Below are 125,923 nucleotides of genomic sequence, written 5' to 3' on the forward strand. Positions count from 1 at the left end.
TGAAATAATGTTAATAATGTTTAGATGTTGCAGCCTTAATGATTAGTGTTGTAATAATATTATTTTGTTTTTTCTCAGAATTCCTGCTCCCTCTCATATTCCGGTAGCCGAAATGGAATCAATGTGTTTGAGCTCATTGTGGAAGACTTCCCCAGAAAGCGCATAACCGTCTCCTACAACGATGGATCCTACACATCTAAACAACCTCTGTCTGTAGGAAGACGCAAACGTAGCAGCTACAACTACGGTGTAGTTGCTTCACCAACTACACCATATCAGACAACAGCCATAACACCTGCAACACCACCGCCAGCCACAACAGTACCGCCAGCCACAACACCACCAACCACAACAATACCACCACCAACCACAACACCACCGCCAACCACAACAATACCAACAAGAACAACCACAACAATACCACCACAAACCACAACAATACCAACAAGAACAACCACAACAATACCACCACAAACCACAACGATACCAACAAGAACAACCACAACAATACCACCACCAACCACAACAATCCCACCACCAACCACAACAATCCCACCACCAACCACAACAATACCAACAAGAACAACCACAGCAACAACCACCACAACACCACCAATGCCATTACCAACAACAACCACCACAACACCACCACCACCGACAACCACCACAACACCAACCACAACCACCACAAGCACCACACCAACCACCACAACACCAACCACAACCACCACAAGCACCACACCAACCACCACAACACCAACCACAACCACCACACCAACCACCACACCAACCACCACACCAACCACAACAACACCAACAACACCAACCACCACAACACCAACCACCACCACAACACCAACCACAACCACCACACCAACAACAACCACCACACCAACCACAACAACAACCACAACAACAACCACCACACCAACCACCACAACAACAACCACAACAACGACCACACCAACCACCACAACACCAACCACAACAACAACACAAACAACCACAACCCAAACAACCACCACTAGTCCACCATCAACAACAACCATACCACCAACGACCACAGCTCTCTATCGTGCATCAATTCCTTCTCTAAGCAAGCTTCCCTTGCAGTTTTCTGTTCAAGGTTAGACAATATTTCAACAAATGATTGAATTTCATTAACATCTTTTCATTTTCTTTTAATACTTCATGGTCATTCTCACTCTGTTTTTTTTATTTGACTTTCAGTTGACACACATCAGGCTCCATCATGTCTTGATGGAGATTATTTCCCCATTCTCCTGCCTCCAACTCCACGCAATGGAGTCAACCTGCCTGCCTTTGTCAACAAAACTCTAGAGATCAACGTCAGAGCCACCGCACTATACACAACGTGAGTACATCTAGGGAGTGACAATGAATCGGTATCTGGGCGATCTTGGCCTTAAAATGAAATATCGTTATCCAACCGATGTCAAAATAATATGTCAGTTTTAAAATGATTATTTCACAATCATCATATTTTGGGGGGGAAAATATATGTGAAAGGAAAATACTCATGACTTTGATGATCAGTAATTTGTGAATGGCAGTATGGATTGTATTCCTTGAGAACCAGTTGTTTTTAAACCTTATTGTTCATCTTGCAGGATCATTGGCCTTCTTATCAGTGGACCAGGGGGGATTTCAAAGCTCCAAACCGCCACAGAAGCGTACACCATTAAATGGACTCCAACTGACAATGATCTAAATGGCCATTTCCCCATTTGCTTTATTTTTGAGGCAAAAGACGGGTAAACTACTTTGAAGATTAAATCACGTTAATCCCAATGATTTCAGTAAATGGACGAGGAACTAATTAAACGATGTATGGACAGAACTAGATTGATCATGAAAATGATGACGAAAAGGTTAACATGTACTGTAGCCTATATGGAGCTGAGATTATTACATTCATTCATCATTTGACATACTACTGCAGAGAAGTGGTTGAATAATGTCAAACTGACAAACTAGTGAATTTACCATGCACATCCACAGTATAAAAAGGTGTTGTGCAGAATCAAACATCACAAATAGCACTCTGGATAAAGCTCCTGGCGACTTTCCAAGCCTGCAGGCAGGTCTTTTGTGTAGGTTGAATAATGTCCCAGCTTTATTTGTTCTATTTCAGATACAATCAAATTTATCAGTCAGAGCTGAGATGTGTGATTGCCGATGTTGGACACTATGGTAAGATGATTACACTACATTTCTGATGTATCTAGGTTAGACCAGAGCCATCTAATAGAAGAGTTACGATATTGAGGGGGCAGATACAGCATGCATGCCAACTATTTTAAAGTATTGTAGTAACAACAAAAGTCTCTGTAATGTTTATGTTGTACTACAAAACAATCTAAAATAAAGGGATTACTCAGGCTGTTGCCTGAGTCCAATGCATTTCTGCCTACTTCCAGTCCAGGACTTGTCCCTAGTTGTTGTCCCCATTCTCAATAGAAGCCTATGTAGGAGAGCCACCATTGGACTGGCCCCATGAAGTGAACAGAGTTTGCGTAACTCTGTCTTACTCTATGGCTCTGGGTTAGACTAAGTGGGCTAGTTCATGAGACAGTGACAGTTAAAGTTTGAACCAGGGTCAACCACGTCTTTTTGATCTACCAGGTGATGATCAGATAATCATCATTTTTGATTCCTGAAGAAGATCCCAGTGATCGAAACGTTGAATTAATAAACCAGTGGAGCTGAGTTATTCCTTACCAGTGTTGCGGTCTCTATTTCATTCTCTTGTACTGCCATTTGTCCAGCACCTGGGCTAGAGTGCATGTGCATGCTCTGTTACCGTTGTCAGATTATCATCATTATCATTATAATGTGGCATAACTGTAGGAATAGACCGACAGCAAGTGTTAAATGTGTCACTTTCCAGACACCACTGTTGAATGCAGTGCCACCACAATAAAAGTGGCAGTGGAGAAGTCCTACGCCATCCGACGCAATGAGGCCCAATTACACCTGAGAGACGTCAATGATCCTGCCTGCAAACTGACAACCCTCTCCAATCGCACCCACCTGGTGGCTGTCATGTCCCTCAACACCTGTGGAACCACACTAGAGGTACGTATGACTATGTTTAGTTAAACTGATTCAGGGCCCCTCCCTCCAAGAAAATCATTTGCATTATTTCTTTTTGCCAATCAGTTAATATTGAATAAGCAGCACGGCCCAAAAACATAACAATTGTAATAAAATTGTAATACTGTCTGTGATAACACACTTGTGAAAGATAAATAGTGTGCAGTAAATAGTGAAAATAGTACATTTAGACTACAAGCTGAGCTTTATATTTGTGAAGGTTTTGTTAAATAATAAAATAGGTTATCATTTTGACGCTGTTCTGTGCTACTTTTGTGTTACTTTAAATTGTTGCCACATGTTACTGGCTGAGGGTTTCGGGCTTTGATTTGAAGTCTGGGGCTTTTTGCAGTGCAACAAATTCATTCCAAAAGCATGCTCTTGACATTCATCTCTTTTAATCTCTTGCACTGCAGGAGGATGGCGACAACCTTATCTTCAAGAATGCGATCACATCTGCTGACGCCACTGAGGTTATTACCAGAGACCATGATATTGAGATCGAGTTTTCATGTGTCTTTCCCAAACGATACAATCTGACGCTGGGATACCGGCACAAAAACCCATATGCATTTACAGAGAAAGGTTTTGGTACCTTTGGGTTTCAATTTGAATTCTTTGAGAGCGAGCGTTTCAGGCAGCAGAAGCATGGCAGCACATATCCAGTGGAGGTGTACCTCAAACAGATGATCTACATGGAGATCGAGGCGACCACTGACATCCCCAATTCAGAACTCTTTGTGGAGACCTGCAAGGCCACGCCCTATGACAACCCAAACTCTCGCATTGCCTACACCATCATTGAAAATGGGTAATTTATCATCCGCCAAATCACAGACAAGTCAAGCCTTATTCATACATTATACTACACACCGGTGTGACACAATCATGAATAAACCAGGCTTGTTTGGCCAAGATTCACACAGCATTGCAGCCAACAAACACAGATGCACTGGCAGCAGTGGCATTGTGCCAAGTGCAAGGCAACGCCCTATGGCAAACTCTCGCACTAACTACCACTGATATTCACTTTGATATAACACAGTATAGTCTCAATACTACAAATACACTAGTACTGTGTTTTATTGTTTCCTGTTCAGGTGTGTAAGAGACAACACAGTGCAAATCTACCATGGACCCAAGTCTCAGTTCAGATTTGGAATAGAGGCTTTTGAATTCATTGGATCTCATGATGAGGTAAAGTTAAACTCATAATGTACCAGTAATTGCTCTGACTTGGAATGCTACAAAGAGTCTGTATAATTCCAGTTGAAAACCTAAGAAGCTGTCATCTGCTCTTCAGGGTAGGCAGGGCCGGCCGAGGGGCAAGTGGAAAAATACAAGCTACTAAAACAATAGCAGATCTACAAGCTTGTAGATTTGCTATTTTTTATCTTGAAAATGTATGCTTTCACAGTGAACATTTTTACCTCATATCTTTGCTTCTGGGAGGTCCCAGGAACAAAGGAACAGAAAATACAGATAATTCTGGGAGTCCTTGGCATGAAAAAGTTTGAGCACCACTGACATGGGTTTTTCAGAAAACTGTTAGAATGTTTAGAATCAGCCTCAGGTCTCAATGGGTTAAATCACATCTAGTATGTGATGAATAGAACAAGGTCTTTGTGTGCATATAGGTGTACATCACTTGCGACGTCATTCTGTGTGAGACGGGGAGTCCTGGGACCAGGTGCTCTCAAGGATGCATTAACTCCAATCGGCGCCACAGAAGAGATGCTGGTGCTCAAACGGCATCGCACTCCATTTCCCAGGGACCGTTGCGTCTGATCACAGCTGCTGACAGCCCAGGTAGTATACAGTTTGAATGTTTGTATGTTTCTGTGTGTGTGTGTGTGTGTGTGTGTGTGTGTGTGTGTGTGTGTGTGTGTGTGTGTGTGTGTGTGTGTGTGTGTGTGTGTGTGTGTGTGTGTGTGTGTGTGTGTGTGTGTGTGTGTGCGCGCGTGTGCGTGTGCGTGTGTGTACTGTGTGCATAAATGACTGTGTGGTTGAGTCATTATGTAATTTTTGACTGACACCTCTATTAGTGAAGCTGGATCCAAGTTCTAAAGTATCTAATTTACAATAGAGTATTGTGTTACTTGTCTTAGTGTACCTGTCCCTCCTGTTCAACAACTAAAGAATTACATGAATTTGTTCTCCTTCTATGCCACAAAAATGTGGAACGTCAAAGAGCACCTACGGGAGACTTCTATATGGCCTCAGTAAAAAGTCAAAGACCCCTTTACTGGCTCAGAGATGCCTCCAAGGCAGGCATAACCCCCTCTACTCCCACCTCTTATCTAAACCCCAACCACCAGTCAATCCTGGACTTCTTTTAGAACCCATTTCCTTCCATCATTTAACAGAGCAAGCATGAAAACTCTCTCTATTAGACGGCATTTCAATCACTCTGTAAAAAATATGTTTTTGGCTATACAGGCCCCTCTATGCTCAACATCATTAACCTATTTGAATTTAAATCCTGAATTATTTGTTGCTAATTTCGAATAATGAATAAACATTAATAAACATAAACATGAATAAACATGAATGGATTACAGAATCCATTCATGAAAAGTATCATTTTGATTTATTTCAAATGCATTAGTTATACTTATGTTAACTTTGTGAACCTAAATTAAAATACCTGGGACGTACAAAATAATACAATATATATTTGTAATACTAGTCATTAAGCTCATAACTAATATAGACGCGGGTTTTTGGAATTGTAACAGCTGAAATCAATACTATTATCAGTATTACGCATAAAGTGACGGTGGGCGCCGCATGTGGCCCACGGGCCACGTGTGCTGTAGCTCTGCACATTGGTCAGTCCCCGGAATACTTAACTGCCACATGTACCCACCCAGGGCCTATAAGGTCAGCTGCACAGGCCAGGGTCTGTTCCTAACCCTGTTCCCCACACTAAACAAAAAAACTAAACGTGACAATAATGCCTTTCAGCCTGTAGCTCCCAAACTTTGGAATGTTCATCCACAATGGGAGCTGCAGCCTCTGTGGGCATCTTTAAGAAGAACCAATTATTTAAACAAGCATTTGCGGATGTTACATGATTCCATGCTTGTGTTGTTATATCTGCTGTCCTGCTACTGTAGCTTGAGATGAATTTGTTTTGTTTCTGTTTTTAATCTCATTGTATGTTATTAAGGCACTTAATGTTAAGTGCTATATTTATGAACCAAATGTACTTGCTTGTGGTTGTCCTGTTTAGCTTCTGGTCTGAGCGTCAACCTGAGTATGAACATGGTCTTCATCGTTGGCTGTGTTCTGGTGTGTGGAGCGGTGATCTACCGTTCCAGGAGGTCCAAAGTCCACTACCAACCAATACCAACCTCTGACTTCAAATGAGGACAGAAAATCCATCTTCATAGCTTTCTGAATCTTTCATTCAGATCATTAGATGATTTGGGACATAATCATAATCATAAAATCCCAATAATGCTGTTATTATAACTGTTCTATTTTATGCTGAAAATATTTACTCTTAATGTTTACTTCTTTGGTATATTTGGGTTTCATCAATGATACACTTGCATAGGCCTACGCATAGTGTATATTCAGTGTATAATTGAACATAGCCTGCCTGTTGGCTGCCAACGCTTGTACACACTCGCGCACGCACACACATGTAATATTTTATCTTTTGTAGATTAATGCAAAACTGTATTGGAAGTGCAAACTGAAACCAATGCACCGCAGCCAAACAAAGCCAGATGAACAGAATGTACATAATTGATGCAGATGATTATTACTCAGCAGCATGACAATGGAAACATTCCTCCTGATAATAGACGTTTAAGACCTATACTGTTTGTTCAGTCATCCATGCAAGATCAAGCTTCACAGCATTGAATTGCCTTGTTGAATTGTGCTATATACAATTGTCATGCCTTCCCACAGAGACAATGTTGATATTGTTGTTTTTTACTTCCTTGTACATTTACTTAGAGGATTATGTAACATTTACTACAGGCTGTAATGTAATCAATCACACACACACCACATTATAATTAAACAGAAATAGTCTACTTGTCTGCGGTCACTGTGTTCATAGTTTTTATTGTCTCCACCAGGCCGAAGGCATGGGAAGATCTTTTGCACTCCATCCGTGTGTGTGTGAGGGTGTGTGAGGGTGTGTGTGTGTGTGTGTGTGTGTGTGTGTGTGTGTGTGTGTGTGTGTGTGTGTGCGTGTGTGCTCGTGTGTCCGTCCGTCCATCCGTCTGTGTACAGCTAATCTCCGGCACCGTTAACCCGGTAGATGCCAAGTTTTGCACACACACTACCTGGATGCCAACGGTGAACCTCTGCCCCAAATCTTCCAGAACGGTCTGTTATAGCGCCACCAGGAGGCTGAGAAAGAAAATTGATATTACTCCTCCAGATTCTGTCCAAAAATCCCGCAAATCGTTCTCCCATCCTAATTGGCTAACATTGGCTTTCAAAGTTTGCAGGATTGGCCCGTTTTGAACAAAAAGCTTCAAATCATAATGATAATGAACATTATTTATATAGCACCTTTCAAAACAAGGTTCCAAAGTGCTTAAGGTTAAAGAAAAAAAACAAAAGCAACATATAGCAAGTCACAATCAAGAGCAGTCTGAAAACGAGAAACACAAAAGGAAAAGAAGACAAATAGCAGCAGTTGAATATGTACTAAAAAACATTCTGTGTATTCACTATCAAGGACCACACCACCAATGGAAACATTTAACCATTTATTGAAATGTATAGGGGAGGAAAGCATGGTTAGGTTATGACGGATGGCCCACGACGGGCCAGTGGCGGCGTCGAGGTTTAAGCAGAGTGGGGAAGCCTCGGGGACCCGGCGTGCTCCCGAGGCACGTCAGACCCCCTTTAGGAACCTGTAGGGGGAGTAGGATGAGAAATGGGGTGGGGGGGAGGGGTGACAAGAAATGAGAACAGGGGAGAGACAGTGGTTAGATGGGCTGGTTATATATGGGTGGAGGTGGCTTGATTGGAGATAGCTGATAGGAGGTGGAGGTGGCTGCATTGGGGGTGTGGTCCTGACCCTGAATCTCAGTTATCTCTAACACCATTTCACTATCAAGGACCACACCACCAATGGAAACATTTAACCATTTATTGAAATGTATAGGGGAGGAAAGCATGGTTAGGTTATGACGGATGGCCCACGACGGGCCAGTGGCGGCGTCGAGGTTTAAGCAGAGTGGGGAAGCCTCGGGGACCCGGCGTGCTCCCGAGGCACGTCAGACCCCCAAAGCCTCATTAAGGAGACGGGATTGGGCGGCCTTCAGATCTTGCAGATCTAATCTGATGTAGCGTAGGTACGCCTGGGAGGACCAGCGGCCCATGATTTGGATGAGGTGGTCGGGGATGCCGTTGCGAGAAGCGGAGGTGGCAGCTCCGATCCTGAAGGAGTGGCCCGAGTAGTGTGTGGGGGAGATGCCGGACAGGGCGAGTACGTTGCGGAGGTGTTTGAGGAACCAATGTCTGGAAGCGACACGGCCGGACTCGGAGGTGAAGAGGGGATCGGAAGGAGAGTGGCTCTGAGACTTCCGGTAGGAGAGGTAGGCGGAGAGGGTTTGGAACGGGTTTAGGGCGGACTGGTTTTTGAAGATGAAGACGGGTGTGCTGGGGCCGGTTTGGTTCGTTTTTGAGTGCTTGATGTAATAGACCAGGGTGTCGCTTGAGTACGGCGACAGGTCCGAGATGCGGGCGTTGCGGCGAGGGTCGAAGGCTTGAGAGGAGGAGGTGAATTCGGAGCACCTCAGGAAGCCGGAGTAGGCCAGGAGGAACATGGCCTCTAGGGTCCTGCTGACGTGCGGGGAGCCGTACCGGGAGCGGAGAGTTCCGATGCAGATGAATAGGAGGTCTGCAGTGAGGGGGAGACGTCGGGGGGCTTGAGCGGGTTCCTGGCGTTGGAGCCCTTTGAGTAGGGACAGGACTTGGGGATGGCTGGTGATTTGGACAGGGCTGCCGGTTAGGAGCTTGGAGAAGAAAGCGATGCCGCTGAGGTAGGCTCTGATGGAGGGGATTCCGATGTGCGCTACTGAACGGGAGTGGGTGATGAAACAGGTTAGGGTGATGAGGTCGAACGTCGGGAAAGGTAGGTTGAATTTGCTGTGGAAGTGGCGGTAGTTTTGCCAGGCTGTCCAGTAGGAGGAGAGGGTTGAGGGTGCCAGACTGTCTATGATGAGGATCCTGGAGGAGTTGACCAGGGGGAGCAGGGCGGGGGTCACAGGTTGAACGTCAGAGCCGAATAGGGAGGAACCGGGGTTGGAAGCGGGTCTGCAAGCGGGGCCAAGCGTCTGAATTTCTGAAACGAGAAACGAGACAGAGAGTCGGCGATGGCATTTGAATATCCGGGAACGTGAGCGGCGCGGAGGATGAATTGATGGGAGACAGAGTGCCATGTGAGGCGGCGCACGAACGGCATGATGGACTGGGAGTTGGAGCGGCCTTTGTTGATGATATCAACGACGGCAATGTTGTCCGAATGGACGAGGATAGACTGGCGGGACCACTCATGGCCCCATAAGACAACGGCTGCGACGACGGGGTAAATCTCAGCGAGTGCTGAGGACGGGACCAGGCATTCTCCTGCTAGTTCCGGGGGCCATCTTTCGGCGAACCACCTGCCATTATAGAAGCCCCCAAAACCGGCGGAAGGAGCGGCGTCCGTGAAAAGATTGATGTCCAGGGGGTGGGCGAGGCGATCTTCGTAGAAGAACGAAATGCCGTTCCAATTGGCAAGGAGATGACGCCAGAGACACAGCTCGGCACGGCTTGAATGGTTGAGTGTTATTGTGTCGGTGAGGGATGGGACGGAAGAGGCGATGGAGAGCAGATGGGAGATGAACCCTTGACCTTGGGGGATGATTCGGATGGCGTAGTTTAAGTGGCCCAGGAGGGAGAGAAGCTGGTGTTTGGTGCATGTGGTGGAGATGAGGAAGTTGGAAATGATGAGGGTTATCCTGTCGAGCTTCTCTTTTGGCAGGGAGGCTTGAAATTTTACTGTGTCGAGCGTGATCCCGAGGAATTCGAGTGATGTGGACGGGCCTTCCGTTTTCTCTATGGACAGGGGGACTCCTAGTTCCTTGAAGACTGAAGTGAGGGTGACGATGCCGTCGGCGGGTGGGGAAGAGGGAGGGGAGATGATGAGGAAGTCGTCTAAGAGATGGATTAGGTAAGGAATTTTGTGGGTGTTTGTGAGGATCCAGCAAAGGGCTTCGGACAGGCAGTCGAAGAGTTTGGGGCTGCTTTTACACCCGAAGGTGAGCCTGACTGCAAAGTAGCAAGATCCCTTCCAGCGGACGCCGAAGAGGTGCCAGAAGTCGGGATGGATTGGCAAGATTTTGAAGGCGCTGACGATGTCTGCCTTTGCTAGCCAGGACCCTTTACCGGCAAGTTTGATGAGGGCGATGGCGTGGTTGATGGAGACGTAACGGAGGGAGAAGTCTTCGCTTGGGATTAGGCTGTTGATGCTCGGGACTGGGGTGCCGTGTGGTGCTGAGAGATCGATTATGATGCGTTTTTTGCCGGAGTATTTCCTTGTGGCGATGCCGAGGGGGCTGATGCGGAAGGTGGGGAATGGGGGGAGGTCGAAAGGTCCGATCATGAACCCTTCTTTGACTTCCTTGGCGAGGAGACGATCCACCTCTTCCGGCTCCTGTAGGCCGGACTGGAGGTTTTTGCAGGTGAAGGAGGACGAAGGTACGGCTATGACGCCGGGATGGAAGCCGTCGCTGAAGCCACGGATGAGGAATTGGACGAAAGCGGGGTCGGGGTGGTTTTGGAGGGCTGAAGCGAGTGCTGGAACATTGACCGGTGTGGAGAGGTGCTTACCGAATTTGACGGGGTTGTGGGCGCAGCCTGGACGGGCGTGGCCTCCGGCACAGTAGGTGCAGATGTGGAGGAAGCGACAGGAAGACATCCCGCAGCCTCCGTCGTTGTAATTGTTGCATATAGGTTTGCCTCCTTTCGTGAATGTGGGTCTGCCTTTCTTGTCTACTCCGTTAATGGATGGATTGGCGGAGGACGAGCTGGCAGACGTGTTGAGGAGCGAGGGGATCTGGGCTTGGGTGGTGGATGGAGGGGCTGGCGACAGGCGTGTGAAGGCGGAGGCGCGGGAGTTGTAAGCCTTGGAGGAGCTTTGAGGCGGGTTGACGTGAGCTGGGACAGTGCAGGTGGAAGCTGGATGCGATGGAGCCAGGCAGAGAGTGCAGGGGAGTGAGGCTCTGGCCGCGAAGGTGCGGCAGTACAGCTCGCTGTCTAGGACTCCCCAGTATGTTTGCTCATTAAACTGGCTGAGACGGGCTGCGGCTTCGGAGGCGAACTGGACGTGGTATTTGTAGAAGCCGTCGCCTCCGAAGCGGAGGGCGAGGTTTGTGATGGTGAGAATGTAGTCATCTAGCTCTTGGCGGCGGGCGGGGTACGGGGAGCAGATAACGTCTCTGAGGAGGGAGAAAGCGTAAGTGAACTCGATGGGGGAGAGTTCTCTGGATCTGTTGGGTTTCCTCTTGTCGGTGTTTAGTCCGTCTGGGGAGGTTGGGATGGGATCGGAGATGGATGGCATGATGAGGAGGGCGAGGTCTATGTATTTACCCTGGAGGATCTGTTGACGGAGGTTGGATGGCACTGGAGATGGGCGGGAAGAGAATGATTGGGGATGGCGAGAGGGTGGCATGGCTGTGGCTAGGGTGAAGTTCCCTCCGGGTTGGATGACGGGACCTGGGTCTGGGAACTGAGTGGGGAGCTGCTGGTGGAGGGGGAAGGGCGCTGAGGCAGTTGGCCACCCGGTGCCGGAGTTCTCTGCCTGAGCGCTCGGCTGGAAGTTGAAGTTGGCACTTCCTGCCGGGGTGAAATGGGCTGGTGTGAATGAATAATGAGCGGGGGGCACTGGCATCACGGTGCCGGGCGCTACGGAGCTGCCAAAGTGGTGCTGCTGGCTGGATGAGGTGCTGGGGACCCCCGCTTGGGGCTGCTGGTGGTGGTAGAAGGAGACGGCGGGTTCAGTGTAGCGGTGGCTGTAGCCTCCGAGTGGAGCGGCCCCCTCTGAGGCTGACTGGTGTCTGCGGCTTCTGCGGGCAGCAGGGGGCGCTGGGGACCCAACTTCGGAGTACCGCGCTGGAGCTGACTGCCGCTTGCGGCTTTGATAAGCGACGGGGGGCGCTGGTGGCCTTGGTGGTTGTTTTCGGCCTCCTCGGCCAGTAGGGGGCGCCGGCATCTCAAAGCCGGCTGTCCCTGCTGGTTCTGGCTGGTGCCGCCTTCTGTGGCCGGTAGGGGGCGCCGGCATCACTAAGCCGGCTGTCCTTGCTGGTTCTGGCTGGTGTCGCCTTCTGTGGCCAGTAGGGGGCGCCGGCATCTCGGTGCCGGCTGTCCCTGCTGAGGCTGGCTGGTGTCTGTACCTTCTGTGGCCAGTAGGGGGCGCCGGCATCTCGGTGCCGGCCGTCCCTGCTGGGGCTGGCTGGTGTCTGTAGCTTCTGTGGCCAGTAGGGGGCGCCGGCATCTCGGTGCCGGCCGTCCCTGCTGGGGCTGGCTGGTGTCGGCCTCTACGGGCAGTAGGGGGCGCCGGCATCCCGGTGCCGGCGATCCTTGCCGAGGCTGGACGGTGTCTATGGCCACTGCGGTCAGTAGGGGGCGCCGGCATCCCGGTGCCGGCGACCCCTGCCGAGGCTGAGCGTTGTCTATGGCCTCTGCGGTCAGTAGGGGGCGCCGGCATCCCGGTGCCGGCGGTCCCTGCCGGGGCTGGCCGCTGTCTGTGGCTTCTGTGGACGATAGGGGGCGCTGCTGGGGCTGAGTGATAACCGTGGGTTTGGAAGGTGGCGGGGGGTGCGGGGGGTGCGGGGGGTGCCAACGTGGAGATGTGGTCAAATACGGAGGCTGATATAGTTTGGGCATTTGGGAACCTATCTAAAGCTTGGAAGTGATGCTGCTGGGAGTGGTGCATAGAGGCTAGCATGGAGGAGGAGGGAGTGGTGACGTCATGACGTGCGGGTGCCGCGGGGTGTGTGGCCGTGGTGACGTCGCCAGGAAGTGGACGGTGGGAGGAACGTGAACGTTGTTGTTGTGGTGGGCTGGTGGACGTGAGAGCGAGGAAAAGTGAAGCTTTGTTATCGGAGCGATGGAATTTAATGCTTTTGGATTTAAGTGCTTTCTGCAGTGAGATGACGGTCCAGTCTGAGATGACAGTGTCGGAAACATTTCTAGTTGGTGCGAGGTGACTATGGGGAGTACGAGTGGAGTGCATTACGGGTGGAGCTGCATTACGAGTGGGGTGAGCTGGTGCTACGTTACCGAACCTGTGTGATGATCGTGCGGGAGGGGGTGGAAAGCGGCGAAGACGGTGAGTGGGTCGGCCTCTATTCTGTGGGCCGGGGAAGTTTGAAATTGAATCGGTGGAGCTGGAGTTGTCGTCTCTTTGCTGGCGAGAGAGGAGAGAGGAGGTTGGGGGGGCGTGAACGGCGGGCGCCGGCGGGTTGATTGTTGTTGGGCTGAGATACGAAGTGTCGACGCTGCTGGGTGACTCGGGAATCTCAAATATTTCTCTGTACTGCTCGTCTTCGTCGAAAGATGAATAAAGGTCGCTGTCGGAGCTTGGACCGCCGAATATGTCCTCGTCGGACACCGCGAGGTTGAGGACGTCGTCCTGGTCCATGGTAGATGGTCGAAGTTTAAAGATTAGATTTTTTAAACAAACGCTTGTGTTCTCTCGTATCTCGTGTGACAAGAAATGAGAACAGGGGAGAGACAGTGGTTAGATGGGCTGGTTATATATGGGTGGAGGTGGCTTGATTGGAGATAGCTGATAGGAGGTGGAGGTGGCTGCATTGGGGGTGTGGTCCTGACCCTGAATCTCAGTTATCTCTAACACCATAAGGTGAGTTTTTAAAAGTGACTTAAACACAGGCACAGATGCTGCTAACCTTACATGCACCGGTAGAGCATTCCATAATCTAGGTCCCCGGGTGGCCTCTGGTGACTAAAATATCCCACCCTTTTCACATTGGCCTGTTATACCAACAGGTGGATTTTTGCAAAACACATCTTTGGAACAAAATGCCTCAAATCATCCAAGGCGTAAGAAGAAATGTAATAGGCCAAATCTTTTCACATTGGCCTATTATAGCGCCACCAGGAGGCCACAACCTGACCTCCCCTGGTGGAGACCTGTGCCCAGAGGGGCACTTTATCTAGTTTCTTCTCCTTATTCCGCCAAAAATAGCAGATCTGGCTGAACTGTGCAGTTGGTTTTCGCAAAACTTGGCAATATGGCAGAGGAGGGATATGCCATGCTATATAAAGGGTGGCACTATAGCACTCAATTGAAAATGCAAACTTTGAACTCGCATAGATGAACCGTTTGACCATCCGCAATGAAACTTCGATATACATATGCGTCTCCTCATGCCCTCCTCAAGTGTTGGGTTCTTACTTTAGATCACCCGCCATTTTGAATTATATGAAAAACAGTTAAAATCTATCTCCTCCGAAGAAGTAAAACATTTTTAAGTGAAAAAATTAAGGTTTTATGAGCCAATGAAAGTAGCTGTTTTGTGAAAATTCTTCTTCTGACCATAATACATACAAGCAGCACCACATATTTATGATACTTTACAGTATGGTAGAGGGTCATGCCAAATAGCACTGAAACCAGTCTTACTCCAATTGACCAAAGGGGGGCGCTATAGCAATTGTTTGAAAACGAAACCTTTGAACAGGCATAACTCATGCCTCGTTCTGCCAAAAGTCATAGTACTTGTTTTCACATGTTCCTTGACGCATGGGGAACACATCTGTCACTTTGACCAGTAAGCTCTGCCCTCAGATATTCCGCCATTTTGAGCAGTTTGAAAAATGCTTATACCTGATTTTCTGTCTGGATTTTTTAGAAATTTGCGTGAAACGTTCTACACACAATCTATGGACCATTATCTTATCCCAGTTGAAGAGAAGTTTGTATACGTGAAAATATGAACAGCGAACATACTAGCAAAACCAGGAGACACATAATATGAGTTATTATAAACACTGAATGATTTTGCTCTTTACAATAAAACAACTGACTGTGTCCGGATATCTCAGTAGGTAGAGCTCTCATCTTTGGACCACAAGATCATGGGTTTAAATCTGGGCACCGCCAACTCAGTGTATGAGTCTTCAAGAACCCTGGTTCCACCTTATCTCTGCTTGCAGCTATATTTTATATTAGGTGTAGTGTAGTGTGTTGGTACATTTTTTAAAGCATCCTTGGGTGCATGAAAGGCGCTATATCAATTCAAGCTATATTATTATTATTTAAAGATTGTTTCAGAATTGTAATGTGTATTTCCTTCCTTTTTCTTTTCATGTATTTGAACACACTAGTACAGGGACTTTTGTTTATAGTTTTAAGAATGTGATGTGACAAGTGTCACAAGGAAAGTAAATGCATCCTTTAATATCATTTCAATTAAACACATTGCTGGTGAACAAGTGTTTTTGCATTATTTATGGCTATGTATGATTTATTTTGAGTTGTGTTTTACCTGGATGGCATGGCATGCATTTTTTCTTATTCTTGTACGTTAAAAAGTGAAACAATACATGTAAATCTGAGTTGGACGAATATGATGCGTAATTCATTTATTTAACTCTAATAGGAGTAGGATAGTAATGTTTAAAAGTCTTTAGTAAATTAGTATTAAAGACGACAATAAAAATCAACATATTTTGAAAAGAGTACATTTGTCAACAGAGGTAATAAATATGACAGTGTAAGACTATATCGGCCATAAGAAAGTACATTTGTCAAAAGGTAATACAAATGACAGTGTATGGGCCATATGAAAGTCTACATTTGTCAACAGAGGTAATACAAATGACAGTGTAAGACTATATGGGCCATATGAAAGTCTACATTTGTCAACAGAGGTAATAACAATGACAGTGTAAGACTATATGGGCCATATGAAAGTCTACATTTGTCAACAGAGGTAATAACAATGACAGTGTAAGACTTTACAGTATGGGCCATATGAAAGTCTACATTTGTCAACATAGGTAATAACATGACAGTGTAAGACTATATGGGCCATATGAAAGTCTACAGTTGTCAACATAGGTAATACAAATGACAGTGTAAGACTTTTCTCACCAATATGGGCCATTATTACATTATGAACTTTTATTACATTATGAGCTGCCTTATGTTCGTTCATAACGTAACACGTCTTTTATAGAAAAATCTGTTCGTTATGCGCTCATGATTTTATTACATTATGAGCTGATTATTACATTATGAGTTTTTATTACATTTAACTTATTACATTATGAGCCTTTTTGAGCCCTTATTACATTATGAGTTGCTACAGGATATTTTACCTGTCAGTGCTGCTGCTGCTCGGGTCTTAATTGAATGTATGTGGAGTAAAAGTAAACACTGGCGGCATAAATATAAATCCAGGTCTTACTCTTAATGTCGTCCAAAAACGCGAGATAGTCAGCTAGTCATTGGCTTGCATGGTTTGATTGTTCGCTGTGATAAAGGAACTACAAGGTGATGAAGAAGAACAGCAGAGGAAAAACACAAAAGTCAGTTGGCAGTGAAAATCAGAACAGCGCCACAGCGCGTTGAGAAATGTCATTACCTCGAAGTGGTTCATCAGCACTATATGGCCGTTGAGCTAAAGAATCCGCCAGAATGTTCCATTTGTACACCCTCAGAGTTAAATTAATTCCTTGATTTTACAATATAAATTGGGGGTCCCAGAGATAGAAATTCCATTAAATGGTATGGGGGTCCGTGGACCAATTCATGTCAAACTAGCCCTAACCGTAACCTCACAAAAACAAGTAATCCGTGGTTGTTGGAAAAACATCAGAGGGGTTTGAACCCATGGAATTATAGAGTTCGGATTCAAAGTACGATGCCTAGTCCAATAGACCACTGAGGACGCTGCCAGGATGGGGACCAGTGTCTATATTGACTATTTTAGCCGTGACGTACCCGCTCTTCCAGAGCCACTTCCGGGTCTTACTCAAGGAAGCTCTTAGAAGGAAGTGAAGTGGTCACGTGACTGGGCTGCGCCATGACACTTTCATGGACACTTTCATGGGAGCCAAACTCACACCGGTAGTGCAATGAATACATGGCAGTAGTAGAGGACCTAGCTAAGATATGTATGCGCTTCATTTAGGAGAGAATATCTCAACTGTTCTTGACTAATATGACCCCTGCGAACAACGTGAGAACTGTGAACAATTCTCTATCCGGGTCGAAATACCCGAAAATGACCACGCCCTTTTTTAAATGACCACAACCTGTTTGCTACATCAAACATAGCTATATTTTCTAAACCGTTTGTGCGACAGATTTCCTGAGGTGCTCAAAATGTTCAGAATACTCATGACTAGAGATACATATAAATGTGTAAAATTTCTAATTTGACATTTTATGAGAAATCGACCATAATAGCTAAAACGTCCATTTATTACACATTAACTAACTAGATACAGCAACTGCCATATAGTTATGAACTTAAACATTGCAAACTTAGAATAAATATATTCATTTATGTCATGTACTATACATGAACTGATCATTTGGAATTTGAAACATATGAGATTTTATTAAATAAAGAAACAGAGCATTTGATCAAATTAGATTTGATTTCCTGAGGTCCACCCTAACAAACAGACTCCACCAAGTCAATACATTTGGACTACTTTCTGTGGCCAGCCAATCGCTTCAACAAAAGAGTGACACATGAGAGCGACAATGTCCCAGGGTTCACAGCTGTGAGAAGTCCAACTGTAAATTGCAACTTTTATCCTACCACCACAATTCTTACCCCCATCCTTCCTTATCCAGCTACAACATACGATTCAATTCTGACCACGATGATTAACTTTCAGGATGCACTGAAACAAAAAGTGTGGTCCCTACGGTGGGTTGTGGGCCGACGAAGGTGTTTACCATATTGCCAAGGAAATCCAGATCATGAAACCGGACCAATTTGACAATATATTCCTTGGTCTTGGTGGCTTTCATATGGAAAAGATTGTGTTGGCCTGTCTTGGTGCATACCTGGAACCCTCTGGAATCTTTGATGTCCTATAGTTGAGACAGAGTGCTATGGTACTGATGTCATGAAGACTGTAATCTCTGGTTCTCATTATTCTAGGGCCCGCAATGCCAATTCAATGATACATGAGGTCCTCACATCTATGATGTTGGAGGAGTTCCTCTCCAAAAACCCTGAAAGACAAACGGAACTAGAGGCACTGCAGGTTAACTGTCAGTCTAAAGAGTCCATGGGCGAAGAATGGAACACCACAAAGGAGCATGCTAACACCATCCAAGCAGCCTTTCAAGTCTATAAGGAAAGGAACTTTGCTCTTGCCTTGACATCTATGGTCACCAAAGCTGGCTCCAACTGTGAGGAGATCCACATTGTGTTTGACAATTATTACAGAGAGGATAGCATCAAGAATGGAGAGAGGGAGAGAAGAGCAAAGTCAAAAGACATGATTGTCCTTGATGTGACCACAACAAAATGTGCCGGTGGTATTGGAGAAGTTTTGGTCGTCTTCGATCAGTAAAACCACATTCCAGTCATTCTATGTTGCGTGGCTGACCACCAATTATCGAGACGCAAAACCTCTGTACCTTGGTATCACCACAGGCATGGATTGTGTCGGAGGGGTGTGCTTCTCCCTTCCCTCGGCTCAACTACACACACGAGGAAGCTGATGACAGAATGATGTTCCATGTGCAGGACATTGTTAGTCACCGGAAAAGGATTTATATCTCTGACACTGTTATCAGGTGACACAGATGTATTTGTTTGCCTGTTGTATCACCTCACAGTAAACTGGAGAAAACTTGGCCTCCAAGAGCTCTGGCTGATCCGCAACTCAGGGGTGAAAAGGTCAGTACTGACACTCCATGCTATATGCAAAGCGCTGGGAGATAAGCTCACAAAGTGTCTCCCAGCACTCCATGTACTGACTGGGTGTGATATTACAAGCAAAATATCATCCACGCTTGCAGCCCTCAACACTGTCCGCAAAGCAGGCAATTCCACCTTGATCGAACATTTTGACTGCCCACAACTATAGTAGAAAGATCTATGGAGATGGCGAAAACAGACTTGGAGACATTTGATGAGCTGCGTTTCGACGCATTTGCGAGCAGTGCCCTCAAAATGGATTTTGAGAGAACTCCTTGCACCGCCAACAATGCGAGGAAACACATCCTACGGGCATATTATCAGCAACAGCTGTGGGTCCAAGCATAGGCGGAGCTTGAACTTGACGCCTGGGGGTGCGACTGCTTGGCCAACGACACCCGATTTTTTTTACCTTTATTTTATTATTTTAGCGTTTTTACAATGCCCTAACCCCTAAAAATGAGTTATTTAGGTAGTACAGCAGCTCACACACATACACACATGCACTACAGCCATACAGCGAGTCATCATATCATGATAAGAGAGATGAACCCCCTGAACCCCCTCAAGCTCCGCCCCAAGCCCCATTTAGAGATGCCACCAGCATACTTAACGCAGAGTCTTAAGGTTTTGTGAGAAGGGACAGCGTATTTGTCCCCGATATGGTGACCTCAAAACCCGAAGGCCTGCCAGATCCGTGCACATGTGGCAAGTGTGCACGCAAGAATGGGTGTCCGTGTCGGGTAGCTGGGATGCCCTGTTGCGTGTACTGCAAATGCAAAGCAGGTGATTGTTGAAAAAACACTAACAACAAATAGGCTAGATGTGGCATATAGAAGCAGCTTGGACTCCTCATGCATAGAAGGAAGCATGAGGTCATGAGGCCCTACCTAGGCCCTCATCAAACCCTGTGCACTCATATATGGCCAGTGCTTCTCGCCCTCAGGCGTCTTACTGGTGTAGTGGTTACAGTTGTATTACTATATTTGTCTGTTGTGCAATTTATCTTCCACTTTTATTATTATTATTATTATTATTGTGTGCTAAGTGCTCACAATAAGGGCTTTGTGTGTATTCGGTAAATATAAACTTTATTATTACAGGCTCGTGGCCCACAAGGTAATACAGTACATCACAAATACGAGAATACAAAAAAAAAAAAAAAAAAAATACAGTACATTTACCCAGCCCCACAGGTTACCACTCTAGGCGAGGCACTTATACCAGTGTCCTCTGATGGTAGAAGTGTACCTTACAGAACTACGGCATGGGTCTGTCAACTGACCAATGATGGAAGGACTAAATGGAGGACTCTGAACAAACAAGTCTTAATTGCTTTTTCTGGTTTTATGCTCGTAGCAGCTTTTGTATTGACCTGTACTTTTGTTTTAAAGGTATATTCAGTGATTTCACTTAATTCAAATATCACTTATTTTTTTGTTTTGTTGTGATAATCCTCCCTACTATAGAGTGTGCTGGCCATATAAGGAGTTCCTCCCTGTCCCCAGTTAACCCCTGGGGGTCAAAAAACCTTAGGTTTCGTTTTTGACTCTCTATCCTGATTGGACGAAAGGCTGGGTCCCACAGCCAAAAACGAAACCTAAGGTTTTTTGAGTGAAATCACTGAATATACCTTTAACTGTACCCATTCTAAACTGTGAATACAATGTTCAATCAATGGAATGGCACGGAATGGTTTGTAGCACAACCTATTGACCCCTGGAGATCATTGGGGTCATTCACACTGAGCAGTCAGCTCATTGGGGTCACACACACACACACACACACACACACACACACACACACACACACACACACACACACACACACACACACACACACACACACACACACACACACACACACACACACACACACAGAGCACCTTTCAGTTCAAATAAATTTCAAGAAACATTCAATTGATAATTGATAAAATGTATATTAATGAAATGCTCGTTTCTGTAACATACTGCATGTATTTACCACCACACGGTGGCACTGTAGCACAGACTACCTGTTACCTGTTGCACACTGATATAGTCCCGCGAGACTTCGGGACGGGAGTTCATGCTAGGATGAGATCCAAGATGGCGGAATAAACAAACCTATGCTGATACACACATCTTGTGTTTATTGATATAAAAGGTTTACAAACCAACCAAAGGGTAAACTAATACATGGTGTCAGAGTAGAAGACAATCTGCTAACCCATCGCTGAAAAAATGGATTCCTACAGTGTTCCTGCTCCACGGATGGACTGGGATTCCACAAACCTGCCTGAAGCATGGAGACGCTTCAAGCAGCATGCCCAGCTGATGTTCACCGGCCCGCTCAGAGAGAAGGAAGAGGCGGACAAATGCAGCTATCTCCTAATATGGATCGGGGAAAAAGGTCGTGATGTTTTCAACACTTGGACACTCACAGCAGATGACGCCAAGAAGTTACAGACCTATTATGATAAGTATACGGCCTACATCACTCCCAAAGCCAACCCCATCTATGCTAGATACAAGTTTCAAGAAAGGATGCAGGGTGAACATGAATCAATTGAAAAGTTTGTGACTGAGCTAAAACTGCTTGTAAATGACTGTGGCTACCGAGATGGTGATGAAATGGTCAGAGACCGCATTGTTTTCGCAACAAATTCACCACATGTACGTGAGAAATTACTCAGCCAGGGAGCAGAGCTCACACTAGAGAAAGCCATTGACATTACAAGGTCCCATGAGCTGGCAAAGCAGCAGCTGAAGACAATGGGTAATGCCAGAGATCACGATACTGTGCATGCTGTAAACAGAAAGCCATACAGGCAGGAGAGACCGCAGAAAGCTGCAAGACCAAGAGAATATGATTCAACTCAGAGAACCTGTGGCTACTGTGCAGGGCAACACAGCAGCAAGGATGTTTGTCCAGCAAAAGGAAAACAATGCATGAAATGCAAAAAGTTTAATCATTTCGCCAGAGCATGTAAATCAAAGGGCCCAGCACAGTCAGGTTCTCACCGCAAGACAGTGCATACTGTCAGAGAGAACACAGATGCATACGAAGAGGACATTGATGAAGAGGAGTCAGGGCTCTACATCGACAGCATCACTATAGAGAATGAAGGGAAAAGCAGTGAGCAAGCTTACGCAGATTTTGAGCTTGGCTCTCCCCCACAAAAGGTCAGATTCAAGGTGGACACCGGTGCACAGGCCAACACCATTCCAGTCAACATCTTCCAGACGCTCTTCCAGGACGTTCCACTGAAACCAGTGACGCGCAAGCTCACAGACTATGGAGGACATGCACTGACTGTGGATGGAAAATGTAAGTTGAAGTGCAGACACAAAAACAATACACTGCTGCTAGACTTCCACATTGTTGACACTAGCTCCCCACCTGTTCTTGCTATGAAAGCATGCCGTGACCTAAACCTAGTCAAGATAGTGATGGCCGTGTCTGAAGACAAAGAAAAAATGGACACTGACTGTCAGAGCATATTGGAGGAGTACGCTGATGTATTCCAGGGCATAGGTGAATTCCCAGGTGAATGCAACTTTCGTGTTGACCCTGACATCACACCAGTAGTCTGCCCACCACGCAGGATCCCTATAGCTCTACGAAACCGCCTTAAAGATGAGCTCGACAGTATGGAAAACAATAACATTATCTGTAAGGTCACAGAACCCACAGACTGGGTGAACGCACTCGTCGTCGTGGAGAAGCCAAAGACAGGAAAGTTGAGGGTGTGCCTAGACCCCAGGCCCCTCAACAAGGCCATACTGAGGCCTCACTACCCCCTACCTACTTTGGAGGACGTCATCACAAAGCTCGCCGGAGCAAAATACTTCAGCGTTCTAGACGCTAGGTCAGGCTATTGGTCCATAAAGCTGAGCAATGAGTCTTCAATGTTAACCACGTTTAACACAGTGTTTGGCAGGTATCGCTTCCTCAGACTGCCATTCGGGATCATCTCAGCACAGGACGAGTTCCAGCGGCGTGTAGACGAGACATACGAGGGCCTCAGCGGCGTGGCAGCCATCGTCGATGATGTATTGGTGTTCGGTAAAACCAAGCTGGAACACGACCGACACCTCAGAGCCATGCTGCAGCGCACCAGAGAGAGAGGTGTGAGACTGAACCCTGACAAATGCCACATATGCGTGTCAGAGGTCAGTTATTTTGGCCACACACTGTCACATGAAGGCATAAAGCCTGATCCACAGAAGGTGAACGCTGTGAAGGAGATGCAGCCACCACGGAACAAGGCAGAATTGGAGACAGTCATGGGGATGATAAACTATCTGGCCAGATTCGCTCCACATCTGTCAGAGATCAACTCACCACTGCGACAACTACTAAAACACGACAGTGAGTTTGTGTGGGATGCCAACCACGACAAAGCATTCAAACAGATGAAAGACCTGATAACTCAGCAGCCAGGCCCAGTACTGTCGTACTTTGACCCTGAGAAAGAGCTACGGCTCCAAGTGGACGCTTCTAAGAGTGGCCTTGGTGCAGTCATGCTTCAAGACAGCAAGCCAGTTGCCTATGCATCAAAATCTCTCAACAGCACAGAAGAGAATTATGCACAGATAGAAAAGGAACTGTATGCTGTGCTGTTCGGCTGCAAACGTTTCCACGAGTACATGTATGGCCGCAAGGTAGTTGTAGAGTCAGACCACAAGCCTTTGGAGGCTATACTCAAGAAGCCACTGGCAACAGCGCCACCAAGACTGCAGAGGATGATACTGCAACTCCAGAGGTACGACATCACAATCATTCACAGGCCTGGAAAAGACATACCTGTGGCTGACACGCTGTCACGGAAGTCCATAGAGTACCATGACAGAACCCTGCATGAAGGAATGTAGGCCCAGGTGCACACAGTTATCAGCAGCGTTCCTGTGAGTGACAAGAGACTGTCAGAAATAAGAGAGGCTACGAGCCAAGACTCACAGCTCGCTACACTGAGAAAAGCTACACTGGATGGCTGGCCTGACACAAGGTCACACTGCCCGCTTAGCATTCAAGAGTTTTGGAACCACAGAGATGAAATCTCAGAAATCAACGGTATCATGTTCAAGGGTGAAAAGATCATCGTTCCCCGTAAGCTCAGGGAGACCATGATAGAGTGGATACACTCCAGCCACATGGGTGTGGAAAAGAGCAAAAACAGAGCTAGAGACCTTCTATTCTGGCCCGGCATGGGAAAAGAGATCGAGGCAGCAGTGGAAGGCTGCAGCATATGTCAATAGCGACGCAGCGCAAATCCCAGAGAGCCCCTGCTGTCACATGCCATCCCAGAAAGTCCGTGGCAGGTGATAGGCACCGACCTATTCACCTGGAACTCAAGAGACTATCTCATCGTTGTAGATTACTACAGCAGATTCTTTGAGCTGGAAAGACTGTACAGCTGTACTTCAGCAGCTGTTATCTCCAAACTCAAGTCCATCATGTCCAGGCAAGGCATCGCAGAGGTCTGGGTCAGCGACAATGGACCTTGTTACAGCTCGAGTGAGTTTCAACGCTTTGCAGAATCATGGGGTTTCACACACACCACCACTAGCCCCCACTACCCACAGAGCAATGGTCTCGCAGAGAAGTATGTCCAGATAGCCAAGCGCATACTGGACAAGGCCAAAGCTGAAAACAAAGACCCCTACCTCAGTCTACTGGAGTATCGCAGCATGCCTGTAGACAACCTGAAATCACCAGCACAGCTTCTCATGAGTCGGAGACTACGCTCGATTCTTCCTGCAACAGCAAAACACCTGCAACCTCAAGTCGTCTGTCAGCGGTCAGTACGTGAGAGGAGAGAGATCTGTCAGCAGCGGCAGCAGTCGTATTTCAACAGATCTGCCAGACCTCTACCCCAGCTAGCTGCTGGTACGCCTGTCCGTTTTCGCCAGCAGGACGGTTCCTGGAAACCTGCAACAGTGACACAACCTGCACACACAGACAGGAGCTACCACATCACCACCAGCGGAGGTCAGACCTATCGACGCAACTGCCGACACCTCAGAGAGAGCCGAGAGAGACACGACAACGGAGACGGTGCGACAGCAGAGGTCATCCAACGGCTGGAGCACCAGCAACACACAGATCCGTCACCGTGATCCTGTGGTACCTCCAGACCTGAACTGTCAGCCGGATAGCCCTCGGCAAGAATACGTCACACGATCAGGTCGTGCTGTCAAGCCGAGACAAGTTCTTGACTTATGAATCATTGTAAAGGGTGCAAGCCAAGCGCTGCCCTAATACTAAAAAAACAAAAAAAACATTGATTGTACATTGTATTATTTTCTATGATTTTGCCTGTGCCTTCCTGAGAAAAAGAAAAAGAGAAGGAAAAAGGAGGAATTGTATTTGAAGAAATTTACACTGATTATTTTGTTGCATAACTTACCTGTGGTTATTATACATGTGAATTTGCATTTATTGAAGTTGCACTAATAGGTATTGAATAATAGTATGTATTGAACTTACTCTAACCAGCTATCCTCATGCCTACACCTGTTTACATATACAACATTTTGCACTTTGCCCAGGTTTAAGTACGTATAATGCACTGTCCTAGTGATTTATGCCATGTGCCTATTTTGCTATTTCACTTTGCTATTTTGAGCACATATATTTTTCAGCCAATGATTGTGCCTTTTGGACTTTGCCTTACAAGCCATGCTACCTCAAATATATGGAACAACTGTCTTTTATTTAAGAAGGGAGATGTAACATACTGCATGTATTTACCACCACACGGTGGCACTGTAGCACAGACTACCTGTTACACACTGATATAGTCCCGCGAGACTTCGGGACGGGAGTTCATGCTAGGATGAGATCCAAGATGGCGGAATAAACAAACCTATGCTGATACACACATCTTGTGTTTATTGATATAAAAGGTTTAAAAAAAAAACAAAAAAAAACGATGGGCTATAACCCATCGTTTTTTTTCTTTTTTTCTTTTTTTTCAAATCCTCAAATGATGAAAAACGGCTTGCTATAGTATGCCGTACAGTATGGGTTATAGCCCATGGTCAAAAATGGGATAAAAAACGTTTAAAAATAGACGGCTAAAACACGTGTATTTTTAGACGTGTTTTAGACGTCTATTTTTAGACATTTTTATCCCATTTTTAGACGCTCGTCTAATAGCCCATACTGTACGGCATACTATAGCAAGCCGTTTTTCATCATTTTTGAGGATTTGAAAAAAATGAAAAAACGATGGGATATAACCCATAATATATATATTTTTTCATTTTTTTCAAATCCTCAAAAATGATGAAAAACGGCGTGCTATAGTATGCCGTACGGTATGGGCTATTACCCAGCTAACATGTCCACCTGGGCCCAATTGGGTTTTGACATGGGGTATGGGCTTGGGTTCCAAGTGGGCCGTGCACCCAGTATTCACAAAGGGCCCACCCGTGTTAGCCCATATGGGCTTATGTGGGTTTCTAACTGGGTCTTAGGTGGTATCCAAATGGGCCATTTTATTTCAGAACCATGTGTGCCACCTGTGTTTGCCTATATGGGTTTGAACTGGGATCTGATTGGGCCTTAAGTGGGTACCAGCTGGGCAAATTATCAGGCCACACTTTTGTCCGCCCTCATTGTCTTCCATCCTGTTTCTGTTGTCACCTGCTGTCGATTGTTCATTCCTACGGATAGGATGCAGTGCGCCACATTGGCGGTGTTTCCAGTTTTCTGTAGTAGTTTCTTCAAGTGTTCAAACTTTATGACTGGATAGCACTCGATCTGTAGAGTCCTACATTACTATCTCCTACGATCAAGGGTTAGGGTTAGGGAACTGTAGCATGCCGTTTTTCATAATTTTTGAGGACGAAAATCACTCCGACACCATGGACTATAGCCCATGGTCTGTAAGTGATTTTGTCTTTTTTTCAAATCCTTGTTTTTCATCGTTTTTGACCATGGATTATAGCCGAGTTAGGGTTAGGGTTAGGTTCCACGGGCTAATAAAGTGTAAATGTGGGGGTCCTTGACAAGAAAAGGTTTGGGAACCACTGTTGTAGAGGGACTATAGAATAGATAGATGTTGATAGTATTAAGTTAGTTACTTTGACAGTGTACAAATGGAACCAGTTTTCAGCAGGTCAAATGAGGTACAGAAAACCGTATGACTCCCAGGCTGATCTCACTGGGGGAAAACTGTATGAGTTTATTTGTTTAAGAACTAACAATCAATTGAAAAATATATTCTGGATGTGACACTTACAAGCCGAATTAGCGCAGTTGGTAGAGCATTAGACTGAAGATCTAAAGGTCCCTGGTTCAATCCAGGCTTTCGGCAGTTGAAATGAGGTACAGAAAATCCTATGAATCTTAGGCTGATCTCACTGGGTGAAAAACGTTATGATTTTTTTTGTTTAAGAAGTAACAAGTAACAGTCAATGTAAAAATAAATACTGGATGTGTTACTTGCAAGCCGTAATAGCTCAGTTGGGAGAGCGTTAGACTGAAGATCTAAACGTCCCTAGTTCAATCCTGGTTTTCGGCAGTTGAAATGAGTTACAGAAAACTGTATATAGTTTCGGAAGACTTACTATAATATGTTGTTTTTCATGATTTTGAAGGATAAAAAAAATACATACTATAGTTCATGGGTTTGGAAGACATACATGTGTACTTCATGATTTGGAGGATTAAAAAATATCAGCCAAAATCCAACTCCAAACTCTAACTCACAGGCAAAAGAAGACTGTTGTTGCAGATATCAATAGGTAACTGAGTTAGGGTGCTGTCGTCATTGTCTGGAGATTGAAGGTTCAAACCCCACTGGCCCACTCAACTATTTACTGTGAAGTTTTCCTTTCCACACTGACATCAAGTGGCCTGGAAATTCCAGCTGAACTGTGTGCCGCTAAGTGGCCCAGCGGATAAATCACAAGTTATCTGTAGAGTACCTTGTAGAATTATGCTAGTTCAAACCCAACACACTCAGTAGGAAGGTGCTGGTTTTTGACGTGCCAATCATTCTGATTGACAGATTCCTTGGCCAATCAGATCAGTCTGCCTTCAGCCAATCCTAGGGCTCCTTACATTGTCTCCTCCAATCAAATGGTCGCAGACCCGGACCACTTCCTTGTTTATAACTGGATGAAATACTCTGACCTGTTTTAGATTTATAGTGATTCTTCAACTTCATTTTCTTCATTTTCACAGTTTTTGATGTTTTATTAATATAATTGATCATTCTAGATCACTGCTAGATCTGTAACAATCTTCTCTTATGGGGTTAGGGTTAGGGTTAGGTTTAGGTTTAGGTTCAGGTTCAGGTTCAGGTTCAGGTTCCACGGGTTAATAAAGTGTAAATGTGGGGGTCCTTGACAAGAAAAGGTTTGGGAACCATTGTTGTAGAGGGACTATAGAATAAATAGATGTTGATAGTATTAAGTTAGTTACTTTGACAGTGTACAAATGGAACCGGTTTTCAGCAGGTCAAATGAGGTACAGAAAACCGTATGACTCCCAGGCTGATCTCACTGGGGGAAAACTGTATGAGTTTTTGTTTAAGAACTAACAATACATTGAAAAATATATTCTGGATGTGACACTTACAAGCCGAAATAGCTCAGTTGGTAGAGCATTAGACTGAATATCCAAAGGTCCCTGGTTCAATCCAGGCTTTCGGCACTTGAAATGCTGTACAGAAAATCCTTTGACTCTTAGGCTGATCTCACTTGGTGAAAAACTTTATGAGTTTTGTTGTTTAAGAAGTAACAAGTAACAGTCAATGTAAAAATAAATACTGGATGTGTTACTTGCAAGCCGTAATAGCTCAGCTGGGAGAGTGTTAGGCTGTAGATCTGAAGGTTCCTGGTTCAAACCTGAGATTCGGCAGTTGAAATGAGGTACAGACAACCGTATGACTCTCAAGCTGATCTCACTGTGGGATGAACTGTATGAGTTTTTGTTTAAGAACTAACAATACATTGAAAAATATATTCTGGATGTGACACTTACAAGCCGAAATAGCTCAGTTGGTAGAGCATTAGACTGAATATCCAAAGGTCCCTGGTTCAATCCAGGCTTTCGGCACTTGAAATGCTGTACAGAAAATCCTTTGACTCTTAGGCTGATCTCACTGGGTGAAAAACTTTATGAGTTTTTTTGTTTAAGAAGTAACAAGTAACAGTCAATGTAAAAATAAATACTGGATGTGTTACTTGCGAGCCGTAATAGCTCAGTTGGGAGAGCGTTAGACTGAAGATCTAAACGTCCCTAGTTCAATCCTGGGTTTCGGCAGTTGAAATTAGTTACAGAAAACTGTATATAGTTTCGGAAGACTTACTATAATATGTTGTTTTTCATGATTTTGAAGGATAAAAAAATACATACTATAGTTCATGGGTTTGGAAGACATACATGTGTACTTCATGATTTGGAGGATTAAAAAATATCAGCCAAAATCCAACTCCAAACTCTAACTCACAGGCAAAGGAAGACTGTTGTTGCAGATATCAATAGGTAACTGAGTTAGGGTGCTGTCGTCATTGTCTGGAGATTGAAGGTTCAAACCCCACTGGCCAACTCAACTATTTACTGTGAAGTTTTCCTTTCCACACTGACATCAAGTGGCCTGGAAATTCCAGCTGAGCTGTGTGCCGCTAAGTGGCCCAGCGGATAAATCACAAGTTATCTGTAGAGTACCTTGTAGAATTGTGCTAGTTCAAACCCAACACACTCAGTAGGAAGGTGCTGGTTTTTGACGTGCCAATCATTCTGATTGACAGATTCCTTGGCCAATCAGATCAGTCTGCCAGCCAATCCTAGGCCTCCTTACATTGTCTCCTCCAATCAAATGGTCGCAGACCCGGACCACATCCTTGTTTATAACTGGATGAAATACTCTGACCTGTTTTAGATTTATAGTGATTCTTCAACTTCATTTTCTTCATTTTCACAGTTTTTGACGTTTTATTAATATAATTGATCATTCTAGATCACTGCTAGATCTGTAACAATCTTCTCTTATGGGGTTAGGGTTAGGGTTAGGGTTAGGGTTAGGTTCAGGTTCAGGTTCAGGTTCCACAGGTTAATAAAGTGTAAATGTGGGGGTCCTTGACAAGAAAAGGTTTGGGAACCATTGTTGTAGAGGGACTATAGAATAGATAGATGTTGATAGTATTAAGTTAGTTACTTTGACAGTGTACAAATGGAACCGGTTTTCAGCAGGTCAAATGAGGTACAGAAAACCGTATGACTCCCAGGCTGATCTCACTGGGGGAAAACTGTATGAGTTTATTTGTTTAAGAACTAACAATCAATTGAAATATATATATTCTGGATGTGACACTTACAAGCCGAATTAGCGCAGTTGGTAGAGCATTAGATGGAAGATCTAAAGGTCCCTGGTTCAATCCAGGCTTTCGGCAGTAGAAATGAGGTACAGAAAATCCTATGACTCTTAGGCTGATCTCACTGGGTGAAAAACTTTATGAGTTGTTTTGTTTAAGAAGTAACAAGTAACAGTCAATGTAAAAATAAATACTGGATGTGATACTTGCAAGCTGTAATAGCTCAGTTGGGAGAGCATTAGACTGTAGATCTGAAGGTTCCTGGTTCAAACCTGAGATTCGGCAGTTGAAATGAGGTACAGACAACCGTATGACTCTCAAACTGATCTCACTGGGGCATGAACTGTATGAGTTTATGTTTAAGAACTAACAATACATTGAAAAATACATTCTGGATGTGTCACTTACAAGCAAACAAACAAAAAAGCAGTGTGAGTTGTCTGGAACCAGTGGCTCAGTGTGTTAGAACGCTGCCACATGATCGGGAGATGGTGGGTTCAAACCCGACTCATACTTTTATTTTCAAGACCGATTTCAGAAGAAGAAAACAAACAAAAAAGCAGTGTGAATTGTCTGGAACCAGTGGCTCAGTGTGCAGCCCAGAAATTCACCTTGATTGTGTGCCTCAGTGGCCCAGCGGATAAGTCAAATGATATCCCTAGTATAGAGGCCGTCCTTGGGAGCCACAGGTCCAGGGTTCAAATCCCACATTAGTCATAACTGTGACACTTTGCTTTGCACACTGATTTCTAGAAGGACAACTTTAAAGCAGCCCAGAAATTCACCATGATTGTGTGCCTCAGTGGCCCAGCGGATAAGTCAAATGATATCCGTAGTATACCTAGTAGAAGTGTGCCGGTTCGAACCTGACTCATGTCTTTAGTTTCAAGACCGATTTCAGAAGAAGAAAACAAACAAAAAAGCTGTGTAGTAGTATCCAGCTGTTAGCACAGTCTGATGAGAGGCTGTCCTTGGGATCCACAGGTCCAGTGTTCAAATCCCACATTAGTCATAACTGTGACACTTTGCTTTGCACACTGATTTCCAGAAGGACAACTTTAAAGCCGCCCAGAAATTCACCATGATTGTGTGCCTCAGTGGCCCAGGGGATAAGTCAAATGATATCCGTAGTATACCTAGTAGAAGTGTGCCGGTTCAAACCCGACATACTCCTAGTAGGTGGTGATGGTTCAAATCACTGACACCTAGAGTAGGAGTGGCCCAGTGGATAAATCAGATGATATCCATAGAATACCTAGTACAAGGTGTGGGGTTCAGGTAGGAGGAGCGTATACTTGGCAGGTAGGAGGAGATTAGTGGGGTCAGGTAGGAGGAGAGTAAGGTGGTCAGGTAGGAGAGTAGGTGGAGTTCAGTCAGGGGGAGTGTAGGGGGGAAGGTCATTGGGTGTCAGAGTGGTGGGGTCAGGTATGTAGGTGGGGGTTCAGGTAGGAGGAGAGTAGGGGTCAGGTAGGAGGACAGTAGGCTGAGTTCAGTCAGTAGGAAAGGGGAGGGGCCAGGCAGGGGTAGAGTAGGAAGGGGAGGGGCCAGACAGGGGGAGAGTAGGAAGGGGAGGGGCCAAGCAGGGGGACAGTAGGAAGGGGAGGGGCCAAGCAGGGGTAAAGTAGGAAGGGGAGGGGCCAAGCAGGGGGAGAGTAGGAAGGGTAGTGGCCAGGCAGGGGGAGAGTAGGATAGGCAGTGGGAGAGTAGGATGGGGAGGGGCCAGGGAGAGAGTACGAAGGGGAGGGGCCAGACAGGGAGAGAGTAGGAAGGGGAGGGGCCAGACAGGAGAGAGTAGGAAGGGTAGGGGCCGGGCAGGGAGAGAGTAGGATGGGCAGGGGGAGAGTAGGAAGGGGAGGGAACAGGCAGGGAGAGAGTAGGAAGGGGAGGGGCCAGGCAGGGAGAGAATAGGAAGGGGAGGGGCCAGGCAGGGGGAGAGTAGGAAGGGGAGGGGCCAGGCAGGGAGAGAGTAGGGAGGGGCCAGGCACGGGGAGGGGCCAGGCAGGAGGAGAGTAGGGAGGGGCCAGGCAGGGGGAGAGTAGGAAGGGGAGGGGCCAGGCAGGGGGAGAGTAGGGGGGTGCCAGGAAAGGGCAGGGGCCTGGCCCAATCTTTTAAATTAAATTTGGACCATATCGTACGGCATACTATAGCACGCCGTTTTTCATCATTTTTGAGGATTTGAAAATAAATATTAAATTTAAAAAACGATGGGTTATAGCCCATCGTTTTTTGAATTTTGATTTTTTTTTAAATCCTCGTTTTTCTTCATTTTGGACCATGGGCTATAGCCCATATCGTACGGCATACTATAGCACGCCGTTTTTCATCATTTTTGAGGATTTGAAAAAAATAATTAAATTTAAAAAACGATGGGTTATAGCCCATCGTTTTTTTATTTATTTATTATTTTTTTTAATCCTCGTTTTTCATCATATTGGACCATGGGCTATAGCCCATATCGTACGGCATACTATAGCACGCCGTTTTTCATCATTTTTGAGGATTTGAAAAAATAAAAAAATAAAAAAACGATGGGTTATAACCCATCGTTGTTCTAATTTTTTTTTTAACCTCGTTTTTCATCATTTTGGACCATATCGTACGGCATACTATAGCACGCCGTTTTTCATCATTTTTGCCATTGAGCCCCATTGTAAATTTGAAAGCACTATATTTCTAAAACTATGAAACATTTCAAAGATTCCTTTTCAGGCAAACATGTCCACCGTAAGATGAACCTAAGTAGGCTAGAATGGGGTTGCTAGGTGTAAGTATGTAGGACTAGTAGCATGCCAAATTTTGTGCTATTGCCATAGAGAATGCATTGGGCGTTTAAGTTAAATAACTCATAAACTACAAAACATAAAAATAAAAAAATGTTCCAGCATGTGTCTCCACAGTAAGCTGAATAATAAAAAGTGTGAATGGAGTTTCTAGGTGAAAGTGACTTTTGACGTGCCTATAGAGCTGCCATTGAGCCCCATGTTAAATGTCTCAAATTTGAAAGCACTATATTTCTAAAACTATGAAACATTTCAAAGATTCCTTTTCAGGCAAACATGTCCACCGTAAGATGAACCTAAGTAGGCTAGAATGGGGTTGCTAGGTGTAAGTATGTAGGACTAGTAGCATGCCAAATTTTGTGCTATTGCCATAGAGAATGCATTGGGCGTTTAAGTTAAATAACTCATAAACTACAAAACATAAAAATAAAAAAAAGTCCCAGCATGTGTCTCCACAGTAAGCTGAATAATAAAAAGTGTGAATGGAGTTTCTAGGTGAAAGTGACTTTTGACGTGCCTATAGAGCTGCCATTGAGCCCCATGTTAAATGTCTCAAATTTGAAAGCACTATATTTCTAAAACTATGAAACATTTCAAAGATTCCTTTTCAGGCAAACATGTCCACCGTAAGATGAACCTAAGTAGGCTAGAATGGGGTTGCTAGGTGTAAGTATGTAGGACTAGTAGCATGCCAAATTTTGTGCTATTGCCATAGAGAATGCATTGGGCGTTTAAGTTAAATAACTCATAAACTACAAAACATAAAAATAAAAAAAAGTTCCAGCATGTGTCTCCACAGTAAGCTGAATAATAAAAAGTGTGAATGGAGTTTCTAGGTGAAAGTGACTTTTGACGTGCCTATAGAGCTGCCATTGAGCCCCATGTTAAATGTCTCAAATTTGAAAGCACTATATTTCTAAAACTATTAAACATTTCAAAGATTCCTTTTCAGGCAAACATGTCCACCGTAAGATGAACCTAAGTAGGCTAGAATGGGGTTGCTAGGTGTAAGTATGTAGGACTAGTAGCATGCCAAATTTTGTGCTATTGCCATAGAGAATGCATTGGGCGTTTAAGTTAAATAACTCATAAACTACAAAACATAAAAATAAAAAAAAGTCCCAGCATGTGTCTCCACAGTAAGCTGAATAATAAAAAGTGTGAATGGAGTTTCTAGGTGAAAGTGACTTTTGACGTGCCTATAGAGCTGCCATTGAGCCCCATGTTAAATGTCTCAAATTTGAAAGCACTATATTTCTAAAACTATGAAACATTTCAAAGATTCCTTTTCAGGCAAACATGTCCACCGTAAGATGAACCTAAGTAGGCTAGAATGGGGTTGCTAGGTGTAAGTATGTAGGACTAGTAGCATGCCAAATTTTGTGCTATTGCCATAGAGAATGCATTGGGCGTTTAAGTTAAATAACTCATAAACTACAAAACATAAAAATAAAAAAAAGTTCCAGCATGTGTCTCCACAGTAAGCTGAATAATAAAAAGTGTGAATGGAGTTTCTAGGTGAAAGTGACTTTTGACGTGCCTATAGAGCTGCCATTGAGCCCCATGTTAAATGTCTCAAATTTGAAAGCACTATATTTCTAAAACTATGAAACATTTCAAAGATTCCTTTTCAGGCAAACATGTCCACCGTAAGATGAACCTAAGTAGGCTAGAATGGGGTTGCTAGGTGTAAGTATGTAGGACTAGTAGCATGCCAAATTTTGTGCTATTGCCATAGAGAATGCATTGGGCGTTTAAGTTAAATAACTCATAAACTACAAAACATAAAAATAAAAAAAAGTTCCAGCATGTGTCTCCACAGTAAGCTGAATAATAAAAAGTGTGAATGGAGTTTCTAGGTGAAAGTGACTTTTGACGTGCCTATAGAGCTGCCATTGAGCCCCATGTTAAATGTCTCAAATTTGAAAGCACTATATTTCTAAAACTATGAAACATTTCAAAGATTCCTTTTCAGGCAAACATGTCCACCGTAAGATGAACCTAAGTAGGCTAGAATGGGGTTGCTAGGTGTAAGTATGTAGGACTAGTAGCATGCCAAATTTTGTGCTATTGCCATAGAGAATGCATTGGGCGTTTAAGTTAAATAACTCATAAACTACAAAACATAAAAATAAAAAAAAGTTCCTGCATGTGTCTCCACAGTAAGCTGAATAATAAAAAGTGTGAATGGAGTTTCTAGGTGAAAGTGACTTTTGACGTGCCTATAGAGCTGCCATTGAGCCCCATGTTAAATGTCTCAAATTTGAAAGCACTATATTTCTAAAACTATGAAACATTTCAAAGATTCCTTTTCAGGCAAACATGTCCACCGTAAGATGAACCTAAGTAGGCTAGAATGGGGTTGCTAGGTGTAAGTATGTAGGACTAGTAGCATGCCAAATTTTGTGCTATTGCCATAGAGAATGCATTGGGCGTTTAAGTTAAATAACTCATAAACTACAAAACATAAAAATAAAAAAAAGTTCCAGCATGTGTCTCCACAGTAAGCTGAATAATAAAAAGTGTGAATGGAGTTTCTAGGTGAAAGTGACTTTTGACGTGCCTATAGAGCTGCCATTGAGCCCCATGTTAAATGTCTCAAATTTGAAAGCACTATATTTCTAAAACTATGAAACATTTCAAAGATTCCTTTTCAGGCAAACATGTCCACCGTAAGATGAACCTAAGTAGGCTAGAATGGGGTTGCTAGGTGTAAGTATGTAGGACTAGTAGCATGCCAAATTTTGTGCTATTGCCATAGAGAATGCATTGGGCGTTTAAGTTAAATAACTCATAAACTACAAAACATAAAAATAAAAAAAAGTCCCAGCATGTGTCTCCACAGTAAGCTGAATAATAAAAAGTGTGAATGGAGTTTCTAGGTGAAAGTGACTTTTGACGTGCCTATAGAGCTGCCATTGAGCCCCATGTTAAATGTCTCAAATTTGAAAGCACTATATTTCTAAAACTATGAAACATTTCAAAGATTCCTTTTCAGGCAAACATGTCCACCGTAAGATGAACCTAAGTAGGCTAGAATGGGGTTGCTAGGTGTAAGTATGTAGGACTAGTAGCATGCCAAATTTTGTGCTATTGCCATAGAGAATGCATTGGGCGTTTAAGTTAAATAACTCATAAACTACAAAACATAAAAATAAAAAAAAAGTTCCAGCATGTGTCTCCACAGTAAGCTGAATAATAAAAAGTGTGAATGGAGTTTCTAGGTGAAAGTGACTTTTGACGTGCCTATAGAGCTGCCATTGAGCCCCATGTTAAATGTCTCAAATTTGAAAGCACTATATTTCTAAAACTATTAAACATTTCAAAGATTCCTTTTCAGGCAAACATGTCCACCGTAAGATGAACCTAAGTAGGCTAGAATGGGGTTGCTAGGTGTAAGTATGTAGGACTAGTAGCATGCCAAATTTTGTGCTATTGCCATAGAGAATGCATTGGGCGTTTAAGTTAAATAACTCATAAACTACAAAACATAAAAATAAAAAAAAGTCCCAGCATGTGTCTCCACAGTAAGCTGAATAATAAAAAGTGTGAATGGAGTTTCTAGGTGAAAGTGACTTTTGACGTGCCTATAGAGCTGCCATTGAGCCCCATGTTAAATGTCTCAAATTTGAAAGCACTATATTTCTAAAACTATGAAACATTTCAAAGATTCCTTTTCAGGCAAACATGTCCACCGTAAGATGAACCTAAGTAGGCTAGAATGGGGTTGCTAGGTGTAAGTATGTAGGACTAGTAGCATGCCAAATTTTGTGCTATTGCCATAGAGAATGCATTGGGCGTTTAAGTTAAATAACTCATAAACTACAAAACATAAAAATAAAAAAAAGTTCCAGCATGTGTCTCCACAGTAAGCTGAATAATAAAAAGTGTGAATGGAGTTTCTAGGTGAAAGTGACTTTTGACGTGCCTATAGAGCTGCCATTGAGCCCCATGTTAAATGTCTCAAATTTGAAAGCACTATATTTCTAAAACTATGAAACATTTCAAAGATTCCTTTTCAGGCAAACATGTCCACCGTAAGATGAACCTAAGTAGGCTAGAATGGGGTTGCTAGGTGTAAGTATGTAGGACTAGTAGCATGCCAAATTTTGTGCTATTGCCATAGAGAATGCATTGGGCGTTTAAGTTAAATAACTCATAAACTACAAAACATAAAAATAAAAAAAAGTTCCAGCATGTGTCTCCACAGTAAGCTGAATAATAAAAAGTGTGAATGGAGTTTCTAGGTGAAAGTGACTTTTGACGTGCCTATAGAGCTGCCATTGAGCCCCATGTTAAATGTCTCAAATTTGAAAGCACTATATTTCTAAAACTATGAAACATTTCAAAGATTCCTTTTCAGGCAAACATGTCCACCGTAAGATGAACCTAAGTAGGCTAGAATGGGGTTGCTAGGTGTAAGTATGTAGGACTAGTAGCATGCCAAATTTTGTGCTATTGCCATAGAGAATGCATTGGGCGTTTAAGTTAAATAACTCATAAACTACAAAACATAAAAATAAAAAAAAGTCCCAGCATGTGTCTCCACAGTAAGCTGAATAATAAAAAGTGTGAATGGAGTTTCTAGGTGAAAGTGACTTTTGACGTGCCTATAGAGCTGCCATTGAGCCCCATGTTAAATGTCTCAAATTTGAAAGCACTATATTTCTAAAACTATGAAACATTTCAAAGATTCCTTTTCAGGCAAACATGTCCACCGTAAGATGAACCTAAGTAGGCTAGAATGGGGTTGCTAGGTGTAAGTATGTAGGACTAGTAGCATGCCAAATTTTGTGCTATTGCCATAGAGAATGCATTGGGCGTTTAAGTTAAATAACTCATAAACTACAAAACATAAAAATAAAAAAAAGTTCCTGCATGTGTCTCCACAGTAAGCTGAATAATAAAAAGTGTGAATGGAGTTTCTAGGTGAAAGTGACTTTTGACGTGCCTATAGAGCTGCCATTGAGCCCCATGTTAAATGTCTCAAATTTGAAAGCACTATATTTCTAAAACTATTAAACATTTCAAAGATTCCTTTTCAGGCAAACATGTCCACCGTAAGATGAACCTAAGTAGGCTAGAATGGGGTTGCTAGGTGTAAGTATGTAGGACTAGTAGCATGCCAAATTTTGTGCTATTGCCATAGAGAATGCATTGGGCGTTTAAGTTAAATAACTCATAAACTACAAAACATAAAAATAAAAAAAAGTCCCAGCATGTGTCTCCACAGTAAGCTGAATAATAAAAAGTGTGAATGGAGTTTCTAGGTGAAAGTGACTTTTGACGTGCCTATAGAGCTGCCATTGAGCCCCATGTTAAATGTCTCAAATTTGAAAGCACTATATTTCTAAAACTATGAAACATTTCAAAGATTCCTTTTCAGGCAAACATGTCCACCGTAAGATGAACCTAAGTAGGCTAGAATGGGGTTGCTAGGTGTAAGTATGTAGGACTAGTAGCATGCCAAATTTTGTGCTATTGCCATAGAGAATGCATTGGGCGTTTAAGTTAAATAACTCATAAACTACAAAACATAAAAATAAAAAAAAGTTCCAGCATGTGTCTCCACAGTAAGCTGAATAATAAATAGTGTGAATGGAGTTTCTAGGTGAAAGTGACTTTTGACGTGCCTATAGAGCTGCCATTGAGCCCCATGTTAAATGTCTCAAATTTGAAAGCACTATATTTCTAAAACTATGAAACATTTCAAAGATTCCTTTTCAGGCAAACATGTCCACCGTAAGATGAACCTAAGTAGGCTAGAATGGGGTTGCTAGGTGTAAGTATGTAGGACTAGTAGCATGCCAAATTTTGTGCTATTGCCATAGAGAATGCATTGGGCGTTTAAGTTAAATAACTCATAAACTACAAAACATAAAAATAAAAAAAAGTTCCAGCATGTGTCTCCACAGTAAGCTGAATAATAAAAAGTGTGAATGGAGTTTCTAGGTGAAAGTGACTTTTGACGTGCCTATAGAGCTGCCATTGAGCCCCATGTTAAATGTCTCAAATTTGAAAGCACTATATTTCTAAAACTATGAAACATTTCAAAGATTCCTTTTCAGGCAAACATGTCCACCGTAAGATGAACCTAAGTAGGCTAGAATGGGGTTGCTAGGTGTAAGTATGTAGGACTAGTAGCATGCCAAATTTTGTGCTATTGCCATAGAGAATGCATTGGGCGTTTAAGTTAAATAACTCATAAACTACAAAACATAAAAATAAAAAAAAGTCCCAGCATGTGTCTCCACAGTAAGCTGAATAATAAAAAGTGTGAATGGAGTTTCTAGGTGAAAGTGACTTTTGACGTGCCTATAGAGCTGCCATTGAGCCCCATGTTAAATGTCTCAAATTTGAAAGCACTATATTTCTAAAACTATGAAACATTTCAAAGATTCCTTTTCAGGCAAACATGTCCACCGTAAGATGAACCTAAGTAGGCTAGAATGGGGTTGCTAGGTGTAAGTATGTAGGACTAGTAGCATGCCAAATTTTGTGCTATTGCCATAGAGAATGCATTGGGCGTTTAAGTTAAATAACTCATAAACTACAAAACATAAAAATAAAAAAAAGTTCCAGCATGTGTCTCCACAGTAAGCTGAATAATAAAAAGTGTGAATGGAGTTTCTAGGTGAAAGTGACTTTTGACGTGCCTATAGAGCTGCCATTGAGCCCCATGTTAAATGTCTCAAATTTGAAAGCACTATATTTCTAAAACTATTAAACATTTCAAAGATTCCTTTTCAGGCAAACATGTCCACCGTAAGATGAACCTAAGTAGGCTAGAATGGGGTTGCTAGGTGTAAGTATGTAGGACTAGTAGCATGCCAAATTTTGTGCTATTGCCATAGAGAATGCATTGGGCGTTTAAGTTAAATAACTCATAAACTACAAAACATAAAAATAAAAAAAAGTCCCAGCATGTGTCTCCACAGTAAGCTGAATAATAAAAAGTGTGAATGGAGTTTCTAGGTGAAAGTGACTTTTGACGTGCCTATAGAGCTGCCATTGAGCCCCATGTTAAATGTCTCAAATTTGAAAGCACTATATTTCTAAAACTATGAAACATTTCAAAGATTCCTTTTCAGGCAAACATGTCCACCGTAAGATGAACCTAAGTAGGCTAGAATGGGGTTGCTAGGTGTAAGTATGTAGGACTAGTAGCATGCCAAATTTTGTGCTATTGCCATAGAGAATGCATTGGGCGTTTAAGTTAAATAACTCATAAACTACAAAACATAAAAATAAAAAAAAGTTCCAGCATGTGTCTCCACAGTAAGCTGAATAATAAAAAGTGTGAATGGAGTTTCTAGGTGAAAGTGACTTTTGACGTGCCTATAGAGCTGCCATTGAGCCCCATGTTAAATGTCTCAAATTTGAAAGCACTATATTTCTAAAACTATGAAACATTTCAAAGATTCCTTTTCAGGCAAACATGTCCACCGTAAGATGAACCTAAGTAGGCTAGAATGGGGTTGCTAGGTGTAAGTATGTAGGACTAGTAGCATGCCAAATTTTGTGCTATTGCCATAGAGAATGCATTGGGCGTTTAAGTTAAATAACTCATAAACTACAAAACATAAAAATAAAAAAAAGTCCCAGCATGTGTCTCCACAGTAAGCTGAATAATAAAAAGTGTGAATGGAGTTTCTAGGTGAAAGTGACTTTTGACGTGCCTATAGAGCTGCCATTGAGCCCCATGTTAAATGTCTCAAATTTGAAAGCACTATATTTCTAAAACTATGAAACATTTCAAAGATTCCTTTTCAGGCAAACATGTCCACCGTAAGATGAACCTAAGTAGGCTAGAATGGGGTTGCTAGGTGTAAGTATGTAGGACTAGTAGCATGCCAAATTTTGTGCTATTGCCATAGAGAATGCATTGGGCGTTTAAGTTAAATAACTCATAAACTACAAAACATAAAAATAAAAAAAAGTTCCAGCATGTGTCTCCACAGTAAGCTGAATAATAAAAAGTGTGAATGGAGTTTCTAGGTGAAAGTGACTTTTGACGTGCCTATAGAGCTGCCATTGAGCCCCATGTTAAATGTCTCAAATTTGAAAGCACTATATTTCTAAAACTATTAAACATTTCAAAGATTCCTTTTCAGGCAAACATGTCCACCGTAAGATGAACCTAAGTAGGCTAGAATGGGGTTGCTAGGTGTAAGTATGTAGGACTAGTAGCATGCCAAATTTTGTGCTATTGCCATAGAGAATGCATTGGGCGTTTAAGTTAAATAACTCATAAACTACAAAACATAAAAATAAAAAAAAGTCCCAGCATGTGTCTCCACAGTAAGCTGAATAATAAAAAGTGTGAATGGAGTTTCTAGGTGAAAGTGACTTTTGACGTGCCTATAGAGCTGCCATTGAGCCCCATGTTAAATGTCTCAAATTTGAAAGCACTATATTTCTAAAACTATGAAACATTTCAAAGATTCCTTTTCAGGCAAACATGTCCACCGTAAGATGAACCTAAGTAGGCTAGAATGGGGTTGCTAGGTGTAAGTATGTAGGACTAGTAGCATGCCAAATTTTGTGCTATTGCCATAGAGAATGCATTGGGCGTTTAAGTTAAATAACTCATAAACTACAAAACATAAAAATGAATAAAAGTCCCAGCATGTGTCTCCACAGTAAGCTGAATAATAAAAAGTGTGAATGGAGTTTCTAGGTGAAAGTGACTTTTGACGTGCCTATAGAGCTGCCATTGAGCCCCATGTTAAATGTCTCAAATTTGAAAGCACTATATTTCTAAAACTATGAAACATTTCAAAGATTCCTTTTCAGGAAAACATGTCCACCGTAAGATGAACCTAAGTAGGCTAGAATGGGGTTGCTAGGTGTAAGTATGTAGGACTAGTAGCATGCCAAATTTTGTGCTATTGCCATAGAGAATGCATTGGGCGTTTAAGTTAAATAACTCATAAACTACAAAACATAAAAATAAAAAAAAGTCCCAGCATGTGTCTCCACAGTAAGCTGAATAATAAAAAGTGTGAATGGAGTTTCTAGGTGAAAGTGACTTTTGACGTGCCTATAGAGCTGCCATTGAGCCCCATGTTAAATGTCTCAAATTTGAAAGCACTATATTTCTAAAACTATGAAACATTTCAAAGATTCCTTTTCAGGCAAACATGCCCACCGTAAGATGAACCTAAGTAGGCTAGAATGGGGTTGCTAGGTGTAAGTATGTAGGACTAGTAGCATGCCAAATTTTGTGCTATTGCCATAGAGAATGCATTGGGCGTTTAAGTTAAATAACTCATAAACTACAAAACATAAAAATAAAAAAAAGTTCCAGCATGTGTCTCCACAGTAAGCTGAATAATAAAAAGTGTGAATGGAGTTTCTAGGTGAAAGTGACTTTTGACGTGCCTATAGAGCTGCCATTGAGCCCAATGTTAAATGTCTCAAATTTGAAAGCACTATATTTCTAAAACTATGAAACATTTCAAAGATTCCTTTTCAGGCAAACATGTCCACCGTAAGATGAACCTAAGTAGGCTAGAATGGGGTTGCTAGGTGTAAGTATGTAGGACTAGTAGCATGCCAAATTTTGTGCTATTGCCATAGAGAATGCATTGGGCGTTTAAGTTAAATAACTCATAAACTACAAAACATAAAAATAAAAAAAAGTCCCAGCATGTGTCTCCACAGTAAGCTGAATAATAAAAAGTGTGAATGGAGTTTCTAGGTGAAAGTGACTTTTGACGTGCCTATAGAGCTGCCATTGAGCCCCATGTTAAATGTCTCAAATTTGAAAGCACTATATTTCTAAAACTATAAAACATTTCAAAGATTCCTTTTCAGGCAAACATGTCCACCGTAAGATGAACCTAAGTAGGCTAGAATGGGGTTGCTAGGTGTAAGTATGTAGGACTAGTAGCATGCCAAATTTGTGCTATTGCCATAGAGAATGCATTGGGCGTTTAAGTTAAATAACTCATAAACTACAAAACATAAAAATAAAAAAAAGTTCCAGCATGTGTCTCCACAGTAAGCTGAATAATAAAAAGTGTGAATGGAGTTTCTAGGTGAAAGTGACTTTTGACGTGCCTATAGAGCTGCCATTGAGCCCCATGTTAAATGTCTCAAATTTGAAAGCACTATATTTCTAAAACTATGAAACATTTCAAAGATTCCTTTTCAGGCAAACATGTCCACCGTAAGATGAACCTAAGTAGGCTAGAATGGGGTTGCTAGGTGTAAGTATGTAGGACTAGTAGCATGCCAAATTTTGTGCTATTGCCATAGAGAATGCATTGGGCGTTTAAGTTAAATAACTCATAAACTACAAAACATAAAAATAAAAAAAAGTTCCAGCATGTGTCTCCACAGTAAGCTGAATAATAAAAAGTGTGAATGGAGTTTCTACGTGAAAGTGACTTTTGACGTGCCTATAGAGCTGCCATTGAGCCCCATGTTAAATGTCTCAAATTTGAAAGCACTATATTTCTAAAACTATGAAACATTTCAAAGATTCCTTTTCAGGCAAACATGTCCACCGTAAGATGAACCTAAGTAGGCTAGAATGGGGTTGCTAGGTGTAAGTATGTAGGACTAGTAGCATGCCAAATTTTGTGCTATTGCCATAGAGAATGCATTGGGCGTTTAAGTTAAATAACTCATAAACTACAAAACATAAAAATAAAAAAAAGTTCCAGCATGTGTCTCCACAGTAAGCTGAATAATAAAAAGTGTGAATGGAGTTTCTAGGTGAAAGTGACTTTTGACGTGCCTATAGAGCTGCCATTGAGCCCCATGTTAAATGTCTCAAATTTGAAAGCACTATATTTCTAAAACTATGAAACATTTCAAAGATTCCTTTTCAGGCAATCATGTCCACCGTAAGATGAACCTAAGTAGGCTAGAATGGGGTTGCTAGGTGTAAGTATGTAGGACTAGTAGCATGCCAAATTTTGTGCTATTGCCATAGAGAATGCATTGGGCGTTTAAGTTAAATAACTCATAAACTACAAAACATAAAAATAAAAAAAGTCCCAGCATGTGTCTCCACAGTAAGCTGAATAATAAAAAGTGTGAATGGAGTTTCTAGGTGAAAGTGACTTTTGACGTGCCTATAGAGCTGCCATTGAGCCCCATGTTAAATGTCTCAAATTTGAAAGCACTATATTTCTAAAACTATGAAACATTTCAAAGATTCCTTTTCAGGCAAACATGTCCACCGTAAGATGAACCTAAGTAGTCTAGAATGGGGTTGCTAGGTGTAAGTATGTAGGACTAGTAGCATGCCAAATTTTGTGCTATTGCCATAGAGAATGCATTGGGCGTTTAAGTTAAATAACTCATAAACTACAAAACATAAAAATAAAAAAATGTTCCAGCATGTGTCTCCACAGTAAGCTGAATAATAAAAAGTGTGAATGGAGTTTCTAGGTGAAAGTGACTTTTGACGTGCCTATAGAGCTGCCATTGAGCCCCATGTTAAATGTCTCAAATTTGAAAGCACTATATTTCTAAAACTATGAAACATTTCAAAGATTCCTTTTCAGGCAAACATGTCCACCGTAAGATGAACCTAAGTAGGCTAGAATGGGGTTGCTAGGTGTAAGTATGTAGGACTAGTAGCATTCAAAATTTTGTGCTATTGCCATAGAGAATGCATTGGGCGTTTAAGTTAAATAACTCATAAACTACAAAACATAAAAATAAAAAAAAGTTCCAGCATGTGTCTCCACAGTAAGCTGAATAATAAAAAGTGTGAATGGAGTTTCTAGGTGAAAGTGACTTTTGACGTGCCTATAGAGCTGCCATTGAGCCCCATGTTAAATGTCTCAAATTTGAAAGCACTATATTTCTAAAACTATGAAACATTTCAAAGATTCCTTTTCAGGCAAACATGTCCACCGTAAGATGAACCTAAGTAGGCTAGAATGGGGTTGCTAGGTGTAAGTATGTAGGACGAGTAGCATTCCAAATTTTGTGCTATTGCCATAGAGAATGCATTGGGCGTTTAAGTCAAATAACTCATAAATTACAAAACATAAAAATAAAAAAAAGTTCCAGCATGTGTCTCCACAGTAAGCTGAATAATAAAAAGTGTGAATGGAGTTTCTAGGTGAAAGTGACTTTTGACGTGCCTATAGAGCTGCCATTGAGCCCCATGTTAAATGTCTCAAATTTGAAAGCACTATATTTCTAAAACTATGAAACATTTCAAAGATTCCTTTTCAGGCAAACATGTCCACCGTAAGATGAACCTAAGTAGGCTAGAATGGGGTTGCTAGGTGTAAGTATGTAGGACTAGTAGCATGCCAAATTTTGTGCTATTGCCATAGAGAATGCATTGGGCGTTTAAGTTAAATAACTCATAAACTACAAAACATAAAAATAAAAAAAAGTCCCAGCATGTGTCTCCACAGTAAGCTGAATAATAAAAAGTGTGAATGGAGTTTCTAGGTGAAAGTGACTTTTGACGTGCCTATAGAGCTGCCATTGAGCCCCATGTTAAATGTCTCAAATTTGAAAGCACTATATTTCTAAAACTATGAAACATTTCAAAGATTCCTTTTCAGGCAAACATGCCCACCGTAAGATGAACCTAAGTAGGCTAGAATGGGGTTGCTAGGTGTAAGTATGTAGGACTAGTAGCATGCCAAATTTTGTGCTATTGCCATAGAGAATGCATTGGGCGTTTAAGTTAAATAACTCATAAACTACAAAACATAAAAATAAAAAAAAGTTCCAGCATGTGTCTCCACAGTAAGCTGAATAATAAAAAGTGTGAATGGAGTTTCTAGGTGAAAGTGACTTTTGACGTGCCTATAGAGCTGCCATTGAGCCCAATGTTAAATGTCTCAAATTTGAAAGCACTATATTTCTAAAACTATGAAACATTTCAAAGATTCCTTTTCAGGCAAACATGTCCACCGTAAGATGAACCTAAGTAGGCTAGAATGGGGTTGCTAGGTGTAAGTATGTAGGACTAGTAGCATGCCAAATTTTGTGCTATTGCCATAGAGAATGCATTGGGCGTTTAAGTTAAATAACTCATAAACTACAAAACATAAAAATAAAAAAAAGTCCCAGCATGTGTCTCCACAGTAAGCTGAATAATAAAAAGTGTGAATGGAGTTTCTAGGTGAAAGTGACTTTTGACGTGCCTATAGAGCTGCCATTGAGCCCCATGTTAAATGTCTCAAATTTGAAAGCACTATATTTCTAAAACTATAAAACATTTCAAAGATTCCTTTTCAGGCAAACATGTCCACCGTAAGATGAACCTAAGTAGGCTAGAATGGGGTTGCTAGGTGTAAGTATGTAGGACTAGTAGCATGCCAAATTTGTGCTATTGCCATAGAGAATGCATTGGGCGTTTAAGTTAAATAACTCATAAACTACAAAACATAAAAATAAAAAAAAGTTCCAGCATGTGTCTCCACAGTAAGCTGAATAATAAAAAGTGTGAATGGAGTTTCTAGGTGAAAGTGACTTTTGACGTGCCTATAGAGCTGCCATTGAGCCCCATGTTAAATGTCTCAAATTTGAAAGCACTATATTTCTAAAACTATGAAACATTTCAAAGAATCCTTTTCAGGCAAACATGTCCACCGTAAGATGAACCTAAGTAGGCTAGAATGGGGTTGCTAGGTGTAAGTATGTAGGACTAGTAGCATGCCAAATTTTGTGCTATTGCCATAGAGAATGCATTGGGCGTTTAAGTTAAATAACTCATAAACTACAAAACATAAAAATAAAAAAAAGTTCCAGCATGTGTCTCCACAGTAAGCTGAATAATAAAAAGTGTGAATGGAGTTTCTACGTGAAAGTGACTTTTGACGTGCCTATAGAGCTGCCATTGAGCCCCATGTTAAATGTCTCAAATTTGAAAGCACTATATTTCTAAAACTATGAAACATTTCAAAGATTCCTTTTCAGGCAAACATGTCCACCGTAAGATGAACCTAAGTAGGCTAGAATGGGGTTGCTAGGTGTAAGTATGTAGGACTAGTAGCATGCCAAATTTTGTGCTATTGCCATAGAGAATGCATTGGGCGTTTAAGTTAAATAACTCATAAACTACAAAACATAAAAATAAAAAAAAGTTCCAGCATGTGTCTCCACAGTAAGCTGAATAATAAAAAGTGTGAATGGAGTTTCTAGGTGAAAGTGACTTTTGACGTGCCTATAGAGCTGCCATTGAGCCCCATGTTAAATGTCTCAAATTTGAAAGCACTATATTTCTAAAACTATGAAACATTTCAAAGATTCCTTTTCAGGCAATCATGTCCACCGTAAGATGAACCTAAGTAGGCTAGAATGCGGTTGCTAGGTGTAAGTATGTAGGACTAGTAGCATGCCAAATTTTGTGCTATTGCCATAGAGAATGCATTGGGCGTTTAAGTTAAATAACTCATAAACTACAAAACATAAAAATAAAAAAAGTCCCAGCATGTGTCTCCACAGTAAGCTGAATAATAAAAAGTGTGAATGGAGTTTCTAGGTGAAAGTGACTTTTGACGTGCCTATAGAGCTGCCATTGAGCCCCATGTTAAATGTCTCAAATTTGAAAGCACTATATTTCTAAAACTATGAAACATTTCAAAGATTCCTTTTCAGGCAAACATGTCCACCGTAAGATGAACCTAAGTAGTCTAGAATGGGGTTGCTAGGTGTAAGTATGTAGGACTAGTAGCATGCCAAATTTTGTGCTATTGCCATAGAGAATGCATTGGGCGTTTAAGTTAAATAACTCATAAACTACAAAACATAAAAATAAAAAAATGTTCCAGCATGTGTCTCCACAGTAAGCTGAATAATAAAAAGTGTGAATGGAGTTTCTAGGTGAAAGTGACTTTTGACGTGCCTATAGAGCTGCCATTGAGCCCCATGTTAAATGTCTCAAATTTGAAAGCACTATATTTCTAAAACTATGAAACATTTCAAAGATTCCTTTTCAGGCAAACATGTCCACCGTAAGATGAACCTAAGTAGGCTAGAATGGGGTTGCTAGGTGTAAGTATGTAGGACTAGTAGCATTCAAAATGTTGTGCTATTGCCATAGAGAATGCATTGGGCGTTTAAGTTAAATAACTCATAAACTACAAAACATAAAAATAAAAAAAAGTTCCAGCATGTGTCTCCACAGTAAGCTGAATAATAAAAAGTGTGAATGGAGTTTCTAGGTGAAAGTGACTTTTGACGTGCCTATAGAGCTGCCATTGAGCCCCATGTTAAATGTCTCAAATTTGAAAGCACTATATTTCTAAAACTATGAAACATTTCAAAGATTCCTTTTCAGGCAAACATGTCCACCGTAAGATGAACCTAAGTAGGCTAGAATGGGGTTGCTAGGTGTAAGTATGTAGGACGAGTAGCATTCCAAATTTTGTGCTATTGCCATAGAGAATGCATTGGGCGTTTAAGTTAAATAACTCATAAATTACAAAACATAAAAATAAAAAAAAGTTCCAGCATGTGTCTCCACAGTAAGCTGAATAATAAAAAGTGTGAATGGAGTTTCTAGGTGAAAGTGACTTTTGACGTGCCTATAGAGCTGCCATTGAGCCCCATGTTAAATGTCTCAAATTTGAAAGCACTATATTTCTAAAACTATGAAACATTTCAAAGATTCCTTTTCAGGCAAACATGTCCACCGTAAGATGAACCTAAGTAGGCTAGAATGGGGTTGCTAGGTGTAAGTATGTAGGACTAGTAGCATGCCAAATTTTGTGCTATTGCCATAGAGAATGCATTGGGCGTTTAAGTTAAATAACTCATAAACTACAAAACATAAAAATAAAAAAAAGTTCCAGCATGTGTCTCCACATTAAGCTGAATAATAAAAAGTGTGAATGGAGTTTCTAGGTGAAAGTGACTTTTGACGTGCCTATAGAGCTGCCATTGAGCCCCATGTTAAATGTCTCAAATTTGAAAGCACTATATTTCTAAAACTATGAAACATTTCAAAGATTCCTTTTCAGGCAAACATGTCCACCGTAAGATGAACCTAAGTAGGCTAGAATGGGGTTGCTAGGTGTAAGTATGTAGGACTAGTAGCATGCCAAATTTTGTGCTATTGCCATAGAGAATGCATTGGGCGTTTAAGTTAAATAACTCATAAACTACAAAACATAAAAATAAAAAAAAGTTCCAGCATGTGTCTCCACAGTAAGCTGAATAATAAAAAGTGTGAATGGAGTTTCTAGGTGAAAGTGACTTTTGACGTGCCTATAGAGCTGCCATTGAGCCCCATGTTAAATGTCTCAAATTTGAAAGCACTATATTTCTAAAACTATGAAACATTTCAAAGATTCCTTTTCAGGCAAACATGTCCACCGTAAGATGAACCTAAGTAGGCTAGAATGGGGTTGCTAGGTGTAAGTATGTAGGACTAGTAGCATGCCAAATTTTGTGCTATTGCCATAGAGAATGCATTGGGCGTTTAAGTTAAATAACTCATAAACTACAAAACATAAAAATAAAAAAAAGTCCCAGCATGTGTCTCCACAGTAAGCTGAATAATAAAAAGTGTGAATGGAGTTTCTAGGTGAAAGTGACTTTTGACGTGCCTATAGAGCTGCCATTGAGCCCCATGTTAAATGTCTCAAATTTGAAAGCACTATATTTCTAAAACTATGAAACATTTCAAAGATTCCTTTTCAGGCAAACATGTCCACCGTAAGATGAACCTAAGTAGTCTAGAATGGGGTTGCTAGGTGTAAGTATGTAGGACTAGTAGCATGCCAAATTTTGTGCTATTGCCATAGAGAATGCATTGGGCGTTTAAGTTAAATAACTCATAAACTACAAAACATAAAAATAAAAAAAAGTTCCAGCATGTGTCTCCACAGTAAGCTGAATAATAAAAAGTGTGAATGGAGTTTCTAGGTGAAAGTGACTTTTGACGTGCCTATAGAGCTGCCATTGAGCCCCATGTTAAATGTCTCAAATTTGAAAGCACTATATTTCTAAAACTATGAAACATTTCAAAGATTCCTTTTCAGGCAAACATGTCCACCGTAAGATGAACCTAAGTAGGCTAGAATGGGGTTGCTAGGTGTAAGTATGTAGGACTAGTAGCATTCAAAATTTTGTGCTATTGCCATAGAGAATGCATTGGGCGTTTAAGTTAAATAACTCATAAACTACAAAACATAAAAATAAAAAAAAGTTCCAGCATGTGTCTCCACAGTAAGCTGAATAATAAAAAGTGTGAATGGAGTTTCTAGGTGAAAGTGACTTTTGACGTGCCTATAGAGCTGCCATTGAGCCCCATGTTAAATGTCTCAAATTTGAAAGCACTATATTTCTAAAACTATGAAACATTTCAAAGATTCCTTTTCAGGCAAACATGTCCACCGTAAGATGAACCTAAGTAGGCTAGAATGGGGTTGCTAGGTGTAAGTATGTAGGACTAGTAGCATGCCAAATTTTGTGCTATTGCCATAGAGAATGCATTGGGCGTTTAAGTTAAATAACTCATAAACTACAAAACATAAAAATAAAAAAAAGTCCCAGCATGTGTCTCCACAGTAAGCTGAATAATAAAAAGTGTGAATGGAGTTTCTAGGTGAAAGTGACTTTTGACGTGCCTATAGAGCTGCCATTGAGCCCCATGTTAAATGTCTCAAATTTGAAAGCACTATATTTCTAAAACTATGAAACATTTCAAAGATTCCTTTTCAGGCAAACATGTCCACCGTAAGATGAACCTAAGTAGGCTAGAATGGGGTTGCTAGGTGTAAGTATGTAGGATCAGTAGCATGCCAAATTTTGTGCTATTGCCATAGAGAATGCATTGGGCGTTTAAGTTAAATAACTCATAAACTACAAAACATAAAAATAAGTTCCAGCATGTGTCTCCACAGTAAGCTGAATAATAAAAATTGTGAATGGAGTTTCTAGGTGAAAGTGACTTTTGACGTGCCTATAGAGCTGCCATTGAGCCCCATGTTTAATGTCTCAAATTTGAAAGCACTATATTTCTAAAACTATGAAACATTTCAAAGATTCCTTTTCAGGCAAACATGTCCACCGTAAGATGAACCTAAGTAGGCTAGAATGGGGTTGCTAGGTGTAAGTATGTAGGACTAGTAGCATTCCAAATTTTGTGCTATTGCCATAGAGAATGCATTGGGCGTTTAAGTTAAATAACTCATAAAACTACAAAACATAAAAATAAAAATAAGTTCCAGCATGTGTCTCCACAGTAAGCTGAATAATAAAAAGTGTGAATGGAGTTTCTAGGTGAAAGTGACTTTTGACGTGCCTATAGAGCTGCCATTGAGCCCCATGTTAAATGTCTCAAATTTGAAAGCACTATATTTCTAAAACTATGAAACATTTCAAAGATTCCTTTTCAGGCAAACATGTCCACCGTAAGATGAACCTAAGTAGGCTAGAATGGGGTTGCTAGGTGTAAGTATGTAGGACTAGTAGCATGCCAAAGTTTGTGCTATTGCCATAGAGAATGCATTGTGTTGCGGAGGATGAGAGGAATGCTCTCATCCTCCGCAACACCCATTCTCATACACCGCTATACACCGCGAGGATATGGGCTATAGCCCATATTGCACGGCATACTATACTGTAGCACGCTGTTTTTCATCATTTTTGAGGATTTGGAAAAAAATAAAAAAATAAAAAAACGATGGGTTATAGCCCATTGTTTTTGTTTTTTTTTGAAAAAAATAATATCCTCGTTTTTCATCATTTTGGACCATGGGCTATAGCCTATATCGTACGGCATACTATAGCACGCCGTTTTTTCATCATTTTTGAGGATTTGAAAAAAATGAAAAAATGAAAAAAAAACGATGGGTTATAGCCCATCGTTTTTTGAATTTTGAAAAAAAAAAGAATCCTCGTTTTTCATCATATTGGACCATGGGCTATAGCCCATATCGTACGGCATACTATAGCACGCCGTTTTTCATCATTTTTGAGGTTTTGAAAAAAAAAAAAAAAAAAAAACGATGGGTTATAGCCCATCGTTAAAAAAAAATTTAACCTCGTTTTTCATCATTTTGGACCATATCGTACGGCATACTATAGCACGCCGTTTTTCATCATTTTTGCCATTGAGCCCCATTGTAAATTTGAAAGCACTATATTTCTAAAACTATGAAACATTTCAAAGATTCCTTTTCAGGCAAACATGTCCACCGTAAGATGAACCTAAGTAGGCTAGAATGGGGTTGCTAGGTGTAAGTATGTAGGACTAGTAGCATTCAAAATTTTGTGCTATTGCCATAGAGAATGCATTGGGCGTTTAAGTTAAATAACTCATAAACTACAAAACATAAAAATAAAAAAAAGTTCCAGCATGTGTCTCCACAGTAAGCTGAATAATAAAAAGTGTGAATGGAGTTTCTAGGTGAAAGTGACTTTTGTGCCTATAGAGCTGCCATTGAGCCCCATGTTAAATGTCTCAAATTTGAAAGCACTATATTTCTAAAACTATGAAACATTTCAAAGATTCCTTTTCAGGCAAACATGTCCACCGTAAGATGAACCTAAGTAGGCTAGAATGGGGTTGCTAGGTGTAAGTATGTAGGACTAGTAGCATTCCAAATTTTGTGCTATTGCCATAGATAATGCATTGGGCGTTTAAGTTAAATAACTCATAAACTACAAAACATAAAAATAAAAAAAAGTTCCAGCATGTGTCTCCACAGTAAGCTGAATAATAGTGAATGGAGTTTCTAGGTGAAAGTGACTTTTGACGTGCCTATAGAGCTGCCATTGAGCCCCATGTTAAATGTCTCAAATTTGAAAGCACTATATTTCTAAAACTATGAAACATTTCAAAGATTCCTTTTCAGGCAAACATGTCCACCGTAAGATGAACCTAAGTAGGCTAGAATGGGGTTGCTAGGTGTAAGTATGTAGGACTAGTAGCATGCCAAATTTTGTGCTATTGCCATAGAGAATGCATTGGGCGTTTAAGTTAAACTAGAAAGCAGTTCCCTGCAGAAACTGCGTGGGCTCGCCAAAAGACGCAATGTATATAATGTACAGTAGAAAATGTATTAAAGCTGAAAGAAAAGTTTAAAAAAGAATGTATAAAAATTGGTAAAAAGAATAAGCATAAATAACTGCATAAAGCGGAATAAAGTATGTGGAAGTAGTACGATGCCCAAAAAGTGGCAGAATAAAGTAATTAAAGTATTTCTGTCTACTAATGATTTGTAATGTATGAATAATGCTTTACAATGTATTCTTGGTGAATTAAGAAAAGGTAAAAAAGAAAAAGAAAAAAAAGAGTAAATCCAATGGAGTATACATATAAAAGCATTCATGAGCTTAACAGAAATAGCATACTTTTACATGTAAAAAGAAGGTTCAAATAGCATATAGGCCTATCTTTAAAAGCATAAACACAATGATTATTGATAATGGTCTAAGATTTTTCTTTAAATGTAAAAATAATAATAATATTAAGTTCTTTATTAACACATTGTATGCTAAGGTTTGAAATTTTCTCAGGATTGCTGGTGCTAAGCGATTAACATTGGACTTTTGAACTTTTTAGGGGCCCACAGAGAGGGGCCTCTTATAGCGAGAATCACATCGCATAAATCAAAAGTAGGCCAAACATGTCCACTTCAATTTAAAAAAAAAGTGAGATATTGACCTTTTTCTAACACCTGCTTTTGAAGGCACGCTGCTCGCTTGAAAAAACAGCAGAGATATGGAAGGTTGAAGTTGACAGACATTTCAGTTCAGTTTTTTCAGACCGACAGACCGATATAAATATGAGCACAAATACTATCCTATACATACCATACACCGAATGAAAGCCCTGAATGTCTACTTTTAGGAGGAAAACAGTACACATTGTACACATATACAGTTTGACAGTAATTGGTCATTGAATTCAGCTTGTGCCCACCAGAGATAACTAAGACTAAGACATGGACCTGAACTGCTCAATATTCACAAAATAAGGCCTATAGCGACATATACATACTATATACCGTATGAAACATAAGACTCTCTGCTTTCATAAGAAAAATACTTCTACTGTAATAATAATAAAAATCACACCCATGTGAAGTGAGCAGTGCAACACTGCACTGCTCACAAGGGGAGGGGCAAGGGCCAGGCAGGAGGAGAGTAGGAAGGGGAGGGGCAAGGCAGGAGGAGAGGGGAGGGGCCAGGCAGGGGGAGAGTAGAGAGGGGAGGGGCCAGGCAGGGGGTTAGCCCTAACCTTAACCCTCCCTTCCCTACTCTGCCTGGCCCCTCCCCTTCCTACTCTCCCCCTGCCTGGCCCCTCCCTACTCTCCCCCTGCCTGGCCCCTCCCCTTCCTACTCTCCCCCTGCCTGGCCCCTCCCCTTGCCTACTCTCCCCCTGCCTGGCCCCTCCCCTTGCCTACTCTCCCCCTGCCTGGCCCCTCCCCTTCCTACTCTCCCCCTGCCTGGCCCCTCCCCTTCCTACTCTCCCCCTGCCTGGCCCCTCCCCTTCCTACTCTCCCCCTGCCTGGCCCCTCCCCTTCCTACTCTCCCCCTGCCTGGCCCCTCCCCTTCCTACTCTCCCCCTGCCTGGCCCCTCCCCTTCCTACTCTCCTCCTGCCAGGCCCCTCCCCTTCCTACTTTCCTGCCAGGCCCCTCCCCTTCCTACTCTCCTGCCTGGCCCCTCCCCTCCCTTCTCTCCTCCTGCCTGGCCTCTCCCCTTCCTACTCTCCTCCTACCTGAACCCACTACTCTCCTCCTACCTGACCCCGCCACTCTCCTCCTACCTGACCCACTACTCTCCTCCTACCAGACACCACTAATTTCCTCCTACCTGAGCCACTACTCACATCCTACCTGACCCCACTAATCTCTCCTACCTGACCACACTAATCTCCTCCTACCTGATTTGAAACAGCACCATCCTATGGATATTATCTGATTTATCTGCTGGGACACGCCTACTCTAGGTGTTGGTGATTTGAACCAACACCGCATGTCGGGTTTGAACCGGCACACTTATACTTATACTAGGTATACTACGGATATCATCTGACTTATCCGTTGGGCCATTGAGGCACACAAATATGGTGAATTTCTGGGCTGCTTTAAAGTTGTCCTTCTGGAAATCAGTGTGCAAAGCAAAGTGTCACAGTTATGACTAATGTGGGATTTGAACCCTGGACCTGTGGCTCCCAAGGACAGCCTCTCATCACACTGAGCTAACTGCTGGATACCACTACAGAGCTTTTTTGTGCTATTTGATGTAAGTGTGGAAAGCAAAGTGTCACAGTAAAGAAAGAACACTGGGACACACCTACTCTAGGTGTTGGTGATTTGAACACCGCATGTCGTATGTCAGGTTTGAACCGGCACACTTCTACTAGGTATACTACGGATATCATCTGACTTATCCGTTGGGCCACTGAGGCACACAAACATGGTGAATTTCTGGGCTGCTTTAAAGTTGTCCTTCTGGAAATCAGTGTGCAAAGCAAAGTGTCACAGTTATGACTAATGTGGGATTTGAACCCTGGACCTGTGGCTCCCAAGGACAGCCTCTCATCACACTGAGCTAACTGCTGGATACTAATACACAGCTTTTTTGTGCTATTTTATGTAAGTGTGGAAAGCAAAGTGCTTTTTTGTTTGTTTGCGTGTAAGTGACAAATCCAGAATGTATTTTTCAATGTATTGTTAGTTCTTAAACATAAACTCATAAAGTTCATCCCGCAGCGAGATCAGCTTGAGAGTCATACGGTTGTCTGTACCTCATTTCTACTGCAGACTCACCATCTCCCGATCATGTGGCAGTGTTCTAACACACTGAGCCACTGGCTCGAGACAATTCACAATGCTTTTTTGTTTGTTTTCTTCTTCTGAAATTGGTCTTGAAAATAAAGAATTATTTGGGGTTTGAACTCACCATCTCCCAAACATGTGGACAGTGTTCTAACACACTGAGCCACTGGCTCCAGACAATTCACTTTTTTGTTTGTTTGCTTGTAAGTGAAACATCCAGAATGTATTTTTCAATGTATTGTTAGTTCTTAAACATAAACTCATACAGTTCATCCCACAGTGAGATCAGCTTGAGAGTCATACGGTTGTCTGTACCTCATTTCAACTGCCGAATCTCAGGTTTGAACCAGGAACCTTCAGATCTACAGTCTAACGCTCTCCCAACTGAGCTATTACGACTTGCAAGCAACACATCCAGTATTTATTTTTACATTGACTGTTACTTGTTACTTCTTAAACAAAAAAACTCATAACGTTTTTCATCCAGTGAGATCAGCCTAAGAGTCATAGGATTTTCTGTACAGCATTTCAAGTGCCGAAAGCCTGGGTTGAACCAGGGACCTTTGGATATTCAGTCTAATGCTCTACCAACTGAGCTATTTCGGCTTCTAAGTGTCACATCCAGAATATATTTTTCAATGTATTGTTAGTTCTTAAACAAAAACTCATACAGTTTTCCCCCAGTGAGATCAGCCTGGGAGTCATACGGTTTTCTGTACCTCATTTGACCTGCTGAAAACCGGTTCCATTTGTACACTGTCAAAGTAACTAACTTAATACTATCAACATCTATCTATTCTATAGTCCCTCTACAACAGTGGTTCCCAAACCTTTTCTTGTCAAGGACCCCCACATTTACACTTTATTAACCTGTGGAACCTGAACCTAACCCTAACCCTAACCCTAACCCTAACCCCATAAGAGAAGATTGTTACAGATCTAGCAGTGATCTAGAATGATCAATTATATTAATAAAACGTCAAAAACTGTGAAAATGAAGAAAATGAAGTTGAAGAATCACTATAAATCTAAAACAGGTCAGAGTATTTCATCCAGTTATAAACAAGGAAGTGGTGCGGGTCTGCGACCATTTGATTGGAGGAGACAATGTAAGGAGCCCTAGGATTGGCTGAAGGCAGACTGATCTGATTGGCCAAGGAATCTGTCAATCAGAATGATTGGCACGTCAAAAACCAGCACCTTCCTACTGAGTGTGTTGGGTTTGAACTAGCACAATTCTACAAGGTACTCTACAGATAACTTGTGATTTATCCGCTGGGCCACTTAGAGGCACACAGTTCAGCTGGAATTTCCAGGCCACTTGATGTCAGTGTGGAAAGGAAAGCATCACAGTAAATAGTTGAGTGGGCCAGTGGGGTTTGAACCTTCAATCTACAGACAATGACGACAGCACCCTAACTCAGTTACCTATTGATATCTGCAACAACAGTCTTCCTTTGCCTGTGAGTTAGAGTTTGGAGTTGGATTTTGGCTGATATTTTTTAATCCTCCAAATCATGAAGTACACATGTATGTCTTCCAAACCCATGAACTATAGTATGTATTTTTTTTATCCTTCAAAATCATGAAAAACAACATATTATAGTAAGTCTTCTGAAACTATATACAGTTTTCTGTGACTCATTTCAACTGCCGAAACCCAGGATTGAACTAGGGACGTTTAGATCTTCAGTCTAACGCTCTCCCAACTGAGCTATTACAGCTTGCAAGTAACACATCCAGTATTTATTTTTACATTGACTGTTACTTGTTACTTCTTAAACAAAAAAAACTCATAACGTTTTTCACCCAGTGAGATCAGCCTAAGAGTCAAAGGATTTTCTGTACAGCATTTCAAGTGCCGAAAGCCTGGATTGAACCAGGGACCTTTGGATATTCAGTCTAATGCTCTACCAACTGCTCTAATTCGGCTTCTAAGTGTCACATCCAGAATATATTTTTCAATTGATTGTTAGTTCTTAAACAAATAAACTCATACAGTTTTCCCCCAGTGAGATCAGCCTGGGAGTCATACGGTTTTCTGTACCTCATTTGACCTGCTGAAAACTGGTTCCATTTGTACACTGTCAAAGTAACTAACTTAATACTATCAACATCTATCTATTCTATAGTCCCTCTACAACAGTGGTTCCCAAACCTTTTCTTGTCAAGGACCCCCACATTTACACTTTATTAGCCCGTGGAACCTAACCCTAACCCTAACTCGGCTATAATCCATGGTCAAAAACGATGAAAAACAAGGATTTGAAAAAAAGACAAAATCACTTCCAGACCATGGGCTATAGTCCATGGTGTCGGAGTGATTTTCGTCCTCAAAAATGATGAAAAACGGCATGCTACAGTTCCCTAACCCTAACCCTTGATCGTAGGAGATAGTAATGTAGGACTCTACAGATCGAGTGCTATCCAGTCATAAAGTTTGAACACTTGAAGAAACTACTACAGAAAACTGGAAACACCGCCAATGTGGCGCACTGCATCCTATCCGTAGGAATGAACAATCGACAGCAGGTGACAACAGGACGGAAGACAATGAGGGCGGACACAAGTGTGGCCTGATAATTTGCCCAGCTGGTACCCACTTAAGGCCCAATCAGATCCCAGTTCAAACCCATATAGGCAAACACAGTTGGCACACATGGTTCTGAAATAAAATGGCCCATTTGGATACCACCTAAGACCCAGTTAGAAACCCACATAAGCCCATATGGGCTAACACGGGTGGGCCCTTTGTGAATACTGGGTGCACGGCCCACTTGGAACCCAAGCCCATAGCCCATGTCAAAACCCAATTGGGCCGAGGTGGACATGTTACCTGGGTAGACGAGGTATGGGCTATTAGACGAGCGTCTAAAAATGGGATAAAAACGTCTAAAAATAGACGTCTATTTTTAGACGTTTTTTATCCCATTTTTGACCATGGGCTATAGCCCATACCGTACGGCATACTATAGCACGCCGTTTTTCATCATTTTTGAGGATTTGAAAAAAATGAAAAAATGAAAAAACGATGGGCTATAACCCATAATATATATATTTTTTCATTTTTTTCAAATCCTCAAAAATGATGAAAAACGGCGTGCTATAGTATGGCGTACGGTATGGGCTATTAGACCGATAGATAAGAAAACAATAATCATCATTTAAATTTATTTATTTTTAAATACAATATTTAATTGGAGTGTACTTAAAACACCAAATTAACAGTTTTCTTAAATGTATTTCAACTGATGTATAATGCACGTACAAGTGTCATGATTCAATTTAATAAATTCTGCCTTATGGTTAAATAAACAATATTATACTGTATAATATTTATCAGAACTTCCATTGAAGGTTGAGGACATCTCATGTGTGTGTGTGTGTGTGTGTGTGTGTGTGTGTGTACACGTGCGTGCATGCGTGTGTGTGTGTGTGTGTGTGATCAAATTCTACATTAAATTACAAATGAAGGCCACATAAATTGATTTACATTTGGAGAGAAAAGAGAATGTGCATATTTTCAGCAATGTTTCATATGTAAACTTTTAAACAGATGTGCATTTGAAGCAGATAATACACACACACACACACACACACACACACACACACACACACACACACACACACACACACACACACACACACACACACACTATGCATCTTTACAAACATTTGAGCAGTCTGCAGTTGATATATTTGAGAAGGTCTATACAAAATAAGACTTATCTATATTAACAAAGTGCTTTACTTTATAAAAGCATAAGTATAAAATTGTGTTCTTAGAGACTGACATGAAAAAGCCCATAGTACAACCTGTAAACATACCAGGTAGTGTAAACGTATGTTTTACCTTTCATAAAATAAAATAGTGTTTGTTAAAACATCCTACTGCTTAAGTATAGTCAATATCCTACAAAATTATTAGGCAACACATTTTCACTCATTTTTAGAACAGATTCCCCATCTGTTGACAATCCAAGAGTTACAAATTTAAAGGGTTGCTCTTAAAAATAGAGCACTGTATACTGCTATTAGACACCCATGGTGATCAGTTGGAAAAGAAAGGCCATTTTCTTATTGAAAGAGGAGGCGAGATGCACAAGTCTACAATTATGTTTACATGTGTGCAAGAAAAAGGAGAATTCAACATGTGCTATAGCTTTAAGACAAACTGCCTGCAATATCATTTTCTGTGTTACTTAAGAGAATGTTGATGGATATAGTCCATTCTCCTGATAGTACATACATGATTCAGACTGTGCTAACTTATGATTGAAAATGATACTTGTGTTTTCTTTCAAACTTCAACACCTGAGTTCAAATCTAACTCACACATACTGTATTATGTGTTGAAAAGACAAAGAAAAAAGCATGACAAAAACATTTTAAACGTCTCTGCAAAGAGAAAGATTCGATGCATTCATATACATTTTCCAGCAGTTCCTTATCATTTGATAGAATAGATTATTTTCTTCATTTTTTTAGCAGAAATTGGTGCAACTTCAATGTCGTGGGGGCGAATACAACTTTGCGTGACTAAACACAAAAAGCTCATATATTATGGCATAAAAAATAAAAATCTGTAAACTTCTGAAAACGAGGAGCGATTGAACACCTGATGGTCACTCCAGAATGTCATTTTCCCTTATTTCTGTGTCCCATAATCCTGCGTGTATACAGGAAACCAGAGGGAAGGCAAGGCTGTGTGACTACTAGTACTCTACTGTCCCCGTGGCAGGTACGGCCGGTGGCACAGCCTGTGTCACGACCAGCGACACATCCCGTGACAGGCCGCGGCCTGTCTGTCTGAAGCTCGAGCGCACCGTGGTGTGGCTTGTCGACAAGAACTGAGAGCTGTGTCGGTTTTAGGGTAGGGTTCTCACCGGCAGGCCACACCGCGGTGCGACGGAGTATGATTTAGGCATGACAAAGAGCACGTTCCTTCAACATTACAAGTACTACATCTTTGCCCTTTTGGCTTCGGTGCGATGGCACTCGTAACACTTAAAAACTTCTTCTTCTTCCCGGCAGCCATGCGGTACAAAGCACCTAATCCACCCCGTCGAAACCCTGTGCGTTCTCGATGGCGATGTGAAGCTTCTCTCTCAGCTCTTCAAAGGACTCGTAGGGGGGAAGGTCCAGTCGATTGAAGCTGAAGATAAAAGTGACGAGTGAGTGAATATGACACAAAAGCAAACATGGATTCTGGGCGTTGGATACCACCAGGCCTGGAATTTTGTCATTTTAAGGTGAAGGCCACTTGGCCTTTGGTGTTGTATCAGTGGCATAATTATATTATATAACGGTTTATTTTGCGAAATAATGTATTGGCAAATTACACAGTATTTGTTAGGGTTGTCCCGATCGGATCGGGTGATCGGAAATCGGGGGCCGATCACATCATTTTCAAATGATCGGAATCGGTTCGGGAGCCAAAAAACGTGATCGGGACATCCCTAGTATCAATACCAGTAAGACGCCTGAGGGCGAGAGGCGACCTTGACCTTGCGTGCACCGGCCATATGGAGTGTATCTTGAGTGTACATGGTGTGATGAGGTCAGATCAAGATATGGAATGTCAGAACAGGTCATATACAGTATGGAGATCTAGGGGGCTGATGTCACGCGATGTCATGATGACCTGGGGGCTTGCCTGGGGTGAGCAACGGGGATTTGAGTTAGTTGACGTGACGGAGATTGTGGGTTAGGTGTCAGTTAGGTGTGGGTTAACTATGAAACCTTGTCAAAAACGCAAGGTTTCATAGTTAACTGTGACCTCCGGTCGCAATTTAAGCTGCGTGCGATTCATATCAGGATTCAAATCAAACCTATATATCATCGGAATGTCACACAGACACGGGTGCCTAAAAAACATATTGACGGGAAGATAGCGCTGAGCGGTAAAATCAGCTTGGCGGGGCATCCAGGCCATTGTGGCCGTGGGGGCAATGTTTTGAGAGGCACACGGCCAAACAGAGGGGCAACGAGGAGGACCATGGGCATCGTGGCCGCAGTGAAATTCCTGCCCTGGTGGACCAAACAGTTGAGCACCACTGACATAGAAACAGAGTTTTCTTTTCAGAAAACTGTCATGATTTATAAGACATTTGCCTCCCCCTGGCCAGCCGGGGCGCCTGATGGAGGGGAAAGGAACTGGTTGGAATAACGTGTTCCTTCCACGCGCTACGTCCAACCAGGGAAACTCCCCCCTGTCAGATGTAAAGGAGCAACTTGGACACTCGGGCATGAAGGAAGCATGAGTTCAAGTCTGTTGCTCTCCCCTTGTCCCCCATGTATGGGGACTAGGTTGGTGGAGGGTGTGTAGAGCCCAGGATCACATTAGATCATTGACACAGGGGTGAAAAATGGGTTACAAAATCGTGGGATAAAAAATATATTCAAAATAAATAAATAAAATAAGACATTTGCAGAATATGGTCTAAATGGGTTATAACTGTATATGGGTGGATACTGTACTGTGTACGTGTGTAGTGCTCACCATGTGTGTGCTCGGGGTAGCTTGTCACGTGTTCCCCACTGTTCGATGGTGAAGAGCTGTGGCCCGTTTGACCCTGGAACGGAAAGCGATCAAAGGCAATTAGAAGGAATCGTCTATATCTGTCTCAGATCAACGGACCTGGAGCTTCTAGATGTCCCGACGGCCGACTTGAGGCTTAGAGGGGACCGTGCCTTTTGGGTCGCAGCCCTATAGGCTGGAACACCATCCCCTACTCCATTAGAACCCCCCCCCCCCCTCCATTGAAGTTTTTACATCCAGGCTTAAAACCCTGTTTTTTTTTTTGCCTGTGATTTTGTTCTTGTTTATTTAAAGATGGAGTGCCGTGATTTTTTCCCACCATAAAACATGATCATCAGGTATTATTATAATATAAGGGGGAAGAACTTTTTCCAAAAAGTGTACAGTATTTGTTAAAATCATGCTTTTATGTGGACACGCCCACCAGTTCATTAAGTATGCCTGGTTTGCCTGGTGGGTGGTGATGGGATCCACCTGAACTGAAGCCGCACCCACAGCTGTAGTTGTATGACAAAGGGGGAGGGGTTAGGGGAGGGGCTGATAATGTGATGTCACTATATTACTGTTTATTTCATTGGCCCGTTTGACTGTCAAGGGTTCAACCTCCAGGAATAAACCCTAAATACAAAGTTAATACACCATTGCACATAAAAACGACTCCAGGGTGTCTAATGAAGTACTGTCACATAGACACATGAAAAACTGAAGAAAAAAATGTGGCACTCCATCTTTAAACCAGTATTATCGTTTTTATTTTTTATGATAACCTTAGTCTGCTTATAATTGTACTTTTATAGTCTGTAATTTTCTATTTTTGTTGTGCTCCCAGCCTCCCACTATCTGCTGTGTTGATGAAATGAATAAACGTGATTTGATTTGATTTGCTGTCGGGGAGTAACCCAATTTATCAGGAAATGAAAAAACATCCAGCTCAAGTGGAGTTAGGAGGTTTTTGTCAAAGCGCCTTTTAATACTTTTCATTGGTTCAATATTTTTTTAACCAAAACAGGTGTTCAATAGCACCGATTTATGAAAAAATATATATACAGTAATCAATCTTCTTTTTTTTTTAGATACAGCTCTATATTCTGATAGTAATCATTGCTATAGACTAGAGTGTTCAATAACAGCTCTTTAAAAAACAGAAATGCATTTTCAAGTGGGACACCAATTTCATCCAATCAGGAGAGATTCATAGTAGTTCTATTAGTACTCCAGTTCCACCTACGTCTGCTCTACCACTACAGATACCGAACATACAGTATGAACCTACTGTAAGTAGCCTTGCCGAGCCATGAGGCCCATAGGGGCAGGAGCCATGAGGCCCATAGGGGCAGGAGCCATGAGGCCCATAGGGGCAGGAGCCATGAGGCCCATAGGGGCAGGAGCCATGAGGCCCATAGGGGCAGGAGCCATGAGGCCCATAGGGGCAGGAGCCATGAGGCCCATAGGGCAGGAGCCATGAGGCCCATAGGGCAGGAGCCATGAGGCCCATAGGGCAGGAGCCATGAGGCCCATAGGGGCAGGAGCCATGAGGCCCATAGGGGCAGGAGCCATGAGGCCCATAGGGCAGGAGCCATGAGGCCCATAGGGGCAGGAGCCATGAGGCCCATAGGGCAGGAGCCATGAGGCCCATAGGGGCAGGAGCCATGAGGCCCATAGGGCAGGAGCCATGAGGCCCATAGGGGCAGGAGCCATGAGGCCCATAGGGGCAGGAGCCATGAGGCCCATAGGGCAGGAGCCATGAGGCCCATAGGGGCAGGAGCCATGAGGCCCATAGGGGCAGGAGCCATGAGGCCCATAGGGGCAGGAGCCATGAGGCTCATAGGGGCAGGAGCCATGAGGCCCATAGGGCAGGAGCCATGTGGCCCATAGGGCAGGAGCCATGAGGCCCATAGGGCAGGAGCCATGAGGCCCATAGGGCAGGAGCCATGAGGCCCATAGGGGCAGGAGCCATGAGGCCCATAGGGGCAGGAGCCATGAGGCCCATAGGGCAGGAGCCATGAGGCCCATAGGGGCAGGAGCCATGAGGCCCATAGGGCAGGAGCCATGAGGCCCATAGGGGCAGGAGCCATGAGGCCCATAGGGCAGGAGCCATGAGGCCCATAGGGGCAGGAGCCATGAGGCCCATAGGGGCAGGAGCCATGAGGCCCATAGGGCAGGAGCCATGAGGCCCATAGGGCAGGAGCCATGAGGCCCATAGGGCAGGAGCCATGAGGCCCATAGGGGCAGGAGCCATGAGGCCCATAGGGGCAGGAGCCATGAGGCCCATAGGGGCAGGAGCCATGAGGCCCATAGGGCAGGAGCCATGAGGCCCATAGGGCAGGAGCCATGAGGCCCATAGGGGCAGGAGCCATGAGGCCCATAGGGCAGGAGCCATGAGGCCCATAGGGGCAGGAGCCATGAGGCCCATAGGGGCAGGAGCCATGAGGCCCATAGGGCAGGAGCCATGAGGCCCATAGGGCAGGAGCCATGAGGCCCATAGGGCAGGAGCCATGAGGCCCATAGGGCAGGAGCCATGAGGCCCATAGGGGCAGGAGCCATGAGGCCCATAGGGGCAGGAGCCATGAGGCCCATAGGGCAGGAGCCATGAGGCCCATAGGGCAGGAGCCATGAGGCCCATAGGGGCAGGAGCCATGAGGCCCATAGGGCAGGAGCCATGAGGCCCATAGGGGCAGGAGCCATGAGGCCCATAGGGCAGGAGCCATGAGGCCCATAGGGGCAGGAGCCATGAGGCCCATAGGGGCAGGAGCCATGAGGCCCATAGGGCAGGAGCCATGAGGCCCATAGGGGCAGGAGCCATGAGGCCCATAGGGCAGGAGCCATGAGGCCCATAGGGCAGGAGCCATGAGGAGCCATAAGGCCCATAGGGCAGGAGCCATGAGGCCCATAGGGCAGGAGCCATGAGGAGCCATAAGGCCCATAGGGCAGGAGCCATGAGGCCCATAGGGGCAGGAGCCTATCTCCTGTTTCTGTAGCGTGAGGCAGCTTGGTGTACAAGTACACCCCCTGGGACATGACGCTAGTATGTCGCAGGGACTTATACCCCCAATCCAACCCTTGATGCTGAGTGTCAAGCAGGGAGGCACTGACTGGGTCTTTGGTATGACCCCGGCCGGGGATCGAACCCCGACCTCCCGGTCTCAGGGCGGACACTCTAACCACAAGGCCACTGAGCTGGTTATATGAAACCTACTGTACACCAGCGAAAGCCACTGATGTTCTGCTGATGCTCGGATCGGAACTCCCTCAAGAGTTCCAATTTACAATTTAAGCATTTGGCAGGCACTCTTAATCCAGAGCGATTTACAACTCACCATAGAGTTCAGCAAAGCCATTCATGGGGACCCTCGATGTTCCCGTCACAAACTGCAAAAGGCGAATTCGCTTTTCTGCGTCCATCAGTAATACGGTCTGAAAATGACAAAAAACAATATGCTACATTATGAAGCATTCCTCGCTGGAACTTGACGGATGTGAATTTACCCATTTGTAACTCTGAATACCCTAATGTAATACACGTGGGAAGGTACACTAAAGCCAAACATCTTAACAACTAGGTAACGACCAAGGGTATTCTCCCTTGGTCGTTTGGCTCTTTTAAATTTGCTGTCGAGTATCACGTGCAGATTTTACTGCAATATACGAAGGTCTGCTGCACAGATCCGGAAAAACAACAGATTTGTCTGGGAAAATACTGTAGTCCGCTCTTGGTATGTACAATACGTGCGTGCGTGTGTGTGCGTGTGTGTGTGACTGTGTGTGTGTGATTCTGTTGAATTGAAAATGGTGGACCCTGTTGTAAACAAGTGTAGTGCTTTATCAATGTGTCGTCCACAGTTAACAGTTTTTGTATTGAGTTGTGCTTGAAATGTACTGTAATTCTGCAAACTTACTCCAATCAATCAATCAATCAGTGTGTGTGTGTGTGTGTGTGTGTGTGTGTGTGTGTTTTTGATTGTAGTGCAGCCAAATGCATAGACGCTTTAAATTCTCCCATCTTCGAAGTGAACAAGTGACCCTAACACACCATTGATGCTTTGTGTTTGTCAGGGCCTTGAAACTGTACAAATGTGAGGAAAGTCATCTTACTTTCCAGAACCACTGGATGACAGGCTGGTTGATGCAGTAGCCGTTCTTGTACTTGGTGTTTTCTCTCCAGTCATTGACGTCCACATCTCCGAGACCACACATCAGCAGCTGCACAGAGCGCACACACACACACACACACACACACACACACACACACACACACACACACACACACACACGTTGACTTTGAGACCACACATCAGCAGCTGCACAGAGCACACACACACAGCATGTTGACTTTTCCCTGAAAAGCGACTGATACCAACTCATTTGGATCTGGCGCCAACTACAGTACGCCATACAACTTCACTAGCTCTAGGACGTTAAAGATGAAGTGCCATGATTTAAATTATGTTAAAATGTCGTTTTTACAAGGACACGCCCACCAGTTTGACTGTCAAGGTTACAGCCTCCAGGAAGAAACCCTAAATACAAAGTGAAGACATCATTGCACATATCAACCACACCACGGGGTCTAATGAAGTACTGTCACCTCGTAAACACATGAAAAACTGGAACAAAAACAAAAATTACGGCACTCCATCTTTAAACTAGAACTGCACTCTGTCGAGTGCCTACTTGCTTGTTGCACACAAGTAGGCCATAAATGCCCTACTAGTGCGCAAGCAGAGCGTGCAAGTACTGTCGACCGCTTAGTACAAACTGTCAAATCATCGATATCTGATGAACAAAAAAGTATATAAATTGAAAACAAATGTTATCATGTATACAGTATAATTATTTAATTATTTATTTTAAATTGTCAATAACATTGCTTTAAATGTACTTAATTTTGGACTACAGTGATAACAATACTAAATCATGGTCACTTTCTGTAAATTAATTTTCTGTAATAATATTTTCACATTTGTTAAAATATACATGATCTAAAATACTTCCGTTATCTGTAGTTGGATTTGTGATTTGTTTTGATGGATGATGTATATGTCGATCAGTGTCGGGTGGATTAAAGGAAATGCCTCTATATGTATATGTAATTTGTAACTTGATTAGCGGTATACTGAGGTTACTTTGAGTATGCCCCGTTTGATGCGTATGTATCATAGCAGCATATGACGTCAGGATATAACTGGTACAACTAGCTCTCAATGATGACGTAATAAAGATGTGGATTAAAGGACCCAATGCCAGGGTGTAATTGCCAGTACCATTGCATCCACACATCCGCCTTAGTGTTATATTTTATATATTATGTTACTTTATACAGTGTTTCTTAACATGGGGTCTCTGGGGAGCCCCAGGGGTCCTTGGGGGGGGTGTTTCCAGGGGGTCCCCAGCAAATACTTCATTTCACCAGCTAGGCTAGAAGCTTGAATGACTCACTTGTACTTCTAATCTAATCTTCTCTTATGGGGGTTCCTGACACCACATACATATCAATTTGGCGGTCCTTTCAAACTGACATTTTTAGAATCTGATCTCAGGTCAAAATGGGTTAATGTTCAGTGCAGTGACTCACCTCCAACTCGTTCTCGTCAAAGATCTTGATGAGATCCTGTGGGATCAACTCGTAGAAGCCCTGAGAGCAAGAGGAGAACATGTTATCCAGGCTTCTTTTAGAAGCTACTCCATTGTATGAGTGGTGGTGCACATGCCAGAAAAAAATAATCTAAAAACAGATCTACAAGCTAACGGATTGCGTTGTTGGCGTGTATGTAGATCTGATGCAGTGAGCTTAATGTAGACGGTCTGTTTTCTGCATGCGACACAAACTATAAATGAAGCATTAACTAGGCCTCAGACAGCAGCTGTGTGAGAGCAACCCAAATAGAACTCAGTCCTCGTGACTCACTAGGAGTCTGTATTCAGGACACTAACATTAAATGTGCTGTGATGTTTTATGGTGAAATCAAAACCTTTTCTTTATTTGCAGTAGTCATAGCTATAGCTATAGTGCTATATCCTGCACCACCCCTTATCCCTAAACTTATGGCAATTCTAGGGTTGAGGGCCGGGTCCAAGATAGGGCCAATAGTGCTTATTCAGTAAAAGGGGTCTCTTCAGCTCTTTAGTAAACTGAAAATTCAGGTCAGGATAGCAGAACACAGAACACAGACACAACTAGAACTAGATATATGGGGGACACAGACATAACAACTGGGTCGGCATGCATTTCCAACTGGCATCGTTCCAAGTAGGCCCAACGGGCACCACTCTAGTTTACTAAATAGAAATTACAATTATTTACCTCCTTGAATGCTGTCATCTGCTTCTGTACCCTGTTCACAAACCTCCACTGCATGACAAGACTGTCAAACAAAGACTAGATTAGTGTCAAAACTTACAGGGACCAAGAAATCAAACTGAATGACACTTCATATTTGCACCAGCAGGGGTCCCCACAGTACTTACTGGATATAATCCCTCTTATTTTCATCAGTGACAATGATCTCAGAGCCGCCCGGAGTCAGCTCATGCTGGTGTGTCTAAAGAGGAAGGACAAGTACTTTTTACTTAAATAAAAGCACCAATACCACAAAGTAAAAGTCCTGTATTTGAAGGTCCCATTTACAGAAGTTTTTTTCTTCTCAGAAATAGCAGATGCTCACAATGCACCACAAAGTGATGTGTTGTGAGCTGGTAGAACTGCTATTTTGAATAGATCAAGTAGAAAATATGCCATTAAGTGTATGTTTTGTATTAATAACATAATCTGCAAAGTAACTAGTGTAATAACTGAAGCATTCAAATAATTTTGGTGAAGTAAAAAAGTACAATATTTGCCCCTGGATTGTAGTTGAGCAGAATTATTATCAGAAACATAAAAAAATGGAAATACTCAAGTCAAGGTAAATTTGTACCACTTGTAATTAGTTACTTTTATGCCAAGTATCACCAAACACTATCCTGTTGGGTGCTGAAAGGGGAGCTGGTTAACCCAGTACAACTGGGAAAGCATCTGCATCATTTTAGATTTGAACAACTTTAACTATTATTGTGACAGCGTGACCCCACCCTGTCACTGTTCATGTTTTGCTCATTGCAGGCCTGTCAGCAGCGCGCACTGGTTAGGTAGGGTATGGACAAACGAAACAACAAACAAATCCCCATCAGCTCTCTGTATATCTCTGTTCGGCCATCAAACCTGTTCAATAGGTTCTGTGGCTTTAAATAGGTGGAAGCACAGCTGAGCACTAATTGGGCCAAAACAACTCCTGTCTGTGGATAGGGAGGATTATTTGACACAGAGGGACACTGGACTCTAAAAACTAGGACCGTAGAAAACTATAGACTTGAGAAAGAAAAGATCTACAAGCTTAAATTAATTGAAATTGTAAATAATGTAAACTATTTTCACATTTTAATTTGATTTTTCCTTTTTTTTTCCTTTTTTATTTTTTATTTATTTGTTTATCTTATCTATCTTAATTGTCTATCCATGAATACGTACTCTGCTGTTGTTGCTTGTGTTTATATTGTAGGTTTTCTGTTTTATGTGTTTGTAAAAAATCTAAAATAAAGTACTGAACATTTAAAACATTTAGAAGACATTTTGTAGAATCGGCCTCTGGTCTGAATGGGTTTTAAGAGACGCCAACCTGTCCAAACAGCTCCTCGTCGATGGTGAACCTCAGGTCCAGGTCTGTCGGGTCGTTGTCTAGGATCCACTTCAAGGAGTTGAAATACTCACTGTCCTGGAGACACATTACACAACCTTTACTCACTGTCCTGGAGACACATTACACAACCTTTAATCACTGTCCTGGAGACGCATTACACAACCTTTAACCCATTCTGACCTGAGATCAGATTCATACGAGGTTTCCGCCGGACACACACTGGTCTGATGAACCCATTCTGACCTGAGATCAGATTCTAAAAATGTCAGTCGCTCTTCGATTTTTCAAAAATAGCAGACCTACAAGCTCGTATCGCGCCACTCGGTGGCGCGATATGAGCTTGTAGATCTGCTATTTTTCAATAGCTAAAGCATAACATGATGCTGACATGATGCTGGTGCCCGGTCAGAATGGGTTAATCACTGTCCTGGAGACGCATTACACAACCTTTACAACCACATAAAGATATTTTGAACTAGAAAAGTGTGCTCCTCAGGATAGAGTATGAAAGATCAGACAGGTCTTGATCCCATGATCATAGAGAATTAGAGATACTGTGTACCGATTTGCGTGAGGGTAAAAAATATTACATAAATCCCTATTTTTCTAACTGTGTATATGATTGTTTTTGTTTGTTGCATATAAGTGTATATTTGCATGTCTTTAAATGTTCAGATGAATTTAAAATGGAGGACCCTTATGTAAACGAGTCTTTTCTGGTTTTATCCTCTTAGCAGTTTTTGTATTGACCTGTACTTTCGTTGAACTGTACCCATTCTACAAACTGTTAGACATGTAGGACTCACCACAGACTCCATGTCCTGGAGATTGATGGCTTTCTGCAGCATCATCTTGTAGAACGGCCGGATGAAGAAGGCTTTGAGAGAGAGAGAGAGACACACACACACACACACACACACACACACACACACACACACACACACACACACACACACACACACACACACACACACACACACACACACACACACACACACACACACACACACACACACACACACACACACACACACACACACACACCCATCATTATGAGATATTACAGGTACAACTTTCGAATGACAACAGAGCACCTAATGCCAAACCCATACCCCCCTGAGCAGTGTTAATTTTGTTAACTAAGACTGAAGACTAAGTCGACTAAGGTTTTTTAGTCTGAAGTTTTTTGATATTTAGACTAAAACTAGACTAAGGTGCTATTTACACGAGGATGGTGTTCATAAAAAACGGCAAAATAAAGTACCGTTTAGCGCTGTCATTTAGACGAGAACGGTGTTCTCAGGAGGTGAAAACGCATCGAAGTGAAACCGCCTTCCAGAGTGGAAATCATTCAGAACACCGTTTCCTATGGTCTCCATATAAACAGGCAAAACGGTGAATCCGCAAAACTTATGACATCATGGCTCATGTTGGCTCACAGCGCATATGTTTATTACATTGATGCAGAGCCATATCATTATGATATAATGGAGTTCCTGAACAAGCCTCCCTCCTCGCCTACAAAGTGCTGCTCATCAGCGATGTTGAATGTAAAACCATGATGTAAATAAAAAGCCTTGTGATAGACGGCAGCCGCGGCAGCAGCGTTTATGTAGCCTAATGTATTATAAAATATATACCATCCCGTGGCGCGCCCAGAGCCGTGTTGCGCAGGCTTGCGTGAAGGTTTCTTCTTCTTGTACGTGGGTGACCTGTCTATTTGGCAGCCCGTTATCGCCACCTAGCGACAGTATAGCATAATAGCACATCATATCATAACGTGTGCGTTCTCGTGTAAAGGGTAAGAAAAAATGAGAACGCAACGGGACTTTGACGTGTTATATGGAGATGGTCGCCGTCTAAAAGAGGCCTAAGACTAAATAGGACTAAATGGTGCGTTATTCAAAATTAACACTGCCCCTGAGCACTTGGGGGGCACAGTATTTGGCGGTGTAGCATGGCATGCTTATAAATGCTTCCCCTTGCTACCAAAAGTATGCATAATCATAATGTGTATTTTGGTTTTCAACCTTTTTCACTTCAAGGAGCCACGGTTCGATATGCAATAAATGTTCCATGTCAGAAATGTACAATATGTATCCAAAAAAGACAACCCTGCTCCGTTCAAAAACACAAAAAACATTTGTACGGAGCATACATTTTGAAGTTGCGAGCTTTTTTAATTGATTTACTGTAGGCCTACTGTACAAATTGGCTCAGCACCAACATATGGATGAAATTAGCCGATCGCCTTGTTGCGATGCGTTGTGAGCTTTCAGATTGGCTGCTTTTGTGGCGACAAGCGATAGAGTTCAATGAGTATGCAGCAGGAGACACATTGTTAGAAATCAGCAGTGGTGGAAAGTATGTTAGAAATCAGCAGTGGTGGAAAGTAACTAAGTACATTTACTCAAGTACTGTACTGTACTTAGGTACAATTTTGATTTTACTTATTACTTTGTATTACTTTAGTAATAAAAAAAGAGTAATTCTGTGTACTCTCGTTTACAGAAAGCCTACGCAGTCTCACCATCCAGTAGTTTTCCATGGTACACAGCCATGCCAGCCACGCGGCCAATGAACTTGAAGTAGGACAGGTGGTCCTCGTTACATAAGCCTGAGTTGGGGTTGATCTGCAGCGTGTAGTTGTCCCTGAAACACACAAACACACACATGACCTTTATAACATGATGTTCCCTTTAGCTCAGTGGTTTTCAACCTTTTTCATTCATTTCATTCATTCATTCTCACAGAACAACCTGCTGGATCCCAGCTGCTCCTAGACACCCTAGCGGATCTAGGCATCGGTGGAACGGCACTAAAGTGGTTCTCCTCCTACCTCACCGACCGGACCTACCAGGTTTCCTGGAAAGGTCTGTTATCATCCCCCCGAACCCTCCAAACTGGGGTCCCACAGGGATCTGTACTTGGTCCCCTCCTTTTCTCACTGTACACTAAATCCCTTGGCACTATCATCTCTGCTCACAATATATCCTATCACTGCTACGCCGATGACACACAACTGTTTCTATACTTCCCCCCCTCTGCCACTCAGGTGGAAGAGCGCATCACTGCATGCCTGGCTGACATCTCACAGTGGATGTCCTCCAACCACCTCAAGCTGAACCCAGACAAGACTGAGCTTCTCTTCTTCCCAGCTAAGTCCTGCCCTATGCGGGAGCTAACTATTTCCGTAGACAACGCCCTGGTAACGTCTGTCCCAACAGCCAGGAATCTTGGTGTTGTCCTGGACAGTCAGCTCTCGTTCAAAACTCACATCACAGCTGTCACTCGATCCTGTAGGTTCACACTCTATAACATACGACGAATTAGACCGTTCCTCACCCAGGAATCAGCCCAGCTCCTAATCCAGACAACAGTCTTGTCAAAACTCGACTATTGTAACTCCCTCCTTACTGGCCTACCAGCATGCGCACTTAAGCCTCTCCAGCTGATCCAAAATGCCGCAGCTCGCTTGGTCTTCAACCAGCCAAAATTCTCACATGTCTCCCCCCTGCTCAGCTTCCTCTACTGGCTCCCGGTCGCTGCCCGCACAGAATATAAAACTCTGATGCTGGCATTCAAAGCAACCAAAGGTATGGCTCCCCCATATCTTGCAAGTATGATTGAACCCTACAAACCCTACCGGACACTCAGATCAGCCAACGCCGGGAAGCTGGAAGTACCCTCACTAAAAACGCCGGGACAACACTCCACACGTCCCAGACTCTTCTCCCTTCTGGCTCCAAAACTGTGGAATGCACTTCCCATTGCAGTCAGAACTGCAGCATCACTCCCAATCTTCCGCCGTAGTCTGAAAACCCACCTTTTCAGACTCCATCATGGCCCATAGCACTTACCCTACCCCCTTAGATAGCACTTCCGTAGACTTAGATAGCATTTGATACAGACTTATAGCATGTTATGTAGACAGCACTATAATTGCATTGTATATAGTCATAGCACGCCATAGTACATATGTATAGCATAGTAGTATATATGTATAGTTTCATTATATAGATATTCCACTGTTACTTTCTTAGCTTACGCATGTTTCATGATAAATGCTTTTATGTGATCTATTCCCATGCTTTTGTTCTTGCTTAATGTAAGTCGCTCTGGATTAAGAGCGTCTGCTAAATGCCTAAATTGTAAATTGTAAATCGCAAGGCCCATTATTTATTTGGCATGTCAGCCACGCACCACCATTTGATGAGATTTACCGGACATTTACTGTCTACCACCAGTGCTGAAAGGCAGCTGCTGTTAACCCATATAGTTAGTTTTCTGAAAAACCTATGTCTCTATGTCAGTGGTGCTCAAACATTTTCCTGTCAAGGACCCCAAAAATATATCGGCCGCCGACCCCCATCTGAAAATATCTTGTTTCAGGGACCAAAGGGACCAAAGAAACAAAGATTTGAGTAAAGAACTTTCACTCTGAAAGAATATATATTCAAAGATTTGCATCACATTTTCACGATTTTTCAAAAATAGCAGATCTACAAGCTCGTAGTGCAGCACTCGATGCCGCACGTTGAGCTTGTTGATCTGCTATTTTTCCAATAGCTAAAGTATAACATAATGCTTAAAACACCAAAATTGGTTCCCGTCCTGAATGGTTCAATCATATAAGTCAGAGAAGCACACTGAGGCAACCACTTAATTCTACTGTGCTTCGAGTTGTATGACAATCATGTACAAACTGTACATTTTTAGGAAATGGTCAAAATAACCTGTACTCCAATGGATCCACCGTAGTTACAGTATAAGTTACGCACAAGCTTCATTGTTTCAATATTTGTAAAACCCACAGACAGACTTAACCACTTTCACTTGAGTTCTCAAATAGAGAAAATAGGGGATCTACAAGCCAACAATGCATCGCATCATCATGACACATTGTGAGCTTTTAGATCGGCTATTTCCGCACGAGCGTGCGACAATCTTATACATACATGGCCCCAAAACTGTGGAATGCACTTCCCGTTGCAATCAGAACTGGAGCATCACTCCCAATCTTCCGCCGTAGTCTGAAAACCCACCTTTTCAGACTCCATCATGGCCCATAGCACTTACCCCTTAGATAGCACTTTTTAGACTTAGATGGCATTCGAAACAGACTTATAGCATGTCATGTAGACAGCACAATAGTTGCATTGTATGTAGTCATAGCACTTCATAGTACATAATGTACAGCATAGTATAGTATATATGTATAGTTTATATATAGTGTCATTATAGATATGTTCTAGTTATGTTCGTAGCTTACGCATGTTTCATGATAAATGCATTTTATATATGTGATATTCCTATGCTTTCTTGTCCTTGCTTAATGTAAATCGCTCTGGATTAATGCCTAAATTGCCTAATTTGTAAATTGAAGTAGGGCATTAATTTACAAAAAACCCATAAAAAGGGATTAAATACAGAGATACAAGTTTCTGCCTGACAAATATGCATAGATGTATATTATATATGTGGACTCACGTGGCAGAATATTCAAACAGCCCATAGTAAGGGTTGAACATCTCCTTGGAGATGAGGAAGAACCACTCCCTGGCTATGCCTCCGTAGTCCAGGCCTTTCTCGCCCTCAAACTCCACCCACAGGCGAGCCTTCAGGAAGTCTGCCCTCTTCACGGCCAGGATGCGTCGGTACGAGTCCTCCAGCACCGCGCTGCGCCTCAGCTTCATCTCGAAGCGGTTGGGGATGTCGGCCTGAGCGGGAGGCACACATGTATATGGTAAGACCAGCTGTGTGTATCGGTCTGGCTGATCTATACGGTATACCAAAATGTGGAACGCCCTACAAACAGTCATTAAGACATGCGAATCCCTTGACTCCTTCAAAACCGCTCTCAAAGGGCACCTACGGACGGTTGCAATTCGAAACTGGCCCCCGTAAAAATCTGAATCCACTGTATATGTTTCTTTTCCCTTTTTACCTCCTTTATGATGAACTCCTGTTCTGTTCTTTGTCTATATAGAAGTGTCTATTTGTACGTCTCTAAATGTTTTGATGAATTGAACATGGTGGACCCTCTTGTAAACAAGTGTAATGCTTTAGTGGGTCGTCCACTCACAGTTAACAGTCTTTGTATTGAGTTTGTGCTTGAAATGTACTGTAATTCTGCAAACTGTTAATAAATATTTCAATCAATCAATCAAAACAGGTATATAACATTGGTATTGGCAATTATGCTGCCCCGATGTGTCCCACTTTTGTTTGTTTTTGAACAACGTTTCGAGAACCTGTGGGTCGAAACGTTGTTAATTTCAAATAAACTATACTCTATAAAAATGTCACTGGTCCGGGACTAGGACAGGATAGGCTTGGGCGATATAGTTTTTTGATATCGTTATTGATGCCGTGAATAATATCGCGATTATCTGTATTATCGATTATCTGCCTTTTTCATTTGGCTGGAACCCGAAATGCTGCCAAAATTCATATTTCATATTTACATGACGGTAAAATTACGATATTAGTATTATGACGGTATTCAGTATTATTTATATACTCCGCGATATTACCGATATTGATTTAAAATATTGCTGTAAACGGTAATATCGGTATATTGCACAAGCCTGGGACAGGATGGGTTGTTTTCTGTGGGAGTGGGATGTGACGAGTGAAAATCCACTCCCGTGTCAGTCTCTACTGTCTATACAGCAGCAGTACATCAATGTTGTCAGTAGAGGGCCGTGTGACTCCACATAAATATTATATTTGTGAGATGAGATGAAGCTGTAACACTTTGTTTACAGCCTTAACCCATTTAGGCCTGATGTCGATTTATTTTTAAATAAGGTCTTTTTTTTCTGAAAAACCTCATTTTTCTATATCAGTGGTTCTCAATATTTCATGTCAAGGACGCCAAAAATGTTATGTAATATGCCGCTGACCCCCATCTGAGAATATGTTGTTCCAGGGACAGTTAAAAACAGTTAAAAACTGAAACTCTGAAAGAATATATATTCAAAGATTTGCGCCACATTTTCACGATTTAAAAAAGATAACAGACCTACAAGTTCTTAGCTTGTAGATCTGCTATTTTGTCAACAGCTAAGGCATAACATAATGCTATAAACACCAAAAGGGGTTCTCGCCCAAAATGGGTTTTAATGTAATGTATGGAACACTTACCGGCTTCTTAAGCTTCTTACGGAAGTATTCATATTTCTGCTTGTAGTCTCTGGAATAAGGCACAGCCTGGAACAAAAAAGTACATGACAAGAATTCAATCATTATTAAGCCGATGAAGCTTAGTCTATTACAGAAAATGAGCAACAAATTGTAAACTGGATTTTTTTTTAAAATGTGTGAAACAAATAATTATGAATCAAGACAGATTCAATCTGTACTCACTGGTCCGGTTATAGCAGAGTTCTGTAATCTGGGGTCTTCCCATTGTGTGGTCCTGGTATCTGTGCAAAATTAAATCAGGTTATTCATTGATGTTAAAGGAGAATTGCATGCTAGAAGGCTTTCTTACATCTATTTGTAGTTGTTACGTCCCCACCAAAGAGGTCCAGGTGTTATTTTGTGCAAAAGCTCCTTATTGGCTGTTTCCCCTACCATAAGAACCTAAATGAATTACATTGAATTGAATGGGAATTGAATGGGGCTATGGGGTGTTGTGCTAATTCGCTTATTTCCATTTTGTATATATCCTCTCTTCATAATGTAAATAATATCCCAAGCGGCACACTTTGCTACTTATTTCAATGGAAATAAGCAAATTAGCACAACACCCCATAGCCCCATTCAATTCCCATTCAATGCAATGCAATTCATTGAGGGCTTATGGTAGGGGAAATAGCCAATAAGGAGTTTTTGCACAAAAAAACACCTGGACCTCTTTGGTGGGGACGTAACAACTACAAAGAAAGGTAAGAAAGCCTTCTAGCATGGACTTCTCCTTTAAAGCCTGTCCTTCACCACTACACACCTCTACACACCTCTACTCTGTGCTATTGCATATCAATACTGTTGGGCAGAAAGCTTGAATATTTCCCACACAATTTCAGAAGGTTTTCTGAAACTTTTATATGTCAAGGACCCCCAAAAATGATGTATTTGGCCACTGACCCATGTCTCATGTATTTATTTTTATTCCAGGGACCCTGAGCAAATATTTGAGTAAATGTAAAGGGGGGGGGGGGGGTCCCTGGAACAAAATATTTTCAGATGGGGGTCCGCGGCCAAATACAGATAATTCTGTGGGTCCTTGACATGAAAAAAACAGGTTTGAGCACCACTGAAAACCTTCCAGAAAACTGACGGGATTGAAGGCACTGAAGTCATTTTGTAGAATCTATCTATATAATAATTTCCTGAAAAGTGGACGTTTTGGACATAGTGTAAGGAGGACAACAATGGAATCATACGTACTGTGATCAATGTAAAATATCCTCCCGTCACTGTGGACCCTCTCCTCCCAACCAGCCTGCAGGGAAGATCAGCATGAAATGTGAAACTCAAACAAAGATGATGGTTTTACCTTTCATGTTCTATTGACATTTATACTGTATTACAGTTCCAAAGAATCAGGGTCAGGTCAAGACATTTATGTCTTTAGCTCGTTAGCTGGAGGTATATCAGACTTACTGCTGAGTAACGTTTTTTTTTTTTTTTTTTTAATAATCTATCTGGGTTCTTACCGGCATGGGCCCGAGGTCCGCCGGGTCAAGTGAAGGTCTCTTCCTCATGTGCACGGGAATCTTTAACCTGGGATCTTCCTGTTTGGAAAAACAAGAGTCACGAAATAAAACCTTTTAGTTCTATAGTTTTTAACTTTTTGACCTGGGAACGATTCTGCAAATGTCTTCTAAATCCGGACAGTTTTGTTTTTCTATGTCAGTCGTTCTCAAACACTTTCATGTAACTTTTCACGATTCTTAAAAAATACCAGACCTACAAGCTTGTAGATCTGCTATCCCCAAAATGGGTTAATCTAGTTAAACCTAATAAAGTTGTTTTTATTCCGTTATTATTTACAAGGAATGATTTTATTGACGAAGTAGGAAATGATGCGATGACTGGGGAGGAAACAATCTATAGAATAAAATCTAATTATAATATTGAAATCTATAAGAGAGCTCACAGCAAGAATAGTGGATCCAATCCATGAGCAACGATACAGTATGACACGGTAAAACTATTCTTGCTTTATTTAAAAAGAATGTTGAACATTTTTTAAAATGTAAACTCATTAAAACAGAGAAAGCATCAGTGTCATTTTAGATTTGTAGCAAATATTATGTATTGCAAGTAAAAGAAAAACACCACCACCGAAACAGTGGTCACCTCATCACCGAAAACCAGTGTATGGATAGGCCTTTAAAAACCATTTTGGGGCGGGAACCCCTTTTGGTGTTTTAAACATTATGTTATAATTTAGCTATTGAAAAATAGCAGATCTACAAGCTCATAGCACGCCACCGAGTGGTGCGCTACAAGCTTGTAGGCATGCTATTTTTTTTAAATCATGAAAATGTGGCACAATTCTGGAATATATATTCTTTCAGAGCGAACGTTTTTAACTCAAATCTTTGCTTCTGGGAGGGGTCCCTGGAACAACATATTTTCAGATGGGGGTCGGTGGCCAAATCCAGATATTTTTGGGGGTCTTGACATGAAATAGTTTGAGAACCACTGACATAGAAACATAGCCTTTTCCGAAAACTGTCAGGATTTAGAAGACATTTGTAGAATATTTGCTCATGTCTAAATGGGTTAAGGGTCCAACACTGGGATCGGGGGGTTGGATCGATGACCGGGACGAAACGTGGTCAACGTATAAAGACGTCCTCCTCACCCAGCTAGTGGTCTTTGTGATGTGGTCTATGAAGAAGGGTCTTCCGTTCGGAGCGCTGCGGACCTCCCAGCCGGCGGGCATCACGCCGACGGCCTCGTACGGGGCCTCGGCGGGGCCTGGAGAGTGCAGCGGGGACATGGGGGGGTGCAGGGGGGACATGGGGGGGTGGTGGTACGTCGTGGGGCTCTGTGACAAAACCACCTCCGCCGCCGCCGCCGCCGCAGCAGCCTCCGACGTGATCTGAACACCAGAACACAACAACGACACGTTGTCATAAACGCGCGACTGAAAATGAAACTGAAACAATGTTTTAGACTACATTATAAACATGAATCGTTTCTGTCGGGTGGAAAACTGTTCCTCTTTTTGACAATTCGGGGTTAAAATTCAAACGCAGCAAAAGCAGCAGCTTTGTGGACGAACCATGATTAAGCACTAAGAGAGAGTGAGAGAGAGAGAGAGAGAGAGCCAAATTCCAATACCCCAAATCTCGGCCACTCGCTCCATCACTCACACTCGCTCACTCCAGCAAATGGTGGTGACCTGCTGAAATATGTGACGATCGTGTAGACGTCACTTAATAATGTCAGTGTCTGAATGTAAATCGTTGCAGTTTGTTCATTAGCAGAGTTCAACCTGACGGTATTCCAGGTCACGTTTTTAAAGACCTCTATGTAAGTTGTGTGAAGTCCACAAGATGTTCACATATTTCGACAGGCCACCAATTTCACCGTAATTTGCCATGCTGGAAGTGAATGAGTGTGAGTGAGCGAGTGGCCGATTTTGGGTATTGGAATTTGGCTTCTAGAGAGAGAGAGAGAGTTGTGTACCTGAATGAGTGGGCGTGTCCAGGTGGTAGTTCGGCTGTTGTGGTTGACATAGTAGCGTCTGCCTTTGCTGTCCTGTTTCTCTTCCCAGCCTGCAGGCAGCCCAGTGGAGGTGGGGAGAAGCTATACTCAAAGCAAGCACAAATAACAACACATTATTACTGCTGTAATCCAGTGGTTCTCCCAGGGGTCCTTGAGGGAGTTTTAAGGGGTCTGCAGCTTAGTGATAGATAGTTAGGAACCAAATGGACCCTTCTGTAACTCAGAGAGTGTACCAGAAGGGTCCCATTTGGTTCCATTCTCATAATGGGAGACTGGGGTTCGGATGCCGGGTAGGGCCTAAACGTTATGGACAGATGAAGCTCTTAACCCATTTTGGGCGGGAACCCCTTTTGGTGTTTTAACTAAGCATTATGTTATACTTTAGCTATTGAAAAATAGCAGATCTACAAGCTACTGTAGGTCTGCTATTTTTGAAAGATCGTGAAAATGTGCCTCAAATCTTTGAATATTCTTTCAGAGTTTCAGTTTTTAACTCAAATCTTTGCTTCTTGGAGGTTCCCTGGAACAACATATTTTCAGATGGGGGTCGGAGGCATATTACATAATAATTGTTTGGGGTCCTTGACATGAAATATTGAGAACCACTGATATAGAATCATGAGGTTTTTCCAGAAAAAAATACATTTAAAAAAAGACCACAATACTCACCACGGGATGCACAGGATGTTCCTCTAATAACGACGAGGTTTGGGCACTTCCTCTACGGCTGGAATGGCTGGAATTACTGGAGTGATCCTGAAAAGTGTGTTTATGAAAGTGTCAAACGCACACATTCTTTTTCAGGGCCAGCAGCAGCAGCACCCTTTAGAATGAAAGTCTGTACTGTATGTACGTCTGTAGCATTCATTAAAATGCGTAGCATTCCTGCATGCTATGGGAGCAAGGGGGTCAAGACCTATGTATGGTGTTCCTCCCGACATACTCATGGGCCATATGAGCCATGTAAGGTGATGACCTCTCAACACGGCAACGTTGAGGAGTCTGACCTCCTGGCTGGGGCGTTTGCATGCAAGGGGACACTCTCCTCGCCACCCCTTCCCTTCGTTATAGCCCTGGACAGTTTGGGTCCAGTTTGGGTCCCGAGGGAGACATCACATTTCGGGGGTCACGTGGTTAAGTTGTTTGGGAACCACTGGGACACCTGAACTACATTATGTGACCAGACTGAGAGCCTGCCATCGCGCAAACTCCAGCTTTTCACCAAAATGAGTTAATAGCACAGGGAAATATGAAATAAATGCTTAAACATGTAGCCAGGCGTAATGTTAGAGACCACAGAAGTGAACCTTTCAAGCCTGTTTTCTCAACTCGCGCTTATAGAGTAAGACATTACTCTATAAGCCATATCTCCAAAACTGGTGGGTCAAACTGAACCAATATGTCAATTGGAAGCTATGTCCCTCAGTCAAATTTAGTCACATATACGTATATACTGTACAGATGAAATGTGGAGCTGGCACAAGTACTCTTGGCCAGAGTGAGCCGAGGTTTGTCTTAAGTTAAAGGGTAAGACAACTTTTTGAGGGGTTTGGGTTGTTTTCTTACCTTATTCCATGAGTTATTTCCATGAGTTAATTTAAGAAATAAAAAATTGTCATTGTAACGGGGAAACAGCTCTCAAAGTCACTCTTTTAGCACATAAACTAATGCAACAAAAGCTGATTCGGACAGTTTCAGGAAATCAGGAAAACTCATGCGGTTATATTTTCGTCTTTTAAGATAGATTTATAAAGTTACAATTTTGGTTGGAGATATATTGAAGCAGTACTCCGGCGTTCCCAACTCTCGCGGGGACATCTTGCGAGGTTTCATTTGTAAACAAGTCTCCACGCTGTTTGAGATGCACCCAGCTACAGCCTCGCATACGAGCAGTCCAGACACAGACACTTCTTCTAAACTGTCTTCTAATCTAAAGTGTATGTTTTTAGTGACAAGCGGACGAGATCAAATGTAATTTCCGGACTATAAGCCGCGGCTTTTTACCCATGAATTGAACCCTGCGGCTTATACAACGGTGCGGCTAATCTATGGATTTTTACAGCTAACGCAGAGCCATCTCAGGCTCTGAGCTAACGTAGCTGCGGCTAATAGTCCGGTGCGGCTTGTATATGGGATTTTCCCTAAATTTGGCTGGTGCGGCTTATATTCAGGTGCGGCTTATAGTCCGGAAATTACGGTACATCCCTGTCGTGGATCAATGGCATTCCAATAATACGCTTCAGGAGTGGTGTACAGTTTTTGTCCAATCAGATCGTTTCTTACTCAACGCGAACAGCAGTGATTTTTTTTACTTAAAAATAAAACTGCATGAATCAGCTTTGGTTGTGTTGGTTTATATGCTAAAAGAAAAGAGTGACTTTGAGAGCTGTTTCCCCGTTACAATGAAAGTCAATGAGCGACTGTTTTTATTTCTTATTGCTAATAAACAGCACAACGGAGCGAAATAACTCATGGAATGGACTAGTTTGCCCATAATAAGGTATGAAAACAACCAAAACCTCTAAAAAAGTGGTCTTACCCTTTAAACTGAGGCGATCACCTATTAAGTCCCAGTGGACCTCTAACAAAACAGGGGGCACTGCATGAAATGAAATCTGTGACTCATGGGACAATTCGACAGAGAAAGGCCTTAATTAAGGAGTGCTCACATGGAAGGATTGTGAATGTCATGGCCAGTGTGTTTAAAGTACACATACCGAATGGCTGAATGGCTGCCATGTTAAAAACCAAAAAAACTAAGGGACCCATAAAAATGTGTCCGCGACCCACAAATGGGTCCCACAAACCTTCAAAGGAAGGGGGGGGGGGGGGACTCGGCTTTGGAAGGAATAGGGTCAGTAGTGGCTCAGGGGCAGAGTGGCCGGATGGGAACCGCAAGGCTCCCAGGTCCTGGCTCCCCCAGAGTTAGTGTCGAAGTGTCCTTGAGCAAAGACACTGAACCCCTTAATTGCTCCCAATGTGCAGGTTGGTAGCCTTGCATGGTTTCCTCTGCCATCGGTGTGTGAATGGGTGAATGAATGTAATGCACAATCTATGTAAAGTGCCTTGGATAAAGGCGCTATATAAATGCACCATTAAGCATTTACCATTTACAATGAAGACTCACCGTCTGCGAGAGGCGCCGCTCGCCCGGCATCGCTCCGGACAGCGTCAGACGACCCAGGTCGTCGGGCAGAGGATGGAAGTCCAGAGGCGGGGGGTGATGGGGGGGAGGGGTGGAGCTGTGGTACAAGGTGGACTCGTCCTCCGTGATGATCTCCCAGCTCTGAGCGTAGAAGACAGGAACACAGGATTTAACACATTTAGGCCTGAGATCAGATTTTAAAAATGTCTTCTACATCCTGACAGTTTTCTGAAAAGGCTATGTCAGTCGTCCTTCGATTTTTCTATAATAGCAGACCTACCCCTCGTATAGACGAAATGCTGGCATCTCCAGAACCCAAATGACTGAAATCGTGGCGACTGAGAACTTTAATCCATGTAAACAGGAGAGACTCCTCCTGTTCTATGTGCCACTTGGCTACAAGCAGTGAGCACACAGCGCGTCATAACTGGGAATTATATTATCGACGTGCTGCAATATAAATAGTTTTTTGGTCCCAAACATTGCAATATTCGATTTGGTCCATATTATGGCCCAACGCTATATGTGTAACATGGACAAACAAAAGAATGGAACAAACATAGACCAAAGCAAACGTTACTTTATCCGGTGAAAAAAAGTGGTTTGCAGTCGTCACAAAAATGATGGCGTGAGCAGGATTCGAACCCACTCAACCCAGGAGGTATGGATTGAAAGTATATTGCCTAACGAGCCACGCTACGAGCTGGCAGCTGGAATGCTTTTCTAGAGTCTACTACATTATAACATGCCAAACTCATGTAAAGGATAAGGAAAGACCCCGTCCAGTAGGGGAGGGGTTTGGGGAGGGGAAGCCTCACCCCATTTTACTCAGAGATATAGCTCAGGGGAGATTCCACCCAACACCGTAGGATTACCTCAGGAGATTCTTGTCTGTCCGTCTCATCGTGGTCTGAGATCTGTCTGCGTGTCGTGAACGCATGCTGGGCCTCCATGTTACCGTTCTGTTCCTCACAGTCACTGAAAAGACGCATGCACGCACACGCACGCACATTTTGAAATATCAACCACAGTGAGGACTCTTCAGATGACAATTAAGCTCCATTTATAATATATACTTTGCATGGTGGTGTATACATTTGCCGTAATCCCTGGCCGACCCGCTGCCGGGTTGAGTCCTCCGGGCTGACTGCGCGGACCGGACCCCACCAGTTTACCTCTTAACGGTTAACGGAGTTATTTTGTCAAGCATGCCCAAATATGGAGTCTGGCCCGGGCAGAGGCCTTGTGACGTCAGCTGTGGCCCGGGGCAGAGGCCTTTTGTGGCGGTTCTGGACAACCTTGGGTCCAACCGACTCGACACCGGGCACTTTACTCCCTGTGGTGGTGTGGAACACGCGTGTCGAATTTGAAGTAGGTGGGGCGAACGGTTCTCGGGTTAGGTGGATTACACACACACACACACACACACACACACACACACACACACACACACATGGTGCATTTATAGTTAGATAGATACAGTATTAAGAGTCTTACAGTACTGTGGGTCTAACCCATTGCGTGGTTCTGTTCTCATGGTTCACAAAGTAGGTTCTGTGCAGGTTGTCCTGCCTCTCCTCCCAGCCAGGGGGCAGTGCGGGCAGCAGGTGGTTCTGTCTCGGACCCGACATGTCCTGGCCCTCCAGATACTCCCAACTGGGCTGAATAAACAAAAATACACAAAGATACACTGTTACACAACCTATAGCACATGCACACGGGATACACAATATCATTATTACTAAATTGGTGTCTTATTTCAAGTCACTTCTAAAAATGTACTTGTACCGAAAGACCTTTGCCATATAGACCACACAGACTGCACTGTCTCTATGCATTTGATGTACATGTTTATACCTTGCTTACTGTATTGGCTATGTTTTATGAAGAATTCACGTTTTCATAATTTCTCCACAATAGCGGCTTTATCTTCTCAGGAAACTGAGAAGTTTCAATGCCAGTAACACACCCTGACCATGGTCTATAGATCACTCACTGAGAGTGTTCTCACTTTTAACGTCGTGTCCTGGTTTGGGAATCTCTCAGTTAGAGATAAAAACAAGCTCACCCAGGTAGTCAACAAGGAAAGTAAGATCATTGGAGACAAACAATTGCAACAACCGCTCCATAACCAAAAAAGCAATTCAGATTTACAATGATTCTACCCATCCTCTTCACTCTGAATTTTACTTGTTGCCATCGGGCAGGAGGCTTAGGGCAAAATTAGCTAAAAAGAAGGGTTACAAAACTTTGTTTGTGCCAACTGCGGTGGACATCTAATCCCCACTGTTGCTCTGTTAATGTGAATGCATTTTATATAGTATTTTAATGCACCAGTGTATTTTTTGTAATGTTTTATTGTTGTAACTGACTGCCGGTGTGCCAAAGACAAATTTCCATGTTGTGCCAATTTAATGGACAATACAGTTTTCTTTATTTTCTTTATCTTTAGTTGTATTGTATATTCATGCCCTCATTATACCTGACGCAATAGTAATCCCGATCAGCCCCAGAGGAACCACATGCGTCTGGCCGGGAACTAAGGAGATTGTCCTTGCCCCGTTGAGGGTGTTTGTCTCCACAAATCCATCTACTGTACCAGTCTGTCGGGTGTCCCTGTTATGCTCATAAAACCATAGATATATATATAAGAAAGCTAGATGGCTCACCCGCGCTCTGGCCAATGGAGAGCGACGTTGCTACGTGGCGGCCATCTTACCTCGGGGCCACATGACATAACATTGTGTCTATGGGGCATGTACTTTTAAATAACCATAACTTGCTAAATTTTCAACCGATTTTCAAACAGTTTGGTTCGTTATAAACATGAGACGTCCGCATTTTCGACGTTCATAAAAAAATGCATCCTGAATCATAGCCACGTTGACAACGTTTGTAATAAACCAACCCGTTTGTAAATCCGTCAAGATTAGAGCGAGTTATGACTGTTTTTGTTTGAGGTCCCATTGAACACACTGTACTGTAGCCCCGAAGCAAGATGGCCGCCGGGTGAACTATGTCAGAGACTCCGCCTTGAGTCATATGGATTTTATATATATATATCTATGCATAAAACTGTATGGAGATCTACTCGTCTTGTCTGTGTCCATGTTATGCCCGCCCCACATATACCAAGAGCTGCCAGCCAGCAAACTATAGTGCTGTGGGAACCAACACACGGGCACCGGTCGCCATGACGTCCCACATTAACACAATGATGTGGATGTACCCAAGAACGACACGCCAGGAGCACAAAGCACCAACGAGCTGGCCTAGATGTATACGGAGAACCGGGATGACTGGAAGCGACGATGGAGGGCTCCGTCTGAGGACGACCCAGGGATGGAGCTCCCTGATGTCATCAGTATGACGTCATCATAGCACTGATGTCATATAGGCTGGCCTTCCAAGCACTATGACAATGGGTAGTCGAGTACAACGGCAGCTCAGACAATGGGGTATATTATATTCACACAGATAGGCAGAGTCTGCGTATTTATAGATTGATTATTAGTGTGGTTGGCCCACAGGACAGCCAAGACAGTTGTTAATGTCAGTATAATTGTACGTTTCTAGTGGAACTTCTGACGTCATGTGGGTCTATGGGGGGTTTTCCACTATTATGTCATCATGCTGATGCTATAATGATCTATGGGGTCCACATTGTTCCAATTATTACGACGTATGACATCTGACATCAGCATCTCCACTCATATAAACCCACGTGATAAAGAGTTCATAATGTTTCGCCGTCCGTCATTCTGTAACCATGCACGTTAACAAGGACAAGCGCAAGGAGATCGTGGAGAAGAAGGAGAAGAAGGGGGGCGATGACCAGGAGCTCTCGGAGGAGGACAAGCAGCTGCAGGACCACCTGGAGCTGATGGTGGAGCGCCTGGGCGAGGAGGACAGCGCCCAGCACCGGCCCGCCCTGGAGGAGATGAGGAGACTCATCCGCTCCTCCACCACCTCAATGACCTCCGTGCCCAAGCCCCTGAAGTTCCTGCGGCCGCACTACGCCACACTCCGGGCCCTCTACGAGGCCATGCCGGCCGGGGAGGACAAGCTCTTCTGCGCCGACGTGCTCTCGGTGCTGGCCATGACGGCCGGCGGCGGGGGTGGTGCTGGCGCTGGCGGTGAGAGGGAGTGCCTCCGCTACCGCCTGCTGGGCTCCCAGGAGGAGCTGGCCTCCTGGGGACACGAGTACGTGAGGCACCTGGCGGGCGAGGTGGCCAAGGAGTGGCAGGCCACGACGGCGGAGGACGGCAGCAGGACGCCGCAGCAGGAGCAGACGCTGCTGCGGCTGGCGAGGGAGATCGTGCCGTACAACATGGCGCACAACGCCGAGCACGAGGCGTGCGACCTCCTGATGGAGATGGAGCGGCTGGAGCTGCTGGAGGGCTACGTGGACCGCGACAGCTACGCCAAGGTGTGCCTCTACCTGGCCAGCTGCGTGCGCTACGTCCCCGAGCCCGAGGACGCGGCGCTGCTCCGCTGCGCCCTGGGCATCTTCCGGCGCTTCGACCGCCACCCCGAGGCGCTGCGCCTGGCGCTCATGCTCAACGACGCGCCGCTGGTGCGCGACGTGTTCACGTCGTGCCGCGACGCGGCCGTGCAGAAGGAGATGGCCTTCATGCTGGCGCGCCACGGCGTCTTCCTGGAGCTGGACGAGGACGCCACGGAGGACCACGAGGAGCTGCGCGACATCATGTCCAACGTGCACCTCAACGCCAACTTCCTGTCGCTGGCCCGCGAGCTGGACATCGCCGAGCCCAAGACGCCCGACGACATCTACAAGAGCCACCTGGAGAGCGGGCGCTTCGGGGGCGGCGGGGGGGACTCGGGCGGCGGCTCCCAGGTGGACTCGGCGCGCCGCAACCTGGCGGCGTCCTTCGTCAACGGCTTCGTGAACGCGGGCTTCGGCCGCGACCGGCTGCTGGCGGACGACGGCAACAAGTGGCTATACAAGAACAAGGAGCACGGCATGATGAGCGCCGCCGCCTCGCTGGGCCTGGTGCTGCTCTGGGACGTGGACGGCGGCCTCACGCAGATCGACAAGTACCTCTACTCCAACGACGAGCACATCAAGGCAGGCGCACTGCTCGCCTGCGGCATCGTCAACTGCGGCGTGGCCAGCGAGTGCGACCCAGCACTGGCGCTGCTCTCGGACTACGTGACCAACGCCAGCGCCGCCGTGCGCATCGGCGCCGCCTTCGGCCTGGGCCTGGCCTACGCCGGCTCCGACAAGGAGGAGGTGCTGGAGCTGCTGCTGCCCGTCATGGCCGACGCCAAGTCGGGCGCCGAGGTGTCGGGCGTGGCGGCGCTGGCCTGCGGCATGGTGGCCGTGGGCTCGTGCAGCGGCCGCGTCACCGAGGCCATCGTGGAGACGCTCATCGAGAGGACGCAGCGCGGCGAGCAGGAGCTGCTGCGCGACACGTACGCCCGCTGGCTGGCGCTGGGCCTGGGCCTGGTGCACCTGGGGCGCGGCGAGGCCGCCGAGGCCACGCTGGCCGCGCTGCAGGTGGTGCCCGAGCCCTTCCGCAGCTTCGCCCACACACTGGTGGACGCCTGCGCCTACGCCGGCTCGGGCAACGTGCTCAAGGTGCAGAGGCTGCTGCACGTGTGCGGCGAGCGCCACGACGAGACGGCCAAGGACAAGGACTCCGAGGACAAGGACAAGAAGGACAGCAAGAAGGACAAGGACGGCAGCGCCGCCGACATGGCGGGCTGCCACCAGGGCGTGGCCGTGCTGGGCATCGCGCTCGTCGCCATGGGCGAGGAGATCGGCGCGGAGATGGCGCTGCGCACCTTCGGCCACCTGCTGCGCTACGGCGAGCCGGCGCTGCGGCGCGCCGTGCCGCTGGCCATGGCGCTGGTCTCGGCGTCCAACCCGCGGCTCGCCGTGCTCGACACACTCGGCAAGTTCTCCCACGACCAGGACCCCGAGGTGGCGCACAACGCCATCTTTGCCATGGGCGTGGTGGGCGCCGGCACCAACAACGCCCGGCTGGCCGCCATGCTGCGGCAGCTGGCGCAGTACCACGCCAAGGACCCCGGCAACCTGTTCATGGTGCGCCTGGCGCAGGGCCTCACGCACCTGGGCAAGGGCACGCTGACGCTGTGCCCGTACCACAGCGACCGGCAGCTGATGAGCCGCACGGCCGTGGCGGGCCTGCTGGCCGTGCTGGTGTCCTTCCTGGACGTGCGGAACGTGGTGCTGGGGCGCTCGCACTACGTCCTGTACGGCCTGGTGGCCGCCATGCAGCCGCGCATGCTGGTCACGCTGGACGAGGCGCTGCGGCCGCTGCCCGTGTCGGTGCGCGTGGGCCAGGCGCTGGACGTGGTGGGCCAGGCGGGGAGGCCCAAGGCCATCACAGGCTTCCAGACGCACACCACGCCCGTGCTGCTGGCGCACGGCGAGCGCGCCGAGCTCGCCACCGAGCAGTACCTGGCGCTCACGCCCGTCCTGGAGGGCTTCGTCATCCTCCGCAAGAACCCCGACTACGAGGTCTGAGACGACGAGCGCCGATGACCACGCCTAATTAGGGCTGTGCGATGAGACATTTTGGCCGATATCGATATCTGATATATAATTAATTGCTGTTATGGCCGATAACCGATATCGATATGATTTCATTCTGTGTTAAAAGATTATAATAGTTTTGTCCATTCTGAAAAAAACACTGAATTTGAAAAAAGAAATGCCTCTTTATTCCAAAAACTAGGGATGCACCGTTATTGAAATGTTCATCACAAACAGCTTGAATGTAGTATTTTTATTAAAAACGTGTTGACTCTTTTGAAAGCTTTCCCCGGAAAACCTTCATCACAAAAGCCTTTTTCCCAGGCTTTTTTATTTATTTTTCAACATAATTATTATAAAATAAAATATCTGCTAAAACCAATATATTATTTTGTTATCGATTCGATACCGATATTGCATTTTTAAGGCCAATATCAGCCGATAGCGACGTGATGACCGATTAATTGCCCATCCCTACACCTAACGAGTTTGCTACCAAGTGTACCTGATGTTTTATTTAACCCATTTTGACCTAATATCAGATTCTAAAAATGTCTTCTACATCCTGACAGTTTTCTGAAAAAGCTATGTTTCTATGTCAGTCGTTCATCGATTTTTCAAAAATAGCAGACCTACAAGCTCGTAGCTTGTAGATCTGCTATTTTTCAATAGCTAAAGCATAACATAATGCTAACACCAAAAGGGGTTCCCGCCCAAAATGGGTTTAGCACAAACACCAACACAAACCAAAGAAAAATGAGGAAGTGGATATTTTCAAGAAACATTTATAACATCACCATCTCTGCTTATATAAAGCCTGGTAAAAATGTATTACAGGAGCCAACCACACTTGCAATTGCTAATTGCATCGTTCTAGTGTTATTATTGTTAGCCGTTCGGAGAAGCGTTGGCAGTTACTCCAAAGGTTCCCAGGCCAGCATGGAGAGCTGCCAGGCTGTGTTGTTGGCCTCAAACCACACAAAAGCCTGATTTATATACTTTGTAGCACGCAGGTGTCGCACGCCGTAAACAGCAGAGCTACAAGTTCACGAGTGCGTGGCGCCGCAGCACATTCTGAACTTGTAGATCTGCCTACAAAGGAGGTGCCAAGTATAAATCAGGCTTAAGGAGGATGTCAGCATATTTTCTCTCCACAGTGACAAATATAGTCCGGCCTCATGGACACAGTGTCCCCGAGACGGTGTTACTGTACGTTTTAAATGAGCGTGTAGCCTGAGGAACAAAAAGTCTGATTTCAATTTACAATATTTTAGACTTGAATGTGGTGGAAAGATGAGAGATGCTACAATCTCAAAAACAATATTCAAATCCTTCATCCAGTAGCTAAAGAGAAGTATCGCAGTTTATTTCAGTTGTTATCAGTCTTGGACTTAATTGTGTTTTTTGAGTGGTGCAACCACTCCAAGGAACAGCAATGTCCGTGTCCGTGTGTTCACTCAGAAACAGAGAGAGGGATAGTGCTGCCCTGTTGCCTGCTAATGAGAGAGAGAGAGAGAGAGAGAGAGAGAGAGAGAGGCGGGTTGCACCACTCAGTTCACACGGGTGTGATTTTTTTTAATTAACCACATAAACCATAATAGTTGACCAGGGTCTCTATATGAATACCAGAACGCTTGCCTCAAAAAGCAGTCGCCCCAGGGCGCAATTCCAGCAAACTCTGAACTGTCTCGACCTGGTATTCCTAAACGTAACCCGAGTAAACTATGCCTAAACTTAACCTTATTCCTTATAACCTCGGTAAAAACTGTGCCAAAACCTAGCCCTATTCCTAAACTTAACCAGAGTAAAACTATGCCTAACCCTAAATGTATTTATAACCTTATTATCCCCATAACACAAATACAAGAATACAAGAACCGCCCCACCAAGCGGGGTTGGCAGGAAAACAATGAGGGCTGAGGGTGTTTTGAGGCAAGCATTCCTATACTACAGTAAGTAGGTCCTCTATTATTATCAGTCTACACCAAATCTCTTCACTGATAATAGCCAGTCTACAAGCTCACAGTCACAACAATAGATGTGCTATTTTTTGCAGAATGTTTGTTTGCCTCGGAATTTGGAATGCCGGTTGAATAGAAGAATAGTGAAGTGCCAGTGATATTGTCGACAAAGAGCCAACACTGTGACAGACAAAATGTCCTTCGAACGGAGGGACATGAAGCCTGGCGTCTGTCCCTTCAAGCTGTGAACCAGAGAGCTTGATGGCAGAGGGCCCGTCGAGGGCCCCACTGAGGGCCCGAAATGAATCCTCCCGCAGACAAATTCAACACGAGATACAGTACGTACAGTACGTAAGTGAAAACAAACAAATAAAGGGATGTTAGATAACCACGTAAGCTCTACATGTATATACTATACTATAAAATGGCAGATCTGTAAGCTCACAATGTTCAAAAATAGCGAAAATAGCTATGCTACAAGGATCGGAAAAATAGCTATGTGAATCTAAAGGCGTTGGTTATAGGTTTATATAGATATTTATATAGCTATAGTGTTTTCACAATTACTGAAAATGTTCATCTCCAGCATAATGACATGACTCATGGCACGACGGGATCTTGAGGAATGACATGAACTTACATCTGTGTCTTCAGTCTGGTCTGGAGACTCCTCCTCTGAGCCTGACGGCGTTTTGGGCAAGTAGGTCATTTTGAGACGCAAATGACCCTTGACTCTGGATTTGTGGCTGCATTGGGAAATAAAAAAAACAAACAAAGAGGTCTGAAGCAGGTAAAAATCACTGTTAATAAACATAACTTTTTCACTGTTAATAAACATAATTTTATTTAATTTTAAAGAGAAAGTATTCTTAATAACTTATAATGCATTATAATCTGCTTAATTGTATAATAGTAATGATACGTACTAAATCAATATTCATAATGCTTTGTAAGATAATCATAACACATTGTGAATTATTTTATAATTACTTTATTATGGTCACGTGTCATAAGACTTCATAATTGCCGGTCACTCACGGACATATGTTTTTGCAGTATTATGATTCTCATGGTTGTAAAACCATACAGATTATGTCATAATAATAATGCATTGAAGCATTGAGTGTACTGAAAGCAATTATAATGCATTCATACTTGACCTGCTTTGAGTGTAAACGATTAATGAGGGTTTCATAATATAAAGTGTACAAGGAATTCGACGGGCAGTGAAATGAAGCCAACCTTCGTGGATGCAGCAGAAAGTCTTTGAATGTGTACGGCCGTTCAGCGTTGGGATTCTCCGTCTGCAAAGGAACGGCAATGAACAAAACAACACGTTTTTACAGCTGTACGAACCAGCAGTGGAATGAATACTCATGTTTTACTACCAACCACACCACCATAAACTAAACTGACAGTAACAAATGCAAAACAGTCAGGGGGCCAATTTCTGGTTGCTGTATTATGATAAAACATGAAGGATGGTATTTACACAACGACAGACACTGATGTGGAACAGTGTACGGTACATGTTTATAGTGATGTGCTGATATGGGCGAGGTTACGAGTGCATAACATGCTACAGTAAAACGTGGGTTGTATCAGGTTATATGATCATAATGATCATAGTGAGGTGGAAGGTTGTATGTAAATGAACTTTCCATTCAGAAAAAAAAAAAAGAAGAATCCTCTACACACCAGTCACCACAGTATATCTCTCAGAGTTAAAGGAGCATTCAGTGATTTGGAAAAAATCCCGGTCCACCCCGGTAACAAGATGTGGTGTGGTCGTGCTCTTACACTACCTTTAACCCATTTTGGACTGAGGTTGATTAAAAAAAAATGCTTCAAAATCCTAATTTCTATGTCAGTGGTGCTCAACCTTTTTCATGTCAAGGACCCCCAGAATTATCTCTATTGGGCCACGGAGCCCCATCTCAAAATATGTAGTTCCAGGGACTCCCCAGAAGCAAATATTTTAGTTTAAATGTTTTGCTCTGAAATATATATGCAATGATTTGCGCCACCTTTTAACTAACTTTAAAAAAATAGCAGACCTACAAGCTCGTAGCGTGCCACTCGGTGCCGCGCTATGAGCTTGTAGATCTGCTATTTTTCAACAGCTAGAGCATAACATAATGCTAGAAACACCAACAGGGGTCCCCGCCCTGAATGGGTTAATTTATCCATTTGTAACTCTGTCAGTGTATGGGAATGGGATGGACCTTGGGGTCCATTTGGTTATGTGTGTACTCTCTCTCAGTGAACAGTGAGGATGTCACAGCTGTGCTAGATGAGATAGATTGAGACTCACCGGTATCTGATGGAGAGGAACGTCCACCTGGCCCAGGAAGTCATCACGTGTCTGTGAGAAACAACACAGCTGACTGTAATCACCTTCACTAATCAAACATACAGGTCACATCCCCTAAACAACAAACCCCTAAATGCCAAATCATTGCCAAATAAAAAAAATTAGCTACAGTTTAGCTCTAAACAAGGAACAAGGAAAACAACATTTCTCTTCTAGTACTCGTAAGGAAGGAGTAGTGCCTGGTGTGCGCACACCCACACACACACACACTGGCCTAGAATATCCACCTCCCACTTGTGTCCTCATCAGACCATGCTTCCTAGGCCATAAACATCAATAAACAGTATAATCATTTTATCATTATTATATGGATTCACCAAATAGAATTATGCGCCTCTTTGAAATAGTGACCATAATTTCGATACATTTCATACAGTATAGCCGAGTGGCTCTCAGACTCAGCCTGCATGGCCTCAAAAGTCCTAGGGATATCCCTTTTATTTTATTTGGCTTAGTGGTTAAGATGTTGGCTTTCCACAGGTTGGCTTTGACCCGCAGGTTCAATTCCTGGGTGTGACATTCGGTGAATATAATTCTTTCATTTCATTGATTAATTCATTAATTTCTGAAATTCTGACTGATCCAATTTTACAATTTACATTTTTGACATTATCAGAGACTCTCTGTTATGTTATCTCCTGTGTGTGTGTGTGTGTGTGTGTGTGTGTGTGTGTGTGTGTGTGTGTGTGTGTGTGTGTGTGAGGGTGTGTGTGTGTGTGTGTGTGTGTGTGTGTGTGTGTGTGTGTGGTAAATGGTAAATGGTGCATTTATATAGCGCCTTTATCCAAGGCGCTTTACAGAGATTGTGCATTACATTCACCCCATTCACACACACATTCATACACCGATGGCAGCGGAAACCATGCAAGGCACCAACTAGCACATCGGGAGCAATTAGGGGTTCAGTGTCTTTCTCAAGGACACTTCGACAGTAACTCTGGGGGAGCCCGGGTTCGAACTGGCAACCTTACGGTTAATGTATAGAGGGTGCAGATTTGAGATGCATGTGCAACCTCTGTGGACTGTGTGCTTCAACACGATCGCAAGCTTGCATACTACAAGGCAACCGACAGCTGCTCGGTATTCCTTCCCAAATCCAATGAGCAGCTACCGGGAAGAGAGGCGTTGGATCTGGCCTTCTATCGGTGTGTCCGTCGTCCACTGTCGGAAAACAACAGTGGGTGGATTTTGGGGCCCATGGGATCAGCCACGCTACGGAGAACGATATGACACCGGGTGGACTGGGAAATTGTTTCCTCTGGTGGTCCAGCCTGGGACATACCCGCCCACGGACTGGTTGTTGGAGGGGGTTTCGAACTTAGGATGCCTATACACTACAGTGTTGTTTTTGGCAGCAATTTTAGTCACCTGGAATGTCTTAGTGTTAGTCTAGTTTTAGTCGACTAAACGTCATAAGATTTTAGTCGACTAAATCTACAGTTGATTTAGTCGACTAAGATGTATTTTGGCGGGCCTTGATGCCGTCATAATGAGTGTTTTTACACTTGCTGAAAATAGACGATCTACAAGCTCACAACGTGTAGTTTTCGTCAGTGAAAAAAGGTAGTCGACGAACGTTTTTTATCATAGTTTTAGTCGACGAAAACAACACTGGTGACATGACATGCTTGCTGTATCGTGACTGAGGACATATAATGCCTTGATTTTGTCGATGTAACTTTGCTGCACCTGAACTATTTATGTCCTTGTAACAGCAAAAAGTCAACTTAAGCCATATTTTATCCTGTGTCATATGAGCAGAGCAACAAGCTCAAGCTCACAATGACAATGTTGTTCTTTGGAAAAGTATTAATACATACTGTAGTGTAGTGTTGGCCAGGTTGAAAGTGGTTAAAAATAGCACTAAAAGAGACACTTCACTAAAAAAATATAGTGGAGATTAATATATATATATATATATATATATATATATATATATATATATATATATATATAAATATATATCCACTATATTTTTGGACGGCTCTTCATAACTGAGAGTCGGAGACACTGCTCATTCCAGCGTTTATTTTGTGAACGCCTCGATCACATTTCCATCTTACTTCCTGCCCCTGAGGCAAAAAAAACACAATGTTGTCACGGATACAGCACCTAAAGTGTGACCCAAATTAGCTACTCCGGTGCATCACAGTGGCTGGCAGCGAGCGCACGCGGGGCACGCACAATGTTTACATGCACAAATATAGATATCCGCTGCACCTGCCCTGCCAGTGGGGAAGCCAAGGTGAGCCCTCTCGAACCCGGGTTCATTTACTGTATACTCTGTAGTACCAGCGTTGCTTGCCAAAAAGGAGCCGATCTACAAGCCAACAATGCTTGGCATTCTATTCATTAAAGTCAGTCCCAGATTGTAGCCTTAACCATATTAACCCTGGTGTCCCTATTTTGGTCATTAATGCTCCACAATTATACAGTGCAAACACAACACAATAACACAGCACAGCGTTCCTGTTACAGCGTTAGTGTTAGTCTAGTTTTAGTCGACTAAACGTCATAAGATTTTAGTCGACTAAATCTACAGTTGATTTAGTCGACTAAGATGTATTTTGGCGGGCCTTGATGCCGTCATAATGAGTGTTTTTACACTTGCTGAAAATAGACGATCTACAAGCTCACAACGTGTAGTTTTCGTCAGTGAAAAAAGGTAGTCGACGAACGTTTTTTATCATAGTTTTAGTCGACGAAAACAACACTGGTGACATGACATGCTTGCTGTATCGTGACTGAGGACATATAATGCCTTGATTTTGTCGATGTAACTTTGCTGCACCTGAACTATTTATGTCCTTGTAACAGCAAAAAGTCAACTTAAGCCATATTTTATCCTGTGTCATATGAGCAGAGCAACAAGCTCAAGCTCACAATGACAATGTTGTTCTTTGGAAAAGTATTAATACATACTGTAGTGTAGTGTTGGCCAGGTTGAAAGTGGTTAAAAATAGCACTAAAAGAGACACTTCACTAAAAAAATATAGTGGAGATTAATATATATATATATATATATATATATATATATATATATATATATATAAATATATATCCACTATATTTTTGGACGGCTCTTCATAACTGAGAGTCGGAGACACTGCTCATTCCAGCGTTTATTTTGTGAACGCCTCGATCACATTTCCATCTTACTTCCTGCCCCTGAGGCAAAAAAAACACAATGTTGTCACGGATACAGCACCTAAAGTGTGACCCAAATTAGCTACTCCGGTGCATCACAGTGGCTGGCAGCGAGCGCACGCGGGGCACGCACAATGTTTACATGCACAAATATAGATATCCGCTGCACCTGCCCTGCCAGTGGGGAAGCCAAGGTGAGCCCTCTCGAACCCGGGTTCATTTACTGTATACTCTGTAGTACCAGCGTTGCTTGCCAAAAAGGAGCCGATCTACAAGCCAACAATGCTTGGCATTCTATTCATTAAAGTCAGTCCCAGATTGTAGCCTTAACCATATTAACCCTGGTGTCCCTATTTTGGTCATTAATGCTCCACAATTATACAGTGCAAACACAACACAATAACACAGCACAGCGTTCCTGTTGCTGCCAAATAATACACTGACGAAAAACAATTAAGGATGAGAAGGCTTCTATTGGATGGTGACATATTGAGTTTGTAAATCTGCCACTTTTGTAGTTAAACGAAAAAACAACAATTACACAATTTAATGAGGAACGGATGGGTTTGATATACATCACAGAATATAGGGACACTGCAGAGAGTCAATGCCTAAATAATGCACACTAGCAGCATCACAGCCACAGAAGTCATTTTCATGCAAGCGTCATGAAGATACGAACTGACGCGCGACGCACGAAGCTTTTGACGCCCGCAACAAAAGCAGGCGTCACCACTCACTTCTCTCTCTCTCTCTCTCTCTCTCTCTCTCTCTCCACACAATACCTCCTTGTAATTCGGGGGAAACAATGCATTCCCAATTTCCCATCAGCCACCTATCTGTTATTTTCCTTTATATGTATCTCGCCCATGGCTCTCAGACACGGACACACACTTGATGACTTCACTGAGCAACATGTCAACAGCGGCTCACTGACAGTGTAGCTGACAACATTTGGTCATTTTGTAGCTTTTGTACAGTAGCAGCTAGTGTGAATACATTATTTTGTGTTCACACTTGAAGCTATACAAAGCCATTTCAGTGGAAGTCAGCAACATGAACATACGAACTGACAGCCGACACATGTCCCTGCATGACGCGCTACAAACGCTATTAAACAAGGTTGAACTGGCTTCAAGTTTTATTCAGCGCTCCAATGACGCAGTGAAGTGTCACTCATGTCATGTTTCACAATGTCCACTCTCCTTCTCTCGTAATGGGGGAAAACGAATCCTTGTTGCCAGCCAGTTAGTTCCCTGTTATTTTAACCTTTTAGCCTTTTCTATTTTCCTTCATATCTTTCTCGCTTGTTGTCCCCACACACGTGGACGTACGCTTGATATTGTCAACGAGTGTGTTGAGCAACACTTCAAGGGCAGCTCAGTAACAGTACCCGCCTATGCTTGGTCATTTTGTCGTTTTCGTCGCCGAAAGTGTACACACAGTCTCCGACTACGAAAGAAAATCTGGAGCTGCACTGAATGCCCTGATTGCAACCATATCCACCTTGAAAGAACCGATAGCACAACAAGACCAAACACAAATGGATCCCGATAGAGCCCTTGGCTACGTACGGTTTCTAGGTAACCGTCAGCTCAATGAGTAGTGAGCGAGTGCACATTTAGGGAGAATGAGCCTGAACAATCTGTGTTTATGAGAGCAAATCCTCGCTATGGTGGCTTATCAGACTTCCAAACGACGACCGGATCCATCTACTGACACGGAGAAGAGACACTCACTGTGTAGTCATTTACCCTGCAAGTCTTTTATTGTGTTCAATGGTGGATTTTTAACCCTGGATGTAGCCCTTCCTATTCAAACAACATGGACAATGCAGCTATAATTAGCTTGGAAATCAGTGAAATCAGACTCCAGGTGGTTTTGATCAGATATTAAAAGATGACTTAACCCACACCTCATACAAATAAAAACATATACAGTATTAATACAGATAGACATAACTTACACATAGACATGACAGATACAGTACTATACAGTAAATACATCATAATATCGTTGCTGTCGGGAGGAAACCTCATAACTACATTTTTGAGGAATTATCGATTAAGTCCTTAATTGATAATTGGTGAGTTTTGATAACCTTATCGATCGATTAACCGGTCAGTTGATGAGCACAGTTTTTTTTAATTATCTGAGAATCTTAATTTCCCTCAATATCTACACTTTGCTGATATACAGAAAGAATACAAAAGGCATATTATATTCTTTAACTCATTCTGGGCGGGAACCCCTTTTGGTGTTTTAACTAAGCATTATGTTATACTTTAGCTATTGAAAAATAGCAGATCTACAAGCTTGTAGGTCTGCTATTTTTGAAAAATCGTAAAAATGCGGCACAAATCTTTGAATAGATATTCTTTCAGAGGGAACATTTTTCTTATTTCGATGTCAGGCCTAAATGGGTTAATCAAATATTTATTTGACCATTTGCGATACAGAGCCAGACAATGGCATCTTTGTATGAGAAATAGAATTAAATTAAAAGTGCACTGTCTTGTCTTGGGGGGGGGGGGGGGGGGAGTCCTTTTTTTACTGGCCCACATGTGCGTTCCTGCATAGAAAACGGCCGCAGAATGTTTTGATTAATTATTAACTGTTAAGTATAATCGATTACTTTCTTATTGATTAATGATGAACTATTAACATCCCCAACTGAGAGACACACTTGCTTTGTGGCCACAGCTAAATACCCTTACAGTGTAGATTCTCGTCCAATTTATTCTTATTTCCATAACCACTTAAATGTAGTCACTTTATGCCAGTGTTTAAATAAATAAAACACTGTGGAGCAGTTCCTTTCCTTTTGAACATAACCACTTATACCCTTCTTTTGTTACCCTCTATGCAAAATCAAAAAAATATATATAAGGCCTGTGGGGCTATAGTAGCACAGTAGTGCACATACTAGACATAACTTCCTGCCACGTCAACTAGAGATACCACATTGTATAGTAGTGAATGGATGTGGTTTGTGATGTCATAATGACCTTTGACCTTTGACCACCTAATGTTCAGTTCATTCTTGAGTCAGAGTGGACCTTTATGGCAAATCAAGCACTGCGTGAAGTTAACAGGAGTTAACGGGGCAATTACGGGAACTGTATTTTGCCCATAAACCTCAAGTTTAGCGGGCATATACATGTAATATACGGTAATATACAGGTGTGATGGTACAATTCGGGAGTTTACGGGAGTTTGTTGGAAAGATTAACAGGAGTTTCCTGTAATATACACATCCGTATTCCAAGCTTTTTTGCGCTGTGAAGGTGTTCCTGACATGTCGCGTTTACTAGAATGGGACAGGCGAATTGGGCCGATGCATAGACGGACAGAAGGACAGACGGACAGACAAATATACAGACAACCAGGAAACCGCCTTGGGCCAAAGGCTGTCGCCAGTGGAGGCATAACAAGGCTTTGGCTTCAACAACAAATCCTGCTTGCATGGCTGAGTCAGTGAGCACACAATCACAGCTCTGGGAGAATGTTTAACCGATACCGTACACTATCATGCACCACTGTTTCTCAACTATATGTGTCCATGGCAAAATTACAGGAGGATCCACGGGGGGAAGAATTGATACCAATACTTGTGTACTTTTACTCAAGTCAATTTTGAATTCCAGACTTTGACTTGTAACGGAGTACTTCTACGTTGCAGTATTGATACTTTTTTTTAAAGTAACACATTTGAGTACTTTTTCCACCTTTGGGTGTCGGGGATCGGAAAACAAAATACAAAAACCACATACAAGGTGTTAATCAATACTATGAAATATGAATTTAAACTTAATAATTATAAAATAGAAATGACTGTGTTATGCCTATGCCTATGGCATGCTTTACTAACAAGCTGTTTGTTTTAGGGATGGGCAATTCATCTAGCAGACATGTTATTTTATAATAATTACGTTGAACAATAATTAAGTTACGAAGGCTGCAAATTCTATCAGTGTTTTCTGGGGAAGCTTTCAAAAGAATACTTTTAAATAAAATGATTACATTCAGCCTTTTTTTCAGCATGGACAAAATTATTATAATCTTTCAATACAGAATGAGATCATATCGACATCTGTTATCAGCAATATCGGATATCTATAGCGGCCAAAATGTCTCATCGCTTCTTTCCAAATCTATCTTTCAGAAGATCCCACACGCAGCGGTCAGATCCCCCAATGAAACACAACTAGACAAGGAGCACTGTGTTCCATCCACTACAGCTTGACTTTCCTTTGTGTGAAGCTAACAACAAGTCTTGTAGATCTGCTATTTTTGCTGAATATTCTCCCCAGAATAGGAACGCTAGGGATTTTGTTGTTAATAAAGTCAACTATGCAAATGAAAGTCAATGGAGACTCTCGACATTTAGCTGAATAATGATCATCACAGATTCAAATCATAAAAGCTTTTGTTCCTTTATTTATAGTAGACTAGTAGACACGTGACATGTATTTCAGACATTGGTCCATTCAAATGTGCAACATTGTTGCTCACTTAATTAAAGCCAAGAAGAAATCTATATTCTCTCGATTCCACCGTCCAGGGGAGAGAAGGGTGATAAATGATGATTGCATGAGATATTACAAAAAAATAGATGCCTCATCATTGGCCATTGTAGTTCGTTGGAGCCATGATGTGTGTCGACGGGAGGGCGGAACAATTTAAGTGTGGAAGGCACGCTACGCCACGCTGCCACTCAAGTGACTACTGGCCAATCACAGCTCATCTTTTCTGGGACCCAAACATCCGCTCTGTGACGCAAGCATGCTTCCGCTATGCGTCACAAGGAACCTCGGGAAAGCTTTGCCCCCTCTCTCGAGAACACACAACCCAGAGCCGCAAGAGGCGTCTACCTTCATATGTCTATGGGTCATTGCATGTACTCCTACGGGCTGGGGCAGCACCTGTTAGCATGGAGGAGTAGGATGAAGGTCCTACATCCTCCTGGTGAGGGCTCCTCACTGGCAGGTGAGTCGGGGCCCTGCCTGGGCCCTCATCAAACCCTGTACACTCAAGACACTGCCACTGCTACCACCCTTAGATCTCTATATATGGAGCTGACCTGTTCTGACATTCCATATTATGTTGATCTGACCTCATCAAACCCTGTACAGTGTACACTCAAGACAAGATTCCATTTATGGCCAGTACAGAATTCATTCAATATGTTGATATGAACCCCCATTCCAAAGCGCCAGCGCTCGCCCAGCAGTCTGCTGTCACCCAGGCAGAAATGTTGATCTGACCCCCCCCCCCCCCCCCCCATGCCAAAGCGCCAGCGCTCGCCCAGCAGTCTGCTGTCACCCAGGCAGATATGTTGATCTGACCCCCCATGCCAAAGCACCAGCGCTCGCCCAACAGTCTGCCGTCACCCGGTTGCCCACTTTTCGCCCCCAGGGTGTCTTTGTATGGTTAAGTTGCAGTTGATTTTTGAGAGTTGAAACCTCGAGTGAAAGTGTTCCCAAAATGCATCAGAATTCAGAACACAATTCACAAATCATTCACAAATGTCTCACCACATTGAAATGATTTCCTGACTGGCAACAGAGAGAGTTCATTTAAAATATCAAACATGTGTTTGATGGCCAGACTGTGCACCATACCAATCCAGTTGGCGAAAATGGGAGAACTGTACATATGAGGGGAACATAATGTTCCCTTGAGAATATAATGTTTTGTGTACTTTTATACACATTAGGTGTAGGTTAGATAGTTTACTTTGTTGATTAAAATGTAAGAAGTGCACACGTACAATAACACTTTCTCAATCATCTGCTGCTGCATTGGAAGGAGTAATCAATAATCTAAACAAATCTTTCAAAGATAATTATAGATACTGTTACTGTGTCATGAAATAAATATACTATATGTATCATATATGTATCATGATTATTTCTAGATGACCTTTGATTTCTAGATGACCTATCAATGTAAGAACACAGGATCGTCTTATGGCCCCTACACACTGTAGGAGTTTTAAAGTTGTCGGCGAGTCTTTTTTTTAAATCGGCTGTCATTATATCGTTGTGGCTTTCACACTAAACGATTGGTCGCCGACCAGGAATCACACACTTTAAGAGTTCACCAAGATGCGATCCAGACCCGATACATAATAGGCAGCGCCGCAGCGGCTACATAATTTGTTTTTTATTCCAATTCATTTTGACATCTCACGCACGTGCAGGATACCGTGATACAAGTGCGAGACCGTCACAGGACGCTGGACGCATCTCTCTCTCTCTCTCTCTGCGTGTACGCCACACACACAGGAATAGCCAGGCTACACAAGGCGAAATGTTTGCGATAGCCTATAGCCTACGTGCGCTATAGCGAGACAGGACATTAAATCTTGATTTTCATTAAATAACTCGCGCACAAACACACACACACACACACACACACACACACACACCACGAGGTCCAAAAGTATGCTCTGCACTGTTGATTCCAAATATCGGCGCTATATCTTCTTGCAGAGCCTTTCACACACAGCGAGCAAAACCTTGGCGAGCAAAGCCCGACCTTACGTCAGATCGGGAGTTTTGTCGGCAAGCTCCAAAAATGGTCCCCGACAGCATAATCGGAGAAAATATCGTGCAGTGTGTACGAGCCATTAGGATCTGGTATGTTTAAGGTAGAGACTAAGCTAGGCTAACTAAATCCAACAAAAACTTTGGAATTAAAGAAACATTTTACGGTTGTAAATTGTGTGTTTATAAACAAACTAAAATCATAAAGAAATGCCCTTAGTTGTAGTCAGTAGATCAGCTATTTTGCAGTTTTTTAAAGAAAGATATTGGATACAAAGCCATTTTTGCTGTCTTTCTGAACTTTTTAAATCTACCATATGATCTTACAATTATACAGTAGAATGAACACTAAAACAAATAAAAAACTAAACCAAAACCAACCCTTTTTATCAAATAAAAACTAAACTAAACCAACAAACCCACTTTAAAAATCACACCCGTGTGAAGTAAGTGGTGCAACTCCAGTGGGGGTCCCTGGGGGGGGGAGTGGGGAGTTCCAGACCCACAGGAACGCAGGGTGCCGGCCCGATTCCGGCGAGCCGCCCCGCGTCCGAAACGGTTGAGAAATGACAGAGTTACCGTGTGGGGGTCCCTCTACTGTACCCTCTACTGTACTGTACTGTCACTGTACTGTACTGGCACACCTGAAATCACCCTATATACAGTTAATATGTGCGTGTGTGTTTGTGTGTGTTAGGTTGCGTGCTCACACATACCCAGGCAGCCAGCCAGGCAGGAACCCACACACATAGTCACTTAAGGAAGTGGTTTGCACCACTTAATTAAAAATGAATTAAAACAAAGAAATGGAAAAACTATAATACTATAATAACCTTGCTAATTACTAGTGCAGAGCTTCTTTCTTGACAAGCCGCTAAATGCAGAGGGGTGGTGGGTCGCGGGGGGGGGGGGGGGGGTTTGGGGGGAACCTGACACCTGATACTTTACAAACACAGGCAGGCAGGGGGACCCAAAGGGACGGGTCGGGTACACACCATCCTTTACTGGGAAACGGATCAGCCTTCCACCCTGACACCCCCCACACCCCCCTCCACCCTGACACCCCCCACCCCCGTCCACCCTGACCCACATGGCAGGCATGACTGAGCGCTGCTCTGGCAGTGTTGCCAGATTTTTCGAGAGAAGTTATTAGAAACCAGGTCTATGACAAAAAGCGACAAGGGACTATAGGCTACATGGGCACTTTAGACCTATATGCATCGGCTTGTAAATTGGCTACTTTCAAAGAAAATCTTGGAGAGAAAGCTAAACGTTTTTGAATATTTTTAGAATGCAAATCTGGTACCAAATATTTGTAGATGGACGGAGGGGGTAAAACACATTCATTTGAGGGTCCTTGACCTGAACATGTTTGAGAACCACTGGTTTAAGCAACATCAGGAAACAAGCCCATGAGTACACTTCACAAACAAGCACTGCCAACGATTTACAAGCAACGTTACAGAAAAACAAGCCTAAAGAAGTCGCTTATCACTAAGCAGACATGGCAACACTGTTCCCTAGCATCATGCTGTTAAATTTGAATCCACGGGCCGGAGCTAGCGCTACAGCTGACCAGACAATCTGGAGTCAGGGTGGGGGCTATCTTCGGAGGTTGCTTTATTTATATCAGGAAGGCGCTTTGCTTCTCCCCCCCCCCCCTTCCCCTCTCACTGACACTAAAAATATCCTGGGTAAATGCTTAGGCTGATTACTCAAAGCGTTAACAGAATAATAAAAATGGAGAACTACTTAAAACGGAGGCACGTGTGCAATTCGCATTCTCACAAATCTGGACACTCGCACGCTCTCAAAAGCCAAAACGAGGCTTAGTTTGTTCTTCTCTTTCAGTGTTTTCTTGGATACCAGCGTGTAAATTGATTACTGTGATGCAACTGAATACCTTTGAATGCGTGTCCACTTGGGGCTTGTTAATTGCATAACTTTACGGCCGTCTTCTCGGTTACTGAACTTTGTAGTTGTTTGTCAAATACTGTAAGCCCAACGGCTGACACCGTAAACAAAGCAGCAATGGACAGCACTTTGGGCTTGCACTGTAATTATACTTTTAAACCTGCTGTCCCTATTTTTGGGGCATTTCATTATAGGCAGAAATGTTCCAAAAAGTTCCAAACATAAAACATTTTCCAAAATAGAGAAAATAGCCGATCCACAAGCTCACAATGAAATGCAAGGTAACGTGGTGTGAGCTTGTAGGTCTGCTATTTTTTAAATAGCAGATGAAGTGACTTTTCTAGAAGGCTTCCGAGAACCCCTTTTGAGGTTGTTGTTTCTATGTACAGTATAGCAACATACAGTACATCTTATTATTTTGTAATTCATGGAACCATTGGACCATTTCTGCTACAGCGCTCCCCAACCAGTATTCCTTACACTTCATGAGCTTAGGTCAGGATTTAGAAGGCGTTTTTAGAATCGGCCTAAATCTAAATGGGTTAGGACCATAACAGTCAAAATGTGTCACTAATTGTTTAATAAAAATTAAAACATAGCAGATGTACAAGCTCCCAGCACGGCGCCCAGTGAGCTTGTACATCTGTTATTTGTGAATAGCGAACGTATACATGAATAAAGTTGTTACTACTTGTGTAACTACTTTTGCTGGGGACCCCTGGGGGTCACCGGCCCGTGGACCCCACTTTGAGAACCAATGGCTTACAGTACACAAGCCCTGTTTGCCTATAGTCTCTCACCTGACCAGTGTTGCTTGATGAGTACTCTTTTTTTTGGACGTGATAAATACGGGCCCTGCTGGTTGCATGGACAGACACACGGGGAGAAACACAGCACTCACCTTGACGTTTTCACCTGGATTCTTGAGAGTATAATCCCGAGTATTGTTGCCTGTGTTTGCGTCGCTAGCCCTCGCCCCAGAACAACGGGACACGTGAATGTGGACATGCGGAGAGCACGGGCTAAAAGCGAGCTTTGGGTTTGAAACGTGACATGAAATTTCAGCGTTTGGGTAGGGCACTTCCAAGGAAAAGCTCCTTTGTATGGCCCGGTATGGACAATGGTTTCCGGGCATTTCCTGCCCGCTTCCTCCGTGACACGGAGCGGGGTTTTTTTTTTCAGACGACTTCGCCGCGGAGAGCAAGCAGTCCGAGGTGCTGCGGTACAGCTTCACGTGAGGGTGGCGTTCGCTCTCAGGCTCCGCGGGGGCCTCCTCCGGGTACTCCTCCTCGTCGCCTGCGGCCTTGGCCGCGGCTCCCGTCCCGGACATGACGGCTCCCTGCTGGGCCACGTGAAACAGCACGCTGCTGGAGTGTCTGTTGGAGCGGTCCCACGTCGACGTCGACGACGACCACTCCGCCGTCTTGTTCCCGTCCTCCGTCTTACATTTCGCCTCGTCCTGCTGCATCGCGGGAACGTTGAACTGCACCAAGTGCTTAATGGCGTCCCTGAAATCGGGGGCCGGCGGGGGGGGACAGCTGCTCTTGGAGAAGCGTGGCCCGTTCGTGGGCGACGCGACGGCGGCGGACCCTTTGCACGCGGCCGCGGCGTCGTCCTCCTGGACCGACGACGTCTGATGGCTGCAGCTGCCCCGTCCGGGAGGCAGAGGGGGCAGAAGAGCGGGTGGCAGGGCCACCGGGCTGACGACCACCCCCGGGCTGACCGGGGAGGCGGGCGGGGTGCTGCAGGGGCTCCTGGGAAATATGACCAGAGAGCAGCATCGCCTCAGCGGGGCCCTACTACTGGCCTTGTTGCTGCAGGGTAAGCCTCCTCCTCTCTCCGGGGACGTCTTGCACTGCTCCGGAGACTCCGGCTCGAAGATGCTGCTGCTGCTGCAGTAGCCGGCGTCGCTGGCCGTGCTGCTGCTGCTCGAGGAGCCTCCGTCGGGGGCAGCGGCGCCACCGCCGGCCGCGGCCACCCCGCCTTCGCACACGCCCCCCGCGTCCACAGGCTGCAGTGCAATCTGCACGACGCTCTTCTTGTTGTTGTTGGTGTTACATCCCCCGGCGTTCACCTTGGGTATGAATACCGAAGAGTAGCGCTGCAGATGATGAGTCTCATCCTGGGGAGTCACATTCATGCGGACGGAGCAGTAAGCGGGGGTCCGAGTGGGCGCGCTCTCCTCGCCACCATGTTGTCCGCTCAGGCTCTCCGACAGAGGGTCCGTGTGGCTTCGCCCCGACGCGAAATGCAAGCGGAGACGGCGCGCCATCCCTTTAACTCTCCAGTCCCCGCGGCATGATAGAAAACTGCAAGCAGGGAAAAAGACAAGCAAAGCAACTGTGCCCCGAGCACTGCCCTGTGATTACAATCATTAGCGACTGCACATAGCCAAAATAGCTCCGGTGACAACCCTACATTCCTCCTCAAGGCTGATCTCAGCTATCAGTTAAGAGGAGCTCAGGCGTGCTCCCGGGGAAACGACTCAAACGCACAAACCCTTAAACGAATCCAATGTTCTCCCACGCTAAGAACGTCAGCTGTACTCAAAGAAGAGAACGTTACATTGAACGCTGAAGGGCAGGGCTCCCCCGTACAGACTTGCCACAGAGCCCCAGCCTCGGTCCTGTCGCAACTGTACGTCCTGAATTCCAGCCAGACCAGTATAGTATCTAACACCATGTGCCTTTTGCAAGCAGCCGCACTCCCTTTGAAAAAAACAACACCGTAGCCCGTCCACTGACACTCTGCTAAACCACTAACTTGTGCCTCACGCCACGCACTCAAGACTCCACTTCCCCACTGACAACTATGTGTCTAATGTTTCCTGCAGGTCCGTGACCCCGCAAATATTTTTACCCACTGGTATAGTGTTACAGGAAATCAAGGGTAATGACTTTCAAGATCATTCTACGGTATGTATATCAAACTGAGCGTTGGCATGCCTAATAGCATCTATACTATGAAAGCAACACAGACTGTGGAAATATGTAGGAAAAACGGCACGCTCATTAACCACTTAAACACTATACACTTCATTGATCAGGATTTTCCAGGGTTCTATAACTGGTCCCTTCCTTTCCCACCCCTCTAAACCAAATCTCTTTTCCGGAAACAGCCGGAAATAGTCTACAAGCTTGTGAGCTTGTAGTCAGACTGGCTATTTTCAGTGAATTGTAGACTGGCTATTTTCAGTGAATGTTTTGCTGAATGTTTGCCTATTAAGACATGCCCTGAATAGGGATGCTATGGTTCAAGTGATTAAATGATTACATTAAAATAAACATTGTTGGACTATTGGCAGTCCATGTAAAAATAAAGAAATAAAAAAAGCCATGAAAAATGTAGCCGATGACAACTTTGCATAATTGTGTAGTTACCTTGATATGATGGTACTCGAAATATTGGCAAGGTATCTTCAACAGTTGCTCCACAGTTTAAAAAAATTATAATCCCAAATAAATGAGAGAATATACTGGATTATAACTTTATGCTAACTATTGTAGATATCAGCATGGCAAGGTAACACAAAACCTCTGGATGCCCACACTGGATGGAAACCTAAGGATGCCCACTAAATGCAAAATATGAAATGATCAAATTTGTATTTTATTTAAAGAAAATTTTAAATCTATTAAAAACCACGTCAGTTTTGAGCCCTCAACATTTGACATTCTATGATGTCTCGATTTAATCTCTCCTGTTGTTGACCACTATTAACACCCCGACCGCCAGGACGAAGTTCACCGTCCTTTCAATTAGTAACACCCAATAAAAACAATAACACTTGCTCAATGCAGAATTCAGCACAGAAAACACTCCCAGCATTTGCTCCGAATTGCCTTCAGATGTTTACAGATGACACAGCCGCGTGGTCAGCGTCATGGTTCAGGCACAATAATCTGGATTTAACCTCTGAACAACTGACAAAAACAACAAGAATACCTGACGATATGCTCTGAGGAAACAGTACAACCCCAACGCCCAGGCCCAACTTTATATGAATGAGTCATAATCAGCATTCAAACGTATCCCCTGCCAGGTAACGCCGGGGCTCCACCGGGCGCGTCTCCGTCACCGTCAGGGAATGTTCCTTTTTTAATCAATGAAGGGTGGCTCCACTGCCTGCGTTGCGTTGCGTGACTGCATTAAAATTTCCCCGGTTCGTTTTTTTTTACTCACTTGACGGAGACGCAACGCGCCCGGTGGAGCCCCGCCGAAAGGTTGTAACAAATCCCCAAATCCACAGGAAATGGGCAATCTACTGTACACGGTCACAAAGCTTGTATTGTACTTGTACAGTAGAGCTTTTAGGTGTGCGGCTCAGAACTGCATTTGGATCATGGTTCCATTTCAGAACAGTTACAGTAAAACAAAGGGAAAAAACTGATGGGGGGGGGGGGGGGGAAGTACAACCAGAAAAAAAACATCTGAACATCAATCTGCTTCCCCAGCGTACAACATGCCAATAGGTACGTTATTACATACATATCGTATAGTAAAAGGTATCAATTATTATTAACCCATTTTGGGCGGGAACCCCTGTTGGTGTTTTAAGCATTTTGTTCTACTTTAGCTATTGAAAAATAGCAGATCTACAAGCTCTTTCACATTCTCACGACTTTTCAAAAATAGCAGACCTACAAGCTCGTAGCGCGCCACTAGGTCTGCTATTTTTGAAAAGTCGTGAGAATGTGGCGCATATATATTTCAGAGCGAATAGAAACATGGGTTTTTCAGAAAGAAATTAGGATTTAGAAGCCTTTTTTTAATCGTCTTCAGTCCAAAATGGGTTAAATCAACATGACACCACCACAGCAATGTCTGCCTCTAAAGATATGCCCAAAATAAAATAAGGATGCCAGATTGAAAGTGTCATTGGTCAGGGTTGAGCGATGACCTATAACAGAATCATCCCAGCGTGATGACTCATCCCTCATACTGTAGCTTTCATAATGCCGTGGGATCCTTTTGTAATCATTAGGAAATTATGAATGCCTGCATTCACAAAAGTGCATACTAACTTGGGACATACTGTGCTATGAAAAACAAGGATACCCTTTAATCTCTATTTGACAACATAGAATAACTTGAAATCTTGGGTTAGGATGTTAGTCCCATATTCCGACGTTACCCATCATCATCATCATACTATCATCATCATCATCATACTATATCATCATCATCATCATCATCATCATCATACTATAATTCTAACAATGTCTGTCCGTCTGTGTGTGTGTGTGTGTGTGTGTGTGTGTGTGTGTCTGTCTGTGTGTCAGAAACACCGCCGTAGCTCCTCATTGCCTGCACTAATCGCTCCCACTTTTCACACAGGCATTGACAATAATGATTATTAATGAATTTATTAGTGAATTAAAAACGCACCGGGCGCAGTACCCCCCACGGCCACAAGGGGGGGCAAATATCTCACAACGGGTAAGGGCTAGTATTTACAATTTAAGCTAAATCAAGGCCTCCAATATCAAATAATATGTATCAAGGCATAATAAGGGTGCTTGTATCTTTTGACAGACAGATAAACCATTGTTGTGAAGTCTACTGGCGAGTGGCCTTTATCTGTTTCAATATGACATGTCATCAGGCTAACCATTTATGTTTATAGGACATTTGAAGGGACGCAAATTGGATAGAAGGCAAGCAAATCAAATTAACTGGCAAATGGTTTTATCTTTTCATTTGTTAACACACGGTACGCCTTGTTGCATATAACAAAATATATGGAAATTTCAGACAGTTTTGCGTCTGACGAATAATTAAAGGCAGGGATATATGACAATTGGGCCATATCACTGAGTCACCGACTGAAGACGACTTACATTTCACAACAAATGACAAAACCTGAAATGGCAACAAGCCGTTTACAACATACTGTAGGAAGTGATGACATGAAGTGAACACGAGGTTCTTGGTGAGTGGACAAAGGAGGACAAAGGGTGACGTCTCTGCTCTGGAACGACCTGCCTGACCAGATCAGGCTGATCAATCACAGGCTCCTTTTAAATAATGTATTCAAACTTGTCAAATGTATCAACAGGCCTATCAAATTGTGTTGTTTGATTACTAGGGCTGTGTAATGATACATTTTAACAGCGATACGATACTGTACGTATCACGATACATGGTTGACAATACGATACATGGACAATATCCCTCTCCCGCCTTCAACTTGTTCAGAATGCTGCCGCAAGGCTTTTAACAGGAACCCGAGAAAAAACCCGTTTTAGCCACACTCCACTGGCTCCCAGTACGTTTCAGAATCCATTTTAAGATTTTATTGTTTAAATCTTAAATTCTTTAAATGGATCAGCGCCAGTTTATGTTTCCGATCTCCTAAAACCCTATGTTCCATCTAGATCACTGAGGTCAGCCAATCAAATGCTCCTTGTCATCCCTAAGGCAAGGTGTGAGAGAAGAGGGCACCGAGCCTTTTCAGTCATTGCTCCTAAACTGTGGAAGCAGCTACCTAGCCGTGTCAGGCTGGCTCCAACACTACCTGTTTTTAAAACACATCTTAAAACTCACTTCTATTCCCTGGCTTTTAAACCGTGATTAATGTGTACTCCTGACTGAGTGTTTGTTTTTAAACACTGGGCTGGCACCCTGGCCTCTTTCCTGTGGGTCTGTGATTTTTTCTTCGTAAAATTGCTAAATTCAACGCTCTAGTATACTTAATATTGATACAATCGAGTATTGGCATTGCAAATTGATACGATACAATATGTAGTAGTTTACATTTTGATATACTTTGATTCTTGAAATTAAAATAGATTTTTCGATGCAGTTACCATATCTTTACAAAATGTTTTTAATTCATCCTGCAATTTTATTCTGTCGTTTTGAAAAAATGCCTTAAAAAAATATTGTTATTATGATTATTAATGACATACATTTTCATTATTTTTTAAGATTGTTTAGACCTTCAATAAAATCCATTCCATATGGAACCTATGGATTGGATTGTGTGCCTGCAGTCTATTACTGTACATGTAAACAGTAAAAACATGTAAGCTGAAACCCACATAGGTGAAAGGTCAGTCAGTGACCACTTGTGTTCAAGTAAACTCTTCTATGCCGTCGTTTCTGGCTCTTTGTGTTGCTGCCTGCTATACCGCTATCAAACTGGCGGCCCTATTTTGGGCCATTCACACATATTTTCAAAAGAAATATGAAAAAGTTCAAAATGCATTCGCAATGTGACGCGTTACTTGTGAATGAGCTTGCGTGTTGCCGGCTACTATGTTATACAGTATGGTTTGATAACAGCAGGGTAAAAGCATATACTATTACAGCTATTTCTAAAACAGGAAGAGCAGTATACATAGTGTTGTAGCTCACACAGGAAAAACCCCACAGCTGTAAGAATAATTATACAACAGGTCGTTTCGAGGAAGCTATCTGATTGGTTGAAACGGCTTCTAGCCGTGGATCAAACCAGCAACATTCACCACCTAATCAAAACAAAGAATTCAGCTGCTCTGTTTTACCAGAGCGCTAGCAAACTCGGTGGCTAGGCTAGCTAGTTTCTTGGGACATTTGTGGTCGTAGTGACTACATCTGTCATTAGTTTTTTATACAGTTACCCTTAGTTTTAAGGGTAACTGTGTAATTTCAATATTACACTTGAGGGTGTGGTTTAACGTGATTATTGCCACAGTACAATAATCACTGCTTCATTGCTTAAGTCCATGTGCCATGGTGGAACTAACAAACATAGAACTACCGAATATGGAAAACTTACCAGACGATTTTCATCAAACACCTCCAGCAGAAGACGATGATCCCTAGGATGAACCTAAAATATAACACATAACCATAACATTAGGGGTGCAACAGTTAATTGAACTAATCGATTTAACCGATTAAATAATTAAAAAAAAACAATTTATTATAGTAAGAAAATAATCCATATCCATTTCATTGAAAAGTCTAGGTCTACACATGTTACATGTACAGTAAAGTGCCTTGTGTTAATTTAACTCACAGCAATGTCTTAGACTTCGACTGTAATTTTGAATTGATCAACAGTAACATAATCTAATTCAAACCTGTGGCTGCTCACTGCTCCTTAGGACCAGTTAAATGAGAGAGGACAAATATCCTTCAGGGGACAATAAAGTACATCAAATCTAATCTAATCTGATCTAATCATAACGGTAGAGCGATGATTCGACAACAAACTAGAGCCAAATATTGTTAAAAGGAGCTTAAAATGCAATACAGAACAAGAACAGATGAGTGGTGAAAAAAACAATGAGTTATTGCAAAATTGCTATGGGGAAAAAAAGACCCTAAACCTAACCCTCAAGAATAACTATCATAATATCTATTCTATTATAATTGTGTATATGACAACATACTATACAGTAATACCTTAAAATCTTTATGTGTTTTAGGATGTTAGTTCCATAATCATGCCGACTTTACCCATATTTAGAGCTCTCAATGTAAGCGAAATCAAGGCCACCCATATCAAATAATGATGTATCAAGGCATAATAAGGGTGCTTGTATCTTTTGACAGACAGATAAACCATTGTTGTGAAATCTACTGGAGAGTAGCCTCTATCTGTTGAAATATGACACATGTCCTGAGGCTACCATTTGAGACTTGTTTATAGGACGTTTGAAGGAACACATTTTGTATAATTATGTAAGACAAGTAAGGCAAAAATGCTACAAATAGTGGAGGAGGGCCTTAAAGCAACAGAGATCATGCATATTTGACACAACCCAACCAAGACCACAAAGGTAGTCTGCTGTATTTCCATAGCCATAATATTTGTAATTTGTACGCCATGTCATTTTAACTCTGAGGAGTGGGTCTATTTGGTTACATTTGTACACTTTTCAGAGTTAAACGAAACCTAAGGATTTTACTGTGTGATATCTCTCCAATGCCTCTGTTTCAATGTTATTGTATATATAGTAATTGGTGTATATTAAATAATACATCTAGTTTTAAATGGAATTAATCCTTTTATGTAGGTGATTATTTATGGTAATGTTGCAAGTAAAACCTACTCATATTGACTCTAAAAGCTACTACAATTCCAGCTCAACGAACCTATTGATTTCACATTAATCTTGCACAGATACTGTACTGTAAGTTTTTTTATAAAAATAATTATATAGATGTTTTCTTTGTAGAAGTGCATGATCCTTATTGGGTCAGTACTATATATATATATATATATATATATATATAATATATAAATATATACACAGTATGCATTGCTCACCCGCAATGTTTTTTTTCAAGACAAACCTGGGTATATGTATATAAGGATAGAACAGATGTTATATGCCATAGCATGCGCCAAAGACTGGGAGGCGCATTGAAGTCAATGAGAGACAGCTGGACCATGGCCAGCTTATGAATAAACAATATTGTAATGATTGCGAATGAGACCTTTGACGCTTTGTAAGCTCGTAGAGCTGTTATTTTCAGTGAATATATTGGTAGAGGGGGAAAAGAGGAGGTGACCTTGCATAGGCCCCTGGGGGACTCCAGGCTGTAGGGAATCTATGGATTAAGTGGTTAAGCTTGTTCACCCGGCTCTCATTGATTTAAGTGCATTCCATCGAACTTTCTGCCCCAGTTTGCCTCCCAATGAGTGCCTGGCGACCACTGGAGAATCAGCCAGCTAGAATTGTCAGACCAAGAAAGTGACGCATTTGTCCTTCTTTACATAATCCTTAGTTCCTAACAGAAGCTTATTAGTTGTTACATAATATAATTGCCTTTGCTTTGAATTGAATTCACACCCTGACAAAGGCTCCTGCTGAAACATGTACTGTAGGTGTCAGCCATAAGAAAGGCTAATGTACAGTTCCTGCTTAATTACATATAGTAATAGTATTTCCGATAATGTAATTAGTAGGCATAGATAAGTGGTAGAGAGGGCATCAGGGAATTAAAAGGTCGCTGCTTGCCCCCCCACTCGCCCAGTCTATGTATCGACGTTTCCTCTGGGACCCTTAACAAGACACTTAACCCCTAACTGCTCCCCGGGCACGCATCCTGATAATGGCTAGAGGGCCTTGCAAACGGGGAGCTATAAAACGCGCCTATAGTTCATTTTCAATGAGACCTGCGTTTTTGCTCGGAGAAGCCGCGGTGCGACAACGCAAGCGTATTTACGTGAGTGCGGTCCTGTGATTTTGTTGCGCGGTTACGTGTACACGCTGTTTAGCTTTGTTTTTTGCAAGGGCCTTAACTCAGAGACATTGGCTCTGCACGGGCACAAATAAAGCCCTCTCAATTCGTGACCAAGCTGCTGTCTCTATCTCTATGCTCTGTTGTGGATGTCTGGATGTGTGGATGTGTGGATGGATGGATGTGTGGATGGATGGATGGATGTGTGGATGGATGGATGTGTGGATGGATGGATGGATGTGTGGATGGATGGATGGATGTGGATGGATGTAGATAGATAGATAGATAGATAGATAGATAGATAGATAGATAGATAGATAGATAGATAGATAGATAGATAGATAGATAGATAGATAGATAGATAGATAGATAGATAGATAGATAGATAGATAGATAGATGGGGATTTGTAATGGGGGAGGCCATAGCTGAAGCTGTAGGTTCCCTCACTAATTTCCTTAGTGATTAGTACTCTACAAGTTACTTTTTCAATTACCGTAATCGAATAATTACACGAAAAGTCTGAATAGCCCTATTTTATACTTAGTCGTACATGTATATCGTGAAAAAATAGCAACATTTGCTGATGTACTGTAAAAGCTCACAACATTTTGCACCGTGATGCATTGTATTTTGATTATAGATTATTATTATTTTAATTGATGACATTAGTTTGATTAACTGTTAAAGCTTAAATAATAAAAGAAATCACTCACTCTGAAATAGAATTCTTCATTCCATTTTGGGTCCAATGTCTTCAGAAATGTAAGAAGAAATAGAAATTATATGTTAAATACAGTACCAACCCAGTAATAATAATAATCCAAAACTGCAACGTCTTTGTCCACTGATACTCACCTTTTTCTTTGTTTTAGTCTGAAGACTTGTTAATTCTCCATTGATGGGATCGTAGAGGGACAGTCTGACATATGGGTCACTGCAGAAATAACAACAACATTCATTCACTGTACAGGCATAGTTTAGACTTTAGAAACATTACAACAAAGCAATAGGTTGCAGTATTACATATTCATATTGGTTTTTTTTTTAATTAACGCCCTACTTGATCTTAGTGCAGCGTCACACAAAAGCCTCAACAGTAGCAGATCTACAAGCTCGAAACGTGGCACAAAGCCACATGTTTTGAACTTGTATATCTGCTACTTTTGATGGTTTTGAATTTGAATCCTGAAAAGTAACAGTTTTTTAACATATGAGGTTTACACCCAACAGAGACGATATATAAGATGTAGTTTATAGCATATTATATTAAAACATCCATAATGATGTCCATAATAAATGATGCAAATACTTTGTTTTAATCTAGAATATAGACTCACCTGGCTCCAAGTATATCTTTCTTCGCCAGTCCGATTCCAGCGATAAGTTTCACTCTCAGGACTCTAGTTTCCTCCTTTAATGACAACAAAAATGACAATATAATATAATATAATATAATATAATATAATAATACAATACTAAATGAATACAATACTTAATTTTCTACTTTAACAAATAGATGGAAAAAACATGTCATAGTATATGAATTGGTACATGGTATCATGCTCATGGGGTCAAGACATGGTTCATAATGCTTGTGTGACAATGTTTGATGCCACTATGCTGTCTTCTACTCATAGTATAACTGCTATACAGTAGTTGGGCAATAAATCAATACAAATTTGATATCGTGACATGATTGTGATTTTGGAAATCCTATTATCGTGATATGTGTCGTCTTTTCCTGGTTTTCATCACATTATTTCGTCTCCTTTTATACTTTAAAACATTTAGAAAAATAGCTAAAATAGCCCATCTACAGGCTCACGGTGAGATTGTAGGTCTGCTCCACTGTTCTTTTAAGAGTTTGGAAATGGATGAAAAGGCGACCAAGCACACCAGATCAGTGATAACAATCCGATATAAAACACTTCCCCATAACTACTTGCTCTTTCAGCCTCTTCCAATTCTTCTGCGTTTTGAGCCATTATGTACAAAACTTGTTTTCTTTGCATTCTACATTTCTTCGAACCACAGATATGCTGACATTTCTGAACCAAAAAATATATTTCCAATCAACATTTATAGATGCAGATCAAGCCACATATTAAGTAACACACATAAGTAAAATAATATCAACCAGTAAACACAATGTTACACAACGTCCAATTTTTTTTTAGGAGATATAACTACAAATTGACGTCAGAACTCATGTACCCCCAGATGTCCTGACTCTCCGAACTAGTTCGGAAAGCCTGGCCAGACCGGAAGTTGTTTCTGTGTCCACCAAATTGTTTTTCCTTGCTCAAAACAGAAAGCGCTCTTAAACGCACAGCCAATTAAAAACCTCAACATTTTTCAACTTCCAGCAACAATAGATAGATAGATAGATAGATAGATAGATAGATAGATAGATAGATAGATAGATAGATAGATAGATAGATAGATAGATAGATAGATAGATAGATAGATAGATAGATAGATAGATAGATAGATAGACAGACACTTAGAACCTGTCACACTGCTTGGTGTTTCTAGCATACCGTAAATACACAGTGCTCCCATTGAAAATCCAGTTTTTCTGTAATAGTCAAATACTAGTAATTTCTTAATAGATTATTAGGGGAGCCTATCTATGTTCCCCGGGTGATAATTCCCGGTTTATCTAACCCTACCTCTGGACCATAGCCTTAACAACTGTTAACACTTCTGGACGGGAACCCCTTTTAGGGTTCTGTACAGTATGTACAGTATTCAAATTCATATTTTTTTCATCAGAAGAAAAAAATACTTGTAGTTACTGTACTGCGCCCTCTGCAGATATTGCCAAGAGAAAATCTCATTGTTCTAATTTTTCCTTCCGTGTGGTGGGGGGCTCAGAGTGCGTCCACTAAGGAAAGTAGGCTATTTTCATCACAAAAACAGCAGAAGTAGAGAGGCTTTGCTGCATGTCATGCGGTGGCAGGAAATGGAGAGTCCCATAGCCTTAAGGAGAAGGAAGTCCTTAAGGCTATTGACCAGAGCAAACCCTAAAGCCCAAATTGCACTACCGATGATTCGCCATGCGACTCCTTGCAACATGCTTGTAACTACCTTACAATCATTATACTGAGGTGTGCCCCATATTCTCAATTCATTGTGCATGAGGTGTGCCCCATATTCTCAATTCATTGTGCATAAAGTGAAGTACGGTATTTAAAACCTTGTGTTTTTGTTTTAATCTTGATGAGTATATGGCATACAGCTCATGAAAATCTAAAAATATTAGAATATTTTACGATTTTATTACGAGAAATGTCGACCATCTGTCAAGTATATTAATGTATGCAGCCTGTCAATACTTGGTCTGGGGCCTGGGCTACTTTTGAACAAATTATTTCATCAACGGGGCGTGGCATGGAGATGATCAGCCTGTTCACTGTTGAGGTGTTATGGAAGCCCAGGTTTGCTTTGATAACAGCCGTAAATGAATTTGTATTGTTGAATCTACTGTCCCACACCTTCCTCTAGACAATACAACCTAGATTATCTGTGGGGTTCAGGTCAGGCCAGTTGGCTGGTCAGTTAAGCACAGTAATAGATTGATGTAGATCAGCTAGTAATGGTCAGTACACCAGTTGAACTAGTAGTTTTGGCACTGTGGGCAGTAAATATCATATTGTGTGTGTGTGTGTGTGTGTGTGTGTGTGTGTGTGTGTGTGTGTGTGTGTGTGTGTGTGTGTGTGTGTGTGTGTGTGTGTGTGTGTGTGTGTGTGTGTGTGTGTGTGTGTGTGTGTGTGTGTGAGAGAGAGAGAGAGAGAGAGAGAGAGAGAGAGAGAGAGAGAGCGAGAGAGAGGGGAATTCTTGATGCCAGAAGTGAATTGAGAATAAACGTTTTCCCCAAATCATTTGAGAGATGGAAATTGAACTAGAGTTGTTGTTGACATTAAGTTACAGTATAAATTCTAGAAATCAAATTAAGATAATGTTTATGAATTTGAACCAGAGACAGAGACATCACGTGTGTGTGTGTGTGTGTGTGTGTGTGTGTGTGTGTGTGTGTGTGTGTGTGTGTGTGTGTGTGTGTGTGTGTGTGTGTGTGTGTGTGTGTGTGTGTGTTCTGCAGGGCGATTAGATTATGATGTAGTTACTGGTTAACCAACCAGGCTGTTAACTAGTTACAGAATGTATGACCTGTGGAGTTGATTTATGGTGGCTATAATAGCTAGCATTAGCATAGTAGCTGTGTGGGATCTATAAACCCAAACATCAAATACTCCGTATAGTAGGACGTGTGCTCTGCTGTAAAAAAGAACAGATCTAGTACAGATCTCGATCTCCTCTCCTCCCAAAAACGTGTCGAACAGATCTACAAGCCCAAACGGGTCGCTTCGACCCGTTTGGGCTTGTAGATCTGTTCATTTTGACAAGGGACACCCCTCATCAAGCATGGAGTTTTTGCGACAAATCACGAGTCACGAGTGACACATTTTGTATCCTATAGCTGTTTATGAATTTCCACGGTCGCTATATACACGCATATAATCTACAGTTGTTCATGTTTAATAATAGCGTTAATCTAGCTTCAGTGTTAACTTAACCTCTATTAGCTGACAGGCTAACATTTGTGCAAACATGATTGAGCTGAGCCCCCCCAAAACTGTGTCGTTTAAAAAAAACTGTGGTTTACCTCGTCTGTCACAAGTCCTCGGATCTCGGGCGGTGTGAGTGCAGCCATAATAATATCCTCTCCTCCTCCTCCTCCTCTTCCTCCTCCACCTCCCCAACGCGGAGATCGATCAACGTGATCAAATAATTATCAATAAGAGATGGACGATCTATTCATTGGGTTGATTTCAACCTATATTTTCGCCTAACTGAACTAACCTAGTTAAGTATCTGTTTTTAGGAAAGTACTTCTTCAGTTGAGTTCCGTCCGTCGTCACTTCAGCCCATCCTCCTATACTCCAACCTCCTCTTCCTCCTCCTCCCCCCCATGCCTCTCTGCCACTCCTCCTTCTCTCACGACAGCAGGTCCAGCTGTGTCATTTACAGTCAGTGGTAGGGCATATACCGTAATAATGATAAAGCAAATGTGACCCTATTGATTCCGTATTTCAAGGGACGGGTTGGGTACGTCTTCTAGGCCTAGCCTACTCTAGTTCTTCTGGTCCATTGACCAGAGCTATAGAGGTGGGTCTATATCTATACTCTATTGGTTCTCAAACTTTTGTATGTCAACTCAAGACCCACACATTTTACACTTAAGCCTATTAGCCAACGGACCCCAATCTGAAAAGATATGCCAGTGCCCACTAGTGAGTGACCGTGACCCCCATAAGAGAAGATTTTTGGTTATAGCAGCACTGCTTCTCAAACATTCTAATTTGCAAGGACCACTTTGACTGGAAAAGACTCGCTCACCGTATAGAAAAAGAAGTAAAACTCCTTAGACTGAGACTTAGAAAAATATATTTTCTTTTATTTTATCATGCTGTGCTCATGGTGCTCTGTGCTCATGGTGCAATTAAAAAGCAAACGTTTCGGTCCTCAGACCTTCGTCAGTGCTATGGTTTTTCACAGACAAAGAACATACTTTTAAACAACTCAAACAATACAGCTCAGGTGCTGAGAATTACTAATTGACATCACCTGATTGTGGGCGTGGACATTACAAAAAGGATATACAAAATCACAGTTATATAGGAAACAAGAATATGACATACATCACATGTTGACAGACTTATATAATCACTTTTTGAATATAACTTTTTACTTTATAGGTAGCACTGGAGGGAGAGATCTTCATTTAAGCCACCTGGATTGACAGACTTTAAATAAAAAATCCATCTAGATTCAGTTTGGAGGAGTTTAGTGTCTAAATCACCCCCTCTTCTAGATTTCTTAATTTGATCAATGACTGTGTAAGACAGATCTGCTGTGGAGTGACCGGCTTCCATGAAGTGTCTGGCGACAGGAGATTTGATGTCCTTGCGTCTGATGGCACTCATGTGTTCTATGATGCGTGTGCGGACTGCCCTAGATGTTTTGCCTACGTACTGTAGATTACATTTACATGTGATCATGTAGACTACATTAAAGGAACTACAATTCACAAATTGTCTGATAGTGTATTGTTTGTTAGTAACTGCACTAGTAAATGTGTTCGTTTTCTTGGAGTTTTTACAGGCCACGCAATGTAGACAAGGGTAGAAGCCGGTGACTCCATCCAACCGCCCCGTGTGTTGCTGGGGGGGTATGTAGCAGTCTGCTTTCACCATATAGTCTCGGATGCTTTGAGATCTATAATGAGAGAAAAGAGGAGGGTCAGTAAATACTTTAGCACCTTCAGGGTCAGCTGACAAAACATGCCAGTGTTTCTCTATGATGCTACGTATATCGTTGCTCAAAGGATTATAAGTGGTGATGCAGGCACATGAATGTTTCTTTTTGGTCTTTGCAACCTGGTTAGGATTATTCAATTTAGTTAAAGCAGAGTCGAGCCATTTTTTGGGGTACCCTCTATCAACAAAGTTTCTGTACATGATGTCTCTCTCTTTTTGAAAATCTGACTGACTTTTACAGATTCGTTTCAGTCTAAGGAATTGAGAATATGGTAAACCTTTCTTCAAAGCAGGGGGGTGTGCACTGGTGGCATGTAAAAGACTATTCTTGTCTGTGGGTTTGGTGTACAGAGTGGTGGACAATTTACCATCCTGAAAAAGTACACGGGTGTCTAGAAATGGAATTTCATGTTTGCTGAATTCCATGTTGAATTTTATGGTAGGTGCCAGATTGTTCAGATAAGACACAAAATCATGAAGCTCTTCCTCAGTACCTTGCCAGATAAGGATAATGTCATCAATGTATCTCTTAAATAACAACATATTGTGGGCAAAAGGATTGTTGTGCCACACTGAATTGTGTTCAAGGAAGCCCAATCATCCTATCATCTCCAACTGCAGGGGGCACCTATGGGCTCAGTATTCAGTCCAGATTATGCAGGCATTGCCTTGGGCTTCCTTGAACACAATTCAGTGTGGCACAACAATCCTTTTGCCCACAATATGTTGTTATTTAAGAGATACATTGATGACATTATCCTTATCTGGCAAGGTACTGAGGAAGAGCTTCATGATTTTGTGTCTTATCTGAACAATCTGGCACCTACCATAAAATTCAACATGGAATTCAGCAAACATGAAATTCCATTTCTAGACACCCGTGTACTTTTTCAGGATGGTAAATTGTCCACCACTCTGTACACCAAACCCACAGACAAGAATAGTCTTTTACATGCCACCAGTGCACACCCCCCTGCTTTGAAGAAAGGTTTACCATATTCTCAATTCCTTAGACTGAAACGAATCTGTAAAAGTCAGTCAGATTTTCAAAAAGAGAGAGACATCATGTACAGAAACTTTGTTGATAGAGGGTACCCCAAAAAATGGCTCGACTCTGCTTTAACTAAATTGAATAATCCTAACCAGGTTGCAAAGACCAAAAAGAAACATTCATGTGCCTGCATCACCACTTATAATCCTTTGAGCAACGATATACGTAGCATCATAGAGAAACACTGGCATGTTTTGTCAGCTGACCCTGAAGGTGCTAAAGTATTTACTGACCCTCCTCTTTTCTCTCATTATAGATCTCAAAGCATCCGAGACTATATGGTGAAAGCAGACTGCTACATACCCCCCCAGCAACACACGGGGCGGTTGGATGGAGTCACCGGCTTCTACCCTTGTCTACATTGCGTGGCCTGTAAAAACTCCAAGAAAACGAACACATTTACTAGTGCAGTTACTAACAAACAATACACTATCAGACAATTTGTGAATTGTAGTTCCTTTAATGTAGTCTACATGATCACATGTAAATGTAATCTACAGTACGTAGGCAAAACATCTAGGGCAGTCCGCACACGCATCATAGAACACATGAGTGCCATCAGACGCAAGGACATCAAATCTCCTGTCGCCAGACACTTCATGGAAGCCGGTCACTCCACAGCAGATCTGTCTTACACAGTCATTGATCAAATTAAGAAATCTAGAAGAGGGGGTGATTTAGACACTAAACTCCTCCAAACTGAATCTAGATGGATTTTTTATTTAAAGTCTGTCAATCCAGGTGGCTTAAATGAAGATCTCTCCCTCCAGTGCTACCTATAAAGTAAAAAGTTATATTCAAAAAGTGATTATATAAGTCTGTCAACATGTGATGTATGTCATATTCTTGTTTCCTATATAACTGTGATTTTGTATATCCTTTTTGTAATGTCCACGCCCACAATCAGGTGATGTCAATTAGTAATTCTCAGCACCTGAGCTGTATTGTTTGAGTTGTTTAAAAGTATGTTCTTTGTCTGTGAAAAACCATAGCACTGACGAAGGTCTGAGGACCGAAACGTTTGCTTTTTAATTGCACCATGAGCACAGAGCACCATGAGCACAGCATGATAAAATAAAAGAAAATATATTTTTCTAAGTCTCAGTCTAAGGAGTTTTACTTCTTTTTCTATACGGTGAGCGAGTCTTTTCCAGTCAAAGTTTTCCTTATATTTTTGAGACCACCGCTACCGTAGTTAAGTTTGAAGAGAGAAAAAAAGGACGAAGAAAGGCGCAACAGTTTCCTCAGTGCTTCAGAATTTGCAAGGACCCCCATGCATTGACATGGATTAGGATACGGACCCCCATTTAATGGCATTTCCATCTCTTATTAATTAATCACCCAGAGTGATTGTAAAATCACTGTTAATTTAACTCAGAGTGTACAAATGGACCCTAACGGGTCCATATGGTTTCATTTGTACACTCTCTAAGTTACATACCCATATAAGGGTAACTAGGGACCCCCTGGACTTCCCTCAAGTACCCCTAGGGGTCCACGGACCACACTTTGAGAACCACTGGTCTAGGTACAGTATAGGTCTACACTAGACCTACCCAGCCCTTGAAAGATCTGGGATATATGTGTCTGTTCTCAAAGTCAAAGTCGTATACTATTTGTCACACACGCTACCCCAGTGAAATTTGTTCTCTGCATTTGACCCATCTCTTGCTGCATCTCTGAGCTGCAATTTCAAGGACCCCATTTGACATGCATTAGGATACGGACCCCCATGGCATTTCCATCTTTGGAACACCTGGCAATTTATATTGTAAAATCACTTAATTGAACTCAAAGAGTGTACAAATGGAACCAAATGGCGCTCGGGGATAATTTGATTAGTTGATTTGACACCCCAATCATCACCATTGATGCTGAGTGCCAAGCAGGGAGCCATTGGGTCCCATTTCTACAGTCTTTAGTATGACCCGGCCGGGGATCAAACCTTATTTTACACCTGCTGATGCTATAACTGA

General features: G+C 42.9%; 2 protein-coding genes across 3 annotated transcripts; one reads left to right on the forward strand and one right to left on the reverse strand.

Annotated features, from left to right (window-relative positions):
- Nucleotides 1–60,168: 60,168 nt before the first annotated feature.
- nedd4a (NEDD4 E3 ubiquitin protein ligase a) lies at nucleotides 60,169–121,492 on the reverse strand. 2 transcript variants are annotated; one of them, XM_083759826.1, is made up of 29 exons: nucleotides 121,243–121,492; nucleotides 117,914–117,987; nucleotides 117,432–117,510; nucleotides 117,290–117,328; nucleotides 114,159–114,212; nucleotides 94,725–94,775; nucleotides 93,653–93,714; nucleotides 93,051–93,156; nucleotides 85,424–85,587; nucleotides 84,802–84,904; nucleotides 83,909–84,067; nucleotides 81,451–81,537; nucleotides 80,743–80,862; nucleotides 79,913–80,152; nucleotides 78,756–78,833; nucleotides 78,487–78,541; nucleotides 77,461–77,519; nucleotides 77,239–77,304; nucleotides 75,580–75,809; nucleotides 72,620–72,741; nucleotides 70,896–70,966; nucleotides 70,069–70,164; nucleotides 68,882–68,955; nucleotides 68,718–68,778; nucleotides 67,989–68,048; nucleotides 66,509–66,616; nucleotides 65,734–65,830; nucleotides 62,378–62,450; nucleotides 60,169–61,030 (listed from the first exon to the last, which is right to left on the reverse strand). In XM_083759826.1, the coding sequence occupies exons 1-29, from the start codon at nucleotides 121,288–121,290 to the stop codon at nucleotides 60,928–60,930; spliced, it is 2,739 nt and encodes a 912-aa protein (XP_083615952.1). In that variant the 5' UTR covers nucleotides 121,291–121,492; the 3' UTR covers nucleotides 60,169–60,927. The 2 variants fall into 2 exon arrangements, with proteins under 2 accessions (XP_083615952.1, XP_083615951.1); XM_083759825.1 differs by lacking the exons at nucleotides 114,159–114,212; nucleotides 117,290–117,328; nucleotides 117,432–117,510; nucleotides 117,914–117,987; nucleotides 121,243–121,492 and adding an exon at nucleotides 107,298–109,140.
- Nucleotides 87,696–90,440, forward strand: LOC310876973 (26S proteasome non-ATPase regulatory subunit 2-like; the record flags this gene model as incomplete). The annotated part of the gene is made up of 1 exon (XM_083790621.1): nucleotides 87,696–90,440. The coding sequence occupies one exon, from the start codon at nucleotides 87,696–87,698 to the stop codon at nucleotides 90,438–90,440; it is 2,745 nt and encodes a 914-aa protein (XP_083646747.1).
- Nucleotides 121,493–125,923: the final 4,431 nt, after the last annotated feature.

This window comes from Protomyctophum parallelum (genome assembly GCF_964188405.1).
Source record: "Protomyctophum parallelum genome assembly, chromosome: 2".
In the NCBI taxonomy this organism is placed as follows: Eukaryota; Metazoa; Chordata; class Actinopteri; order Myctophiformes; family Myctophidae; genus Protomyctophum; species Protomyctophum parallelum.

Coding starts and splice junctions, on each gene's coding strand:
- nedd4a (XM_083759825.1), bottom strand. CDS start 108,668: ATGGCGCGCCGTCTCCGCTTGCATTTCGCGTCGGGGCGAAGCCACACG. Junction 72,742..75,579: donor CTGTTTGAATATTCTGCCAC/GTGAGTCCACAT, acceptor TGTGTGTTTCAG/GGACAACTACACGCTGCAGA. Junction 70,967..72,619: donor CCATGGAAAACTACTGGATG/GTGAGACTGCGT, acceptor TCTCTCTCAAAG/CCTTCTTCATCCGGCCGTTC.